Source organism: Phyllobates terribilis, unplaced genomic scaffold, assembly GCF_046119375.1.
Source record: "Phyllobates terribilis strain yellow unplaced genomic scaffold, ASM4611937v1 Scaffold_3__8_contigs__length_932513732, whole genome shotgun sequence".
Taxonomy (NCBI): domain Eukaryota; kingdom Metazoa; phylum Chordata; class Amphibia; order Anura; family Dendrobatidae; genus Phyllobates; species Phyllobates terribilis.
Genome location: NW_027362763.1, coordinates 573,920,632 through 574,044,076, shown reverse-complemented (window position 1 = coordinate 574,044,076; position 123,445 = coordinate 573,920,632). Strand labels below are relative to the sequence as shown.

At 45.5% G+C, this 123,445-nt stretch overlaps 1 protein-coding gene across 1 annotated transcript; it reads left to right on the top strand.

Annotated features, from left to right (window-relative positions):
- Positions 1-2,383: 2,383 nt before the first annotated feature.
- AGT (angiotensinogen) lies at positions 2,384-122,444 on the top strand. The gene is made up of 5 exons (XM_073671439.1): positions 2,384-2,538; positions 102,988-103,770; positions 107,061-107,337; positions 107,431-107,575; positions 122,119-122,444. The coding sequence occupies exons 1-5, from the start codon at positions 2,526-2,528 to the stop codon at positions 122,308-122,310; spliced, it is 1,410 nt and encodes a 469-aa protein (XP_073527540.1). The 5' UTR covers positions 2,384-2,525; the 3' UTR covers positions 122,311-122,444.
- The last annotated feature ends 1,001 nt before the right edge of the window (positions 122,445-123,445 follow it).

Below are 123,445 nucleotides of genomic sequence, written 5' to 3'. Positions count from 1 at the left end.
GCTTGCTTTTTGCCAGAATTTGTTGGTTTTTGTTTGTCCACCCGTCTCTTGATGATTGACCACAAGTTCTCAATGGGATTAAGATCTGGGGAGTTTCCAGGCCATGGACCCAAAATCTCTATGTTTTGTTCCATGAGCCATTTAGTTATCACCTTTGCTTTATGGCAAGGTGCTCCATCATGCTGGAAAAGGCATTGTTGGGCGCCAAACTGCTCTTGGACGGTTGGGAGAAGTTGCTCTTGGAGGACATTCTGGTACCATTCTTTATTCATGGCTGTGTTTTTAGGCAAGACTGTGAGTGAGCCGATTCCCTTGGCTGAGAAGCAACCCCACACATGAATGGTTTCAGGATGCTTTACAGTTGGCATGAGACAAGACTGGTGGTAGCGTTCACCTCTTCTTCTCCGAATAAGCTATTTTCCAGATGTCCCAAACAATCGAAAAGGGGATTCATCAGAGAAAATGACTTTGCCCCAGTCCTCAGCAGTTCACTCCCTGTACCTTTTGCAGAATATCAGTCGGTCCCTGATGTTTTTTCTGGAGAGAAGTGGCTTCTTTGCTGCCCTCCTTGAAACCAGCCCTTGCTCAAAGAGTCTCCGCCTCACAGTGCGTGCAGAAGCACTCACACCAGCCTGCTGCCATTCCTGAGCAAGCTCGGCACTGCTGGTAGTCCGATCCCGCAGCTGAAACAGTTTTAAGATACGGTCCTGGCGCTTGCTGGTCTTTCTTGGGCGCCCTGGAGCCTTTTTGACAACAATGGAAGCTTTTTGTGCTGTGCAATGATGGCTGCACGTGTTTCTTTAGAGATAACCATGGTTAACTGAAGAGAAACAATGATACCAAGAACCAGCCTCCTTTTAAAGTGTCCAGTGATGTCATTCTTACTTAATCATGACTGATTGATCGCCAGCCCTGTCCTCATCAACACCCACACCTGTGTTAATGGATCAATCACTAAAACGATGTTAGCTGCTCCTTTTAAGGCAGGACTGCAATGATGTTGAAATGTGTTTTGGGGGTTAAAGTTCATTTTCTGGGCAAATATTGACTTTGCAAGTACAGTAATTGCTGTTAAGCTGATCACTCTTTGACATTCAGGAGTATATGCAAATTGCCATTACAAAAAATGAAGCAGTAAACTTTGGAAAAATTACTATTTGTCTCATTCTCAATACTTTTGGCCATGACTGTAGACCCAACAATGCAGACGAGCTGAAGGCTGCTATCAAAGCAACCTGGGCTTCCATAACACCTCAGCAGTGTCACAGGATGATCGCCTCCATGCCACGCCGCATTGATGCAGTAATTGATGCAAAAGGAGCCCCGACCAAGTATTGAGTGCATTTACCGAACATACATTTCAGTGGGCCAACATTTCGGATTTTAAAATCATTTTTCAAGCTGTTATAAAGTATTCTAATTTACTGAGATAATGACTTTTTTGTTTTCATTGGCTGTAAGCCATAATCATCAACATTAACAGAAATAAACACTTGAAATAGATCACTCTGTTTGTAATGACTCTATATAATGGGTTTCACTTTTTGTATTGAAGAACTGAAATAAATTAACTTTTTGATGATTATCTAATTTTGTGAGATGCACCTGTATGTGCACCTGTACATTAATACTAATGTATGCTATGATATATAGGGAGCAGGTGACATCATTGCGGTAGATGTCTAAAGAATAAGCATGTTACTACTTTTACTTCTTCAGGGTTTCTGAACCCTGAAGCTGTTAAAAGATGTGAGATGATACGGAGCATGTACACAGCAATGTCGCTTTGGCATCGCTGTGCGTTATGTTCTCTGTATGGGGAGCTTTAATAGGCTTTAATAGGCGGATTCCACTTGGAGTCCACCTGAAATAGACATTGATGCACAAAAAAACTGGCAAACACACTTCAAGCACCTTTGCAATCTGTCTATTGATCTACGCTTGCTGGAAACCCATGTGGAGGACTTTGATTCGATGCTAGAACTGCCTTTAGACCTGAATTTTCAGGTTTTGGTTATCATTGCTTGAATAAATATTTGTAATTTTTTCCACTCCTGACAAAAAGTAACTTCATGTGACCTTTTTAAAGTTTTGTAATAAAAACAGAAAAACCGTTTCCATCTGTGTTTGCAAATAATGGTTTCTACATGATGATAACCACTTAATACAGACTGAACTTACATTACTACTCCATAGGAAACAGATGTTAAACCTCCTGCTTTTCCAATAACACGCAAAGTCTCACTTGTTTGCTTACTTTTTGTGTCTTACTGCTTTATTATGAAGCAAAGAGGTCAATATATGATGAAATCCTTGTTCCTGCCTGGAGTCCGAGTGCAGATGGGCCATGTTGGTGGCCACACAAAATGTAAATAAAGAACAGCGAGTGGTCACAGAACATTCTGAACAGAGTGGGGCCCGTACCGATGGGTTAATGAGCAACTGAGGTTATGCAACGGCTGATATAATATCTGAAGCGACATCTCTGCTTGATCCAGATTTCAAGAACAAGTCCAAACCGGAGCATGTTAGCAAAAGGTATGTACTGATCTAATATTAAAATGAGGTATACTCCAAAATTGTATTCAGAGTTTAGATAACCTTTAGATCAACTTTTATACATGTATCCGCACGGTGAGACAAGTAGCTCACAATTGATTAAAATCAACACTGAGGGGCTCATGGATATATGTAAATGGCATGCTCAGCAAGTTGTAGAAGTCCCATGCAAATGACAGTGGCATGTTCTGGGACCCCGATGCTGATATCTATATTCAGCATTACAATGATTGAGCTGCTGCTGAGGCAAATAATACTATATACATCAGAAAAGGTTTGGCTGTGCATGATTAGATGAGTCTTGCCGATATAATTGACTGCATTGAACATAGATCAATGGATAAACCAAGCTTTTGGCCACAACTGTATTATATGCCTTTGCTTGTAATTGGTTCCTCTGAAATTTTTAACTTGTACTCGGTTAAATAGTCAGCCCACCTGTGGAAAAGAAAGATGTTAATCCTTTGTCCAACCCTGCAGAGATGATGCTTCGTGGGAAAAAACAGCCACATTTATTATTTCTGCCAGGTAGTAACCATTACAACAGGATTTGTGTTAATGGCACATTGTGGGACTGTTGGCTTCCCAGGTCCAGTCCCAATGGACTGCTGTACTTTCCTAAGCAACTTCAGATACATTGGAGAAATGTTATTAGGCTACTTGCTTCCATATTCTGGCAGGGAACAAAAACACTAATTTCGGCACATGTCTGTTTTGCACAATACCTAGTGATTTTATTATTTTATATATCTTATGCAATGGTTCTAAAAACTGCATGGGAACTACCATAACCCTAAAGACTATAATTTACTACAGAAAATTGTAATAGAGGCTAATGTAGATTTCAGTATGTAATGCAAAGAAAGCCCAATCAGCACCAGGTTTATAAAAAGGCGGACACTTCTTAATAGATTTGGCACGTCCTGCTCCAAAGGGCTTCTGTCCATGACTAGCATATGAAACGCTAATAGTAAATTCCCCCTTTTGACCTTTATGATACAGTCACAGCTTCATCGGTGCTATTGTATACTGTGCTATAATCTCATGGAATTGATCAAAAGGTTTTCCTTAATTTCGTTCTTGCGATCTGTCGGGAGGGCACAATGCCATTTAGTTTTTTGCATGCTATTAAGAAGAAACAATCCTATATAGTAAAAAGTTGTTTTTATATCCTAACCTATTTTAGCTTAAAGGGGTTGTTCAGCTTTAGAGTAGAAATCACTCTGTGACTGCAGACTCGTGAATCCTCACAAATTGCGCGTTGCGAGGATTTTCTAGTGGTGGGTGCATGACAGCAAGTATGTAATTTGCATACATGTGGTCACGTACCGACTAGACGTGCACAGCCTGGCTCAATGCAAGAGTAATTAGCGAGGCCAGACACGTCTAGTCAGAATGTGGCCGGAGGTACGCAAATAACATACTTGAGGTCACGTGAACACCAGCTGCTGACGCCGGAGAATCATCATTGCAGTGCACAGTAGAGTGACTGCAGATGTCCACTGAAAGTTGGCTTTCAAAGAAATGACATCTACTATTAATACCCAAGTGTTAGAGTACAGCTCTTCCCCCAGATCCCAGAGAATGGCAGAAGAATACAGAGCCCCTTGCCTCTGCATGTGTGTAGTAACTCTCCTGCGTTATCGAGACTTACACAGGCACAGTAGCTTTAACTAAAATCCTGACTTTTGCTAAACTTATCCCAATCAACACAGCATAGCTGATGTGAGCTACAAAAACATTTGTCCCATCCTTTTGTTTTTCATAAGCCACTGTTGGAGAGTTCGGGCAGATGGCAGTCTGCCCATCAATCATTCGGCTGAAATGTAATATGTATGGGGGGGCTTTGTCAGACTATCGAGATTGCTGTAATGTCAGGCATGAAAACTACAATGCAGTATTCCATGTGTATTTTTTTATGTGGTAGACTAGTCACAAAATAAAGATTATGGGATTTATTTTCTTGTGGCGACTGCCAAGATGAGACTTACAGTAGTATTCAAAATAATAGCAGTCCAATATGACCAGATTAATCACTGTTTTTGGTATAAATGATATTACCACATGTCAAACAATTTACCAGTTGATGCAGTAGATTCTAAGAAAACCAAGAGACTGAGCATTCATGATCTGCATGTTTTTAAGTCTGTGAATGTGAATAATTAATTGAAAGGGGGGGTGTTCAAAATAATAGCAGCGTGGAGTTCAATTGGTGAGGTCAATCATTCTGTGAAGAACCGGGTATGAATCAGGTGGCCCTTATTTATGGGTGAAGCCAGCACAAGTTGTACATGCATTTCTCCTTGAAAGCCTGAGAAGTATGGGTTTGATTAAAAAGTTGATTGGAGAGGGTAAAACTTGTAAACAAGTGCAGACAATGATAGTCTGTTCAGCTAAAATGATCTCCAATGCTTTAAAATGGAAAGCAAAACCAGAGAGACGTGGAACAAAACAGAAGACTACCATTCGAATGACAAAGGCTCAGCCAATGATCAGCTCCATGATGATCAAAGACAGTCTCAAGTTACCTGTGAGTACTGTGACAGTTAGAAGACACTTGTGTGAAGATAATCTCTGAGCAAGAAGTCCCCACAAAGTCCCACTGTTAAAAAAAAAAAAAAAAAAAAGATGTGTACTGAATTGGATACAATTTGCCAAAGAACATATCAACTGGCCTAAAGAGAAATGGAGAAACTTTTTGTGGACTGATGAAAGTAAAATTGGTCTTTTTGGGTCCAAGGGCCGCAGACAGTTCATCAGACGACCCCCAAACTCTGCCTTCAAGCCACAGTACACTCTGAAGACAGTAAAGCAAGCATCATGATATGGGCATGTTTCTCTTATTATGGTGCCGGACCTATTTACCACATACCAGGGATCATGGACCAGTTTGCATATATTAAAATACTTGAAGAGGTCCTGTTGCCTTACGCTGAAGAGGATATGCCCTTGAAATGGGTGTTTCAACAAGACAACGACCCTAAACAAACCAGCAAACGAACAAAATCTTGGTTCCAGTCCAACAAAATTGAGGTTATGAAGTGGCCAGCCCAATCCCCAGACTTTAAATTGATAGAATACTTGTGGGGTGACATCAAAAATGCTGTTTCTGAGGCAAAGCCAACAAATGCCAAAAACTTGTGGGATGTAGTCAAAGCATCTTCGGCTGGAATAACAGTTGACAGGTGCCAGAAGTTGGTAGACTCTATGCAACATAGATGTGAAGAAGTTCTAAAAAACTGTGGGTATATAACTAAATATTAGGTTAGTGAATCAAAGGAATACTAAATCCTCAAAAAAATAGCAGTGTCTGCATTTGTCTTTACATACTCACATGTACTTTTTTTTTTTAACAGCCTAATGTTCTTTTTTTGGTTTCTTTAAAGTAGTTTACATTTCTCTTCATGTTTTGAATTAGAAAACAGAGTGCAATGTTCCCAATGCATGGAAATAAAAACTAGTATAAAGATTTTGTGCTTAACTCCTGTTTTTGAACACACTGCTATTATTTTGAACACTACTGTATAGACCAAGCAATGCTCCCTTGGAGAAAGGTATGCATGTTAGCAAGAAGAGGGCTGGCTACCTAGTGCCACATATTGCAGGTCTGTACACTCCAATAGAAAGGAAAAACATTCAGAGTAATAATGTAATGGGTAGATGGAAAAGGCATAAAACATTAGCGTGCTCACCTTATTGACAGGGCATTCAAATGCAAGCTGCTGCTGCCAAACCTGCAGAAGACGACGGATCCATCTTGTCTTTATACAACTGAATAGAAATTAAATATGCCTGATGAAGGGATCAGTCAGACCCAGAAACGCATTTTGCTACATCCAGTTCTGGGATTCCTTCACATCAGCAGCGCAGCCAGGATAGCCTACATCACTAGTATTTCTATACATATTGCAGGTAGGCATTCTATCATCTAATGTTGACCCCTTTAAAGAAGCACTCCCACTAATTTGTTTTATTCATTAAATGTGTGTATGTGCATGTAATGTAGTGTGAGCATATTAATATACTGACATACCGCTGCGCTCTCCGGTGTCTGACCCTGTTCTTCTCTGTGACGTCACCGCTCTGTAGATTATACAGGTCATGCTGCGCTCTGCCTGACGCATCAGTGACTTTTACAGTGTAAACCTAAGGAGCATCAGAACAAGGCTCCATAGACTTACATTGTAAAATAGACTTCGGGCTCATGCATAGTGCATAGAACACATTTTTATTTTTTTAAGAACGTCGATGGATTTTTGGTGAGTCACGGTGACAGGTCTACTTTAAAGGGAATCTGTCACGTGAAAAAAACGCTATTAACCTGCAGATTAACCCATTCTGAAGCTGCCCAGTGTCCACACTAATAGCCCCATTAAAAGGACGAAATAAATTTTATTCCTCCCGGCACGCTCGCCCTTTTTGCCACAGCTGTAACCGTGCTGCAAGCACTGACTGACAGCCGACCCCAATGATAAGCCAGCTGTCAGTCAGTGCTGGGGACGTTGTTACAGCTGCCACTCTCTATACACAGAGCGGTGACTGAACACCGAACACTGCTAGCAGGAATAAAGTTAATTTCTTCCCGGTAGTAAGCCTCTAAGTCAGGAATCTCAAACTCAAACACACAAGAGGGCCAAAATGAAAAAATTTAACAAAGTTGTGGGCCAACCAGTATACAGTATAATGGGCCCCACATAGTCCTCCATACAAAATAATGGGCCCCACTTAGTCCTTAGTACAGTATAATAGGCCTCACATAGCTCTCCAGACAGTATAATGGGCCTCACATAGTCCTCCATACAGTATAATGGCCCCACATAGTCCTCCATACAGTATAATGGGCTTCACATAGTTCTCCATACAGTATAATGGGCCTCACATAGTCCTCCATACAGTATAATGGCCCCACATAGGGGTGGCGGTTCTGGTGTCGCGGGCTAAATATAATCACCCAGTGGGCCATAGTTTGACATGTATGCTCTAAGTGGTAGCACCAAGCAGGTTTAGAACACTATTGACCTGCAGATTAACCCCATATCTGCAGGTTAATAGTGTTTTTTTTTTCAGATGACAAGTTCCCTTTAACATAGAAAGTGATTCTGACTTCTGTATATAAGACTTACTTTAATTTTATTAGTTATGTGCTTTTATATTTTTGTTACTGGATTAACATTTTGAGGGTATCATTACCAATAAAAAGACGAGTTATCAGTTAAAATATCTTCAAGGTACAATGGCCATCTTGAACAAATTAATAGAGGGAGCTCTGTTTCTGGCACCTACAAAAAAACTATTTTAGATAAACTATTGTTTACTGTTGAAATCAAAACTATGCAACCCCCAATGTAAATTAAGTTTATTAGCAAACACAAACTTGTTGCAATAAACCAATAAGGCAAATAGCAGACCGTGACTAATAAAACAAGAGATTGATCACTGTGGTAGACCCTATCACAGTGATCAAAAGCCAATAATTAGAAAATAACCCAACCTGTGTCACCCCATTAGTCAGAATAATTAGTATTATTTTAGCATTTTTATTTCTTTCATTTTTTGCCGTTAGGGTTGGGTTTAGGGTTAGAGCTTTGGTTTAAGGTTGGGGTAGGGGTTAGGGTTGGGCTTATGGTAGTGGTTAAGGATGAGCTTAGGGTTGGGCTCAGAGTTGAGCTTAGGATTCGGTTTAGGATTGAGGTTTGGGTTGGGCGACAGGGTTAAGGTTGGGCTTAAGGTTAGGGATGGTATTAAGGGTTAGGGTTGGGGTTAGAGTTAGTGTGAGGGTTGAGGTTACTGTTGCGGTTAGGGTTAGAATTCGGGTTGGGGTTATGGGTTAAAGTTGGGGTTACAGCTGGACTGAGGGTTGGGATTAGTGGTAGGGGTTAGGGTTTGGTTTATGGTTGTGGTTACAATTGGGCTTAGGGTTGGGCTTAGGATTGGAGTTAGGGTTGGACTCTAAGGTTGAGCTTAGGGTTGCGGTTAGTGTTGAGGTTAGAGTTCAGCTTAGGGTCATGGGTTAGGATTGGGCTCTAGGGTTGTGCTTAGTGTTAGGGGTTGTGGTTAGTGTTGAGGTTGGGGTTGGGCTCTAGGGTTAAGGTTGTGGTTAGGGTTGGGTTTAAAGTTAGGGCTTAGGGTTAGGGTTTTTTAAAAAGTAAAAAAAAAGACGATATGACGACTAGTGTGGAGCGCAAGTGTCCGCTACTTGAGTTTGCATTTGGTGCTCGAGTATACACCAAGTATAGCGGTTGCTTGAGTGACATGCTTGAGTACCAGGCCCACATGTTTCACGGCTGTTAGACAGCCAAAGAAAACATGCGGGGATTGCCTGCCATATACAGGCAATCCCTGGGTGTTTTTTGGGTGTCTAACAGCCTCAAAACATGCGGGTTGGGTACTTGAGCATGTCACTCGAGCACCCGCGATACTCTGTGCATACCCAATCACCCGATACAAACTCGAGTAGTGTGCACTTGAGCTCAACACTGATTCTGTGTAGTACTTTTAGGTTTAAAATCCTCACTATACCCATGGATAAAATCCTTGAAGGGTTTAGTTTCTAAAATGGGGTCATTTGTGGGGGTTCTTGCTGTTAAAGTACATTGGAGGCCCTGCAAATGTGATATGTCGCCTGAAATCTATTTCAGCCAATTTGTGTTCCAAAATTCAAATTGTGCTTCTTCCACTCCGAGCCCTGCCGTTTGTCCAAGCAGAACTTTTTGACTACATGTGGGGTATCGCTGCGCTCAAAAAGTGGGTAGCAAACTGTGTGGTTCACTTTTTGATGCTACCTCTTGCAAAAGTGAAAAAATTGGGGCTAAAGCAATATTTTAGAGGTAAAATTAAAATTTTTTTTTTTCATTCCACTTTGCATTAATTCTTGTGTAGCACCTGCAGGGTTAAAAAAAAGAATTCCTGACAACAGTTTTGAAGCATTTGAGGGGTGTGGTTTTTAAAATAGTATCACTTTTGGGGAGTTTCCAATATATAGGCCACTCAAAGTCCATTGCAATCTGAGTAGTTCCCTATAGAAACAGGTCTTGTAAATTTATTGAAAATTGAGAAATTGCTGCTAAACTTTTAATCCCTCTAACATTCTAACAAACTAAAATGATGTAGATGTAAAGTAGACATATGGTAAATGTTGTTTATTATTTTGTACTGCATGATTAACTGTTTTAATGACATAAAGATTAAAAATTGCGATTTTTTTTTTTCTACATTTTTTGCCAAAATTGTGATACGATGAGGGAGGTCATCTGCTTCCAGAAAAAGGAGAGCTAATTGGGCAGAGATATTTATGGAAGACTCATTGATTTTATTCAATAGTAAAGAGACCTCTCTCCTAAGTATCGAAAGTTTTGGACATTCCCAGAATATGTGAAGAAGCTTGCTTCTTTGACCACAATTCCTCCAGCATAAATCGGATTGATCAGGAAATGCGATGTTAAGTCTAGTGGGGGAGTAGAACCACCTAGATAAAATTTTAAAATAATTTTCATGTAGGTTTGCACTAATAGAAGATTTGTATGCTAGTTCCACCGCTTTTTTTCATTTATCTAGGAGGAAATGATTATTTAGATCTTTTTCCCATCTCCACATATAATTCAGTTTTTCTAATGAGATATCAGAATTTAAAATTGAGTAGATATTCTTCATATTCCAAATTGAGTTATTTATAGGATTCTCTAAAAGAGTAACAAGTTCTCTTGAAAGGGTCAAAGGTAAAGAGAATTTATTTCTAATTGTCATAAAATATTAAGAAAATATTAAGGATTTTTCTCTCTCCCTGAAACCCCTCATTCCTCCTTCCCTATCTACCATTTGTCAGAGTAGAAAAGCTGACAATCTAAAGAGCTGTCTCTCTGCAAATTAGCACACGTGAGAAGTGGCTAATGGGCAGATGCTAGCACAAAGGGAGCTACTAACCCAATCAACATGCCAGTGTATTTTCCAGTGGCACAGGCCGGCGATAAATTTACACCTAGGTGAGAAAGATGTAGTCCCTGGCTTCAAAAGAGTTCAACAGAAATCTACAGTCTGTCCGGCACCGACACAAAACATGGAATATCTAAAGTTCAATACCTCCGATAATAATGGGGTTCATATTTTTAGTGGCAGGGTCAGCCAAGGAACAATATGCATAATTTTCCATATCTGTATGCCCCTCTGGTGAGCAGTAATGCAAAACTGCAAAATAACAGATCGCAGCTATGTCATGTGTGGTCTCTAAAGAAAGGTAAATTCATAATGGATAACATGGCGTCACTTGCAAGCTTATGCGATCAACCAGCGATAAGTTATCCCAGAAGTTAAAGATTCTAATAAAAATATGAAGGCTTGAGCCCAGCCCACGTGAGGTCATCACAGGGGGTGTGTGGGCAGGTCTCCCCCTTCGGCATAAAAGACCCAACAGAAGATGGGTCAGTACTAGTGTTGAGCGAGCACTAAAATGCTCGGGTGCTCGAAGCTCAGGCCGAGCTCACTGTGATACTTGGGTGCTCGACCCAAGCAATGAGCCCAATGTTAGTCTATGGGAGACCCAAGCATTTTTGCGGCGGCACCTCCGGCAGTCTGTAGAAAGCCTAAAGAGTGCCCAAAACGATAGTGACAGTGCTCAAATGACATGGGGACAGCATGGGGATCGCCCCAGGAAGCATTTCTGACCCCCAGGTCACTGCTGTCAACAACGTGGTCAGAGGTATTAAGCCCATTTTACGGGCTCACAATAAAACGTTCAAAAACGAGACTGAAACGGTTTTCCTGTGAAATATGTTAAGGAACATCCTTTCCAGGGTAAAGACTTGTGTATAAGGTAAAATAAATAACCAAAAACAAAAATACTCATCCACATCTTGGGCTATGTTTACAAATAGCATTTTTTATGCGTTTTTGCACTTTTGTATTGCTTTCAACCGTCACAAATGCATTCACCGGGAAATGTCATTTTAACATTTTACAACCTTATCTGGCCATGTGCTGTGTGACACGTGCATACAGTGCTGAAAAGACATGGTAACAGCATGGGGAAGACCCCTGGAAGCATCTCTGACACCCAGGTCACTGCCTAAAAGTGTGCACATCAGAAGTGATCCTTGCCGCATCAGAAGATGCAGACTTGCAACTATCCCCGTGCAAGTCCTTGTTCCAGGGCAGTGTTCAATTGTACCTCCCCAATTCCTTGCAATGCAAGCGCAAGTATGCAGCCAACCACCCACCCACCCCCAGGCTGCAATACCATACTGCTTGCTTGCTTGCTTGCACTTGAAATTGGGCCTTTTAGGCACGTGGAGGGGGAATCTGGCCACCACGTCATGGCTGCGTCGGCGGCCTGGTATCCATACTCAGTCCCCAGCCGCCCGGCGGCCGGGTGTCCTTACTCGATCCCCAGCCGCCCCTATTTGAAGGACAGCCTAACCACAAACACGTGGACAAGTAAATGTGGCCAGGGATGGTCTATCTCACTGACGCCTTCACACTGGGTTAATATTGTGGAAGCCAGGACACAGTTGGACACTGGGATGCAACACGTCCTCCAGACATAGAGGATTGCGGGTCCTGGGTCAATCAGGCTTCAACACAAAGTTCAGAAGGTAGACAGCAGCAGTGGTCAGCCTACTACACAATGAGTAAATTATTCATGATCATGAGGCCATCCATCTCCTTAGCTTTCTGTTCCTTGGAAAGTAAGCGCATGTATGTAGTAGCGGCTAGGCCTGAGGTGGTCAGCGTTTTGGAGCATATCCTACCTCCTCCGAGGATTGCTGGAATTTTTACTGCCAGTTCTATGACTCCCGTTAAAACAAAGCTTCAGGTGATGAATGATAGATGAGGTGGTGGCAAAGGAGAAAGAGCAGGAGGAACAGGGACGATTCACATCAATATCAGGCCAGTCAACCACACATGTCTTGTAGGATATGTTTCTGTACCAAAAGGAGCGGTTCGGCTACACAGTTATAGGGCATACAGTGAGTGCAATGCCTACCAAAATTTCGAGGCACTCCAATGCCCCTTGGAAATGACATGGAGGTCAGAGGGCCTTAACTAAACTGTTTTTTCCATTTATAGCAACTGGGTCTCCTGTACACTGTTGGCCTAAGCAGTGAATGGAAGTCTTTCCAAAAATTATGAGGAACTGCAATGCCCCTTGAAACAGACATGGATTACAGCGTACTAAAAACCTTCTACCCATTATTGGGGAGTGGGTCTCCCTTAGTGTTCGCCTATGCATTGAAAAGCAAAAGCTGACTAAAATTAGGAGGAAATGCAATGCACGTTGGAAGAGTCGTGGAGGTTAGAGGTAATTAAAAACAACATTTCAATGCCCCTTGGAAGAGTGGTGGAGGTTAAAGTGGAATAAAAAGACAATATCAATGCCCCGTGGAAGAGTGGTGGAGGTCACAGTAGCTTAACAAGACGGTTTTAATGCCCCTTGGAAGAGTGGTGGAGGTTACAGTGGAATAAAAAGACAATATCAATGCCCCTTGGAAGAGTGGTGGAGGTCGCAGTAGCTTAACAATACGGTTTTAATGCCCCTTGGAAGAGTGGTGGAGGTCGCAGTGGAATAAAAAGACAATATCAATGCCCCTTGGAAGAGTGGTGGAGGTCGCAGTGGAATAAAAAGACAATATCAATGCCCCGTGGAAGAGACGTGGAGGTCACAGTAGCTTAACAAGACGGTTTTAATGCCTCTTGGAAGAGTGGTGGAGGTCGCAGTGAAATAAAAAGACAATATCAATGCCCCGTGGAAGAGATGTGGAGGTCACAGTAGCTTAACAAGACGGTATTAATGCCCCTTGGAAGAGACGTGGAGGTCACAGTAGCTTAACAAGACGGTTTTAATACCCCTTACAGGAGCCATGCAGTACAGCATATTAAAAACATTATTTCCATTATTGGGGAGTCGGTCTCCCATAGTCTTTGCCTATGCCTTCCAAGCTGCCAAAAATTAGGATGGAGGAACTTGCAATGCTGGCAACACGGACCACGGTCACCCTGGTGGTATAGTGGTGGTGGAGGCTGAGGATAAGGAGAAGAGCAAAATACAGCCGAAATGAGGAAGCATATACCCATGTGTGGGTGTGAAGCGGTGCATGGTAATACACCTCCCGAATCAACACAGTGGATTTGACTTTGTTACTCTGCTGTCATTTGGTGGTGATGAGAAGTCTGGCCCAATCCAGCCCTTGTTCATTTTGATAAGGGTCAGCTTGTCAGCATTGTCAGTTGATAGGCGAGTGCGCTTATCAGTTATAATTGCCCCAGCGGCACTAAAAACACGCTCCGATAACACGCTAGCGGCAGGGCTGGCCAGGACCTCCAAGGCGTACTGAGCAAGTTCATTCCAAGTGTCCAGCTTGGATACCCAATAATTAAAAAGCACAGAGGAATCACGGAAGACGCTGGTACGGACGGCAAGGTACTCCTTCACCATCTTTTGAAACTTTCCACTCCTTCTGAGAGTACCCCGCGCCTCAGGGCCTGTAAGCTGGGCGGGTCTCAGAAAACTGTCCCAGAACGTTGACAGTGTTCCCCTGCCTCTGCTGGATTGGAGTTGCGTCTCTCTCACCTGTACGCCTTGGTTGGTCAACAAACTGTGACCCCTGCCGCTAGCGTGTTCAGATGGGAATTTTTTTAACAGTTCTGCAGCAAGGGCCTTCTGGTACTGCCCCATTTTTGTAGACCTCTCCACCTCAGGAATAAGAGAGTGAAAGTTCTCCTTGTAGCGGGGGTCTAAAAGTGTCACCAACCAGTAATGACTGTCACCCAAAATTTTGACAAGGGTCATGGTTAAGACAGCGTAACATAAAGTCAGCCATGCGTGCCAGACTGGTAACGGGCAAGACTTCCGTGTCCTCACCAAGATGACGACTGTCCATGCTCTCCTCCTCCCCCCTGTCCTCAGGCCACCCACGCTGAACCGACGGTATGACAGTTGTACAGGTACTACCGTCTACAGCGTATGATACCAGCTCCTGTTCTTCCTCCTCCTCCTCTCCCTCATTGTCCCCCAATGCACGTTGGGATGAGATGAGGCTGGGCTGTGTGTAATCGCCCTTTACGGCTTCTTGATCCATCTCATCATACTCTGGCTGCAATGCCTCCTCTTTAATTCTCTGCAGAGAGCGTTTCAAAAGACAGACAAGTGGGATGCTGACGCTAATGACGGCATCATCGCCACTCACCATCTTGGTGGACTCCTCAAATTTTGTCAGGATGGTACATATGTCAGACATCCAGGTCCACTCCTGAGGTCTTATATGTGGAGTCTGACCTGAATATCGATGGCCTTGTTGCAGCTGGTACTCCACAATTGCTCTCTTCTGCTCACAAATCCTTTGCAACATGTGGAGGGTAGAGTTCCAAAGTGTGGGGACATCACACACCAGTCGGTGTGCCGGAATCTGCAAACGCTGCTGCAACACAGCAAGGGCGGCGGAAGCTGTAGCTGACTTCCGAAAATGAGCTGACAGGCGGCGTACTTTCACGAGCAAATCTGGCAACTCGGGGTGCGATTTAAGAAACCGCTGAACCACGAGGTTAAGCACATGAGCCAGGCATGGTAGGTGTATGATCTCGCCTCACCTCAGAGCCGCCACCAGGTTACGGCCATTGTCACACACGACTATGCCTGGATGTAGGTTCAGCGGTCTCAGCCACAGATCTGCCTGCTGTTTCACAGCTGTCCACAGCTCACAAGCAGTGTGAGGTTTGTCACCTAAGCTTATGAGTTTCAGCACAGCCTGTTGCCACTTGGCTGAGGCAGTACTGGAGTGCTTCCAGCTTGTAACTGATGTGGTGATATCTGAGATGGAGGCTGAACATGAGGAGGAGGAGGAGGATGATGCGCAGGAGCTGTACACTGTGGGGGCAACTCTAACTGACATAGGGCCCGCAATCCTCGGTGTGGGGAGGATGTGTTCCGTCCCAAGGTCCGACTGGGTCCCGGCTTCCACTATGTTTACCCAGTGTGCCGTCAGGGAGATGTACCGTCCCTGGCCACAAGCACTTGTCCACGTGTCCGTTGTCAGGTGGACTCTCCCAATAACTGCGTTGTTGAGGGCACGGCAGATGTTTTGGGACACGTGCTTGTGTAGTGCGGGGATGGCACACCGGGCAAAATAGTGTCGGCTGGGGACCGAGTACCGAGGGACGGCCACCGCCATAAGGTTGCGGAAGGATTCCGTCTCCACCAGCCTAAAAGGCAGCATTTCCGACACAAGCAGTCGTGAAATGTGCGAATTTAGGACTGTGGCCTGTGGGGCGTTGGCTGCGAATTTGTGCTTTCGCTCAAAGCTCTGGGATATGGACAACTGAACGCTGCGGTGGGATGTTTACGTGTACATTGATGCTGTTTCTTGAGAAACTGCCATAACAAGTGAAGACTGAGAGGAGGGGGCATCTTTGCATGCAGTATGGAGAGGGGGTTCTCTTACACACACAACAGCGGAAGAGGCAGTAGTGACACCCGCTGACACTGGTTGTGGACCCCGGGTGTTCGCCCCACAAAGTCGGGTGCTTTGCTGACATGTGCCTGATCATACTGGTGGTGGTCAGGCTGGTAGTTTTGTCACCCCTGCTGATGCTGGCCTGGCAGATAGTACAAATGGCCTTTTTGGGGTTATCAGCAGAGTCTTTAAAAAAATTCCAGACTCTGGAAGACCTACCGGTTGTACTGGCAACGTCCCTCGTGTTGGTGTTACGGGGAACGGTTGCCCGCCTTCTGTCTGTGGCCACCACACTTCTTCTTCCTGCCTGTTGGGGTACTCTGCCTCCCTCCCCCTGTGTGCTGCTGGCCTCGCTCTGCGTGTCCTCCTGCCACGTTGGGTCAGTTAGTAGATCATCCACCACCTCCTCCTCTTCCACTTCCGCACCTCGGTCCTCCTCCTCACTTCGACGCAATTGTGTCTCGTCATCGTCCACCTCTTGTGACAAATTGCCAGCGTTGCCTTCCTGTGGCCGTGGCTGTTCAAATATTTGGCCATCGCTACATGGGATCTCCTCTTCCACCACTTCAAGCGGAGCAGGCGAGGGGTACAAATATGGAAATAGACCAGTGAACAGCTCTTCAGAGTGTCCAACTATGGGATCAGTTGCTGTCTACCGACACTCGGCATAGTGGGAGGAAGGAGCATGAGGGTGAGGAGGAGTATGCAGTCGAGGCTCACTGCTACTAAGGCTTGACTGTGTGGAAGACAGACCGGAGGTGGTGGTGCCCAGGTGACTGGAAGTATTATCTGCTATCCAATTAATAACCTGTTCACACTGATTAGTTCGCAATAATGGTGCTGTTGTGTGCTTCCCTAGTAATTCGGTCAAGAAGTGGGAGCGAGAAGATGTGGCTATTGGTTGTGGCATATTTTCACCTTGGCCACGGCCCCATCCTTTGCACGCACCATCACCAGAACGTCCAGTTCCACGTCCCTTGCCACGCGCCTTGCCCATTGTAAATGAAGTAAAATAGCTTACAATCGCACTATCAATGGCAAAAGGGTAATAGACAGGAGATTTGAACCGTGGAAGAGGAAAACCACAGTTCTAGTTCTCTGGTCTACACCAGACTCTTTTAAACAGATATATTGGTGTCTGAACAGTCAGCGAGACACTGAAAATGTTTTTTTTTATGGAAAAAAGACAAAAAAGTGGATAATACAGAGATTTGAACCGTGGAACTGCAAAACCACAGTTATAATTTCCTGGTGTATACCAGACTTGTTAAAATAGATATATTTGTGTCTGAACAGTCAGCGACACACTCAAACTGTTTTTTTATTATGGAAAAAAGGCAAGCAGGGGTGGTTTACCAAAAGGTTAATAAGACGGGTATTTGTACAGTCTGACTGAGGCAAAAAAACAAACAAACAGGATTTAGATGAAAAAAAAGGATTTTTCCTGGCCCCTGAGACCTGGGGATAAGTCTAGCAATTTGACCAGCAGGAGCACACAGGACTGTAATGCTGTGTTTGTTGGTATAACCACTGCGTCTCCTATACAGCCTGCCTGCCTGCCTGATATCTGGGATGGATATTAGTCCTGAGAAGGACTGTTTGTTTGATTTGGCAGGCTTTAGAGACCCTACACTAAAGGCCCTGTCACACTTAGCGAGCCTGCAGCGATCCCGACAACGATGCGACCTGTCAGGGATCGTTGCTGCGTCGCTATGTGGTCGCTGGTGAGCTGTCAAACAGGCAGGCTCACCAACGATCAGGGGAGCAACGACATCGTGGAAAGAGTCTTTCCACGATGTCCTGCTCCTGGTTAACACCCTGCTGAAGCAGGAGCAGGCTGGTAACCATGATAAACAGCGGGTTACTAGGGGCACACGCGCACCTAGTAACCCGCTGTTTATCATGGTTACCACTCTGCTATGTTGAGCGGGAGGTTACCGCTCACTTTAGCAGGCTCGTAACCATGATAAACAGCGGGTTACTAGGGGCACACGTGCACCTAGTAACCCGCTGTTTATCATGGTTACCACTCTGCTACGGTGAGCGGGTGATCTGCACTGCCCCATAGTATAATATTTGGTGAGTGCTATCCGTTAAAACATCGCAGAGCACTTGGCCGTGTTATACACCTGTGTGAGCGAGCCCTTTTACAAAACGCGGTGCAAAAATATTTTTGTTCTACTTGGTCACTTATCAAGAAACAAATTGTTTTTAAAATTGAGAATGAATAGAGTGGAGGTGCGCAAGCTCGACCTCAGCTCCATTTGGATGGGACTCTTCACAGCACCAACCTTGGGATTGGTAGGGTCCCAACAATTGAGAAGCTATCCCCTATGTGATGTATAGGAAATAACCTACAAAATTAGCACAATACCTTTTACAGGGACGACCATTGCTTCAGAGTAGGAGATTGACGTTGGGTCTCTCAAATGAACCCCTTCACAACATATGATGTATATTTACATCATATGTCACGTCCCTGATTTAATCAGCTGTCATATGCCTTTAACAGCCACAGGTGGGTCGGAGCTCCACCCATGGTTGTTAACCAGTTAAATACCACAGTCAATCTCTGACGGCGGAATTTAACACATGCCACCTGGAAGCGCATCACAAATCCCACCCATTGGTGCCCTTGTCACGTGATCGGTGACACCGATGGGTTGTCATGACAGCTGGTGGTCTGCTCATAATCCCCTGAGCCTGTCATTATGATACTCCTGTTTACGCCGGCTCAAAGCCAGTGTTCATAGGAGATTGTCATTTCTGCTAAGGAGACCATTACATACAGTAAAAAATTAGGAAAAAGTTTTTAAAATTATGAAAAAATACAAAAAAAAACCCCACAAAAGTTCAAATCACCCCCTTTTTGCCTATTGTAATGCAGCGACTTGCTGGCATTACGGTAATGGTCCAGGATGTGTTTTACCTGACCATGTACCTTCCCCCTCAGGTGACTGGTCACATGACTATGACATAGCACAGGTCCTGCGCGCACAGAATGTCTGTCTGATCACATGACTGTGACATCAGCAAGGTCCTGTCAGTATGTGTGTGTGTGCACGGGATGCATATATAAACCCTGCTTGATGGGAGACAGGTGTGTTCTGTGAGAGAGGCATAAGGCCTGTTCCCGTTAGTGTGGGACACCGACCGTGTGAGGCCTAGTGAGGCCGAGTGAAGCCTGGTGCCTGAAAGGTCGAGACTGGATCCTGTGTGGATGCTAGTGGTCTTGGAAGGCAGAGGCTTGAGGAAGAGTCCTGAAAGGCAGAGCCTGGATCCTGTGTGGATGTCAGTGGCCTTTGAGGGAACGACGGCTAGAGACCCCCACCTGGGAAGCCGCAAAGCCACAGTGGCGGCGGATTATTGGTGAAGAGTCCTGAAAGGCAGAGCCTGGATTCTGTGTGGATGTCAGTGGCCTTTGAGGGAACGACAGCTGGAGACCCCCACCTGGGAAGCCGTAAAGCCACAGGGGTGGCGGAGTAATGGACTGAGACAGCTAAAATCGGCAAAGGTAATACCCTGGGTTATATGGACATTAATAGGGACATTGCTATGTTATTACCTTGCTGAAGGCTGTACCTGGAGCAAGTGGGCCGGTGTGTCTCTTGGCTCGTGAATATTATATATATGTGTGTCGGCGTGCCACTGAGTTGGACCCATTCATATGCGGTTTATGAAGTGCAATAAACTGCAGCATTGTTTAAAAACGGAAAGACATTGCACGTGTGCATTGATTGTCGCAGTGAAGCGATTATCCCCATTATGATGACTAGTGCTGCCTTGCATATGGTTCGAGAGTGCGGGCAGCTGCAGTCTGGTTGCTAGGGGCAACTGCAGCCCGGTTGCTAGCGGCAAAGTCAAACCGGTTGCTAGGGGCAACGGCACAGGACGAGTGTGGATTAAAGCATCTGGCTGCAACTCGGTGGGGTTGCGAAGATTGGCGTCACACTCAAACCTTGTTTGCTGTGGCTCGGCGGGGCTCACGAAGTTTAAAGCATCTGGCTGCAACTCGGCGGGGTTGCGAAGGTTGTCATCGCACTCAAATCTGGTTTTGCTGTGGTTCGGCGGGGCCACGAAAATTTTTCCGGGGAGAGCGGTGTGTGAATAGTGTCCTGAGGAAATGTAGGAACAGATAAAAATGGCTCTGAAAGGAGCAGCAACTGAGTCTGAAGCTATTGAGCGATTAGAGCGATTAAAGTGCCTGTTAAAACCGGAGCAGGTATTTGAGAAACGTCTACTGGACATGAAACTGGACATGATGCAGGAACCACAGGAGCGGTGGGCATCATATGGAATGGCGACAGTGGACCATTCTATGAACCCTCCGGGGGCGCCAGTGTTGTCCCAGAGTGCCCGGGGAGGTGGTAAGAGCTGTTGTGAACTAAGTCCTAAGACTATTGCTGATTTTTTTTCTAAAAATTACCCTGCCGGTGTGGTTGTTAAAAAAGGGGCGGATTTTCAAAACAGCGTAGAGTGCAGAAAACTGGAAATTGTTACTGGTTGTGGGTTGGTACCTCCTAAAAATGACAATGTCACCGTTGATAACGGGGGAACTCCAGTAGAAGGGGGTGACGTCAAAGTGGGAGGTGACCTGTTAGTCCACAACACCATGGGGAGTGACACAGACCCCGTAGCTGACTGTGACACTATGAAAGTAAAAAGTGAGTTCAGTCAGGAGGGGTTAGACGAGGTGAGAGAGTCCCCATCTCGTCGACGGCGCAAGGGCCACAAAAAGGTTGCTGCTGTAGGCTTGGCTGAAAATGAAAATAAAGAGAATGTAGTACTGTGTGCCTTTGCTTCAAGTGTGGATCCTCCATTAGAGGTAGAAGAGGAAGCTGCCAGTCGTGACCAAGAGCTGGAGCCTATCGGCCAGCAGGGTCAGAGAGACGTGCTGCAATTATGTGAAAACCTGGGGAACGTGTCCTCAGACCAGTTGATCCTGGAGTCTGAACAGCAGAAAATACACCAGCTTGTGAAGAACTTACAGCGAGATCTAAAGGGAAGCAACGAGGAAATTAACCAGTGGAAGGAAATGTTCTACGCAATTAAGGAGGACCGCTGCAAAATCAAGGAAGAGGTTTTGCAGTTGAAGCTTGAGAAGGAGGTGCGTCAGGATGGTGTTTCCGGACGCGAACAAATCCTAGAACGACTGCGCAAACAGCTCAACCAGGAACTGTGTGACTCCAAGAAGGAGTGTGGTGAACGCAGTAGGGAACTGCAACAGAGTAAGAGAGATTATGAGGATCTCCTCAAGGTGAAGAAAAAACTAGAGGAGGATAAGGCGGGTGCAGAGCAAGTGCGCCAAGTGGTTGAGACCACTCTGCAAGACACCCGTGGGGAGAATGATGATCTCCGGGGAAAGACCCTAGATCTGGAAGCTCAGGTGAAGGAGCTACAGATGTCCTGTGATACTCTCCAGAAGGCGGAGACGTACCTTAAGGAAACAGTCAGCAAGATGGAAGCTGAGCGAGAGAGGATGGAGGAGTCCATCGGAAAAGCCACAGACCAGGGCCAGGAGTTGACCGCTGGTGATGGGAGGTATGAAGCAGATACCTCCTCGAGTGATGTGGGCTCAGAGGGTTCGGTGGATGTCGAAGCCGAGATCAAGCAGCTCAAGGAGTTGCTACAAACCCAGTGGACACAAGAGAAGCGTGAGAGACTGGCTATTGAGAGCCGAGTGGGCGCATTGGAGACGGAGAGGTCTGAGAGAGCTCTGCTGCTGGAAGAGCAGTTGAAGCAGGAAGAGCTTCAGAGACAGGCCGCTGAGAGGCGAGTGGCGGAGCTAGAGGAAGAAGTTTCCGGGCTCAAAAGTCGCCTGACAAAGTATCATTCAGTGAACGAGGCCTTCTTGGAGAAGGAAAAGGGCGAACACGTTGCACTCACTCCCTTATACCATGAGAAGGTGGACCTGAGGAGAGCTAAGAGAGTGTTAACCACAGATAAATATGAGTTGGAAGTGGTCAAGACGAAAATTGGTGAATTTGTAGCTGTGAGTCAGCTCAGGGGAAGCGTAAAGGGGGAAGAAGCTGAAAGTCAGTTGTCCCTGAACCCTGAGCTGGTTGATCGTATGGAAACCACTGGTGAGACCGAAACGTCTTGGTACAAGTGCCTCGTAGATGTGCCCGAGGATTTGAGGGAAGAATGCACCAGTGAGTCCGTGCATGAGGAGTTTAAGAAGGCCGTGGGAGCCTGTAAGGTGTACTTGACCTCAGAAGCTAAACAGCTGGTGGTCCTGTCCACGACCGAAGTCACAGTGAAGAGGGTGGCTATCCTAAGTGACATGCACTGGTGATGTATTCACACGAAGCGGTTTCTCTGGTTGAAGACGGAACAAGCCGTTAGACAACTGGAGTTGATGAGGAAAGCTCACAGTATGCGTGAAGAGGTCATCCGGGTGCCTCATGTTCTGGTGAGGAAGCTCGTTGGGAGAAATGGTCGAGCCATGCAGGTGATGGTCAAGAAGTCTGGTGTGGTGAAAGTAAGCAGTCCAAGTGATCGTCAGGACTGGATACCAGACGAAGACGGCATGGTATCATTCTCCGCTGTAGGAACAGAAGAAAGCCTGGGATATATGCGCATGCTGTTGGAGTACCGAGTGACCTACCTGCGAGAGGTAGAACAGTTGAATCTCGCTAGACTGCGAGTGGATAGACAGCATCATCTGAGTAACAGAAGATGGCAGCTGTCTAGAAATTATGAGACCAGACAGAGAAAGGGCCCCCTAAATAACAGAACAGCTATAGCAGGAGTTAGGGGCCTTTCAAGATGGCCTGAGAGTAGTGGGCGTGGGTTTAGAGGTAGTGAGACCTCCAGTAACTCAGGTTTGAGCAGCCCATACAAAGGACCCAATAGAGGATGGGACATTACGGAGTCGAAGCGGACCTTAGATACCAGGGCATGTGAGTCACACCGCTGTATGACTGACCGCTGGGAGCGGGGGAGACCTGACAAGGTTACGACTGACCGCTGGGAGCGGTGGAGACCTGACAAGGCTACGACTGACCGCTGGGAGCGGGGGAGACCTGACAAGGTTACAACTGACCGCTGGGAGCGGGGGAGCTCTGACAAGGTTACGACCCGGAAAGGTGACCTGACGAAGTCAGTGACAGTGACAAATGGTAGGTCCCTAAGGAATGGGCTAATGTTGTTGACTAAGGTTCCAGGGGCTGAGTAGCACAATTGTAAAGTACATGGTCTCTATGTGAGCTGGGGGTTATAGTGATTGTGTATATTATGTGTTCAACCCCACAAGTTTGAACAGAGGGGGGGATATGTAATGCAGCGACTTGCTGGCATTACGGTAATGGTCCAGGATGTGTTTTACCTGACCATGTACCTTCCACCTCAGGTGACTGGTCACATGACTGTGACATAGCACAGGTCCTGCGCGCACAGAATGTCTGTCTGATCACATGACTGTGACATCAGCAAGGTCCTGTCAGTATGTGTGTGTGTGTGCACGGGATGCATATATAAACCCTGCTTGATGGGAGACAGGTGTGTTCTGTGAGAGAGGCGTAAGGCCTGTTCCCGTGTGTGTGGGACACCGACCGTGTGAGGCCTAGTGAGGCCGAGTGAAGCCTGGTGCCTGAAAGGTCGAGACTGGATCCTGTGTGGATGCTAGTGGCCTTGGAAGGCAGAGGCTTGAGGAAGAGTCCTGAAAGGCAGAGCCTGGATCCTGTGTGGATGTCAGTGGCCTTTGAGGGAACGACGGCTAGAGACCCCCATCTGGGAAGCCGCAAAGCCACAGTGGTGGCGGATTATTGGTGAAGAGTCCTGAAAAGCAGAGCCTGGATCCTGTGTGGATGTCAGTGGCCTTTGAGGGAACGACGGCTGGAGACCCCCACCTGGGAAGCCGCAAAGCCACAGGGGTGGCGGAGTAATGGACTGAGACAGCTAAACCCGGCAAAGGTAATACCCTGTGTTATATGGACATTAATAGGGACATTGCTATGTTATTACCTTGCTGAAGGCTGTACCTGGAGCAAGTGGGCCGGTGTGTCACTTGGCTCGTGAATATTATATATATATGTGTGTCGGCGTGCCACTGAGTTGGACCCGTTCATATGCGGTTTATGAAGTGCAATAAACTGCAGCATTGTTTAAAAATGGAAAGACATTGCACGTGTGCATTGATTGTCGCAGCGAAGCGATTATCCCCATTATGATGACTAGTGCTGCCTTACACTATTGAAAATAAAACAATTTAAAAAATACACAATGTCCAATCTATCAAAATATAAAGTAAATTAACCCAATTGGTAATCGGCGTAACGAGAAAAAATTGAAACACCAGAATTACGTTTTTTTGGCTGACACAACAATGCAATCAAATGCAATAAGAAGCGATCAAAACATCATATGTACCCCAAAATAGTATCCATAAAAATGTCAGTTGAGGGCACAAAAAATAAGCCATTACTCAGCACCAAATCCCCAAAAATACAAATTCTATGGGTCTCGGAAAATGGTGAAAATGGTGACAAGTGGCCAAAAAAATTTTCATACAAGTTTTGGAATTTCTTTTTACCACTTAAAAAGTAAACTGTAATTGGTGGCATCTGCATAATTGTACTGACCTGGAGAATCATATTGCTAGGTCAGTTTTACCATATAGTAAACATGGTAAATAAAAAACCCAAAAAACAATTGTGGAACTGCATTTTTTTTTGCAATTTCACCGCACTTGGAATTTTTTTCCCGTTTTCCAGTACACTACATGATAAAATAAATGGTGCTCTTCAAAAAAACAACTCGTCCCGCAAAAAACAAGCCTTCATACTGGCTATGAGGACGGAAAAATAAAAAAGTTATGGCTCTTGAAAAAAGGGGTGGAAAAAATGGAAACAGAAAATGGCTATGTTGTCAAGGGGTAAAAGGGGTGGTCCGAAATCAAATTTAAATTTCATCCTAAATGTCTCTCTTTAATGTAATGATTGAATCAGTTTTATAAAATACTTAGAATAAATATTTCCTACTGCTCCCTCTCTACTGTAACTCCCTTCCTTTTTTTTCTACTTCCATTCTGAAGACATTTAGTTTGCGAATCCCCAGTGCATGCTGGGATACTCAAACAGGATGCTATCAGGGGGCTTGGCTGCGTTCACTAGGGAATTGTAAATTAAAGTATATTAGAAAAATGATTCTAATTATTAAATTAAAGGGATTGTCTTAGACTACAAGTCTACACTCACTCTATGTGACTACAGACTTGTGAATCCTCCCATTGTGCGCACTGCATGCTGCAAGGATTCTCTGATGCCGAGAGAGGCGGACACGTGACTGCTAGTATGTGATTTACCTACTTCCATCCACTTTCTGACTAGACTGTTTCCAGCCTCGCTCAATACACTGGCATCAAGTGAGGCTGCTCCCATCTAGTCGGCATGTGACCGCATGTATGCAAATCCCACATACTTGCAGTCATGTAACCACCGCTCCCAACACCGGAGAATTCTCACGGTTTGCAGTGCACATGATGGGATGATTCACAAGTCTGCAGTCACATAAAGGGCATCAGGACCGGCGTCACCACCCGGCGCACCCGGGCAAGTGCCGGGGCCCTGGACTAACAGGGGGGCCCACTGGCCGTCTGGGACAACGCTGCTCGCTCTGGTTAGCGTCTAAAATGGAGTTGCTCCCGGGAGGTGTTGATGTTATTGGAAGGGGCAGGGCCTCCTCACGTTCAGTGCCCACCGATACCAGGAAGCAGCGTGGTGCTGCTGAGGCTGCTAGAGATGAGGTGATGCTTCACTACAGATCCTGGGAGGGCTGAGGAGCTGCACTTTAGTTTTTATGTATAGGACTAAGTGTAAATAGTTTGATACTGTGTTTTGGGGGCATAAAAAAAAGTGGATCAGGTTACTACAATGGAGGGTTGCATGTAGTTGGTCTTGCAAATGGAATGTGCACAGTTCTTCTGCAGGTTGTGGGGGCTTACATAAGTAAGGGGGTGATGTTGGGGGTCTTGCACACGGAAGGTAGTGATGCATACATGTGCTGCATGTTGTGGGGCCTTTCACAGGGAATGGGTTGTCCACTACTAGGACAACCCCTGTTCATACCCCACGTTTGACCCCAATAAATTAAAAAAGCTTACACTCACCTCTTCTGTCGTCGCCGTTTCAGTGGTCTCTGAGCTCCCGTGTTAGTGCTGACACCACTGAAACGGCATCAGAGTTCAGTATAGGCTTTTTTATTTTATCGGGGCCAAGCGTGGGGTATGAAAAGGAGTGTCCTAGTAGCGGACAACCCCTTTAATGTAGCATGTTGTGAGTCTTGCACAGGGGAGGGGGAGGTGATGTTGTATGTCATTGGTCTTGCACATGAAATGTGCTGATGCTTCATGCACAGAGCTGCCTGCATGTTGTGGGGCTTGCACAGTGAAGGGGGTGATGCATGCATGGCACTGCATGTTGTAGGGGATTGCATAGGGAAGGGATGTTGCACGTGGGGGGCTTGCATATATAAGCGGGTGATGTTGAGGGTCTATCAAAGGGAAGGGGAAGATGCATGCATGTGCTGCATGTTGTGGGGGCTTGTACAGGGAATGAGTTATCCGTACTGTCAGTGCTTTGAATACAACATATTTTATGCTGCGTCCATAGCGCTGCATGCAGGTGAATCTGCCTATACATTGCACTGAACTAATTTCTCTTGCGGAGACTAGTGACTCCGCAAGAAAAATTGACATGCAGCGGTCTGGAAAGACGCGCCGCATGTCAGTGTCCGCAGGTGCACGGAGACACATAATGGACATGGGATTTCTTGAAATCTCATCCACATTGCTTGTAATGTCAAACACTGCGGTTTGCACACAGCGCAAGTGCGCTGCATTCAATCCGCAGCGTTTACTGACTGTGTGCACATACCCTTAGTGTTGCATGTTGGGGCCTTGCATATGTAAGGGGGGTGATGTTGCATTTCATTCCTCTTGCACGTGGAATTTGACTGATGTTGCATGCACAGGGCTGCATGTTGAGGGGCTTACACAGTTAAGGGGTGCATCTTGAATCATAATATCTGTTAAAGGGGCCCACTGAGAGTCTTTCACCAGGGGCCCACAAAAACCTGGAGCCGGCCCTGCTCTGCAGGCTGTCATTAAGATCCACAAGCTTCTCATTAGTTCAGGGAAAATACACAAAGCTCCTCACACACAGTATACAGCAGGGGTCTCAAACTCGGCTGGGTATATGGGCCGCACACCGCAAAAAAATTGAATTTGGGGGGCTGCATTCTTTGCATGACAAAGTGACATTTTTAGTGATACCATTTTTTTTTCTATACACCTTTTGAACTGGTCCTTATCTTGTAGTAATTCCCCATCTTGTAGTAATGCACCATCCTGGTCCTCATCTTGTAATGTGCCCCATCCATGTCCCCATATTGTAGGTATGTCCCCATCCAGTTCCTCACCTTGTAGTAATGCCCCATCCTGGTCCTCATCTTGTAGTAATGCCCCATCATGGTCCTCATTTTGCAGTAATGTCCCCATCCTGTTCCCATTCTTGTAGTAATGTCCCCCATCCTGGTCCCCATCTTGTAGTAATGCCCCATCCTGGTCCTCATCTTGTAGTAATGTCCCCATCCTGGTCCCATTCTTGTAGTAATGTCCCCCATCTTGGTCCCCATCTTGTAGTAATGCCCCATTCTGGTCCCATTCTTGTAGTACTGTCCCCATCCTGGTCCCATTCTTGTAGTAATGTCCCCATCCTGGTCCCATTCTTGTAGTAATGTCCTCCATCCTGGTCCTCATCTTGTAGTAATGTCCCCATCCTGGCCCTCATCTTGTAGTAATGCACCATCGTGGTCCTCATCTTGAAGTAATGTCCTCATCCTGGTCCCATTCTTGTAGTAATGCCCCATCTCGTTCCTCATCTTGATGTAATGTCCCCATCCTGGTCCCATTCTTGTAGTAATGTCCCCATTCTGGTTCCATTCTTGTCGTAACGTCCCCATCCTGGTCCCATTCTTGTCGTAACGTCCCCCATCCAGGTCCCCATATTGCAGATGTCCCCATATTGCGTATATGTTCCCATCCAGGTCTCCATATTGCAGATATGTCCCCATCCAGGTCTCCATATTGCAGATATCTCCCCATCCAGGTCTCCATATTGCAGATATGTCCCTATCCAGGTTCCCATATTGCAGATATGTCCCATCCAGGTCCCCATATTGCAGATATGTCCCCATCCAGGTCCCCATGTTGCAGATATGTCCCCATCCAGGTCTCCATATTGCAGATATGTCCCCATCCAGGTTCCCATATTGCAGATATGTCCCCATCCAGGTCCCCATATTGCAGATATGTCCCCATCCAGGTTCCCATATTGCAGATATGTCCCCATCCAGGTCCCCATATTGCAGATATGTTCCCATCCATATCCCCATATTGCAGATATGTCCCCATCCAGGTCCCCATATTGCAGATATGTCCCCATCCAGGTCCCCATATTGCAGATATGTCCCCATCCATATCCCCATATTGCAGATACAGTACAGACCAAATGTTTGGATACACCTTCTCATTTAAAGATCTTTCTGTATTTTCATGACTATGAAAATTGTACATTCACACTGAAGACATCAAAACTATGAATTAACACATGTGGAATTATATACTTAACAAAAAAGTGTGAAACAACTGAAAATATGTCTTATATTCTAGGTTCTTCAAAGTAGCCACCTTTTGCTTTGATGACTGCATTGCACACTCTTGGCATTCTCTTGATGAGCTTCAAGAGGTAGTCACCGGAAATGGTTTTCACTTCACAGGTGTGCCCTGTCAGGTTTAATAAGTGGGATTTCTTGCCTTATAAATGGGGTTGGGACCATCAGTTGTGTTGTGCAGAAGTCTAGTGGATACACAGCTGATGGTCCCTACTGAATAGACTGTTAGAATCTGTATTATGGCAAGAATAAAACAGCTAAGTAAAGAAAAACGAGTGGCCATCATTACTTTAAGAAATGAAGGTCAGCCAGTCCAAACAAGTCAGTCCTGGTCGGCTCCAGGTTTTTGTGGGTCCCGGGCGAAAGAGTCTCAGTGGGCCCCTTTAACACATACCGCGATTCATGATACACAGATACCACAGAGAAATATATATATATAGTACAAGGTCAAAGATTTCACTTCTTACATTACATGAGTGATATCTATTGTAAATTCTACAATAGCTCAGAAACCAGCGAATTTCTCCATACAGGATACTGGCCCCCATAAAATGCTCCATACAGAATACTGGCCCCCATATAACGCTCCATACAGGATACTGGCCCCCATATAATGCTCCATACAGGATATTGGCCCCCATATAACGCTCCATACAGGATACTAGTCCCCATATAACGTTCCATGCAGGCTGTGCCCCCACATAATGCTCCATGCAGGCTGTTCCCCCCACATAATGCCTCATGCAGGCTGTTCCCACTACATAATGCCCCACGCAGGCTGTTCCCCCCACATAATGCCCCACACAGGCTGTTCCCCCCACATAATGCCCCATGCTAGCTGTTCCCCCTTATAATGCCCCATGCTAGTGTGAAGGTTTCACCAATTTACGATACACTAGGTAACTGCTCTCCTCTAAATTAAAGATGTCCGAGTGCATGCAGAGAAGCTAATTAACCAAATCTGCTAATCTGGTTGAAAAACTTCACTCAGAGACTGAACCACGCAAATGGCATACTTTATTACGTAGACATGGGGTTATATAGTATTCTCCTTCTAGGTGGGATTAGTAAAATTTATTGCTCTTTTCTGATAACTCGGCATGCTGTAATTTGTTCATCTATGTATCTCTTGGTCTGAGTGACGCCTTAGGAATTCCAATGGAAGGGGGTGAGTTCGTCTCTCAGCGTCATCTTTGCCAACTCGACATAAATCTCTCTGTTATCAGCCATGCACATGCATACGTCATTCCCAGGAAATCATTTAGTTGTTCATGTCTACAAATTAGAACAGAAGCTGTTAGTTAAATATTCATTAACTATTAACATAATCCATGTGCATATACACATTTGCATACATACATACACATAGATTATTCCATTATCTCTATATTGATTCACACTGATTAGGTAATCTATTAAAAGAAACAAATTGATTTTCTATAATATATATATTTTACCTTGACAGACCCCCTTAAAATCAATTATTTGCTTTTAATATCCATATGCTAAAAATCAGAGGGGGAGAAGAGTTGACCCTGTGTTAAGGCTATTCTGGAACCCTACAATGTGACGGGCGCCCCGTCCCTTTTAGACGGACCCATCGACGTTCATAAATCTAACTCATACGAAGACCTACAGGAATGGGATGGAGACCCTAAAAGATCTAGTGACTGGGTAATCGAGGGCCACCCCTAACACAGAAATATGGATATTAACTTTACAAACTCATTTACTTCCGGTAATCTGTCTGGTACAACACTTTTGTTCTAAAGGGAACTGTTTGTTCATAGATTTTGAGAGCCTTAGTAACTTTCCCTGTGGGGTCGGTATTGTCTGGGATATAAGTACAACAATGCTCACCTATCATTTTGCATACCCCTCCTTTTTCTGCAAATAACATATCCAGAGCTATTCTGTTTTGGAAGGCCATGGTAGATGTGAGTGCTAGTTGGTCAGCTATCCCTTGTAAGGCATCTTTGGTGTAATTGACAAATCTTTGTTGGTTATAATATATGTAATTTATCCATTCTACGTTCTTGTTAACGATTATTATGGGTATTATGGACTCAAATCCCGCCTTCACTTGGTCTCAGGCCTTGAATTCATCTGGCACCCCCCTAAGCACTCCGAGAACATCAATATATATGTGGGTCAAAACCGCCTTTGGGGTTAACTTCTCTCTTGGCCCTGTATCTACATGCAAACGCAGCCTTTATTTCCTTTTTGGATTCCTGGGACTCAGATATAAGGTAAACAGACATTATTGCTTTAGTTAAGGCACATTCCCCAGTCTATTTGCCCTCCAATATAATCCTAATATTCATGTCACCACATTCAAGGAAGTGTTGTACCAGAAAACTGGAATATCATTCTCTTTAGTAATAATTGTTTGGAATGCATGTGTTACCACAACAAAGGCTTCCCCCCCAGCTACTGTCATCAGACAAAGGAACATCAGGGTTGTGGGTCTGAGACCGCCTTCTTGCAATGGGATGTGTGGACCCATGATGTTCGGCCTTCGACCTTCACAGCCGTAGGTGATGTAAGCAACACTTGGTAGGGCCCTTCAAATCTGGCATCCAGTGTGCCTCGCATGTGATTCTTTATCCAGACAAAATCTCCAGGCTGGATGCTGTGAGTACCTGGTTCAAGAGCTGAGTCTGGAATAGTAGAGTACACTGGAGCATGTGTTAGTTTTAACTCTTTAGCAAGTCTGACAACAAAATTCACAAGCTTATCATTCCCTGAACTAAGCTGCTGTGGGTAATATCGACCCATTCTAGGTGGCCCCCCAAACAAGATCTCATATGGTGTGAGCCCTGTGGGTTGTCTCGGGGTATTTTGGACTATGGATAGGGAAATAGGCAGCACCTCCGGCCATGGAAGTGACAATTCTTTACTGGCTTTAAGAATTTTGTTTTTCAAAGTGCCATTCATCCTTTCAACTTTGCCACTACTCCCAGATTGATTTGGTAACTTCTGTAGTGAAGGCGAGTCGTTGATCACTTTCAATGATTTCTGGAATCCTGAATCTGCAGATAAGTTCTTCTAGAAGCCTTTTCCTGCAGTTCTAGCAGTCATGTTGGTTACTGGGTATCCTTCTGTCTAGCCGGAAAACATATCCACCACTACCAGAACATATTCATATCTTCCACCCTTGGGTAATTACATATGATCAATTTGTATTCTCTGGAAAGGATCTGTGACTTTGCCAGTTCCTTCTTTGGCACATGTTCTGTTCTTCCGGGATTACAAGAGTTACAAATCTCACAGCTCCTAGTATAGTTTGTAGCAAGAACTGAGATCTTGGGTGCAATATAGAGTTTATTGATAGCTGAAATCATCTGATTCTTCCCTCTATGTACCTTTCCATGAGCTCACTGAACCACTGCAGGATACAGTGCTCTTGGCAGACTTATTCTTCTTCCCACGCTCCAGATTCTGTCATTACAAAACGTTCCTCCCCGTCCGATCCATCCTTTTTTTCCTTCTTCCGTTACCGCATTCTGCCAGTCCACTTAAGTCCTGTGTGTCGGATTCTCTTCCAGTCTTTGCTCCTCTTCATCTTCCTCCTCTAATTCTTCCAACCCAAAATTTCTTATTCCCGTTTCTTCCTCATCCCCTCATTGTCTCTGACTTCTGGTAAGCACAAACACCTCCGTACCCCACGACACCTCTGCTTCCTCTGGAAATATTGGTTCCATAGCTGCTGCTTTTGCTGTAATGTCAGCCAGATGATTCCCCTTGGCTTCCTCTGAATTCACTTTCCCATGAGCCTTAATTTTGATCACAGCCACTTGCCTAGGTAACTTCAGAGCTTCTAGCAGACTTCTCACTGCCGCTGCATTCCGGATTGGAGCTCCACTTGGCTGTCTTGTAGCCCTTCAGGGCCCATATCAGGCCAAAGTCGTGGGAAATCCCGAATCCGTACCTCGAGTCCATGTAGATATTGGCCACTCGACTCTCTGCGCACTTGCAGGCTTCGGTCAGAGCATACAGTTCGGCCACTTGAGCAGACATATAAGATGGCAGTGGTCCAGCAGAAACAACCGTTGGTGGGGACACCACCGCATATCCGGTATGGTAAGTTCCATATTCATCTGCGTATCTGGACCTGTCAGTGTACAGTATCAGATCCGCTTCAGGCAGTGGCTGCTCAGGGACAGTAGGTAGGTGAGAGGGTTCTGCCTTCATGACCTCAAGGCAATCATGGTCACTTGAACCAGGGTATTCATGGTCTTCTGAGGACCCCCCTAAGTCTTCAGAGCAGTCCCCCCTTGACAGAGGAAGCAGAGTGGAGGGGTTCAAGACAGTACATCGCCGAAGAGCTATATTTTCTGGTAAAAGGAGCTCACATTGGATCTGACACGACGTTGCATACAGTGCCTTGTGAAAGTATTTGGCCCCCTTGAACTTTTCTAACTTTTGCCATATTTCTGGCTTCAAACATAAAGATATAAAATTCTATTCAACAACAAGTGGAACACAATTGTGAAGTGGATCAAAATTTATTGGATATTTTAAACTTTTTTAAAAAATTAAAAACTGAAAAGTGGGGCGTGCAATATTATTCAGCCCCTTTATTTCAGTGCAGCAAACTCACTCCAGAAGTTCAGTGAGGATCTCTGAATGATCCAATGTTGTCCTAAATGACAACATAACAACACAAAATAATCAAGTCTCCGTATAAATGCACCTGCTCTGTGATAGTCTCAGGGTTCTGTTTCATGTGCAGAGAGCATCATGAAGACCAAGGAACACACCAGGCAGGTCCGAGATACTGTTGTGGCGAAGTTTAAAGCCGGATTTGGATACAAAAAGATTTCCCAAGTTTTAAACATCTCAAGGAGAACTGTGCAAGCGATCATATTGAAATGGAAGGAGTATCAGACCACTGCAAGTCTATCAAGACCTGGTCGTCCCTCTAAACTTTCATCTCGAACAAGGAGAAGACTGATCAGAGATGCAGCCAAAAGGCCCATGATCACTCTGGATGAACTGCAGAGATCTACAGCCGAGGTGGGAGAGTCTGTCCATAGGACATCAATCAGTCATACACTGCACAAATATGGCCTTTAAGGAAGAGTGGCAAGAAGAAAGCCATTTCTCAAAGATATCCATAAAAAGTCTCGTTTGAAGTTTGCCACAAGCCACCTGGGAGACACACCAAACATGTGGAATAAGGTGCTCTGGTCAGATGAAACCAAAATCAAACTTTTTGGCCACTATGCAAAGCGATATGTTTGGCGTAAAAGCAACACAGCTCATCACCCTCAAAACACCATCCCCACTGTCAAACATGGTGGTGGCAGCATCATGGTTTGGGCCTGCTTTTCTTCAACAGGGACAGGGACGATGGGAAGATGGACGGAGCCAAATACAGGACCATTCTGGAAGAAAACCTGTTGGAGTCTGCAAAAGACCTGAGACTGGAACAGAGATTTATCTTCCAACAAGACAATGATCCCAAACATTAAGCAAAATCTACATTGGAATGATTCAAAAATAAATGTATCCAGGTGTTAGAATGGCCAAGTCAAAGTCCAGACCTGAATCCAATCGAGAATCTGTGGAAAGAGCTGAAAACTGCTGTTCACAAACGCTCTCCATCCAACCTCACTGAGCTCGAGCTGTTCTGCAAGGAAGAATGGGCAAGAATTTCAGCCACTCGATGTGCAAAACTGATAGAGACATACCCCAAGCGACTTGCAGCTGTAATCGCAGCAAAAGGTGGCGCTACAAAGTATTAACTCAAGGGGTCCGAATAATATTGCACGCCCCACTTTTCAGTTTTTAATTTATTAAAAAAGTCTAAAATATCCAATAAATTTCGTTCCACTTCACGATTGTGTCCCACTTGTTGTTGATTCTTCCCAAAAAAATTTGAATTTTATATCTTTATGTTTGAAGCCAGAAATGTGGCAAAAGGTAGAAAAGTTCAAGGGGGCCAAATACTTTCACAAGGCACTGTAGATAGATGGTTGTGCTGGGTTTGTGCAAGGATAGCATTCAAATCATGAAGGGCCAGTATAGTTGTAGGATGGACAAGTACAACATCTGCTGTTCTGTGGAGGAGTTCTGAAGCTGCCAACACTGCTTGAGACATGTTGGAGCCGTTTGCGTCACTGGATCCAGTTTACTGGAATAATATCCGATGGGTCTCATGTGGCCTCCATGTTTTTGTGCCAGAACTCCTGAGGCATGCCCACACGCTTCAGAGACAAATAGAAAGAATGGAAATTCATAGTTGGGAATCCCCAGTGCAGGGGCTGAAATGATGAGTTCTTTCAACTTGTCCGTTGCTCTTCAGTTTCTTAGTCAAAATGCAGGTCAAGTTCAGAAGAGTGGACCCGATCATATAGAGGTTGCATGAGAGCTGACGCGTTAGGGATCCCCTGCCTGCAGTATGTGACTATTCCCAGGAAAGCTTGGAGTTGTTTGACAGTTCTCGGGTACGGGATGTCACGGATGGCAGTTTTCCGCTCTTCAGTGAGATGCTTGGTACCCTGGGATATACAATGACCCAAAAACACAACTTTGGTATAACACCATTGTAGCTTTCGCAGAGTGACTTTGCATCCCATGGTGGCCAGAAACTGGAGCAAAGAATAGCTGAACCTGTGGCAAGTTTGGTCGTCGGGACAAGAGAGGAGTAGATCATCGACATATTGTATCAATGTGACTTCAGGGTTCTCACTCTTCCAGGGTTGGAGACAGGTAGTTTAGGCCAGTGTGAAGGGATGAGGAGAGTTCTGAGCTCCTTGAGGCATAACAGTCCAGGTGTACTGTACTCCACTGTGTGTAAAAGCAAAAAGATACTGACAGTCTGGATGCAGAGGCACACTGAAGAAGGCGTTTGCCAAGTCGATTACTGTAAAATGCGTTGCCTCAGGAGGAATGTTACTGAGTAATGTATGGGGACTTGGCACCACTGGGGTCTCCAGGATTGTAACTGCATTCACAGCTCTCAGATCTTGCACCATCCTGAATTTATCAGGTTCTCCTCTTGCAGTTTTCTTCTTCACTGAAAACAATGGAGTATTAGCAGGAGAAATACAGGGAATTAATGCTCCTTTCTTGAGTAATTCTTGGCTCTGGGCATCTAATGACGCTTCTTGGGCTGCTTTTAGTGGGTACTGTGGGAGTCTGGGAATCCGTGCACCTTCTTTCAGGAAAACTTGGACTGGCGGGACATGTAGCCGGCCTATATCATCAGGACCTTGAGACCAGAGTTCAGGTGGTATGCAGTCAAGATAATGCTGTGGTATGGCGGTTGATGTTGCAAATTGGATGACACACAATGGGAGGGCATGTACCTTTGTTTGTTCCTCTAATGATAACGGAGTAGAGACATCTAGATGCATTGCATTCTCATCATATGATATCTGAGCATTGAACTTCTGGAGTAGATCTGCTCCCAACAAATTAAGCGGGCCGGTGTCTGAAACGAGCAATCTGGCCAGCAGCTTCTGTTCTTTCCCAATAGGCAATGGAAATGTTAGTCGGGATGAGTGTGGTTTTCCATCCACTCCCACACATGAAAGGAAATCATCAGATATAAGCGATTCATAGGTAAAATCTCTTGACTGTATTACTGATCTGGCTGTACCCGTGTCTACTAGGAAAGGTAAAGTTCTGTCCTTTACATCAATTTTGACAGTAGAAATCAGTCCAGATTTAGTGGGGGTGTTTTCAACTGAGGTCAAGGTGAGCACGGGTTTGCCACTGTCCTATGCGGGGTAATTCTGGTCTTCCCCCGCAAACCGGCGTGGTGAGTCCCTGTTATTTTGGTACATCTGTTGCGGTGGCTGGTCTCTGTAATTCTGCACAGGTTCTCTTGGCGTTGTCTCATAGTCTCTCTGTGGTGGCTGACGTGATGGCTGTCTATACTCTTGGCGGGAGTACCGTGGATTCCTTTGGTAGCGTGGAAAATCTCTTCTTTCAAATTGCAGGTTGTGGGAGAGTGGCATTGAGCCATAGAAAGGATTCCCTCTTTTCTCTGGACATCCTCTTCTGAAATGACCCGGTTGATTACAACGGTGACAGATTGGTTCCCTTAGTCTTAAACTCGGTCCTCTGAACATTTGTTTCTCTATAGCTTCAGCAATGAGGAGTACCTTTAGCGGGGACATGTCCACATATTCTGGTCTGGACTCTGTAAGCTTCGCTGAGATTTCCTCTCTGAGTCCCCTAACAAATGAAGTGACTAGCAGATTCTGTTGGATCCTCTGACCTTCATCGCACCCTCGATTCTTGAACAGAGTATAGATTCTAGGGTAAAATTTTCTGACATTCTCCCCTGATTCTTGAGTACAGTCCGATACACTGGTAGATGAGTCTGTGAGTTGCTCCTCTGCCCATTGCTGAAGTTGTCGACAAAAAACTCCTCCTGATTGGTAAGTCTCCTTGTCTGTCACTTGGCTATTATGGTAATCTGGCACTGCAGATTCTGACTGAGAAGATGTTGAGGGAGATACTGGCAACACAGCAACAGGAGTAGGACTTGTTCGTCCAGGAAATAGTTCATTTGGGTTATCTTCTGAGGTCATCTGGCGGCTGAGTGAGTCTGATCTAGCTGTGGCACTTTCCACAGCTGGGGTGAGAATTTGAGATTTATGATAGTCATTGCTGATTAGTCTTATCTCCTCCAACGTAGTTAGTCCTCTATACTCCCGTATAGCTTGGACTATTGCTTGGGCACAGGCTTGCATAGGAAATCCATATATTCCAGAACTTATAGCAGGAAGAGCAATAGAAGTAAGGTTCCTTGTTCCAACATAGTTCAGAATATTGTTGACTGTAGCTCTAAGTTGTGACACACACTGATCATGATGATCTTCATCATATGCATTCTGGGTGTAGTGTGTATTGCAGCCTGTATTCTGGGTGTGCCAAGATGGCTGCCACCAGAAGGAAGCACACTACAGGAAGGGTGCGCCAAGATGGCCGCCACCGAAAGGGATATCTGGTCAGAGGCCGGAGGTGATGCAATGGGTGTAGCAACATGGCCGCTGCAGGAAGGGTTGAAACTTTGGGCGGACATAGGTATAACAGATAAGGATGGGGCACTAGGAGTGGCTTGGGTAGTAGCAAGGGGTGGGCCTCTTGGACGGGGCACGTGACATGCAACACAATAATCTGCTGACAATGGATTCTGCTGGCCACAGTTACAACACCACCAACAATTCATTGCGCTGCCATTATAGGGCGGTGGCGGAGGCATGGTGGGGAGGGGAGGAACAGTGTGAGGTCTGGGACGTGGTGCCCCACATTCAAGAGAAGTATCTCTATTATCAGGATTCTGCTGACTGCAATTTGTACAGGTCCACCCCCCCCCCCCGTCCGCCATTATCGGGCGGTGGCTGGAGAGCAGTATCTTTGTAATACACATAACATGGTGTCTTTCCCTTATTGTCTGTATTTTCTTCCTCCACCCTCCCTTCTTTTGACAAATTCTCTGCTGTTCTATACCAAGCCAAAGCTGTTTGTAACAATCCTTTATCTTTTAGCTTACCTTTTTTCTTCTTCATAATTTCTTGCTATTCTAGCGGCTGTAACCGGCCCTTATCTGGTAGCTCACATATTTTAGTTAACTGTTTAACTTTCTGCACATACTTTTTCCCTTCTTTCGATAAACTCAGCTCAGCCTTTTTCCACATGTATTCACTTTCCAACAACCCATTATCTTCCTTGCTGCATTCAACATCTCATACTATAATCTACCCCCCGGGGACAACCCACACAATGACATTACTTTTTTGTTTTTCCTCTATATATCTCCTTCCTTCTCTTCTAGCAACTATATTTTTGGGGTCCTGTAGCTCCTGATCGAGCGACCCCTGTGACATCAACAATGTCTTTAGTTTTTTCATGATTTTGGCTCCAAGCGTCCCGTCCCCTTAGACTTATGATCAGACCTGGCAGCTGATACACAAGTAGAATTGTAACAAGTCCCTATACTCTCTACCAAGCAATGAATTGATTCTTTTACGACTTAATGAAGCACTGAACACCCCGCGCACCCGTGTTCTAGTGACGTCTTAATATACGACTTAACGATGCAGTTTGCTCCCCGCGTATTCCACGTCTTAATAGAGGATTGGTTAACCTCGCATGCCCGCGTCCTAATGACGCCTTATTACACGACTTATCAGTAACTTCACTCCTCGCGTGTCCCACGACTTAATACACGACTTAATAGAGGATTGGTCTGCCCCGCGCGCCCGTGTCCTAATGACGACTTAATACACGCCTTATCAGCAACAACGTCACTCCCCACGTGCTCGCATTATAAACAAAGAAATTTTCCTAAATTCTCAAGTGTATACGTGTTAGCCCCTGCGTACGAAGATCATTCTAATAGGACGGGACCCCTGATATACCACAGAGCAGCAGTTAGCCAGGTGCGACTACACACCAGAGTTCTTGGAATCACACAGCGGGGACCCGCCCAGTCGCAGGGGCTGTCCCTAAGGGTCAATCTAGACACCACAAACTCACTAGAGACCGCTCAAAATACAAGTAAGTACTACGGATTCATTAAATCTGCATACTTACCGTATTCAGTGATGAGAGTTGATCAGGCTCTCGCTTTGAGCAGTCCCGGCTCATCCGTAGGTGGTCCGGTATGGGCACCCCAAGACCTAGAGTTCCACTTGAGGGTGATCCGAGTCACGGCACCATTTGTGAAGGTTTCACCAATTTAAGATACACTAGGTATCTGCTCTCCTCCAAATTAAAGATGTCCAAGTGCATGCAGAGAAGCTAATTAACTAAATCTGCTAATCTGGTTGAAAAACTTCACTCAGAGACTGAACCACGCAAATGGCATACTTTATTACGTAGACATGGGGTTATGTAGTATTCTCCTTCTAGGTGGGATTAGTAAAATTTATTGCTCTTTTCTGATAACTCGGCACGCTGTAATTTGTTCATCTATGTATCTCTTGGTCTGAGTAATGCCTTAGGAATTCCAATGGAAGGGGGTGAGTTCGTCTCTCAGCGCCATCTTTGCCAACGCGGCATGAATCTCTCTGTTATCAGCCATGCACATGCATACGTCATTCCCAGGAAATCATTTAGTTGTTCATGTCTACAAATTAGAACAGAAGCTGTTAGTTATATATTCATTAACTATTAACATAATCCATGTGCATATACACATTTGCATACATACATACACATAGATTATTCCATCATCTCTATATTGACTCACACTGATTAGGTAATCTATTAAAAGAAACTAATTGATTTTCTATAATATATATATTTTACCTTGACACTAGCTGTTCCCCCTTATAATGCCCCATGCAGGATGTCACCCCCCCTCCCTTATAATGCCCCATGCAGGATGTCACACACACCCTCCCTTATAATGCCCCATGCAGGATGTCACACCCCCCCTTCCTTATAATGCCCCTATGCCCCATGCAGGATGTCACACCCCCCTTATAATGCCCCATGCAGGATGTCACACCCCCCTTATAAAGCCCCATGCAGGATGTCACACCTCCCCTCCCTTATAATGCCCCATGCAGGATGTCACACACACCCTCCCTTATAATGCCCCATGCAGGATGTTACCCCCCTCCCTTGTAATGCCCCATGCAGGATGTCACACAACCCCCTCTCTTACAATGCCCCATACAGGATGTCATCCCCCTCCCTTATAATTCCCCATGCAGGATGTCACCCCCCCTTATAATGCCCCATGCAGGATGTCACCCCCCCTCGCTTATAATGCCCCATGCGGGATGTCACCCCCCTTATAATGCCCCATGCAGGATGTCACACCCCCTCTCGCTTATAATGCCCCATGCAGGATATCACCCCCCCTCCCTTATAATGCCCCATGCTGGATGTCACACCCCCATCCCTTATAATGCCCCATGCAGGATGTCACCCCCCCTCCCTTATAATGCCCCATGCACGATGTCACCCCCCTCCCTTATAATGGCCCATGCAGGATGTCACACCCCCCATCACTTATAATGCGCCATGCGGGATGTCACCCCCCCCTTATAATGCCCCATGCAGGATGTCACCCCTCCCCTCTTGCTTATAATGCCCCATGCTGGATGTCACACACACCCCCCCTCCCTTATAATGCCCCATGCAGGATGTCACACACCCCTCTTGCTTATAATGCCCCATGCTGGATGTCACACACACCCCCCCTCCCTTATAATGCCCCATGCAGGATGTCACACACCCCCTCGCTTATAATGCCCCATGCAGGATATCACCCCCCCTCCCTTATAATGCCCCATGCAGGATGTCACACCCCCCCTCCCTTATAATGCCCCATGCAGGCTGTCACCCCCCCTCCCTTATAATGCCCTATGCAGGATGTCACCCCCCCATCCCTTATAATGCCCCATGCAGGATGTCACCCCCCTCCCTTATAATGCCCCATGCAGGATGTCACACCCCCCTCACTTATAGTGCCCCATGCAGGATGTCACCCCCCTCGCTTATAATGCCCCATGCAGGATGTCACCCCCCCACCCCCCATATAATACCCCATGCCCCCCCCTTATAATGCATCTTGCAGGATGTCACCCCCCTCACTTATAATGCCCCATGCAGGATGTCACCACCCCCTCCCTTATAATGCCCCATGCAGGATGTCACCCACCATCCCTTATAATGCACCATGCAGGATGTCACACACCCCCCTCGCTTATAATGCCACATGCTGGATGTCACACACACCCCCCTCCCTTATAATACCCAATGCAGGATGTCACACCCCCCCTCGCTTATCATGCCCCATGCAGGATGTCACACACACCCCCCTTATAATGCCCCATGCAGGATTTCACACACACACACCCTCCCTTATAATGCCCCATGCACGATGTCACACACACCCCCCTCCATTATAATGCCCCATGCGGGATGTCACCCCCCCTTATAATGCCCCATGCAGGATGTCACACCCCCCCTCGCTTATAATGCCCCATGCAGGATATCACCCCCCCTCCCTTATAATGCCCCATGCAGGATGTCACACCCCCATCCCTTATAATGCCCCATGCAGGATGTCACCCCCCTCCCTTATAATGCCCCATGCAGAATGTCACCCCCCCTCCCTTATAATGGCCCATGCAGGATGTCACACCCCCCATCGCTTATAATGCGCCATGCGGGATGTCACCCCCCTTATAATGCCCCATGCAGGATGTCACCCCTCCCCTCTTGCTTATAATGCCCCATGCTGGATGTCACACACACCCCCCTCCCTTATAATGCCCCATGCAGGATGTCACACCCCCCCTCGCTTATAATGCCCCATGCAGGATATCACCCCCCCTCCCTTATAATGCCCCATGCAGGATGACACCCCCCTCCCTTATAATGCCCCATGCAGGCTGTCACCCCCCTCCCTTATAATGCCCCATGCAGGATGTCACCCCCCTCCCTTATAATGCCCCATGCAGGATGTCACACCCCCCTCACTTATAGTGCCCCATGCAGGATGTCACCCCCCCTCGCTTATAATGCCCCATGCAGGATGTCACCACCCCACCCCCCATATAATACCCCATGCCCCCCCCTTATAATGCATCTTGCAGGATGTCACCCCCCCTCACTTATAATGCCCCATGCAGGATGTCACCCCCCCTCCCTTATAATGCCCCATGCAGGATGTCACCCACCATCCCTTATAATGCACTATGCAGGATGTCACACACCCCCCTCGCTTATAATGCCACATGCTGGATGTCACACACACCCCCCTCCCTTATAATACCCAATGCAGGATGTCACACCCCCCCTCGCTTATAATGCCCTATGCAGGATGTCACACACACTCGCCTTATAATGCCCCATGCAGGATTTCACACACACACCCCCTCCCTTATAATGCCCCATGCACGATGTCACACACACCCCCCTCCATTATAATGCCCTATGCAGGATGTCACCCCCCCCTCGCTTATAATGCCCCATGCAGGATGTCACCCCCCCACCCCCCCATATAATGCCCCATGCCCCCATACAATAAAAAAAAAAAATCAAATACTCACCTCACTTCCCACCTGCTGCCGCTGCTCCAGACTCCAGTGTCACCGTCGTCTTCCCGCTCTGCGCTGTGATGGCTCAGGAGAGAGCGCGGTGGAAAGACGTCACCATGCCTTCTGACCTGAGATGTCACAATCAGAGGACGTGGAAGAGACCGGAGCGGGATGTCACACCCCCCATCGCTTATAATGCGCCATGCGGGATGTCACCCCCCTTATAATGCCCCATGCAGGATGTCACCCCTCCCCTCCTTTATAATGCCCCATGCAGGATGTCACACACCCCTCTTGCTTATAATGCCCCATGCTGGATGTCACACACACCCCCCCTCCCTTATAATGCCCCATGCAGGATGTCACACCCCCCACCCTTATAATGCCCCATGCAGGATATCACCCCCCTCCCTTATAATGCCCCATGCAGGATGTCACACCCCCCTCCCTTATAATGCCCCATGCAGGCTGTCACCCCCCCTCCCTTATAATGCCCCATGCAGGATGTCACCCCCCCATCCCTTATAATGCCCCATGCAGGATGTCACCCCCCCTCCCTTATAATGCCCCATGCAGGATGTCACACACCCCCTCACTTATAATGCCCCATACAGGATGTCACACCCCCCCCTCCCTTATAATGCACCATGCAGGATGTCACACCGCCCCTCGCTTATAATGCCCCATGCAGGATGTCACCCCCCCCCCTTATAATGCCCCATGCAGGATTTCACACACACACACCCCCTCCCTTATAATGCTCCATGCAGGATGTCACACACACCCCCCTCCATTATAATGCCCCATGCAGGATGTCACCCCCCCTCGCTTATAATGCCCCATGCAGGATGTCACCCACCCCTACCCCCCCATATAATGCCCCATGCCCCCATACAATTAAAAAAAAATCAAATACCTCACTTCACACCTGCTGCCGCTGCTCGGAACTCCAGTGTCACCGGCGTCTTCCCGCTCTGCGCTGTGATGGCTCAGGAGAGAGCGCGGTGGAAAGACGTCACCACGCCTTCTGACCTGAGATGTCACAATCAGAGGACGTGGAAGAGACCGGAGCTGCTGCGGAGGCACGGGGAGAGGTAAGTATTGTGCCGGGGCCCTGAGCAAGTGGGAGGGAGCGGGCGCTGGCACCGCTCTCCACTGCTCATGGGTCCCATACTTCGGCGGGGTGCCCGACAGCGAGTGGACCCCCCTGCCTGCTCAGGGCCCCGGCACTTGCCCGGGTGTGCCGGGTGCTGACGCCGGTCCTGCCTGCCGAGTACCGTAGGATATGGAGAATTAGTAAGAGAAATGATTATTAACAGAGACTGTTGCTGAAGGGAAGGTGTATAAAGCAAGAGATGGCTCTTAGAATTTGCCCTTTAAACCCAAATATTTCAAGGGTGGCAAACGTGTAGTTCCAGTTTATGCGGTCAAGCGCCTTTTCGGCATCCATTGATAATAGAATTGAGGGGGAGCTCCTCTCCTCTATGGATGATAACAAATTCAAAATTCTTTTCGTTCCATCTGAAGCATGCCTTCCCTTAAGAAAGCCAACTGTTACGCTCACGCCCGGACTGACTGGCGTGAGCGTGGTTAGTGGTCCCACTGGGCCACGAACCGAGGAGTGCCTGGAGGGGTGTGACTAGGGGCCTCGCCAGATCCGACCATGAACACACGACGGCTTAATTGATTCCGTGGTCCGAGGAGGGACGTGGGAGGTGGCCCAGGTGCTACTCCATGTCAGACCCTGGTCATAGCTGTTGACCCACACCGGGGAATGCGGGAACGGGCAGGTTAGGCTGGTATGCAGACAGGTGGGTACTGGCAGGCACGGCTGGTATGCAGACAGGTGGGTACTGGCAGGCACAGCTGGTATGCAGACTGGTGGGTACTGGCAGGCAGAGCCGCAGGCACGGAGCAGAGCAGAACCACAGGCGCGGAGAACAAGCAGAATAGAGCAGAGCAGAACCGCAGATATGGAGGACAAGCGGAGCAGAGCAGAGCGGAACCGCAGGTGCGGAGGACAAGCGAAGCAGAGCAGAGCGGAACCGCAGGCACGGAGGACAAGCGGAGCAGAGCAGAGCAGAACCGCAGGAGCAGGCAGACAGGATAGGGCTCTGTTCACATGGAACAGACTGGGAAACACAGGAAGATAGCTAGAACACAGAAGGCAGACTTACAAACAGAAGTACAGAGACAACGAGTTGGAGTTAGGTGCAGGTTCAGACACTGCAGGAAAAGGGAAGAATCGGACATAGAGACAAACAGGTAACGGGCAAGGACACAGTTCAGACAGGAACTGAACCTGGAACAAGATACAGGAACGAGCCTGGTTACTGAGCCCCCAGGGTGGCGGCAACATACCAAAAGTCACAGATACAGGTAACGGGCCTGGGTACTCAGCCCCCAGGGTGGCGGAAACAGACTAGAAGTCACAGATACAGGTAGCGGACCTGGGTACTCAGCCCCCAGGGTGGCGGAAACAGACAAGATACAAGACAGGACCTGGCAACTCAGTTACACAGAACACACTGAAAGAAAGCGTTGCTCAGGCACCTCCTACTGGGTGCAGGGGGTTTAAGTATCCAGTAACTCACAGCAATAAGCTGGGGACGCATTATGACTGCGCACACTGTAACTTTAAGAATCAGGAAGTAACAGCGCCACCATCCTAAGCAATCAGACAAGAGACATGCACACAGCAAGTAATGGAGCAAAGTGTGCAGCCAGGACTTGGCGGACATGGCGGTCTTGCATGGTGGGAGATGGTAAGCCATGCCAGCATGCTGCCAGGGATGTTACACCAACCTGTCCGAATGTAAAGTCCCGGAAGAACTTTTAGCAGTCTCTAAGCAATCACTTTAGCATACATCTTTAAATCTGAATTTGTTGTTTTTTCTCTTTTTCTGTTATTTTTTTGTGAGATATTTTGAATATTTTCCCTAGTTTGTTTTTTTAATTAAGCATTTAACTGAAAAAGAACACCTCTAATAACCACCTTGTGGGCGTTCCAAATAGAGATTGGGGAAATATTTTGAGTAGAATTCTCCTGGAAATAAAAAAACATTGCCTTTTCTATTTTCTCCTGGGCATCGCAGAAGAAAACAGTTACATCTCCACCTCCTAGAGTTGTTCCCATTGACAACTGATTTAATAAAAAAATGTATTGGTACGTGATCAGACCATGAAATGTTCCCTATGTTGATGTCCTTAAATTTCTGAAGAGAAGTGATATTGGTTAAAAGCAAATCGATTCTCGAAAAAGTCTGATGACTGTCAGAATAGTATGTAAAGTCCCTAGATGAAGAATTCAGACATCTAAAGACATCAAATAGTTGCCGTTTGATGATCCAGTTTTTTAAAGTGAACATTTTAGCTCTGGGTGTGGCTGTTGTATCCATTGCTTGGTCAGGAATAATATTAAAATACCCCAGAATAATTAAATCCCCTTTCTGATGTTTTTGGACTTTTTTCATAAGTTTGTTTAGAAATGTGATTTGCCCACGATTAGAAGCATACAAATTAACTAGAGTGTAAGTGATCGTATTGATTACACAGATAAGAATGTAAAATTGGCTGTTAATATCAGTAATTTCCTCTAATAATTGAAAGGAGACAGTATCCCTGATAGCTGTAATCACTCCTGTCTTGTTTTTTTTTGTCTGAGGATCTAAAAATATAGGGGAAATTCTTATGGGAAAATGTTGATGGATTAATAGATTTTTTTTCTTGGAAAGCAATTACGTCACAATTTGGGTTTTTAGTTTCTTTCCAAGCAGAGTGCCTCTTAATGGGATTATTAAGTCCCTTTACATTTAGAGATAAGATTTTTACTGCCATTTATAATGCAGAATGAGACTGCATGGGAAAGCCAGAAATTCTTATTCATGTATAGAAAAATATTTAGATTTGAGAGTCCTCAGTGGCTGATACCTTTTAATGGCTAACTGAAAAGATGGTAACAAATTGCAAGCTTTCGAGACTACTCAGGTCTCTTCATCAGGCATAGTATCCTCTCAAATCTAAATATTTTTCTATCTACTGGCTAACACGGTACAAGAATATATATTTTCCCTATTCATGTATATTAACTCTCTTCGAGTGAGAAAATCAAAGGTGCAAGTAACCTCATATAACAAATGCAAGGATAAGATCACTGGAAAGCAACATCTCAAAAACCACAAGCAAAAGTAAACCAGACACAGATTCTTCTCAGATGATCCAGTAACAAGGTCTGGGAACAAACAAGAGGAGGGGGGAAAAGTTCAGCCAACTCTACATGTGAGTCCTGTAAAATAACCTATAAGATAAAAGTATGGTAAGTCAGAAGACATCAATAATAAAGAAAATATACCATAAGGCTATGTGCCCACGATGCAGAAATGCTCCGGATTTTTCCTGAGCGTTTCTGCATCTCACTGGTAGAAAAAACGCATGCGGTTTGTCACGCGTTTTGCACATGCGATTTCGCATGCGGGTTGTCAAGCGATTTTAGCATCACTTGGAAAAGTGCTTGACAACTTGGTCACACTATATAAATCCATGCAACTGGCATGGATTTTTATATAGTGTGACCAAGTTAGTTAAAAAAAAGAATAAAAATGGTAAAAAATAAAAAAAAACACATTATACTCACCTTCTGATGGCCCCGGTCTCCTTCTCCAATGCGTCCGGTCTCCCCTGTGTCTCGCGGTGGTATAAAAGGACCTTTCATTACGTCATTTAGTCATGTGACAGGTCACGCGACCGCCGACATCAGAGGTCGCGTGACCTGTCACATGACTGAATGACGTCATGGAAGGTCCTTTTACTCCATCGCGAGCCACCGGGGAGCCAGGACGCACCATAGAGGAGACCAGGGGACATCAGAAGGTGAGTATAATGTATTTTTTTTATTTCAATTTTTTTTTTTTTTTTTTTTTTTTTACAGGTACTATGGTACCCGGGTCTGGATGAGAGTCTCCTCTTCTCCAAACCCGGGTACCATCCGCACATTGAATTGCTTAATATTCGCATGTGCACATGTAGTCATGCAGATATTAAGCGATTCAATGCAAGTCAATGGCGGCAAAAACGCCGCGATTCCGCAAAATAATTGGTAGTGCTGTGGATTTTTCCGCAATGATAATTAATCCGCAGCGGAAATTTCCGCAGCATGTGCAAAGCACATGCATATTATCATTGGGGAACATAGCAGACCTACTAACAAGCGTTTAAGCGTTTCTGCGGTGGAATTGCCACTGCGGAAACGCTTAAAAAACGCATAGTGGGCACACAGCCTAACAATCTTCTGAAAAGCCCATTAAATTCTGTGATCCAGGGTTACATCTCGTCTTCATGCTCGTTCCGATGTAGGTTTCTTTTCTTTCCCTGAAATTTTATGTTCCTTTAGAAATTTTTGGCCTTCTGCTGGATCTTGAATCACACTTGATTTTCCGTTGATGAAAACGATCAATTTTGTAGGGAAACCCCATTTATATGGGATGTTCTTATGTCTTAGGATTGTAGTGAGTTCCACAAAGGATTTCCTAGCCCTTAATATCTTCCTTGAAAAGTCTGCAAACACTTTAATGGCTTCATATGGCGAAGGCAGATTTTTGTATTTCCTGAGATAATCAAGCAAAAAATCTTTAGTATGGAAAAAGTGGAGACTTATGATTACTTCTCTAGGGATTTCTTTTGGTACGAACTTGGGTTTATGGAGCCAGTGGGCTCTGTCGATTGTCTAGTCCAAATTGTTCGACGTCGGGAGGGTTTTGTGGAATAAATCCTTAATATACGGGATAACATACGAAGGGGAGACTCTCTGGTATTCCTCTAAATTTTAAGTTATTGCGCCTATTGTGATCTTCTTGATCATTAAGTTTAGCTCTTAGAAATTTTATTTAGTCTTTAAGAGTTGTATAGTCTTTTTCCAGAGAGTTTTTGTTTTAAGGAAACAGCTTCCACTTTCTTATCAGTAGCAATTATTTTTTGGTTTATTTCTTCAAATGAAATTTGCAGGTTAAACCTTTTATTAATATTAATGTGCAATTGTTGAATTGAAGAGGTGAATAATTGAGATAAATATTTCTCAGATGCTGTCAGATTTCCTTTTTGCCAGGCTGAATTACACGAGATATGTCTTTATCCATTAGATTTGGTGTCTGTAAGGGGGGACTACTAACGTCCAATCTTGGGCGTTGTTTGTGAGGGATTAAGTTGGTGAATTGTCCTGTGAGTCTTCATCTGACTCAGGCTGAAAAGATGCTGCTGCTAACGTCGCTGTTGTCACTAGCCAGACTCTTCCTTTTGTTTCTTACAGTCATATGAAAAAGTTTGGGCACCCCTATTAATCTTAAGCTTAATGTTTTATAAAAATTGGTGTTTTTGCAGCAGCTATTTCAGTTTGATATATGTAATAACTGTTGGACACAGTAATGTTTCTGCCTTGAAATGAGGTTTATTGTACTAACAGAAAATGTGCAATCTGCATTCAAACAAAATTTGACAGGTGCATAAGTATGGGCACCTCACCAGAAAAGTGGCATTAATATTTAGTAGATCCTCCTTTTGCAAAAATAACAGCCTCTAGTCGCTTCCTGTAGCTTTTAATGAGTTCCTGGATCCTGGATGAAGGTATTTTTGACCATTCCTCTTTACAAAACAATTCCAGTTCAGTTAAGTTTGATGGTCGCCGAGCATGGACAGCCTCTTCAAATGATCCCACAGATGTTCAATGATATTCAGGTCTGGGGACTGGGATGGCCATTCCAGAACATTGTAATTGTTCCTCTGCATGAATGCCTGAGTAGATTTGGAGCGGTGTTTTGGATCATTGTCTTGCTGAAAGATCCATCCACTGCGTAACTTCAACTTTATCACTGATTCTTGAACACTATTGCCAAGAATCTGCTGATACTGAGTGGAATCCATGCGTCCCTCAACTTTAACAAGATTCCCAGTGCCGGCATTGACCACACAGCCCCAAAGCATGATGGAACCTCCACCAAATTTTACTGTGGGTAGCAAGTGTTTTTCTTGGAATGCTGTGTTTTTTTGCCACCATGCATAACGCCTTTTTGTATGACCAAATAACTCAATCTTGGTTTCATCAGTCCACAGGACCTTCTTCCAAAAAGAAATAGGCTTCTTCAAATGTGCTTTTGCATACCTCAGCCGACTCTGTTTGTGGTGTGCTTGCAGAAACGGCTTCTTTCGCATCACTCTCCCATACAGCTTCTCCTTGTGCAAAGTGCGTTGTATAGTTGACCGATGCACAGTGACACCATCTGCAGCAAGTTGATGCTGCAGCTCTCTGGAGGTGGTCTGAGGATTGTCCTTGACTGATCTCACCATTCTTCTTCTCTACCTTTCTGATGTTTTTCTTGGCCTGCCACTTCTGGCCTTAACAAGAACTGTCCCTATGTTCTTCCATTTCCTTACTATGTTCCTCACAGTGGAAACTGACAGGTTAAATCTCTGAGACAGCTTTTTGTATCCTTCCCCTGAACAACTATGTTGAATAATCTTTGTTTTCAGATCATTTGACAGTTGTTTTGAGGAGCCCATGATGCCACTCTTCAGAGGAGATTCAAACAGGAGAACAACTTGCAAGTGGCCACTTTAAGTAGCTTTTCTCATGATTGCATACACCTGGCTATAAAGTTCAAAGCTCAATGAGGTTACAAAACCAAAAAAAGTGCTTTAGTAAGTCAGTAAAAAGTAGGCAGGAGTATTTAAAACAAGAAAATGATAAGGGTGCCCATACTTATGCACCTGTCAAATTTTGTTTGAATGCAGATTGCACATTTTCTGTTAGTACAATGAACCTCATTTCAAGGCAGAAACATTACTGTGTCCAACAGTTATTACATATATCAAACTGAAATAGCTGTTGCAAAAACACCAATTTTTATAAAACATTAAGCTTAAGATTAATAGGGGTGCCCAAACTTTTTCATATGACTGTATAATGGTTCTTCATGTAAAATGAAGGATTTATTGGCATCCATATCTTTAGGTGCCTGTTTAGCAGTCTTCTTTTTATATGAAGGCTCCCCTATTCTAGTAACAACCTCCGTGTCACTATGTGCTCTGGGATCTGCACAGTCTGCGTCATTGTGAGGGATAGAGTTTGCGACTCTCTGAATCCTTTCTGCTTGAGGGAATTTCCCAGAAAAGGAGACTCTTCCAAACACAGAGGGGATGACTCTTTGTGAGAGGTAGCAGAGCCCCCCGTGCGAAGCCTAGCACGTCGCTGTGTCACACCCAGTGCGAGTGACGCTGCGCTGAGGTAAAGGAATTTTACTTACATTTGCGGCGTCTTCGGATCCTCCTTCAGTGACAGCATTTTTCTTCTGTGGTAATGGCTCCTTCTTCCAGGCAGCAGGCGGCGGACCTATTGGGTCTTGGGTATGTGGCTCCGCATCTTCCTGGCTGTCAGTACAGCTCTTTGAAGACGTCTCAGACTTGAGAGGAGAGAGGGCTCTTGTGTAACTGCGTCCCTTCAGCGGCGATGTCTTCTGGGAACCAGGCTCCTCTTCTGTTTTCCTATTATTAGGTGTTACTGTAATCCAAATGGCTCAAAAATTATCTAAAGTAATTCAGGGAAGTTCTTGAAGGTTTTCAAGAAGAAAGTTTGCTTCCAGGTCTATTTTTTTCTGCTTTAACCCTTTAGTGACCAATAGTCTTTTTACTGACCTGCGATATAAGAGACTAGCATCCCCTGACAGGTGGCAATCCGGCAGCTGTCAGCTGTACATTATAGCTGACAACTTGCTGCATCAGCCACGATCAGTGTTGGCACCGACCATGGCCGTTTAACCCCTTAAGGCCCCGTCACACTAAACGAGATCGCTATCGAGATCGCTGCTGAGTCACAAGTTTTGTGACGCAACAGCGACCTCAGTAGCGATCTCGCTACGTTTGACACTTAGCAGCGATCAGGCCCCTGCTGTGAGATCGCTGGTCGTGTCGGAAAGGTCTGGACATTTCTTTGATCGTTGCGGTCCCGCTGGGTAGCCTGCATCGGTGTGTTTGACACCTTACCAGCGACCTTGTTGACGACTCAGACACAGAAACACATAGGCGTGCATTGTTATACTGTCACGGGTGTGTCGCCACGAAGATCGTCACGATTACACAGCCTGACTTCTCGCAGCTGACTTTTTGGTGCTTGGTGTTTTCGGCAGTGAGGGAGTTAATTCTCTCTCTCTCTGTGCTAGACGAGGTCCAGCCTCGCCCAGCTGCAATCAATGTTGCTGTAATGAGACTCCTTCATATGCCTGCTGGTCTGTTTGGGAAGTGTCGGTGAAAGCATTTCACACAGACTTACAGAGCAGATCGTTGTATTTGGAGTTTCTGAGATAAGTGTATTTGGAGTGTTTTTTCCCTTCCTCGCTTTATCATTTATCTCCTTTCCCGTTGGAGTTCCCTCTGTTGTAGTTGTGTAGTTTTTGTATGCAAGGTGGTTTTGGTTTTTCCCTTGTACTGTCTCGTTCGTCTAAGTACTGTGTGTGGGCATATTATTACTTGTCCTCTTTTGTTGTGATCGGGGTCCTTCTCAGGACTAGATTACTTAGGTGCAGGGATCCTCAGGAGGTAGGGGTTACGCTGGCGGCCTGGACCTCTGTACCTTTAACAGTACCTCCAGGTTGAGGGATTAGTCAGGGCCCCAGCTTAGGGTCAGCTTAGGCTCCCTACCTCCAGTATACAGAGACAGCGTGACATTTTCACCGACCCACTTAGTTTTTCTCCAGCTACCATGGATCCAGTAGCCGGTCTAGCTCGGCAGTTGCAGAGTTTGTCCATGGAGCTGGCGGACGTTAGGTCCAAGGTTTTGCATCCTCAGGAGCAAGCCGGACCAGAACCTAAAGTAGCTCTCCCTGACAGGTTCACTGGGGGGCGGGACAAGTTTTTTGTTTTCCGGGAGGCATGCAAATTGTACTTTCGGCTGCGGCCTCGGTCATCGGGGAGTGAAGAACAAAGGGTGGGAATTGTCATCTCGCTCCTACAAGGGGACCCACAATCTTGGGCGTTCTCTCTTCCCCCGGGCTCCCCGGCTCTCCAGTCAGTGGATAGGTTTTTCGCTGCTCTGGGACTCGTATATGATGACCCAGATCGGATCTCCCTTGCTGAGTCTAAGTTACGTAGGATCCAGCAGGGAGATCGTCCGGTGGAGGAATTCTGTTCGGAGTTCCGTAGGTGGGCCACGGACACCCAGTGGAATGACCCGGCTCTTAGGAGCCAGTTTTGTCAAGGTTTATCCGACAAATTACAGGATGTGTTGGCACAGTATGACTCTCCCGCGTCACTGGAAGCCGCTATGGCCCTGGCTATTCGCGTTGACAGACGGCTTCGGGAGAGGTGAGGGATAACTCGACCCCCTGTGATGACTCCACCTCCTACAAGGTCCCCTCATATGGTGGCTCCCCTGGTCAGTCCAGAGGAGCCTATGCAATTAGGAGGGACATCTTTTCAGGGGAGGGGACCGGTGGTGCGCCATAAGACAGGAAGGTGTTTCTTCTGCGGGAGAAAGGGACATTTTATTGGGGGGTGTCCATCCCGTCCCTTGCAGAGTGAAGATTCGTCGGAAAACTGTTGATCCCAGGTTGTGTGGTGGACGGCAATCTGGGAGTAGGTATTTCGTCCCTAGGTTCGTCTCAGTTTCTCGTACCGGCGGAGGTGGTGGTGGGTACGAGAACTGAGAGGATATCTGTTCTTCTGGATAGTGGGGCCGGGGCTAATCTGGTTGATGCTCGGTTTGCCCGGGTTCAAGGTATGCGATTGAGTGAGTTGGCTAAACCCATCCCCATATTCTCGATCGATGCCAGGCCTCTCGGTCAGGGAAGTTTTTTGCAAGCTGTGCATGACGTAAAACTTCAAGTGGGGGCGATACATAAAGAACTGTTGTCTTGCTACGTGTTGGAGGGTCTTCCCGCTCCTATAGTGTTGGGCCTTCCTTGGTTAACTAAGCATAACCCGGTTATTAATTGGCAAACCAGAGAGATAAGCCAATGGAGTAAATTCTGTAATATAAACTGCATGAACACGGTCATCGGTGCGGTTACTCCTTGGGTCTTACCTCCATTTCTGGCGGACTTTGAGGATGTATTCTCGGAGAAAGGGTGTCAGGAACTACCTCCTCATCGCGAGTATGACTGTTCTGTAAAACTGCTCCCTGAGGCCAAGTTACCTAAAGCTAGGTTGTATAACCTTTCTGGTCCTGAGAGGCAGGCCATGAAGGATTATATTTCAGAAAGTCTGGCTAAGGGGCATATTAGACCTTCATCTTCACCGGTGGCTGCGGGGTTCTTCTTTGTTAAGAAGAAAGATGGAGGCCTACGCCCTTGCCTGGATTTCCGTGAACTTAATCGGATTACGGTCCGAGATCCGTATCCACTCCCACTTATTCCCGATCTCTTTAATCAGATCGTGGGCGCCAAATGGTTCTCTAAGTTGGATCTCAGGGGGGCGTACAATCTGATTAGGATGAAGGAGGGGGATGAGTGGAAGACGGCGTTTAACACTCCGGAGGGGCATTATGAGAACCTTGTCATGCCATTCGGTCTGACTAATGCCCCGGCGGTGTTCCAACACTCTGTTAATGACATTTTTCGCCGCCTGGTGGGACAGTTTGTTGTCATATATCTGGATGATATCTTAATTTACTCGCCGGATCTGGTGTCTCATCAGGAGCACGTTAGGCAGGTGTTACAGATCTTGCGGGATAATAAACTGTATGCCAAATGGGAAAAGTGTGTGTTCGCCGTACAGGAACTCCAGTTTTTAGGCTTCCTGGTTTCAGCGTCCGGTTTTCGTATGGACCCTGGGAAAGTGCGGGCAGTTCTTGAGTGGGATCGGCCAGAGAATCTTAAGGCACTACAACGTTTCCTGGGGTTTGCTAATTATTACCGGAAGTTCATTCGTAATTTCTCGTCCATGGTTAAGCCTCTCACAGACATGACTAAAAAGGGGACGGATTTTTCTAGGTGGTCTGACAAGGCTTGTCAAGCATTCTCCTCCTTGAAAAAATGTTTTGCCTCGGCACCCATACTCATTCAACCTGATGCGTCACAGCCATTCATTGTAGAGGTAGACGCTTCCGAGGTAGGGGTGGGAGCAGTATTGTCACAAGGTTCGTCCCCTGGTAAGTGGCATCCGTGCGTCTTTTTCTCTAAAAAATTGTCGTCCGCTGAGAGGAATTACGATGTCGGCAATAGGGAACTCTTGGCCATTAAGTTAGCTTTTGAGGAGTGGCGCCATTTTTTGGAGGGGGCAGTCCATCCGGTCACCGTCATCACCGATCACAAGAACCTGCTATATCTGGAGTCCGCGAAACGTCTGAATCCCAGACAAGCTAGGTGGTCATTGTTTTTTACCAGGTTTAATTTTGTCGTTACATATCGTCCTGGGTCAAAAAATGTAAAGGCGGATGCCTTATCTCGTAGTTTCCCTGGGGCCGGGAATACGGACGACCCGATTCCTATCCTTCAGGAGGGGGTGGTGGTTTCGGCAGTATGCTCTGAGCTTGAGGAGGAGGTATTGGAGGCTCAGGGGGACGCCCCTGTTGGACCTCCGGGGAGACTGTTTGTTCCAGATCAGTTGCGACAAAAGGTGATCGAGGCACACCATAACTCAGTTTTGGCAGGACACCCGGGGAGTAAAGCAACTGTGGATCTCCTCTCGCGTCGGTTTTGGTGGCCTAACTTACATAAGGAGGTGGTAACTTTTGTCGCGTCCTGTGGGGTTTGTGCGCGCTCTAAGACCTCACATACCCGTCCGTCTGGGGCCCTCTTACCTTTGAAGATCCCGGAGCGTCCTTGGACTCATCTGTCTATGGACTTTATTACGGACCTCCCTCCGTCTTCGGGTAAAACGGTCATACTCGTTGTAGTGGACAGGTTCAGCAAGATGGCACATTTTATCGCTCTTCCGGCTCTCCCTAATGCTAAAACTCTTGCGCAGGTATTCATTGGGGAGATTGTGAGGCTTCACGGGGTACCCTCCGATGTGGTGTCTGATCGGGGGTCTCAGTTTGTGTCCAAGTTCTGGAAGGCGTTTTGTGCACGGCGGGGGATGCATTTGTCATTTTCATCGGCTTTTCACCCTCAGACCAATGGTCAGACGGAACGTATGAACCAGAGCTTGGAGACATATCTCCGGTGTTTTGTGTCAGAGAACCAGGAGGACTGGGCTTCTTTCTTACCTCTGGCAGAGTTTGCTCTTAATAATAGGCGGAGCGAGTCCACTGGTAAGTCCCCGTTTTTTGGGGCATATGGTTTTCACCCCCAGTTTTATACTTTCAGTAGGGGGGGCTCTTCGGGGGTTCCTGAGGAGGAACGATTTTCCTCATCACTCGCTTCAGTATGGAGAGGGGTGCTGAAGAATCTGAATACTATGGGGAACCGATACAAACGTATGGCTGACAGGAGGAGAGTGTCTGGTCCGGACCTAAGTGTGAACGATCGGGTATGGTTGTCTACCAGGAATATTAAACTTAAGGTTCCCTCCTGGAAACTGGGTCCCAGGTTCATCGGGCCGTACAGAATCAGTTCTATTATTAATCCGGTGGCATTCCGTCTTGACCTCCCCCCTACGTTTAAAATTCACAACGTGTTCCACAGATCGTTGCTTAAGAGGTATGTGGCGCCGGTGGTACCGTCACCTTTACCTCCCCCTCCAGTGGTGGTCAATGGTAACTTGGAGTTCCAGGTATCAAGGGTCATCGATTCACGTTTTAATCGCCGGTCCCTTCAGTACCTGGTTCATTGGAAAGGGTATGGTCCTGAGGAGAGGATGTGGGTTCCTGCGTCGGATATTAACGCAGACCGATTAGTTCGGGCCTTCCACACGACTCACCCGGATAAACCTGGCCCTGAGGGTCCGGAGGCCCCTCGTAGAAGGGGGGGTACTGTCACGGGTGTGTCGCCACGAAGATCGTCACGATTACACAGCCTGACTTCTCGCAGCTGACTTTTTGGTGCTTGGTGTTTTCGGCAGTGAGGGAGTTAATTCTCTCTCTCTCTGTGCTAGACGAGGTCCAGCCTCGCCCAGCTGCAATCAATGTTGCTGTAATGAGACTCCTTCATATGCCTGCTGGTCTGTTTGGGAAGTGTCGGTGAAAGCATTTCACACAGACTTACAGAGCGGATCGTTGTATTTGGAGTTTCTGAGATAAGTGTATTTGGAGTGTTTTTTCCCTTCCTCGCTTTATCATTTATCTCCTTTCCCGTTGGAGTTCCCTCTGTTGTAGTTGTGTAGTTTTTGTATGCAAGGTGGTTTTGGTTTTTCCCTTGTACTGTCTCGTTCGTCTAAGTACTGTGTGTGGGCATATTATTACTTGTCCTCTTTTGTTGTGATCGGGGTCCTTCTCAGGACTAGATTACTTAGGTGCAGGGATCCTCAGGAGGTAGGGGTTACGCTGGCGGCCTGGACCTCTGTACCTTTAACAGTACCTCCAGGTTGAGGGATTAGTCAGGGCCCCAGCTTAGGGTCAGCTTAGGCTCCCTACCTCCAGTATACAGAGACAGCGTGACATATACAGATCGTTATGGGTCGCTTCATCGCTGCTGCGTCGTTGGGAAGATCTGGCTGTTTGACATCTCACCAGCGACCACATAGCGACGCAGCAACGATCCCTGACAGGTCGTATCGTTGTCGGGATCGCTGTAGCGTCGCTTAGTGTGACGGGGCCTTTAGATTCTGCTGTCAATAGTGACTACAGAATCTAAATAGTGTGGGGGTTTCCTCTTTAACCTCATCAGCACTTTGAGATCTTGTTTGCTGGTCCTCATGTTTGCCTTGGCAGTTCATGGCCAAATAATGGCCTTAGAGTCTGCTAGCTAAAGTGACCTGTTCTGAAGTTATCAAAACATAGGTGGTAAAAATAAATGTTTTCATTCTTGTCATGCCACTTTCTATTACTTCATGAAAAGAACCAGAAAAGGTTAATGAACTACCTGAAAGCAATTTTAAATATGTTGAGGAGTGCAGTTTTTAAAATGGTATGACTTTTGTGAGGTGATATAGGACCCCCAAAGCCACTTCAAAACTGAATAGGTCTCTATAAAATTAAGTTTTGTAAATTTCCTTGAAAAAAAGTGAAAAATTACTGCTACATTTTTAAACCTTCTAAAATGCTTACAAAATAAAACAACACTTTACAAATGGTGCTGATGTAAAGCAGACATGAGGGAAATGTTATTTATTAATATTTTGTGTGGTGTGACTATTGAGATTAAAGGGATAGTCATTCAAAGTTTGAAAATTACAATTTTTAAAACATTTTTGTCAAATTTCTCATATTTTTATAAATAAACGCAAAACATATCAACCTAAATTTACCATTATTATAAAGTATCATGTGTCACAAAAAAACAGTCTCAAAATCAATGGGATATGTTGAAGCATTCCAGAGTTATTACTGGTCAGTGACACTGGTCAGATTTAAAAAAAATTGGTCCGGTCACTAAGGGGTTAAATCTACATTACAGACTCAAGCAGGCAGAGCTTCAGAAGGATGCGACCATCACACTGCTCCTTCAGGCCACGCCCCTCTCAAGGATTTTTAATCCATACTCCATCCCAAAGTGCAAAGGAAGCCAAAGAAGAGTAACATAGTAACATAGTTTTTAAGGTTGAAGGAAGTCTAAGTCCATCTAGTTCAACCCATAGCCTAACATGTTGATCCAGAGGAAGGCAAAAAAAAAACATGTGGCAAACACTAAGCTCCACGTTGGGGGAAAAAAATTCCTTCCCGACTCCATACGACAATCAGACTAGTTCCCTGGATCAACGCCCTATTAAGGAATCTAGTATACAATATATAACCTGTAATATAATACTTTTCAAGAAAGGCATCCATGCCCTTCTTAAATTTTAGGAGTGAATCACTCATTACAACATCATGTGGCAGAGAGTTCCATAGTCTCACTGCTCTTACAGTAAAGAATCTGCGTCTGTGATTATGATTAAACCTTCTTTCCTCCAGGCGTAGAAGATGCCCCCTTGACCCCATCTCAGGCCTCAGAGTAAAAAGATCAGTAAAAAGGTCTTTGTACTGTCCCCTCATATACTTGTACATAGTAATAAGATCACTCCTAAGCCTTCCTTTTTCCAGACTAAATAACCCCAAGTGTAATAACCTGTCTTGGTATTGCAGACCCCCCAGTCCTCTAATAACCTTGGTCGCTCTTCTCTGCACCCTCTCTAGTTCAGCTATGTCTTTCTTATACACCGGAGACCAGAACTGTACACAGTATTCTAGGTGTGGTCACACTAGTGACTTGTATAGAGGTAAAATTATGTCCTCCTCATGAGCATCTATGCCTCTTTTAATGCATCGCATTATTTTATTTGCCTTTGCAGCAGCTGCCTGACACTGGCCACCAAACGTGAGCTTGTCGTCCACCAATACACCCAGGTATTTTTCAGTGACAGTTTTGCCCAATGTTTTACAATTAAGCATATAATTATACATTTTATTTCCTCTGCCCAAGTGCATTACCTTACATTTATCCCCATTAAAGCTCATTTGCCATTTATCAGCCCAAGCTTCTAGTTTACATAGATCCTCCTGTTATATAAAATTGTCCTCCCCTGTATTGATTACCCTGCAGAGTTTAGTGTCATCTGCAAATATTGAAACACTACTCTGTATGCCCCCTGCAAGGTCATTAATAAATATGTTAAAAAGAAGAGGGCCCAATACTGACCCCTGTGGTACCCCACTGTTAACTATGACCCAGTCTGAGTGTTTTCCATTAATAACCACCCTTTGTTTCCTATCACTGAGCCAATTCTTAACCCACATACATATATTTTCCCCTATCCCCATTGTTCTCATTTTATGTATCAACCTTTTGTGCGGAACCGTATCAAAAGCTTTTGAAAAGTCCATATACACAACATCCACTGCATTTCCTTGGTCCAGTCCGGAACTTACCTCTTCATAAAAGCTGATCAGATTAGTCTGACAGGAACGGTCCCTCGTAAACCCATGTTGATATTGGATCATGAGGTTATTCTTCTTCAGATACTCTAGTATAGCATCTCTTAGGAAACCCTCCAGGATTTTACCCACAGTAGAGGTTAAGCTTACTGGCCTATAATTTCCAAGTTCGTTTTTTGTCCCCTTTTTGAATATTGGCACCACATTTGCCATACGCCTGTCCTGTGGTACAGACCCTGTTATTATGGAATCTTTATAATGGTCTATCTATGACGTTACTTAATTCCTGCAGTACTCGTGGGTGTATCCCATCCGGGCCCGGGGATTTGTCAACTTTAGTGATTTTCAGATGCCGCCGTACTTCCTGCTGGGTTAAGCAAGTGACATTTAATTGAGAATTTTTGTTTTCACTGATCATGTTTTCTTTCGTGCGATTTTCTTGTGTAAATACGGTTGAAAAAAAATCATTTAGCATATTGGCTTTTTCCTCATCCTCATCCACCATTTCACCCAGACTATTTTTAAGGGGGCCAACACTATCATTTTTTAGTTTCTTACTATTTATGTAGTTAAAGAATATTTTGGGATTATTTTTACTTTCTCTGGCAATGAGTCTCTCTGTCTCAATCTTTTCTGCCTTGATTTGGTTTTTACAGAATTTATTTAATTTCCATCTTCATCTATCTGGGTAACGTTGGTGTAATAGACAAAGATCTAAAAATTAGCAATGTGGCTTCTCAAAATCTGTTGGGGGGTATAGTGGGAGGATTTGTTCAATCAGTCCTGAATAAATTTCATTGTGCACTATGGATATAGGTACAGCGGCGTTACGACCATGGTTACAGCGGGTTGGGGCCCGCAGACGCCAGCAAAAACATCAACCGAATGTGTGTCCTTGGACGCACATACAGTTGATGTGTATTGTGACACATGGGTTCCGCGCACCACAATACAAGCTGCTGGCCAATCAGAGGCCAGCAGCTGACATCATGTGCTTGTGATGGGGAGCATGGCAGTGACGTCACAAGCTCCTGTCGCACACCAGAGTCAGCTGTGCCGGAGCAAAGGAATGGTATTTATTTGTTTATTTTAAATATGTGGTGCATTATACTACTATGGATGACAATGGGATGCATTATACTTTAATGGATGACTATGGGGGTGCATTGTACTATTATGGATGGCAATGGGGGTACATTGTACTTTATAGGATGACTATGGGGTGCATTATATGTTATAGGATGACTATGGCGTGCATTATACTACTATAGATTGCTATGGGGGTGCATACTTAATAGGATGATTATGGGGTGCACTAAACTACTATGGATGACTATGGGGGTGCATTATACTTTATAGGAAGACTGGGGTGCATTATACTACTATATATGACTATGGGGGTGCATTATACTATATGGATAACTATGAGGTGCATTAAAATTTATGGATGACTATCGGCTGTACATTATACTTTATGGAGGATTATGGGCTATGCATTATACTACTATGGATGAATATGTGCTATGCAGTTTTTTCCCCTCACCCATGACAGCACACCTGGAGAGAGGGATCCGCCCCACCAAGGACAGGAAACCGTCTGAAATAAAAGGGCGGTACCTCTCCCTCGCTTCAGTTGGTTTCCTGTCCTTGATGGGGAACCTGTCTGGAAGAAAGAAGACTTACCTGGGGCTGTCCCGTTGTGGAAGAGCGGGCACTGGCCTGTGCACCGGGTTCAGTATCCCAGAAGCGCAGTCCGCAGCTTCCCCTGGGGTTTCTGCGCCGAGCGGGCGCACGCGGTGAGGCAGGCTCCGTCCTCCCGTAGACCGCTGCGCCGCCCTCCCCCTGCCGCTTCTGCCGGCCGCACAGTGACTTCCGGGTAGGACGCGTCTGACGTCACGGCGCGGGGCACTTTGGGAGAGGCGTGCCAGATGACGTCAGGAGGCGGCGCCCGATCCAAGATGGCGGTGCCCTGTGAAGCGTTGCAGGCCGGTTTTTTTTCAATGGAGCTCCCGCCTGGGAGGGGGGAGGGCCCCATATTTTAGGAGGAGGGGGTTATCCTGAAAGCGTGGTACGCTTCTGAAGCATGGCTGACAAGGATAGCCAAGAGCAGCAGCTAACCCCCCCCCCCCCCCTCAGCAACGGAAGAAGCAGAGGGATGCTTCTCACACCAACAGCCGCTTGAACAATCGCAGTGGCAGCCGCAGGAGCAAGGTGTCAAGTGCCTCTGGTCCATCCAGAAAGGAATCATCGGTTCCGCTACAGCCTCCGAATCCGGTACCCGTTTGTGACTTCCAGGGGTGAGTGATCTTCGTGAATGTCACCTTTTTGTAATGGGAAGTCTCTTATGTGCTTCCTTTTATAGGAGCCTAAGAAGAGTAGCACCAAGCAAAGGCACAGAATGTGTGCCCTATGCCAAACTTCCCTCCCCATAGATTAGCAAAAGCCGCTTTGCCCGAACTGCGTTGCTACAACTATAGCGGAAAATTCCCTGGATTTCGCATCTCATTTAAAGTCTATAGTCCACGCAGAGGTTCAGGGGTCCCTGAAGGGGTTGCTTAAAGGGAAGAAAAGATCCCATAGAGATGTCTCCTCCAACTCTGATTCCTCCCAGTCCGAGGATCTGTGGCTGAGTGATTCTTCATCCTCTTCCTCATCGGATAACGGTAGACCCTGTTTTCCCATTGAGAGTACGGACAGACTGGTTAGAGCAGTCAGATCAACCATGGGTCTGGGGGAGGAGAAAGCATCCAAATCCGGGGAAGACATTATGTTTGCGGGCCTTGGAGAAAGAAAGAGGCGCTCCTTTCCGGTAAACACTAAAATTCAGGGCCTCATTGACCGAGAATGGAAGAGACCAGAAAGATCAGGGACCTTACCCTCCTTCTCTAAAAGAAGGTACCCCTTCGAAGAGAAGGACTCTGAGCCTTGGGATAAGATCCCCAAAGTTGACGGGACTGTAGCCAGGTCATCCAAAAAATCTTCCCTGCCCTTGGAGGACTCAGGCGTCCTAAAACATGCCCTTGATACAAAAGCTGACTCCTTTCTCCATCATACTTGGGAAGCTGCAGCAGGAGGCCTGAAGCCAGCTGTAGCGGGCACCTGTGTGGCAAGATCCCTAATGGTGTGGCTCCAACAGTTGGAGGACCAGCTTAAGGATAAAAAGGTCTCTAGGGATAGAATCCTTTCAAATCTACCCCTAATGCAGGCAGCATCGGCCTTCCTGGCGGACTCTTCAGCAGACTCTGTCAGGCTTTCGGCTAGAGCAGCAGGTCTATCTAATGCTGCCAGACGGGCTTTGTGGCTCAAAGGTTGCCCAGGCGACCTACAGTCGAAGCATAAATTGTGTTCCCTCCCGTGTGATGGTAGACTCCTGTTTGGCCAAAAGTTGGAAGACCTTTTAGCAAAGGCGGGCGATAAAAACAAAGGGTTCCCAGGATTTTCAGGGGACTCAAAAAGGTTTGGTTTTCGGAGGAGGAAATTTAATCGGGGAAACCCCTGGATTTTGAACATTGTAAGTGGTGGCCTGAAGATACGGTTCAGCCAGATCCCTTGTCGGACCTTTGTGGTTACCCCCAAAAGGAAGAACAGATAACACTGGAAGCAGAGATATTAGTGCTAGTAGGGAAACGAGTCCTTCTCGAAGGGCTGATACCACAAAGAGGGAAGGGATTCTATTCCCCTCTGTTCATGATAAAAAAAAAACAAAAAAAAACAACGGGTCCCTAAGGACCATCATCAACCTCAGGAGTCTGAACCAGTTAATAGAAAATCAGACCTTCAAATCAGTGGGCTTGGCAGTGAAGCTCTTACACCACAATTTGCTTTATGGCAGTAATAGACTTGAAGGATGCATATTATCACGTCCCAATTCATCCAGAATACCAGAAGTATCTGAGAGTAGCCCTGTTCATTCAGGAAGAGCTGAGGCATTTTCAGTTTGCTGCCCTACCCCTTCGGCCTCTCCATAGCCCCAAGAATATTTACAAAATTAATAGCGGAAGTAACAGCCTTTCTACGAATCAAGAACGTAGTAATCGTGCCCTATTTAGATGATTTCTTAATAGTAGGGAAATCAGAAGCCCACTGCTCCAGTCAACTTCTAGAAGTCGCGACAGTGTTGCATCAGCTAGGGTGGTTGGTAAATTCCCAAAAGTCTAAACTAACCCCCTCAAGGACTCAGACCTTCCTAGGTCTAATCCTAGACTCTCATCTCCAAGCCTGCTTCCTCCCAGAAGACAAGGTCCGCAATTTGCTCGTTTTAGTCTTGAAAGCCATGCGATCTCCAGTGATGTCTCTAAGAGAGGCAATGCCCCTCCTGGGCTCTATGATGGCCTGTCTCCCAGCAGTCAAATGGGCTCAGGGGCATATGAGACTTCTTCAGTGGGAGGTCCTGTCAGCGCAGAGGTCCTTCAACGGGCATTTAGAAAGCAAGTTCTCTCTCTCCCCAGAAGCTGTAGATTCCCTTTCGTGGTGGACAGACAGGGGAAATCTGACCTCAGGCGTACAGTGGTCCAGGCCAGTCGATTGGGTGATTACACCGATGCGAGCAGTTCCGGATGGGGGGGTCATCTGGCAGAGCTCTCAATACAGGGTCACTGGACATACCACGAGATGGGGGCATCCTCAAACATAAAGGAGCTTTGGGCAGTAGAGAGATCCCTCATAGGCTTCCTTCCTCACATTCAGGGTCACCACGTCCAGGTCAGGTCCGACAACCGAACATCAGTAGCCTATATGAATCATCAGGCAAGATCACGCTCTCTGATGGCTGTGGCAGTCAGAATCCTTCATCTGGCAGAGCGACACCTCCCATCCCTCAGTGCCCTTCACATAAAGGGGGTAGAAAATGTAAAAGCAGACTTTCAGGGGGAATGGAGCTTGAACCCGGAGGTCTTCCAACAGATTGTCCAGTTATGGGGGCAGCCAGACATAGACCTGTTCGCCACAGGAGCAAACAGGAAGGTAGACAGATTCTGTTCCTTAAATCCAGCAGAAAGTCCCCATGCCGTGGATGCCCTACAGATCCCTTGGAAGTTCAGGAAGGCCTATGCCTTTCCCCCGTTAGTAATGGTTCCAGTAGTGGTGAGGAAGATTCGGGAGGAAGGCTCAAGGGTAATTCTTATAGCCCCTTTTTGGCCCAAGAGGCCTTGGTTCTCCCTGCTCTGACTAATGTCGGTTTCAGATCCCTGGGTTCTACCAGAGAGGCCGGACCTTCTCATTCAGGGACCAGTATTCCATGCCCAAGCCTGAGGTTTCCATCTTGCGGCGTGGAATTTGAGAGGTCACTACTAAGTAGCAAGGGGTTTTCACCAGGGTTAGTCTCTACCTTGCTGGGTAGTAGGAAACCAATAACGACAAAAATTTATAACCGAGTCTGGAGCAAATTCCTAGAATTTATAGATACCCCATTATCAGACAAGCATCCTATCAGGGGAATCCTGGAGTTTCTGCAAAAGGGGCGCGACCTAGGTCTAGCCACAGGGACTCTTAAAGTTCAGGTGTCGGCATTGGGGGCGCTCTATAATTGTAACTTGGCGGGGAACAGATGGGTCTCGAGGTTTATCAACTCCTGTGCCAGAGCCAGACCGGTTCGGTCCCTAAGAGTTCCTTCCTGGGACCTGAATTTGGTCTTGAATGCACTTACCAGTGATCCATTCGAACCCCCACAGGATGTCTCTCCTAAGATCCTCACCCTTAAAACCATCCTCTTAGTGGCCTTAACGTCTGCTCATAGGGTGGGTGACCTGCAGGCCCTTTCGGTTAATCCTCCCTACACACAAATTTATGATGATAGAGTCACCTTGCGTCCAGATCCAGCATACCTTCCCAAAGTGGTATCTAGATTTCACTGTAACCAGGAGATTGTGCTTCCCTCGTTTTGCAGCAATCCTAAAAACCCAGGGGAAGTTAGATTCCATAACCTAGATGTTAGAAGATCACTACTACAGTACATTAACAGGACTAGTGTATGGGGGAAGGACCATTCCTTGTCCCTGGCCTTTTAGGGGAATAGGAAGGGTCACGGGGTGTCCAAGGGTACCATTTCTAGGTGGCTTAGGGAGGCCATTTGTCTAGCATATACGTCCACAGGAGTTCCGGCCCCAGACAATGTCAGGGCTCATTCCACCAGAGCCGTCGCAACCTCCTGGGCGGAAAGGGCAGACGTCTCAATCGATCAGATATGTAGAGCTGCTGCTTGGTCTACACCATCCACCTTCTTTAAACACTATCGGTTGGATCTGTCCTCCTGTGACCTTACCTTTGGGAGAAGGGTACTTCAGGCGGTGGTCCCTCCCTAGGGTGCTCATAATTCTCCAAAATTCTCTCCAGGTGTGCTGTCATGGGTGAGGGGAAAACACCACGGTTACTTACCGGTAGCCGGTTTTTCCTGAGCCCATGACAGCACCCGTAGTTTTCCCTCCCTATTTTTTCTGTTTCTCACACCCTGGTGTGCACTGTTTTGGGTGTTATATATATGTATATATATTGTAGGTGTTGGTTATATGCCTAACCTCTTTGGGAGGTCCTCTCAATGCTCTGTAAACAACTGAAGCGAGGGAGAGGTACCGCCCTTTTATTTCAGACGGTTTCCTGTCCTTGGTGGGGCGGATCCCTCTCTCCAGGTGTGCTGTCATGGGCTCAGGAAAAACCGGCTACTGGTAAGTAACCGTGGTGTATCATATGGAGGACTATGGAATGCATTATACTATATGGAGGACTATGGGGGGCGCATTATACTTCTTCCATAGAGCCCCATGACTTCTATGTACACCCCTGGTGAGTATAATAGTTTATTTTCTTCTCTGCATTAAAGAACAGCGGCAGAACGGGGGACATACATAAAATTAGAATATCATCAAAAAGTTTATTTCAGTTCTTCCATACAAAAAGTGAAACTCATATATTATATAGAGTCATTACAAACAGAGTGATCTATTTCAAGTGTTTTTTTCTGTTAATGTTGATGATTATGGCTTATGGTCAATGAAAACACAAAAGTCATTATATCAGTAAATTAAAATAATTAACAAAAAACACCTGCAAAGGCTTCCTAAGCGTTTAAAAAGGTCCCTTAGTCTGTTTCAGTAGGCTCCACAATCATGGAGAAGACTGCTGACTTGACAGATGACCAGAAGGCTGTCATTGACACACTCCACAAGGTCCCAGAGTTCCAATTTTCATTTGGAAATCAAGGTCCCAGAGTCTGGAGGAAGATTGGAGAGGCCACAATCCAAGCTGCTTGAGGTCTAGTGTGAAGTTTCTACAATCGGCGATGGTTTGGGGAGCCATGTCATCTGCTGGTGTAGGTCCACTGTGTTTTATCAAGACCAAAGTCAGCACAGCCGTCTACCAGGAAATTTTACAGCACTTTATGCGTCCCTCTGCCGACAAGCTTTTTGGAGATGGAAATTTCCTTCTCCAGCAGGACTTGGCACCTGTCCACACTGACAAAAGTACCAATACCTGGTTAAGAAACAACAGTGTCACTGTGCTTGATTGGCCAGCAAACTCGCCTGACCTTAACCCCATAGAGAATCTATGGGGTATTGTCAAGAAGAAGATGAGAGACACCAAACCCAACAATGTACGCGAGCTAAAGGCTGCTATCAAAGCAACCTGGGCTTCCATTACACATCAGCAGTGCCACAGGCTGATCGCCTCCATGCCACGCCACATTGATGCAGTAATTGATGCAAAAGGAGCCCCGACCAAGTATTGAGTGCATTTACTGAACATACATTTCAGTAGGACAACATTTCAGATTTTAAAAACATTTTTCAAGCTGTTGTTATAAAGTATTCTAATTTACTGAGATAATGACTTTGTGTTTTCATTGGCTGTAAGCCATAATCATCAACATTAAAATAAACACTTGAAATAGATCACTCTGTGTGTAATGACTCTTTATAATATATGAGTTTCACTTTTTGTATTGAAGAACTGAAATAAATTAACTTATTGGTGATATTCTAATTTTGTGAGATGCACCTGTATATACCAGAATGGGGCCAGGACCAGGATGTAGGACATATATATCAGGATGGAGGACATTATATATAATCAATATCATTTATTCAGGATGAGGGGACCCCGGTCCAAATCTTGCACCTCGACCCAGAAGACTCTGTATAGGTAAATACTGAAATAGATACAAAAGCTTTGGAAAAACAGCCAATTGGATGGCATCTGCACCCTCTAGAATACAGAGGGCGAAACCACCTGAAAATATGTGTGCTTGAAATGATGTAAGAAACAGATTTCTGTTATCATGCAATTAGCCAAGTCAGTAACTTGAGAACGCTTTCTCCTTACTATTGGTTGATGTAAACATGCCGGCGATCACCGGACTAACAAGCATTGGCTCTTTTATGCTGGCAGGGGGATGTGCTGCCAATAACATGATGCTGTATGGGGACAGAACAATTGTTTTACAGAGCAGTAAATGAGAACCGGCTGGCAAGCGTTAATGACCCTAAATGCACAATAGGTACAGTACATGTTTGCACCACAAGATATGTTAAGGCTATGTTCACATGCAGTATTTTTGCAGTGTTTTGTTTTTTATTCTATGATTTTTATGCAAATAAGAAGCTGCGTTTTACAGTATCAACAAAAGCTATGAGTAGAGATGAGAGAACCAGATTCGAACACCTAGTGTCTGGTGCTGAACCCCAAACATGGACAAGAGAGAAAAAAGAGAGAGAGATTTTCCAGCTCTAAAGTTCGGGTCCTCATTTATTTCAATGGGGTTCGGGTTCAGGTTGAAGTTCGGGTACACTTCTGGTACCCAAACCAAACTTTGGACTCAAGTTCAGTCAGGTACCAGAACTGAACTTCCACAGGTCCGCTCATCCCTAGCTATGAAAGTAAAGAAATCGCAGGCAGAGGATTGTTTTTTTTTCTGACTAAATTTAAGAACTGCAGCGCTCTTAAAATCTGCTGCATGTCAATTCTTTCAGTGTTTTTTTGCAGCAGTTTTTCACCCACAGAATGCAATGTAAGGCTATGTGCCCACATTGCAGAAATGAAGCAGAAAATTTCTGCTTCATTTCCGCAAGTCCTCTCCCGGAAAAACGCTTGCGGAATTTGGCAAGCGTTTTTCGGGCGTTTTTGAAGCGTTTGTGACATGCGGAATTGCCTTGCGTTTTTTATTACAATGACAAGGCAATTCCGCAAGCGTAAACGCAAAATTAATGGACATGCTACGGATTTTTGAGCGCATCAAAAACGCTGCGGAAAAATCCGCAGCATGGGCATTGAAATTGCGGATTCTCATTGGTGACCATGGGGGACGGATTACTAAGCGTTTCACAAGCGTTTACGCTATGGAAATTCCGCAGCATATACGCTTGTAAAACGCTACGTGGGCACATACCCTAAGTTGCAAAAAGCTGCAAAAAAATGCACCTAACTTTATTAAGCGTGTACTGTAGGCAAAGCATACATGTAATCCACAGCAAAAATAATGGCAAAAATGGGACAAAAAAAATCAGCAAAACCTATGCTTTGCACACAGCTTTTTTACGAGAGCAAGTTTTGGCTGCAAAAAAACTGTGTGTAAACATCGCCTAGGCTTGTGGGTTTCCTATATAAATATTATTTATTATTATAGCACCATTTATTCCATGGTGCTTTACATGTGAAAAAGGGGTATACATAGCAAAAACAATTACAATAATCTTGAACAAAAACGAGTCACCGACTGGTACAGGAGGATAGAGGCCCCTACCTGCAAGTGCTCACAATCTACAATGGATGGGTGAGAATACAGTAGGTGAGGGTAGAGCTGGTCGTGCTATGGTATGGTGGGATGAGGATTACTGCAAGTTGAAGGCTTGTCCGAAGAGTTAGGTCTTCAGGTTCCTTTTGAAGGTTTCCACGGTAGGCACGAGTCTAATATGTTGGGGTAGAGAGTTCCAGTGTAGGGGGGAAGCATGGGAGAAATCTTGTATGCGATTGTGGGAAGAAGAGATAAGAGGGGAATAGAGAAGGAGATCTTGTGAGGATCGGAGGTTGTGTGCAGGTAAGTTCCGGGAGACTAGGTCACAGATGTATGGAGAAGACAAGTTGTGGATGGCTTTGTATGCCATGGTTAGGGTTTTGAACTGGAGTCTCTGGGCAATGGGGAGCCAGTGCAGGGATTGACAGAGAGGAGAGGCCAGGAAATAGCGTGAGCATAGGTGGATTAGTCGGGCAGCAGAGTTTAGGATAGATTGGAGGGGTGCGAGAGTGTTAGAGGGGAGGGCACAAAGCAGGAGGTTGCAGTAGTCGAGGCGTGAAAGGATGAGGGCGTCCATCAGTGTATTGTCAGATTCTTGGTTGAGGAATGTGCGGATCTGGGAGATATTTTTGAGTTGAGTCGGCAGGAAGAGGAAAGGGCTTGGATATGTGGTTTGAAGGAGAGATCAGAGTCCAGGGTTAGCCTGAGGCAGCGAGTTTGCGGAACTGGGGAGAGTGGACAGCCATTGACTTTGATGGATAGGTCTGTTGGGGTGGTTGAGTGAGATGGTGGAAAGATGATGAATTCAGTTTTATCCATATTAAGTTTTAGAAATCTAGCAGAGAAGAAGGATGAAATAGCAGACAGACATTGTGGGATTTTGGTTAGTAGAGATGAGATATTGAGTCCAGAGAGGTAGATCTGTGTGTCATCAGCATAGAGGTGATACTGAAAGCCGTGCGACTCTATGAGCTGTCCCAGGCCAAAAGTGTAGATGGAGAAGAGCAGGGGTCCTAGAACTGAGCCTTGGGGGACACCGAAACATCGGGGGTGAGATGAGGAGGTGGTGTGTGAGTGGGAGACGCTTAATGTCCGGCCTGTTAGGTATTAGGAGATCCAAGATAGGGTCAGGTCTGTGATGCCGAGAGATGAGAGAATCTGTAGTAAGAGGGAATGGTCTGCTGTGTTAAAGGCAGATGACAGGTACAGGAGGAGGAGAGCAGAGTAGTGTCGCTTGGATTTGGCAGCTAGTAGGTCAGTGGTGACTTTAGTCAAGGCAGTTTCAGTGGAATGGTACGGTTGGAAGCCAGATTGTAAGCGGTCAAAGAGAGAACAGGAGGAAAGGTGGGAAGACAGTTCAAAATGGACGTGTTGTTCCAGTAGTTTTGAGGCATAGTGGAGAAGTGATATGGGGCAATAGCTAGACAGAAAATATGGGTCAAGGCAGGGCTTTTTAAGGATGGGTGTGATCGTGTGTGTGTATATATACATATATTGTGGTAGATCGCTCACTCAGCTGCACACGGAGGTAGACACAGGTACGCTGTCTCTTTAAAACTTTTGGTTGGTTTATTAAAAAATGCAGCATAAATAAACACTGAGTCCATAAAAGAAAATACAGCCAACTGGGCAAACAGGAAAAACAAAACAAAATGGCAACACAAAAGCACAGTCTTTGTGGAGGCAGGGATCCGCCTGCTCAGAGTGCAGATACTCTGTGTGGTTCAGGTTAGCTCCACATAAACAGATCTGGAGTTCCTCACTCCATATCTTCTGAAGGCTAAATGCCTCAGCTGGCCAAGTATTTAAACCTCCCCCCCAGACCACACCCTGGGGAGGAGATATGGAGAACAACCTCCCACCCTCTCTATGGTTGTTCTCATAAAAACACTCCCTTTGGAAATGGAGACTTAACCCCTCCTTGCACATAACATGCTGGAGGAAACTTAACGGTTTCGATTCACTGACGCCCATAGCCTCAGGGAAACATATCTCCCCTCCACCACTTTACCAGTGACTTTGTCACTATATAAATATATATATATATATATATATATATTTATATATATATATACATATATATATATATATATATATATATATATATATATATATATATATATACAGACACACACACACAGTAGTGCTCAAAATAATAGCAGTCCAATATGACTAACCAGATTAATCACTTTTTTTTGGATAAATTATATTACCACATGTCGAACTATTTTCCAGTTGGTGCAGTAGATTCTAAGTAAACCAAAAGACTCAGCATTCATGATCTGCATGTTTTTAAATCTGTGTATTTGAATTATTAATTGACAGGCCTTGAAAGCGTGGGAAATATGGGTCGCTCGAGACATTGTTCAGAGGAACAGCGTACTTTGATTAAAACGTTGATTGGAGAGGGTGAAACTTGTAAAGAAGTGCAGACAATGATGGGCTGTTCAGCTAAAATGATCTCCAATGCTTTGAAATAGAAAGCAAAACCAGAGAGACGTGGAAGAAAATAGAACACGGCCATTAAAATGAATCGAAGAATAGCCAGAATGGCAAAAGCTCAGCCAATGATCAGCTCCAGGATGATCAAAGACAGTCTCAAGTCACCTGTGAGTACTGTGACAGCTAGACAGTTAGAAGACACCTGTGTGAAGTCCCCACAAAATCCCACTGTTAAAAAAAAAGACATGTACTGAAGTGGATACAATTTGCAAAAGGACACATCATCTGGCATGAAGAGAAATGGAGAAACATTTTGTGGACAGATGAAAGTAAAATTGTTCTTTTTGGGTCCAAGGGCCACAGACAATTCATCAGATAACCCCCAAACTCTGCATTCAAGCCACAATACACTCTGAAGACAGTGCATCATGATATGGGCATTTTTCTCTTACTATGGTGCCGGACCTATTTACCGCATACCAGGGATTATGGACCAGTTTCCATATATTAACCCCTTTACCCCGAGAGTGTTTTGCACGTTAATGACCAGCCCAATTTTTACAAATCTGAACACTGTCACTTTATGAGGTAATACCTCAGGAATGCTTCAACGGATCCCGCTGATTCTGAGACTGTTTTTTCGTGACATATTGCACTTCATGATTGTGGTAACATTTCTTTGATATCACTTACGTTTATTTGTGAAAAAATCGGAAATTTGGCAAAAATTTTGAAGATTTCGCAGTTTTTATGCCCTTAAATCAGAGAGATATGTCACACAAAATAGTTAATAAATAACATTTCCCACATGTCTACTTTACATCAGCACAATTTTGGAACCAATTTTTTTTATTTATTAGGGAGCTATAAAGGTTAAAAGTTCACCAGCGATTTCTCATTTTTCCAACAAAATTTACAAAACCATTTTTTTAGGGACCACATCACATTTGAAGTGACTTTGAGGGGCCTTTATGACAGAAAATACCCAAAAGTGACACCATTCTAAAAACTGCACCCCTCAAGGTGCTCAAAACCACATTCAAGAAGTTTATTAACCCTTCAGGTGCTTCACAGGAATTTTTGGAATGGGGGAGAAAAAAATGAACATTTAACTTTTTTCACAAAAATGTTACTTTAGACCCTTTTTTTTTATTTTTGCAGGAGTAACAGGAAAAAATGGACCCCAAAATTAGTTGTGCAATTGCCCCTCAGCATGCCGATACCCCATACGTGGGGAAAAAACACTGAGCGCACGGCAGGGCTCAGAAGGGAAGGAGCGCCATTTGACTTTTTGAATGTAAAATTTGCTTGAATAATTAGCGGACGCCATGTTGCGTTTGGAGAGCCCCTGATGTGCCTAAACAGTGGAAACCCCCTAAAAGTGATACCATTTTGGAAACTAGACCCCTCAGGAAACTTATCTAGATGTGTGGTGAGCACCTTGAACCCCTAGGTGCTTCACAGAAGTTTATAACATGGAGCCGTGAAAATAAAAAAATCTAACTTTTTCCACAAAAATGATCTTTCAGCCCAAATTTTTTTATTTTCACAAGGGTAAGAGGAGAAAATGGAACCTAAAAACTGTTGTGCAATTTCTCCTGAGTACGCCAATACCCCATATGTGGGGAAAATACACTGTTTGGGCTCACGTCAGGGTTCAGAAGGGAAGGAACACTGTGTGACTTTTTGAACGCAAAATTAGCTGGAATCAAGAGCGGACGCCATGTCGCATTTCGGGAGCCCCTCATGTGCCTAAATAGTGGAAACCCCCCCACAATTGACTCCATTTTGGAAACTACACCCGTCAAGGATTTTATCAAGGGGTATAGTGTACATTTTGAACTCAGAGGTACGACAGAATTTGATAACATTAGGTCATCATACTGAATATGTTGTCATTAGTCTTGAGCACAAGTGCTCGCTACTTGAGTTTGCATCGGGTACTCGGGTAGGCATCATGTATCGCGGGTGCTCTAGTGACATGCTCGAGTCCCTGCCCCGCATGTTTCATGGTTGTTAGACACCCAAAAAAAAACATGCGGGGATCACTCGTGCATGGCAGGCGATCCCAGCAACGTTTTTTTTTGGGCCGCGAAGCATATGGGGCGGAGACTTGAGCATGTCACTCAAACACCCACGATACTCAGTGCATACCCTGTAGAGGACATATTGATACTCATGCTAGAGCAACGCCATTTTGTCTGCTCGCTTTAAAATCATGTTATTATCACTCCTTGCATAACATATATTCTTTCTTTCTCTTCCCATAGAACTTATCTCACACTAACCTTTTCTCAAGAGAACATTTTGTCAGACACTCTGTTATCTAACTTGTTTAGGCCAGGTTTGACCTTGTAAAATTTCCATAGTGCTTCAAACTAACAATGATAATATGACCATATATGTGTTTTCCGTAATTATTGTACTAACATCAGTTAGCCTATAGTATTGTAGTATGGCTGTAGAGTTGATTGGCTATTTGATATACTCAAAACAATATAAAATGCTAAGCAAAATAAACGGGATCAGAGATTCTTTGAGTCCTCCCAATACAGAACATTGTTTCCGTTTTGTTTTCTGTGGACTGCAATCAACATAATAATTTGACACTCACTTGGTCAACCGTGAAGGGTTATTGCCCTCCCTTAACAACCCGAGCACCCAATGCAAACTCAAGTAGCGAGCACTTGCGCTCAACACTGGTCGCTATATCGTCATCATATATTTTTCTTTACTTTTGAAAAAATCCCAACCCTAGTTAACACTAGCCCAACCCTAACCCCTAGCCCAACCCTAACCCCTAGCCAAAACCTAACCCTAGCCCAGCCCTAATCCTAGCTCAACCCTAACCCTGGCCCCAACCCCAACTCTAACCGTAGCCCAACCCTAACCCTATCCCAACCCTAACCCCAACCCTAATACAACCCTAACTCTAGAATTTATTTATTTACACCGTTCCTCGTGTGGTATAAGTGATTAGACGACTTTATTCTTTGGGTCAGTGCGATTACAGCGATACCAGATTCATATCGTGTTTTTATGATTGACAGCTGTCACCCACTGAAAGACTCCTTTTTTTTTCAAAGACTAGTATTTGCATCGCCATATTTTGAGAGCTATAATTTTTACATATTTTGGCCGACAGAGTCATATGACAGCTTGTTTTTTGCGGGACAAGCTGACGTTTTTATTAGTACTATTTTCGGGCATGTGACATTTTTTGATTGTTTTCTATTCCGATTTTTGGGAGGCAAAATAAACAGAAACCAGCAATTCCGGAATTGTTTTTATGGGGGCTTTTTATGCCGCTCCGCGTGTGGTAAAGTTGATAAAGCAGTTTTATTCTTCGGGTCAGTATGTTTACAGCGGTACTGCATTTATATCGTTTTTTTATGTTTTGCCACTTTTACACAATAAAATCTATTTTCTAAAAAAAAATAATTTTTTGTATCGCTTTATTCTGAGAGCTATAACTTTTTTATTTTTTGGATGATGAAGCTGTATGGCAGCTTGTTTTTTGTGGCATAAGATGATGTTTTAAGAGGTACCATTTTTATTTACATTTGTCTTTTTGATCGCTTGTTATTCCATTTTTTGTTTGGCGGTATGATCATAAAGCATTGTTTTTTGCTTTGTTTTTTATTTTTATTTTTTACCGTGTTCACTAAAGGGGTTAACTAGCATGACAGTTTTATAGGTCAGGTCATTCCAGATGCGGCGATACCAAATATGTGTACTTTTATTGGTTTATTTTATTTTTTTCATAACAAATAAATATTATGGGTTCAATATATTTTTATTTTTTGGGGATTATTTTTTTCATTTTTTTTTTTTTAGATTTTTACAATTTTTTTTTTCACTTTACTACACATTTTTTAAATTTTACACATTGTCCCATTATGGGATTTTCACTTTCTGCAGCCTAATCGGCTGCATAGCATAGAGAGCAGCAGCTCCCTATGCCATGCAGCCTGTCAGCGCTGCACACAGGGGAGACATTACTTTGGTCATGCACTGTGCATGACTAAAGTAACGTCCTGCCTCCTGGTGACCCGGATGTTGTCATGACGACATCAGGTCATCATGACAACATCCGAAAGCCGCCGCCGCAGACATCGCTGGATGCCGGCAGGAGAGGTGGGTATAGCGATCACCTCCTCCCTTTACTCTATGCAACATAGATGTGAAGCAATTCTAAAAAACTGTGGATACACAACTAAATATTAGGTTAGTGATTCACAGGAGTGCTAAATCCTCAAAAAGAGAGTACATATTGTGAGTTTGTAAAGACAAATGCAGACACTGCTATTTTTTAGAACAACCCAATGTAAATTAGTTCAAATTATATACATTTCTCTTCATGTTTTGAATTAGAGAACAGAGTGCAATGTTCCCAATGCATGGAAATAAAGACTAGTATAAAGATTTTGTGCTTAAAGGGAAGGTGCCATCAAAATTCTTTTTGTTCAACAATTGAAAGAATTTAAAGTATTAATGTTTTAATTTCTTTTTAAATATTATCATTTGTTTTTAATGAAGTAAAATATGAAAAATAAATTAAAAAGGTTTGGTAATTTCACTATTAAACACTAGGGGGAGCAGCTGCTGAAATTTGCTATGAAAACCTAGTGTACAACTAGCTCACATTATGACTGCAGTAAATTGGGGCGGGATCTGCTCTCATGTCTGTGATGTCGCTCCTCCTCTCCTCTTCTGGGTGTTTGTAACAGGATAAGAAAGCATGACGTTTAGGGTCACAGGGTGGAGCCATTTTGTTGGTGACTGCCAGTGATACTGACAAGTACAGAGTCACTGAGGATGGCCGGCAGTGCTGATTCTGTTAGATGGTGCTGCTCGCTGTACCATAACCTGGGGTTAGATTCGCGGAGTGTATCACTTGTGTGATTAGATATGCTTAGAGTAACACGCTGGGATGCGATACAGGGCTCAATGTAGTGTATTACATTATTGCATTAGATATTGAGCTCAGCACAGTGTATTACATAGGATGGGATTAGATACGCAGTATCTAACATATGTAAGATGTGATCCCATTCCGTCCACTTCTATGGGAGCAGTGGTGTAATGTGTGACACCCAGTAGGTGGGGCAGAGTGGGAGGTTGCCTCGAGGCCCACGCTCTGAGGAACCCACCCGGAGCTACGCTACTGTAAACTGTATCGACTTGCGCTGATGCAGTTAAACTCTGGCAGGGTAGGAGGACATGATCTCCTTGTACTACCATCCGGCCAATGTGGGGCCTGTGAGCCAGTGGGGGGAGGCGCTCCCATCAATCCCCCTCTGTATCTGACATCACTGATGCAGACACTGACAGCGGGTGCGATGACGTCACTACATGAAGCCCACTGTCCTGAGATGTGTGGGCGCTTGCTACAAAGACCGGAGCAATGCGAAAACAAGGAGTGCACTCTACAGCGTGGAGGACGATGGGGAGTGAGCTCTACGTCGTGGAGGCCGATGGGGAGTGTGCTGTACGGCATGGAGGCCGATGGGGAGTGCACTCTATGGTATGGAGTATTTTATATTTTTAGTAACAACGCGGTTATCTGCTGTGGTTCTCTTACATGTAATATTAGGGTGCATCACCATAGTTGTAATCAGGGTTACCTGGTTAGGGGCCCACTCAGAAGTTTCACCATCCCAAACCAAAATCCTAGCTACGCTTCCGGTGACACCACTACGTCCACTTCTATGGGAGCAGAGATGTAATGTGTGACCCACAGTCCATCCACCATATTACTACTCCCATAGAAGTGGACCGAGTAGGGTCACACATTATACCACTGCTCCCTTAAAAATGTGTAACCTTGCTCTGTCCACTTCTAAGGGAGCAGGGGTGTAATAGAATAAACGTCCAGTAGATACAGAGGTTCACAATAATACATACTACATATAATAGACTTATACCCTCTAGTGACTTTTATGTGGCACTAAAGAGTGTTTACCCGAATAAATGAAAAAAAAACAGATGTGGTGTCCCTCCTATTTTTCGTAACCAGGCAAGGTAAAGCAGACAGCTGCTGGCTGACATTATCAGCTGCAAAGGTCCCTGGTTATTGTGCCCTTCCCAGCCTAAAAATACGAGTCCTCAGCGGCCCTAGAATTGTCGCATCACATTAGATCGCACTTTGCCTGCCTCTTTCCGATGGCCTGGTGCGGTGGAAATCGGGGTAATGATAGCTGGGGTTGATGACAGCTGTGAATTGTCAAAAATCACATCTGGCATCAAGCCCTGTGGTTAGTAATGGGACGTCTATCAGACACAACCACTACTAACGCATTAATGAGAAAAAAAACCAGAAAAATAAATGTTATTTGGATGAAGACTCCCCGATACTTTCCCTGGTTCATCAATTTATTTTTGAAAAAAAAAAAACATGCAGGTCTGCTGTAGTCCATGGCGCTCCCACGACTATCCCCAAATCAGAAATCCAAATGCTATTCAGCGAACGATGCTCCATAGGCCGTAGCTGCTGCCACTCCGGGTCCTGCTGTGCTCTGCGAGACCCGGCGACTGTGATGAGCAGTGACCTCAGTAACTACACGGCTTATCAAACTCGCTGAGTCCTCTGTATCATGGCACCATATCGTGCCCCACAGTATAATGGCCCCATATAGTGCCCCGCAGTCTAATGGCCCCATATAGTGCCCCGCAGTCTAATGGCCCCATGTAGTGCCCCGCAGTCTAATGGCCCCATATAGTGCCCCGCAGTCTAATGGAACCATATAGTGCCCCTCAGTCTAATAGCCATCATATAGTGCCCCTCAGTCTAATGGCCCCATATGGAGCCCTGCAGTCTAATGGCCCCATATAGTGCCCCGCAGTCTAATGGCCCCATATAGTGCCCCTCAGCCTAATGGCCCCATATAGTGCCCCACACACACACACAACCTCTAATGGATCCATATAGTGCCCCCCCCCACACACACACACACAAACTCTAATGGCCCCATATAGTGCCCCCCCCCAAACACACACACACACACGCGCACACACACACACTCTCTCTAATGGCCCCATATAGTGCCCCGCACATACACTCTAATGGCCCCATATAGTGCCACACATACACTCTAATGGCCCCATATAGTGCCCCCCCACACACAGTAATAGCCCCATATAGTGCCACACACACTCACTCTAATGACCCCATATAGTGCCACACACACTCACTCTAATGGCCCCATATAGTGCCACACACACACTCTAATGGCCCCATATAGTGCCCCACACACACACTAATGGCCCCATATAGTGCCACACACACACTAATGAGCCCATATAGTGCCACACACACTTATGGCCCCATATAGTGCCGCACACACACTAATGGCCCCATATAGTGCCACACACACATATACACACACGCTAATGGCTTCATATTGTGCCACACACACAGACATTCTAATGGCCCCATATGGTAACCCCCACACACTCTAATGGCCCCATAAAGTGCCCCTCCACACACTAATGGCCCCATATAGTGCCACACACACACTCATACTCTAATGGCCCCATATAGTGCCACAAACACACTTATACACACACACTAATTGCCTCATATAGTGCCACACACACACACTCTATTGCCCTCATATAATCACACACACACATATGCACACACACACTAATGGCCCGATATAGTGACACACACACACTCTAATTGCTCCATATAGTGCACCCATACACATAAACACACACACTAATGGTCCCATATAGTGCCACACACACACTCTAATGGCCCCATATTGTGCCCCCCACACACACTCTAATGGCCCCATATTGTGCCCCCACACACACTCTTAATGGCCTCATATAGTGCCCCCCACATACACACTAATGGCCCCATAAAGTGCCACACACACCCACTCTAATGGCCCAAAAGAGTGCCCCTCACACACTAATGGCCCCATATAGTGCCACACACACAGTAATGGCCCCATATAGTGCCAGTATCCTGTGTGATACTGACTACTGAGTCGTGTATCTAATGATTATAATGTGCAACTTTTAAAATAGAATTTTGTACTTTAAAATATTCTTATGTAAAAGTAACACTACCAAGTTTGCATTTGTACTCTAATTCATTACTTTTTGGAAATAAATATTTATTTTTTCTGTTTACGGTTTATGAAACAATGTGATCGGCAGTAATGAATGGGTGTGGAGGGGGTGTGGACATGGGGTGTGGTTATGGGGTGTGGACATGGGGTGTAGTTAGGGGAGTGGACATTCAGGGGGCGTTGTCTAAAATTTTTTTGCGCCGCATACTTTGGCCCTCTTTCCTTCCCAAAAATGTTGGGAGGTATGGGTACCGGGGTGGTCTTTCCCAGAATACAGCAGGCCGAGGACAAAGAACATAACCAGGCAATTTGTTAAGAAACTAATTTTTACTAACAACAAAAACAGTGATACCCCGGAAACGTAAGAAAGAAACACAGATAACTATCACACACACCTAGCCCAGATCAGCTCGGGCCACTGCGTTAACCGCCCAATAGCACAGTATGTTCTATCAGATGCACTATAATTTGCCTGACCTGTGGTTATGCCTAATGCTTTAACCGGAAGTTACACAAAGCAAGGATGTAATTAGATGAGTGCAAGAGGCAACCCCTGCAGTGGTGCAGCGCAGAGATTCACAAACTTAATAATTCTCTAAAATAAAATTCAGTTATTCTATCTAAACAGAAGCTCACCCAATGAGGGGAGTATCTAGCTAATGTTCACACAGCCCTATTAGCAAACAATGTCTCTAACTGAGAATTTTATGTTTGACGCCAAACACTCTCTATTGACTGCGTGCATACGCCCACCTGGATCCCTGTGGTTGGAGGCTGTCTGATCGTCCGAATGGCCGTTTAGCTGGGAGACCGTGGAGTGGATCCTGGGCTTGTCACCTGAAGCGCAGTTTTACCCTGACAGGCTAGCAGAATGCCATTCTCTGACTGGAATTACAGGAACAGTCTGTCTCTGACAGGAACACTTTCACGTCTGTCTCTATTCACTGTCTTTTACAACTGCGCTCTAAGATGGCTGCCTTCAACCCTCAGAAATCCTTCAGTTTTCAAGTGTCGCCAGGGGCGGTTCAAACTCGTTATTTTCCTGTGTGCCAACTGACATACAGGTGACAGTAATATGGATGTGCAAAACGCTGCCATCTAGTGGCTAAAGCATCAATAACATCTTTTATGTTTACACAGGTAATCATATCTACTAAAATAGCTTTAGATGGGAGTTGAGTGGGAATCTTCAACTACCCCCTCACAACTGCACGCACTGAGCAGTGTGGTGCAATGACAGGGGGAAACTGGAGCTCACAGCTACAACAAAATGGCCGTGATCTCCTCCCATAGCTGCGACCTGGACAGCCCAGGGGGCGTGCCCAGCTCTATAGCAGTCTCAATAGAAGAGATGGGGTCGGAGACCAACCACAGAGTTCTATGCCCAGGGGCTTGCCATATTTGAGGTGTGTAACTGTCGTTACACACCAGCAAATGCATATGGCAACCCCCAGTGGCTTTAGAAAATATTAATAAATAAAAAAATATTATAACAGTGAATTTAATTTTATATTAAAAATAATTGATTATATAATCATTAATTATTAATGCAAAATTAAAAATCGCGGCACCTTCCCTTTAACCCATATTTTTGAACACTGCTATTATTTTGAACACGATAGTATACAGTGCTGCGAAAAAGTGTATGCCCCTTCCTGATTTCTTATTATTTTGCATGTTATTATTTTGCATTATTTTACACACTTAAATGTTTCAAATCACAACATAAATTTAAATATTAGACAAAGATAACACAAGTAAACAAAAAACGCAGTTTTTAAATGAAGGTCTTTAATATTAAGGGAAAAAAATCCAAACCTACAGGTCCCTGTGTGAAAAGTGATTGCCCCCTAAACCTAACAACTGGTTGGGCCACCTTTAGCAGCACCAACTGCAATCAAGCGTTTACAATAACCGGTAATGAGTCTTCTACAACGCTTTGGAGGACTTATGACCCACATATTTTTGCAAAATTGTTGTAATTTAGCCACATTGGAGGGTTTCCGAGCATGAACCACCTTTTAAGGTCATGCCACAGCATCTCAAAAGGATTAAGGTCAGAACTTTGATTAGGCCACTCCAAAGTCTTAATTTTGTTTTTCTTAAGCCATTCAGAGGTGGACTTGCTGGTGTGTTTTGGATCATTGCCCTGCTGCATAGCCAAGTGCGCTTCAGCTTGAGGTCACGAACAGATGGCCAGACATTCTCCTTCAGGATTTTTTGGTAGACAGCAGAATTCATGGTTCCATTTACCAAAGCAAATCTTCAAGGTCCTGAAGCAGCAAAAGAGCCCCAGACCATCACACTACCACCACCATATTTTACTTTTGGTATGATGTTCCTTTTCAGAAATGCTGTGTTACTTCTATGCCAGATGTAATAGAACATACACCATTTAAAAATGTAGCAGTCATTTTTCATTTTTTCAAGGAAATTTACCAAATGGCAAAACCTATTTTTTAGGGACCTGTTCAATTTTGAAGTGACTTTGGGGGTCCTATATATTTTAAACCCCCAAAAGTGATACCATTTTAAAAACAGCTCCCCTCAACTTATTCAAAATGGCTTTCAGGTTGTTTATTAACCCTTCAGGTGCTTTTCAGGAATTAATGCTAAGTGGCTTGAATGGAATGAAAAAGTTTATTTTTACCACTTAAATTTTGATAACTTCTGAACAGACCGCTTTAGCCGGCAAACTCTAAGCCTCAAATTTGGCCATGAACTGCCACGGCAAACATCAGGACCACACAATTAAACTCTCAGGGTGCCAATGGGGTTAAAGAGGGCATTTCCGCATACTGTTAACCATTTAGATGCTGTAGTCACTATTGACAGCAGCATCTAAGGGGTTAAACAGTTATGGTCAGTGTCAACACTGATCCTGGCTGATGCAGAAAGTTGTCAGCTATACTGTACAGCTGACAGTTTAAGGATTGTCGGGGGATGCTAGTCTATTATATCTCAGGTCAGTAAAAAGACGTATTGGTGGTCATTAAGGGGGGCAATCACTTTTATGAGTGATTATAATATAGGCTATTATAATATATGGAGGTCTATGTTGGAGCCATTATAAGATTTTGGAGGACTATGTGGTGGGCATTATAATATTTGGAGAGCTATGTGTGAGCCTTTATATTTATGGAGGGTTATGTTGGGGTCATTATACTGTGTGGAGGGTGGTGTGGGGGTCAGTATACTGTTTGGAGGGCTAGTGGGAGCCATGACCGTGTACGACCAACCCGGGTTCCATAGTTCTGTAAGACCCCTCCCCATCTTACCGACCTCAAGTACCTTAACAAATAAAAACACTGCACCTCTAATTTCTTTGGATAAATTTGGCCACAGCGGCCACTTTATTAACAAACAACATTAACATATAAACATTATTATTCAAATAAATAAGAAGGGAGGGTTCTTGGAGTTAAAAATTAGATCTGGCATAACTAAACCGAAATCGAACCACCGTATTACCCTCAGCCGTCCATCACCAGCTCAAGGGCACCAAAAGCTCCCAGGGTAAAACCCCGTCCAGAGCCCCAAAAACCAAATGCCAGATCACCCCGCTTAATCAAGCCACTGCCTGTAAATTTCCAATAACTTTTCCACCGACACTTCTGTGCCAACTCCAAGAACCCCACCCCCCGCCAGGCCACTGAAACATACCTTCTTACACAACTTTACATAACACTTTTAATATAACCCAGTATAATGCACAACATCAAATACCCCTTTAATTCTTTCACGATAAACAACCACCCTTTTACCATTAATCACAAAATATACCAATGGAAAACAAAAAGAGGGTGGGTGGGTGGGAACTTCTCTCAATGAATTCTTCCCTGGACTGCCCGTTTTCCCGCACTTTTCCCTATTATACCTCTCCCCCCCTTTACCCCACCCCCATCCAAATGCCAGCCCCTCCAAGCCTATACCCAATCCCGACTATTGGGATTTAAAAATTGCACCCTCCTGGCCAATCCCGGTCATGTGGGGCTTCCTTCTAGGTTCCCATGCCTCCAGCCCCTTTCTTGACCGTGTACGACCAACCCGGGTTCCATAGTTCCGTAAGTCCCCATGTTACCGACCTCAAGTACCTTAACAAATAAAAACACTGCACCTCTAATTTCTTTGGATAAATTTGGCCACAGCGGCCACTTTATTAACAAACAACATTAACATATAAACATTATTATTCAAATAAATAAGAAGGGAGGGTTCTTGGAGTTAAAAATTAGATCTGGCATAACTAAACCGAAATCGAACCACCGTATTACCCTCAGCCGTCCATCACCAGCTCAAGGGCACCAAAAGCTCCCAGGGTAAAACCCCGTCCAGAGCCCCAAAAACCAAATGCCAGATCACCCCGCTTAATCAAGCCACTGCCTGTAAATTTCCAATAACTTTTCCACCGACACTTCTGTGCCAACTCCAAGAACCCCACCCCCCGCCACAAATGAACAGCCCTGACCACCTCAGGCTCGTGAGCGCCCCAACACTGCCAAAGCCCTCTCAATCCCCTCCTGTATAGATAATGCCAATAAATCAATCCCAATATCGTTCAGGTGCACACCATCCTTCGCCCAAAAATCACCAACCCCTGCCTCAAGATCAAGATGCCGAACACTTACACCCCCATTTCTACCAACAAAAGCTGCTATGGCTCTATTCAACTTTACTCGTGCCCTGTTAATGCCCTTCACTGATCTGACCTCCCTCCAATTTTTTCTCGGCACAATGTCAGACCAAACCGTCAACACCCCAGGAAAAGATGTCCATAACCTTAAAAAATCAATTCGAATATCCCTCATCAATTCCCTAACCGGCCGAACCCCCAAATCATTCCCCCCCATATGCACCACCAAAATGTCCGGCGTCCGGTCCAAACGAGCCGCCTTATGGAATTCAGGAAGCACCCTTCTCCATACCATCCCTCGAAAACCCAGCCACCGGACCACCACTTGCTCTCTGCTAAAACCCAATTGCCTACCGTTTGGCCTCACATCCGCCCGCAGCGCCCCCCAATGAACGAAAGAGTGTCCAAGAATCCAGACTAATAACGGGACGTCACCTGCAACAAGACAACCAAAAAGGGGGTATTCACTTCTGGACAAAATAAAAACCACAATTCCGCATACCTAATGCCGTACATAGGACAGATAACGATCAGAACTCCACCTCCCGATGCGTTTTATCACATCCTTTCCTAAACCCAAACCGTCCGCTTCTGACGCCGCACCGATTCTGAAAGAATGCGACCCGTACACCTCAGGACTAAGGCCCAACTCCCGGATCCCTTTTTTAAATACTGCAATAAATTGAAAACGTGACAAAAACTCTCCATTTTTATGACACAATAATGGGCCCTTACGTCCTGACCAAACCTGCCAGTAAGCCATTAAACATCTCCTAGGACAAATAAAAGATCCATTAACCTCCCCCAATACCACTCGCTTGCCTCTGCCCAATTGATCCGTCTTCCCCCTCCTAATCCAAAATTCGATGCCCCCTTTCCGACCGCTCACATCCTCAGCAAACAAACCCCCAGCCTTATTCCTACTTGGTGCCACCAACTCACCTAATCTTAGTGCGCCAAAGAATGCCAATGAAAAAGCCAATCTAAACAGTGTGGCTTCAAAACTGAACAACAAATCTTATCCAACACAAAACCCAACCGCTCTAAAATACTAAAAGTCACTGGTCTTCGTCTATCCAACACCTTACCGCCTCTCCTAAAGCCCCTAAGTGCTTGCTTCACTAAAAAGGACTTTGTAACATCTTTTATCCCCTGCAATTTAAAAGCGAATGCCAATCCTGCTACAAATTTACTAACTTTTGACACACACCATCCAATCTCTGCTGCCCTTCCCACAAGAAACAACACTGCCATCTCTCTATCTCCTTCACTTTCCACCACACCCCACTCCAGAATCCAACTTTGCCATACTCGCCACGATGCCTCGTATGATGCCCAGGTCTGCCTCGTAATGGACTCCCTTATTAACTGTCCGGCTCCTCCATAACCAGTTGCCACAAATGCGAAGGGCATTCTTGACCCACGTCCTCTGCCTCTGGTGCTAGCGCCCGAAAACGGTCCCACTGAAAACGAGATAAGGCATCTGCTATGGAATTTTGTACACCTGGAACATGGACTGCTGTAATCCAAGCGTTCAAATTGAGACAACAAAGAACTAGTTCCCTGAGCAGCCTAATAACCGGCGGGGACGAGGCCGACAAGCTGTTGGTGGCAGACACCACTCCCATGTTATCGCAATGAAACCGAATTCTCCTGTTGGCAAAACACTCCCCCAAAATAGAAACCGCAACAACAATAGGGAACAATTCCAAAAACGCCAGGTTCCTCGTAAGACCCCGTCCAACCGATCGGCCATGCCCCAACACTCCACCGCCCCTTCCAGTAGGCCCCATAACCAGCACTTCCTGCAGCATCTGTAAATATCTCACAATCAAAACTGCTTACAAACTCCTGCTGGATTAACGACCTGCCATTATAGCTTTCCAAAAACAACTTCCAAACCTTCAGGTCCTCCTTGTGTTCCTTATTTAGGCGGATAAAATGATGGGGCGCACGCACTCCTGCTGTGGCGCCTGACAACCTGCGACAAAAAATTCTGCCCATTGGCATAATCCTGCATGCAAAATTTTAGCGCCCCAACAGCGATTGTAGCTCCCTCAGGGTCACCTTGTGCAACCTCCCGACTCTATCGACCTCCTGCTTGAGCAAACGCAATTTATCTTCAGGTAATCGACACTCCATCCTTTCCGTATCAATTACAATGCCCAAGAAGCTTAGGATTATGCAAGGGCCTACTGTTTTTTCTTTTGGCAATGGTACGCCAAAATGCTCCGCTGCCGACACCATAGTACCTAATAAATTCCTACACAACAACGATTGCGGAGAGCCTATAAACAAAAAATCATCCAAATAATGAATGACTGAATTAACTGATGCCAAGTCCCTCACCACCCATTCCAAAAAGGTACTAAACGTTTCAAACAAAGAACACGAAATTGCACAACCCATTGGCAAACACCTATCCATGTAATATGCCCCATTCCAAAAACAACCTAACAACGGGATGCTATCCGGGTGAACTGGCAGCAACCGAAAAGCCGACTCGATATCCGTCTTGGCTAGCAACGATCCTGACCCATATCGCTGTACCCATCGAACCGCCGCATCAAATGATGTATATTCAACTGAACATAATTCCTGTGCAATGCCATCATTCACCGAGAGCCCCTTCAGGTACGACAAGTGCTGAATCAAATGAAACTTATTCAGCTCTTTCTTGGGCACAACCCCCAACGGCGAAATAACCACCCTGCTGCTAGGTAATACCCGAAACGGTCCAGCCATCCTGCCCAATTCCACCTCCTTAGCCAACTTCACGCTAACCACATCCGGATGAAGGGAAGCCGACGTCAAATTTTTTACTGAAAAGGGGACCTCGTGCTCAGGAGGAGGGATTCTAAAACCTACCAAAAACCCATCCGAAATGACCTTAGCCTTCAACTGATCCGGATACCTACTTAGAAAGGGGGCCATCGCGTGCACCCTCACCGGAGTCACCCCCTTGACCGGTACCCAATGTTGGCTTTCGCTTACCCTTCTTAAAGCATTTTGATGCTCCGTGTGAACTTCCATTACAATGAGAGCACACGTGTTTGAATTTACAGGAGGTCCCGTACTTGCATTGGCCGTCGTTAAATTGCCAGCAAGTTCCCACTTCCTTCTTAGTGCTTTGTGCCCCCTGATTACTTCCCCCGTGTCCTGCTGATTGGTTCCCACTACTGCTGCTCCCGTGAAAGGACTGCCCATACCTTACTGGTGCCATAACCTTCAGCCACAACCCAATGTCCTTTTGATCCCATCTGATCTCCGGGCGGACTGCCTTCCTCTGTCGAAATTGCTCGTCATATCGTAACCACGCCTGACCCCCGTAAGTACGATGAGCCTCCCCAATAGAATCAAGGTAGCAAAACAAACCCGAGCAATTATCAGGAGCTTTTTCCCCAATAACACTAGCCATTATTGCAAAAGCTTGTAACCAATTGACAAACGTCTGTGGAATCAACCTCCACCTACGCTTCTCTTCCTCCTCTTTTTTACTGTCGTCCTTTTTTCCCTTATCCAGGTTAAACTTTTCCAACGGAAGAAGGGAAAAAATTTCAACATACTCGTCCCGCCAAATCTTTTCTTTAACCTCTTTTTTTAAATGCGCCGCCAACGGCCCCTCAAAGCACACGTATACCTCCCCTTTCGCCCTATCATCCAGTTTTACAGTATCCATAGTTTCCTTTTCTGTCTGCACACAGACCGATACCCCAGAAGGTGTCCCAGCTGCATACCCCGCCGACCTGGCCGACTCGCTCCCCACCTGCAACAACGCCGGTTGACTAGGTAGCCAAGCCCCCGCAGGTGACAACCCCCCTTGAATGACTCCCCCCCCGTCTATTCTCGCCAAAATGCGCGACATGCTAACCAACAAATCCCTAAACCCGCTTACATCCGACCCACTACCTCCCCTAACATTTTCCCCGCTGGACCCAGGCACCTGCCTATCACCTACCCCATCCGTTAAAGACCCCGCGGGCGACAAACCATACATAGACGCATACTCACGAAGCTGCGCAGGTGCTGTGTCCCCGCCAGCCGTACTCCCCGAGTACTGATGAGTCCTTGGTTCGTCTTGTTCTTCTCCATAATCCAGTCCGACCGACCCCTGCCGCCCAAGGCCCGCGCCCCTGGCCTCCTCGTCACCAGGGGGGACCCGAGCCCGTGCCGACATCCCCGTCGTTCGTCCTCCGCTCGTCCCTGCTCCGGTCCACACCGCCAACCGTGCACCGCCGCGATTTTCAGACCCCGACTCACCAGCCCGATCCGTGTTGATCCGTGGATAACTGCCAGGCAACTCCGTGCTGCGGCCCGCCGCCCCGTCCCTCTGCCTGGAGTGACTTGGGCCAGGCAGAAGGTCCTGGAATTGCTGCTGCCTGCCCGTGTAGCTCCGCTGCTGTCTGCCCCCTCTGGTCTGTCTGGCAGGCACCCCGACAGGAACGTCGCCAGGTGTGCCTGCCGCGCTGGTGATCCCTCCGTTCCCCGCTGCAGGATTGCCGCCCTTTTTTCTTTTGAATAACCGGTGTCTTGAATCGCCGCCGGATCTAGGAGCGGGGGGCGTGTCCCTGCGCCCGCCGCTCATTGGCTGTGCGTCCCTTCCATCTGTATCCGGGGCCGGAAGTGACGTAGGCCCCATTTCCGGTGAGGCCCCGCCCCCCGGGTGACGCGTCGGCGGCCCGGGCCTTGCTTCCGGCGCGGCCTGAGATCTAGTACTGCGGCGCACCGAAGGGGCAGGCCGCACCACGACGGAGCGGGGAACTTCAGTCGCTGACCATGACCCGATGCAGGGGGAGCCCGCAGACCGGCTGGGCGGATTCCTGCCACGGCGGGCACGCCGGCAGGGGATTCCGCCGGCATGCTCACCGGACGCAGGGTCCCCTGAGGGGCTCCGCAGCCTGCGCCTGCTGCCCGTACCGACCATCTCTGGGGAAAGCCTCTCGGGGGGCCGCGTCCTCCTGGCAATTCTTCCCGATCCCGACGGGGATTCTACCTCTCCGGCATTCCCCAGCAGCCCGGCCAGCTGGGACTCAAGCCACCCTCCTCGCCTGGATCTGGCAGTCTCCCTCAGCCTGGCGATAAGGGACTCCACGGACTCCATAATAGCCAGAAGAGTGTCCCAGCAAATTGGTAAAAGGTAAAATTATTATATATATATTTTTTGGGGATTAGTGCTCCAGAACTTCTCTCAATGACTTCTTCCCTGGACTGCCCGTTTTCCCGCACTTTTCCCTATTATACCTCTCCCCCCCTTTACCCCACCCCCATCCAAATGCCAGCCCCTCCAAGCCTATACCCAATCCCGACCATTGGGATTTAAAAATTGCACCCTCCTGGCCAATCCCGGTCATGTGGGGCTTCCTTCTAGGTTCCCATGCCTCCAGCCCCCTTCTTTATACAGTGTGGTGAGGTTTGGGGGCCACAATACTGTATGTAGGCCCCTTATACTGCATGGGGAGCTGTGTGGGGGCCACAGTTGCAGGATCATCTGCGTTGGGTTCACCATACTTTGCCGGGTGAGATGAGGAGTGGGGTACAGTAGGGTCATCATACTGTGCATGTGTAGGGTACTGTGGAGGAATTCACTCTGTTGCTATCATACAGTGTTTGTGGGGCACTTTTGTTGGCATCATACTTTATGGGTGCAATGAAAAGGGAATCTAGGGTGTCAGTAGTAGGAAAAATATTTCGTAAAGACTGCAAAGTTGTGAGATCTGCTCTTCTGTGACCCTGTCGGATATTAGTGTTTTTGTGTGTGGGAAGGTGGGTGCGGAAGGGGCAGGAGGTGGCCCAATTAGAACTTCTGCTGTGGGGCCCCATGATTTTTATGTATGCCCCTGGTTGAGCATTTCTATCTTCCCAGAAACTCTTAAAGAATACCTGTTGTTTCAGCTTTTATTTCATAAATCAACAGTCAATATGAAAATAATCTTTATAATATATATTTTTTGCTTCTTTCTCCTACAGGGCTGATCTTTCACTCTGAATACTGGGATAAAATCTGTAAAATCTGATATCAGTGAAGGCAAGTTCTCCCATTACTGAGATAGGAGATGACAGTTGGTGCTTTTAACTTTCTATGGAGAGAGGAAGAAGCTAAAGGCAGATGCAGACATTCTGCTGCAAGTTCTCATAAAGTGACAGTTCTCTATAAAAGTTTGTGAGCACCAGCTGCCATCTCTTATATCAGTAATGACAAAATCTGTCTTCACTGAACACAGATTTTGCCCATAAATTGAGAATTTTGAGAATGAATGATACATTCAGGAGGAGAGTGAAGCCGATTTGTCTGATATATTACAAAGTTTCTCATTGTCATGTGTGCTATTGATTTTTGAAAAAAAAAAAAAAAGATTACTTTTGAATCCCTTTAGCCCCGAAGGTGGTTTGCACGTTAATGACTGGGCCAAGTTTTACAATTCTGACCACTGTCACTTTATGAGGTAATTACTCTGGAACTCTTCAACAGATCCCACTGATTCTGAGACTGTTTTTTTCATGATATCTTGTACTTCATAATAGTGGTAAAATTTGTCTAAAATGTTTGCAATTTTCAAAATTTTAATTTTCATGCCCTTAAATCAGAGAGCTATGTCACACAAAAGAGTTAATAAATAACATTTCCCACATGTCTACTTTACATCAGCACAATTTTGGAACTAAATTTTTTTTTTGTTAGGTAGCTATAAGGGTTAAAAGTTGACCAGCGATTTCTCATTTTTACAACAAAATTTACAAAACCATTTTTTTAGGGACCACATCACACTTGAAGTCACTTTGAGGCGCCTTTATGACAGAAAATACCCAAAAGTGACACCATTCTAAAAACTGCACCCCTCAAGGTGCTCAAAACCACATCCAAGGAGTTTATTAACCCTTCAGGTGCTTCACAGGAATTTTTGGAATGGGAGAGAAAAAAATGAACATTTAACTTTTTTTTCACAAAAATGTTACTTTAGACCCAATTTTTATTTTTTTTTCGCAGGGGTAACAGGAAAAAAATATACACTAAAATTTGTTGTGCACTTTCACCTGAGCACGCCGATACCTCTTTTGTGGGAGAAAACAACTGTTTGGGCGCACAGCAGGGTTCGGAAGGGAAGGAGCGCCATTTGACTTTTTGAATGTAAAATTTGCTTGAATAATTAGCGGATGCCATGTTGCGTTTGGAGAGCCTCTGATGTGCCTAAACAGTGGATACCCCCCACAACTGACCCCATGTGGGAAACTAGACCCCTCAAGGAACTTATCTAGATGTGTGGTGGGCACCATGAACCCCCAGATGCTTCACAGAAGTTTATAACGTAGAGCTGTGAAAATAAAAGAATCAAACTTTTTCCACAAAAATGATCTTTTAGCCGCAAATTTTTTATTTCCACAAGGGTAAGAGGAGAAAATGGACCCCAAAAACTGTTGTGCAGTTCCTACTGAGTACGAAGATACCCCATATGTGGGGAAAATACACTGTTTGGGCGCACAGCAGGGTTCAGAATGGAAGGAGCACTTTGTGACTTTTTGAAACATATGGGGCGTGGACTTGAGAATGTCACTTGACCACCCGCGAAACTTGGGGCATATCCGAGCACCCGATGCAAACTCAAGTAGCGAGCATTTGCTCTCAACACTAGTCGCCATATCATCATAATTTTTTTTCTTTACTTTTGAAAAAATCCCGTGATACAGTCTGCTAAAAGCCACCTATTATCTTAGTGGCAGTGAACCGCAGCTGTTTTCAAACTAAAAGAAAAAAAAAATTCTGTTACTAGGCTGAGTCCCAAAATTTTTTTTTCTGTCACAAACGCGTTACACTCTGCTATAAGCCTCCTAGTCCTTTTAGTGGCGGTGAAGTTCAGCTGTATTCAGAGCTTGTGCAGAGTCAAAAAAACTTATTTTTTGATGTGGATAACGTTATAAAGCAGGCTAGATCTGAGTTTGAAATAGTTTGGAGAAAATCTCCTATGTTATACAGGCGTCATCCACAGTAAAAAAAATACTTTGTTTGGTTGCTAACACTATATAGCAGAGACATCTCACTTTGAAATAGTTTGGAGAATATCTCCTATGTTATACAGGCCTCATCCACAGTAAAAAAATACTTTGTTTGGTTCCTAATGTTATACAGCAGGGGACATCTCAGTTTGAAATAGTTTGGAGAATATCTCCTATGTTATACAGGCGTCATCCACAGTAAAAAAATACTTTGTTTGGTTCCTAACACTATACAGCAGAGACATCTCAGTTTGAAATAGTTTGGAAAATATTTCCTAGGTTATACAGGCCTCATCCACAGTAAAAAAAATACTTTATGTGGTTCCTAATGTTATACAGCAGGGACATCTCAGTTTGAAATAGTTTGGAGAATATCTCGTATGTTATACAGGCCTCATCCACAGTAAAAAAAATACTTTGGTTCCTAACACTATACAGCAGGGACATCTCAGTTTGAAATAGTTTGTAGAATATCTCCTAAGTTATACAGACGTCACCCCCAGTAAAATAAAATACTTTGTTTGGTTCCTAACGTTATACAGCAGGGACATCTCAGTTTGAAATAGTTTGGAGAATATCTCCTATGTTATACAGGCCTCATCCACAGTAAAAAAATACTTTGTTTGGTTCCTAATGTTATACAGCAGGGGACATCTCAGTTTGAAATAGTTTGGAGAATATCTCGTATGTTATACAGGCCTCATCCACAGTAAAAAAAATACTTTGGTTCCTAACACTATACTGCAGGGACATCTCAGTTTTAAATAGTTTGTAGAATATATCCTATGTTATACAGGCCTCATCCACAGTAAAAAAAAATACTTTGGTTCCTAACACTATACTGCAGGGACATCTCAGTTTTAAATAGTTTGTAGAATATATCCTATGTTATACAGGCATCATCCACAGTAAAAAAAAATACTTTGGTTCCTAACACTATACTGCAGGGACATCTCAGTTTTAAATAGTTTGTAGAATATATCCTATGTTATACAGGCCTCATCCACAGTAAAAAAAAATACTTTGGTTCCTAACACTATACTGCAGGGACATCTCAGTTTGAAATAGTTTGGAGAATATCTCGTATGTTATACAGGCATCATCCATAGTAAAAAAAAATACTTTGGTTCCTAACACTATACAGCAGGGACATCTCAGTTTGAAATAGTTTGTAGAATATCTCCTATGTTATACAGGCCTCATCCACAGTAAAATAAAATACTTTGATTGGTTCCTAACATTATACAGCAGGGACATCTCAGTTTGAAATAGTTTGGAGAATATCTCCTATGTTATACAGGCCTCATTCACAGTAAAAAAAATACTTTGCTTCGTTCCTAACACTATACAGCAGGAACATCTCAGTTTGAAATAGTTTGGAGAATATCTCCTATGTTATACAGGCGTCATCCACAGAAAAAAAAATATTTTGTTCAGTTCCTAATGTTATACAGCAGGGACATCTCAGTTTGAAATAGTTTGGAGAATATCTCCTATGTTATTCAGGCCTCATCCACAGTAAAAAAAATACTTTGTTTGGTTCTTAACGTTATACAGCAGGGACATCTCAGTTTGAAATAGTTTGGAGAATATCTCATGCTGCCTTTCCGCCTGGTAGATACAGATGGCTTCTGAAAGCTGATGGCCGTCGCAGTCCCCCAGTACCAGTTGCCCAGTCACCATTACTTCTCTAAGAAAACGGTGCCTTCGCTACACCAGCATGTCGCAGACAACATCACCCGTTCCTTGACTATATATATATCTGCCAGGGTGCATTTCACCACAGACACCTGGACGAGTAAGCATGGCCATGGGCGTTACATCTTGCTGACTGGGAACTGGGTGCCTCTGGTGGCTGTGGGGACAGGTGGGAAAGGGGCTGCTCCACAAATTTTGGAATCCCCAAGGCGTGCAGAACAATCCTCTGTATCTCACACTTCCTCCACTGTTTCTGCGTCCTCCACCTCCTCTAGGACCTCCACCTGCGCAATCAACCTCTTCCTTAACACCACACGCGTTCCAACAGTGCAGAGCAAATCCACACCACCTCCGTACTGCACAGCCAGGGCTCACCGCAATCAGGCAGTCTTCAAATTAATATGCCTTGGAGATCACAGTCATACAGCTGAAGAGTTGTGGACAGCTCTCCAGGCTCAGTTTCAGCAATGGCTGTCTCCGCTGAACCTGGAGCCAGAGAAGGCCATGTGCGATAACGGTGCGAGCCTGTTGGCAGCCCTACTCTGAGGCGAACTCACACATGTGCCTTGCATGGCTCACGCTCTCAACCTGGTGGTACAGCGATTTCTCCGCCACTATCCCGGCCTAGATGAGCTGCTTCAGAAAGTACGGAAGCTGTGTGCTCACTTCCGCCGTTCCCATCCCTCATGTCATCGACTTACATCAATACAGAGGTCTTTGTCCATGCCAGTTAACAGGTTGATATGCGATGTGCCGACACGGTGGAATTCCACTCTGTACATGTTGCAGCGACTGTTGCAGAAGCAACGTGCCCTGACGCAGTATGTCATATCGTATAGCCTGGGCCAACGCAGTACGGACGTGGGGCATATCACGTTTATGGAGTGGGAACAGATTAAGGACCTTTGCACCATTCTGCACAGTTTTGAAATGGCTACTAAACTAGTTAGCGCTGATAATGCCGTCATCAGCATCACTATTCCGGTCAATTACATGCTGGAGCAGACTTTGAATAGCGTGCGGCAGGAGTTGGTGGTCCCAGAAGAAGAGGAGGATGCGGAAGGGATAAAAATGTCTCAAAGCTCCAGACTGTCGTCACATAGGCGGATGCCAAGTGACGGTGGCTTCCTGCGATCGAGGGGGTTTGGTGATACCAGACAAACTGTTAGTGAAGGTGCAAGAGCCGAGGAACAAATGGAGGAGGAAGAGGTGGTGGGTGAGCAACAGTCAGAAGATGAAGAGGATAATCATCCCCTCTCTGTTGAACGTGGTTGACAGGAGGGGATGGAGGAAACATGCATCAGTGTTACACAGCCAACAATAGAGTCTGGCTTTGGACCACCTGGAAGAGCCCGACATATGAGTGACTTCTTTTTGCACTTTCTGCAACATGATCCCCATATAGTTAGGATTCGAAATAATGCTGACTACTGGGTTGCCACTCTGTTAGATCCACGTTATAAGAGTAAATTTTGCCAGATGCTTCCCGCCCTGAAAAGGGACCCGCTAATGTTGGAGTATCGAAACAATCTTTTAATCAACCTTAATAGAGCTTTTCCCCAAGATAGTAGTGAGGCACACAGTGTGCATCGCAGCTGTAGTCTTTCAACGTCCAGCACGTCAGTTCGTCAATGCCAAAACATTAGCAGCAGCAGAGTAAGTGGCAGAAGCAATTTCTTTGAGTCCTTTCACACATTTTTTAGACCAGTTCATGCACCAGCACAACAGAGTACAAGTCTGACACGTAGAGAATGACTGAAGAGGATGGTGGAGGACTATCTAGAGCTCAATATGAATACCATCAGTGAGGATTTTGACCCTTTTACATTTTGGTCTTCAAAAATGAATGAATAGCCTGAGCTCGCCTGTCACGCCTTGGAGGTTTTATCATTCCCGGCAGCCAGCGTCCTCTCAGAACATGTGTTCAGCGCTGCTGGTGGTGTCCTGACAGATAAGCGCACCCGGCTGTCCCATGAAAGTGTTGACCGCCTAACTTTCATCAAGATGAACAAGTCATGGATCTCAAAGGACTTTTGCACCCCAATCGCAGACTGTACAGAGCAGGCGATGTTGTAGTTTTTATTGTGCTGCATTGATCTTGCAGAATTGCAGTCTGTGATATGGCTTGTGTGCCTGCTCTTGCTGCCACTGCAGGTTTTAGGCCCTAATTTTTTGAAATGTGAGAATACAGATTTGGTCTCTCAATCCATTGGGTTGGCTGTAGTGAAAGAGGTGTCGTTCCTAATTGTACAATTTCTACTGTGCTGAAATTGATGCCACTTTGTTGGTGTCTGCCAGTAATTTTTGGAATTGTGGGGAATCCTGATTGGGTCTCCATCTATTGGGTTGGCTGTATTGGAAGAAGTGTCGGACCCCATTATACTACTTAAACTCTAGTGAAATTGATGCCACTTTGGTGTTTTTATGCCCAAATGTTTTCAAATGGGAACAGTCCTGATTGGGTCTCCATCTACTGGGTTGGCTGTAGGGGAAGAGGTGTCTTTGCTAATTGTACAATTTCTACTGTACTGAAATTGATGCCACTTTGTTGGTGTCTGCCAGTAATTTTTGGAAATGTGGGGAATCATGACTGGGTCTCCATCTATTGGGTTGGCTGTAGTCGAAGATGTTTCTGTCTCCATTAAACTACTTCTATTCTGGTGAAATTGATGCCACTTTGTTGGTGTCTGCCACTAATTTTTGGAAATGTGGGGAATCCTAATTGGATCTCCATCTATTGGGTTGGCTGTAGTGGAAGAAGTGTCAGTCCCCATTATACTACTTATACTCTGGTGAAATTGATGCCACTCAAAATGGGTATATAAAGCAGACTGCATCTCAGCTTAAAATTGTTTGGGGCAGATATTGTTCTCCACACAGGGGTACACAGACCTGATAAATTCAAAATGGGTATATAAAGCAGACTGCATCTCGGCTTAAAGTTGTTTGGGGCAGACATTCTTCTTCACACAGGAGGAAAAAAAAGGTTGGGTCCGAGCAGCTTTCTGACCCTCGACTGTACTGTGCTGTCACAGCAAGAAGAGGAGGAGGGTGACACTGAGGGCGAGGAATAGGATAACACATTGGATGATGATGAGGTTGCACATCCAACTTGGTGTGAACCCAGAGGCACGCAGCTGAGTAGCTCATCTGAGGAGGTGGAGGAGGAAGACGAGGAGGTTACATTGCGTTCTATAGTGCAGACACGGAGTGATGCAAGCACGAGGAGCACTGCATCCTTAGCCACAACCGTGGCAGTGACCAGCAGTGGTCGCGGGTCTGCAGCTCGCAGGGGCGGCAAGGGTTGCCTAGCCTGGGTATTTTTTGAGACTGCAAAGGATGAGGCAGCTCACGTTATCTGCAAACTTTGCGATAAAAAACTCAGTAGAGAGAAAAAGTGCAATAATTTGACTATTACATGCATGAACCTTCAGATGCGCAATCAACATGCGTTACTCTGGCAATCTCAGTGCGATAAAATGCAAACCTCAACAACCATCAGCTGCCCATCAACCGCATCCGCTGCCTCTTCCTCCTCCTCTGTTACCATGCCAAGTATTGACACTCAGGTTTCCCACTGCAGAACCTCTGCTTCTCTACCTGCTCCAGTCAGGCTGAGTGAGAGCCGGCCAGCTGTAACGGAAGTGGACATGCATGCTGTGTTTGTTTCACCGAGCACACCACATGTTTCTCAGTCCACCGTAACATGTCCCCCTGCACCTCACTCACGGTCCAGCAATTTGTCCGTTTCACCGTACCCCGCAGCCACTGCAGCCAGCTCTCGGTCCCACAGTTGTGGTCACGTAATAGATTGTTTCCTCTCACACATGACAAAGGTAAGAGGTGGAAATCCACCATCTCCAATCTGTTGCCCACGGAAATGGTGGTGTCAGGCCCTAATTTTTTGAACTGTGAACACTCCTGTATGGCTGCTTTTTTTAATGAGGAGGTAACCGGAGAACCTGAAGGAAACCCCCGCAAACACGGGGAGAACATACAAACTACTTGCAGATGTTGTCCTCTATCATCATAAAGGAGTTAACTCGTCTAGGAGATCGACCACCACTGCTGTCTATCTTGTGAACATTATGTTGAAGCTTGCGAGGTGTCACGGGTTTACCTTGACAGTGAGGAGCCAGAAGACCACAGCATCTGATTCCTCCCACTCCTGCAGTCATTAGAAAGAAGCATTTTACCTTCATATTAATCGGTGCAGGGGTTAATCTGCTCAGTTGTGAGTTCCTGGAAGCTTAACGTGATTTAGGCTCTCCACGGATTTGTCCCGTGCATCTCTCCTACTGTGATAACGCTGTACCCCAACACATCAGACTGTTGCCTGTCATGGAAACCTTAAAAAGGAAGCTGAAGACCCACTTCTTGTGACAAGCGTACAATCTGCGGTAAGCCTCGCTCCAGCATACCGCTGCACGACTAGCTGTACCCTCACCCATCCCTTGTAGATTGTTTGTGCGCCCTCGCTGGCAGGCTCCTCTCTCCTCTTGTACTAGTCGGTGACCCCTTTTGACATGTAAAGCACCACGGAATAAATGTTGCTGTAATAGTAATAATAATTATAGTTCTTGTACTCTTGGTCAATTGATGGCACTTTCCAGGTGTCTACCCCTAATTTGATGTGTTTTGGCAGCTTTTGGGCTCATTTGAAGGTGTTGCATATATATTTTTTTTGGCCCCCATCCATTGAATCCTATGGGGTTCGGTAACATTCGACGAATAAATCAGCGAATATTGTAAATTCGGCGATCGTAATCCGAATCGAATATTGAAACATTTGCTCATCTTTAAACCCTAGCATAACCCTAAGATTAGCACAACTCTAACTCTAGAGTTTATTTTTTACGCCGTTCCTCATGCGGTATAAGTGATTAGACGACTTTATTCTTCGGGTTAGTGCGATTATAGACATACCAGATTCATATCGGGTTTTTTATGTTTGGCAGCTGTCACGCACTAAAAGACGCTTTTTTTTTGCAAAGACTAGTTTTTGCAATAATTTTTCCATATTTCGGCCGACAGGTTCATGTAAGGACTTGTTTTTTGTAGAACAATTTAATGTTTTTATTGGCACCATTTTTGGGCAAATGACATTTTTTTATCGCTTTCTATTCTGATTTTTGGGAGCCAGAATAAACAAAAACCACAATTCAGGAATTGTTTTTTTGTTTTTTTTATGTCGTTCCGCGTGTGGTAAAATTGATAAAGCAGCTTTATTCTTTGGGGCACTACGTTTACAGTGATACTACATTTATATCGTTTTTTATGTTTTGGCGCTTTTACACAATTAAAACTATTTTATAAAAAAAATAAGTTTTTGTATCGCTTTATTCTGGGAGCTATAACTTTTTAGTTTTTCGGCTGATGGAGCTGTATGGTGGCTTGTTTTTTGTGGGACAAGCTGATGTTTTCAGCAGTACCATTTTTATTTACATTAGTCTTTTTGATTGTGTTTTATTCAATTTTTTTTTATGGTATGATGATAAAGCATTGTTTTTTATTTATTTTACCGTGTTCACTAAAGGAGTTAACTATTGGGACAGTTTTATAGGTCAGGTCATTCCGGACACGGTGATACCAAATATGTGTACTTTTATTGTTTTTTTTTTTTCATAACAATATTTATTTATAGGTAAAGTATATTTTAATTGTTTTGGATTACTTTTTCATTTTTTTTTATATTTTTACAAACAAAATTTTATTTTGTTTTCACTTTCTGACACTTTTTTGGACTTTTACACTTTGTCCCACTAGCATCCTTATGCTATGCAGGCTGTCAGCCCCTGCCGACACAAGTTAGATAGATCATGCACTATGCACGCTCTATCTAACTTCCTGATGCTTGGTGACCCGGATGTCGTCATGACAACGATCGGGATCCCGTGCTCACGGAGTCTCTGATCCAAAGTAAGAGGGGCACTTTTACCTCTGCCTGCCCCCGAAATGCTGCGATCGACGTCAGGGGTTAATGTGCCGGGAGCGGTTCGGGACCACTCCTAGCACATAGTACTGGGTGTCAGCTGTCAAGATCAGCTGACACCCGGCGGCAATCGTGCCCGCACAGAGGCGATCGCCAGGGCGTAATAATGCGTACCTGGGCATTACATCGCAGGGCGCAGGTATGTATTATTACGCCCTGTGTCAGAATGGGGTTAAATAATGAGATCTGAGCTTATCAATTGCTACATCTCACTAAATTAAAATATCATCAAAAAGTTTATTTATTTCAGTTCTTCAATATAAAAAGTGAAACTCCTATATTATATAGCGTCATTACAGAGTGATCTATTATATAGAGTCATTACACACAGAGCGATCTATTATATAGAGTCATTACACACAGAGGGATCTATTATATAGAGTCATTACACACGGAGCGATCTATTATATAGAGTCATTACACACAGAGGGATCTATTATATAGAGTCATTACACACAGAGGGATCTATTATATAGAGTCATTACACACAGAGGGATCTATTATATAGAGTCATTACACACAGAGGGATCTATTATATAGAGTCATTACACACAGAGGGATCTATTATATAGAGTCATTACACACAGAGGGATCTATTTCATGTGTCTATTTCTGTTAATGATGATGATTATGGCTTAAAGCCAATGAAAACACAACAGTCATGGTAACACAGGACCCACTTATACTAAATAAATACACACTAAATTTCATGGAATAAAATGGCGGTGGCGTTTATTTTTGGGTTACCTTGAAAATAATTTTATTCACTTATAAATAATATGTAATATAAAGTCCATAAACTAAAATTCATCATAACCAACATATCCAATCCACCCGGCAGAACTGGGCGATTTTCCCTCAAAATAAACTACAGGATGGGAAAAGGAAACAATAAATAGGGAGGGTAGGAGGGATCTTCTTTCTTCTTATCCACAGATGATCCTGACCGTTAGGAACAGCTGATATTTATACACAATTTCTTCCCGCACTTTTCTTCAACTGCCAATCAGAGGTCAGGAAAAAAAGGCGGCAAGATAGCCAGAGAAAACCGGTTTGAACCTGCTCATGCAGTAGCACAGCTTACTGACAATTGTTAACCCTTTCAGCATAACTGTTAAGAACACAAAATCCATAATAAATAACTCTTTTCCGTTATGTGGTCTGTGTTCTCATGAGACCCACCTCGTATGCTCTCAAGGGGAGGGCTTCCATTATCTCAGTAAATTAAAATAATTAACAAAAAACACCTGCAAAGGCTTCCTAAGCATTTAAAAAGGTCCCTTAGTCTGTTTCAGTAGGCTCCACAATCATGGGGAAGACTGATGACTTGACAGATGTCCAGAAGGCAGTCATTGACACACTCCACAAGGTCCCAGAGTTCCAATTTTCATTTAGAAATCAAGGTCCCAGAGTCTGGAGGAAGAGTGGAGAGGCCACAATCCAAGCTGCTTGAGGACTGGTGTGAAGTTTCCACAATCAGTGATGGTTTGGGGAGCCATGTCATGTTAGTGTAGGTCCACTGTGTTTTATCAAGACCAAAGTCAGTGCAGCCGTCTACCAGGAAATTTTAGAGCACTTCATGATTCCTTCTGCCGGCAAGCTTTTTGGAGATGGAAATTTCATTCTCCAGCAGGACTTGGCACCTGGCCACACTGCCAAAAGTACCAATACCTGGTTTAAAAACCACAGTATCACTGTGCTTGATTGGCCCGCAAGCTCGCCTGACCTTAACCCCATAGAGAATCAAGAGGAAGATGAGAGACACCAGACCCAACAATGCAGACAAGCTGAAGGCTGCTATCAAAGCAACCTGGGCTTCAATAACACCTCAGCAGTGCCACAGGCTGATCACCTCCATGCCACGTCACATTGATGCAGTAATTGATGCAAAAGGAGCCCCGACCAAGTATTGAGGGCATTTACTGAACATACATTTCAGTAGAGCAACATTTCGAATTTTAAAAACATTTTTCAAGCGCGTGTTTTTTCACTTTTTCTTTTTGTATTGAAGAACTGAAATAAATTAACTTTTTGATGATATTCTAATTTAGTGAGATGCACCTGTATGTGCAATATTGATAAATGCAGTTTTGTGTTGCCCATATAGTCCAGCTTCGCATATTTTTACCCATTACCAACATTTGATGTATATTCATGTCACATGTCATGTGGGAGTATATAAAGCAGGTCCAGGAGCTAAACCCACTCTATACACATGGGTGTGTTAAGCGAAAAGTCCCACAAAATGGTAGTCAGATTGGGGTCATATGGCGCAGCTGTCCATTATGAAGGAGTTAGAAATAGAAAGCTGCAGCAGTGCTGGGATGAAATAAATTGCACAGCCAGGATACTTATTGCATGCAGCTCTTTTACGGCCTTGCAATCTGAGGGAATACAAGGTGCCGGACTCATTAAGAAAGCACATTCCACTTAATTAATTTGATACCACTTCTAAATGCGCCTCCGTATGCTGCGTCAGAGATGCTACTCTAATCGGGTACTGGAGCAGCATTTCTGGTGTACAAACGGCAGCATTTTTAATGAATTTGAAGGGCGGGGGTGGCCATGCCCCCGTGCAACCCTGACTCGGCCATAGCTCTGTCTAATTCGGCAGAGCTGAGTCAAACTGAAGAAAAATGGTAAAAGTCGCCATATTTTTACGAAATTCTCTGTTGCACAAAAAAAATGCATCTTTTCAAAAGCTTTTATGGCAGTTTTCTGCATAAAAACTTTGCTGAATCAGACCTTAAATCTTGTTAAGTATAAACATATTAAATTTTGATAACACTTGTGGCTTTGTTTTACAGCTTTGCTTTTAACAATGTACCTCCAACATATTATGCTGTGCTTGACTGCATTCATTGGCTTATCTACATGCAACCGCGTATATGTCCATCCATTCAATCTCCTGGCTTACAACAAGAGTGAATGTGATAAGATGGAGTCGCAGGATCACAGTGATGAGAAGATGTTTTCCCCTACAGCTATTGAATCAAAAGACAATGCTGAGGAAAAAAAAATCCAAGTGGAAGCAGAGGATTTTGGATCTGCAGAACGCTATCTGGTACCGCTGATTGGTGATCTTAGCTTTCGGGCTGTAGACGGATTGTGGAAACTACATAAAACAGAAACTATCCTAATATCCTACACTGATTTTTTTAGAACAATCATGTCATTTTACCATGGAGCATCTGGGAACACTTCTACAAGTTTACAAACATTTTTGGGATTACGTCACCCATTAGGGTTTACAAACTGCACTTCTAAAGTGAATGGTATAAACATATTCTCAAAGCTCAAAAGTATTGATCAGGCTTTCTGTTCTAAAGATTCGATAAGCACTACACATAGAAGAACTGCGTTCATATTTGTTTCTCCAAATGTCCCTCTGTCAGAGAACTTTGTTCATGGATTAACACTAAATGTTGACAGCTTGTACGTAAGGGCTGTGGACTTCAAAGATTCTGCTAAGGCTGTGAAATCAATCAATGAATTTCTGGAATTGATACTGCCGGCAAATACTAAAACTGGATTAACTTCCATTGATGGAACCACCAACTTTATGTACAGTAGTCATGTTCATTTTAAAGGTAGGTTAATGCTATGAAATTTGTTATTTGCAGTTTGGACAGTATATTTCAGCACTCCAATGCACTTTTGCATTGAAATCTACAAGTTGTTAATCAGGTTTTTATGTAGCAAATGATATAAGCAGCCATTATAGTCATACCCCAACATGAATTTGCAGATTGAAGTGTCTCTAAATGTCTGAAGGTTACCAGATAGTCATTACAGGAGGGATATCTTCTCCCCTTTGCAGATAGTGCTACCTCTAGTTTTTTCACCCGATACTCTCTATCCTTTAATAAAGCGTGTATAATCTTACTTGGCCTGTCCAGACTGCATTGTGTGTGATCTTCTCTGTCTCTATACACACTACAATCCCAGTTACAGAAAAGACAAAAAAGGAGCACCAGCCGACACTACTGAGTATGTATATCACAAAAGGTACGATGTCATTTTATTTACTTTGCAGTAGGGGAGAGGATCCATCTTTGCCCCCCCTAATCCTGGTAACACAGGTAAGCTACGACTCAGACCTTCCGCCGCAGCAGTCCGGTGGAGGCGCACTCTCCTGCTTGGTGAGAACAGACCTTCTTGTTCCACCTTTCCTCTTCCTTAGTCTGGATGGCAACGCCACCCTGTCATTATCTCCTTTGCAATCTTCACTGCTTCAAAACGACCACACTTCAGGAAAAAATTTTTGTACATAAAAAAAAATACAAACAAGTTTTTTCTTTTTTTTTATGATCAAATAAAAATTTGTACGCATGCACAGTTGGATAGTCTGGTTCTCAACGCAGTCATCAGGACATTACTGTACATGTGCCAACCGTACAGTCAGCTGGAGGAGCAGGTCACAGAGAAGAGTCAGTCACTGACAGGAGGCCGGCGCTGGGAGGAGAAAGAGGCTAAAGAGCGGTATGTGCAGGCCAAACACCTGCACTTGCCAACTCAACTCACCAATGGATTACGAGTCAAGGGAGACACTAACTTAAATTATAGAGCTATGGAAGTAATCGTCATTACCAGTACTTTACTGTGATGACGTTACTTTCGGGTCCAAAAACCTGCTGATAGGTTCCTTTTAAAAATGTTAGAAGGGATTAACCCTATAAAAATGTTGAAGATTAAAAACTGCATGCACAACCTCCTAGATTAAAACCATAGTACAATTCAATAACAATATTAAGAGGTTAGGACTGTGACATGTGTTGGTAGCTTTTGAATGTAAATTAATTTGTTATGCTAGTGGATCTTATAAATGTAGCATCCAGATTTAATATGACTACATGAGTAAACAAAATACTTACAATTAGTGTTGAGCGATACCTTCCGATATCGGGAAATATCGGATCGGATTGGATCGGACCGATACCCAAAAAGTATCGGATATCGCCAATTCCGATACCGGAAACCAATGCAAGTCAATGGGACACAAATATCGGAATGAAAATAAACCCTTTCTTTCCTTGTAGGTTAATTCTACATGAAGGAAAACAACTAAGAATAATGTAGAATGTATTACATGAAAAGCCGGCAATTCAGCAGCGGCATACACCGGTACCCGACAATTTACAACAGAAAGAATAGAGCATCACACATAGATTAGATAGATAGAAACATGTCAGTCACACATATAAGAAGTACAGTGATAGTGTTGATTACTGTACTTGTCATTTAGTGTTAAAGGATTTATTAAAAAAAGTAATAGTATTTTCATGCACCGTCTCTTTAAAAAAGCCGGCCGGCAATTCAGCATCGGTACCCGACAATTTAGAATAGAAAGAATAGAGCATCACACATAGATTACATACATAGAAACATGTCAGTCACATATATAAGAAGTACAGTGATAGTGTTGATTACTGTACTTGTCATTTAGTGTTAAAATAAAGGATTTATTAAAAAAAAAAAAATTGGCGTGGGGTTCCCCGCAATTTTAGTCTCTAGCGGAGGTTAAGCAGATGGCTGGGGCAGATGTTTGAAGCCTGGGAAGAGGGTAATACCCACGGAGCTTCCCAGGCTACTAATATCAGTCCCCAGCTGAATACCTAGCCTTTACTAGCTATTAAAATGGGGGACCCCCAAAAAAATGACGTGGGGTCCCCCCCTATTTTAATAGCTAGCAAAGGCTAGGCAGACAGCTGGGGGCTGATATTAATCGCCCAGGAAGGGTGCCATGAATATTGGCCCCTTTCCCAGGCTAGAAACACCAGCCGTCAGCCGCCCCAGAAATGGCGCATTCATAGGATGCGCCAATTCTGGCACTTAGCCTCGCTCTTCCCACTGCCCTGTAGCGGTGGCAGTGGGGTAATAGGGCTGGGGTTGATGTCAGCTTATAATGCCAGCTGACATCAAGCCCAGGTTAGTAATGGAGAGCCGTCTATAAGACACCCCCATTACTAACCCCATAGTCAAAGTTAAAAAAACAAAACACAAACACCCAGAATAAAGTCCTTTAATTGAAATAAACTCACAATTCTTTATTGTTCTAAATTAAACCATACTTACCATCATGCCCATTCCAGCTGAAGCCAACGATCTCCTGCAATAAAAGTAAAATAATAAAGCAACCTCATCCTTACCTTTCCATGGTTCCCACGACGGCTCCAGCTCTGCTACACTGACATCACCCTACCTCAGGCCTTCTGTTTGCCTTCTCTACTCAGATGGACATATTGTTCCTCCTGACTCCAAATTGGCCCCTACAGGGGTGTGGGGAATGCATTGCTAAATGTAAACCACTCCTCTCCTGCCCTTTCTTGCTGTGGGATAGGATTTATATCACTGCACTCCTTATGCCACTGCACTATCCATCTTAGAAGCAGGAGGAACAAGATGACATTGGGCGCCAGGTAGACTGATGATGAGAAAAGTATAGCTATTTTCAGTCCCATGGTAGAGGTTCGCTTTCAAGTGGTCGTGTCACCAGTTCAAAAGTGACCAGTTTTGCTCTTATTTTGCTAACATTGCTCCCATGAGTATAATTTTTTTTCAAATCCACCATTCTGCAGAGCAACCTAATGACATGCCCCCGGAGAACCCTGTGAGCCACTTGGTAGACGCTACAAATATTATCACTAAATAAATAGGCCCAAATCTCTGGAACCATATAGTGGATTTAAAAAACAAATCAAAAAGGCATATACAGGAATAACACGAGACCAAAAACTGGCCACTTTTTTGTCATAGTGGCAGGTCCTCTTTAAGTTTTAATAGTGGTACATAGGGTGTAATTCTGGAAGGTTGATGAATTAGTGCCTGTAATGAAATGAAACCATAAAGTATGTGGCTAACAAGTACTTTTTTATTGCAGGTAAAGTAGCTAATTCTTACTTAATTCCAAACCGTCAACCCTTCTGGATTGGGCCAAACAATGTCGTTTTGGTTCCTATGATTTCAGTATCAGGAATGTTTGCCATTATTGAAGATATTACCACAAATCAGTTATTGATAAAGATTCCCCTATGTGATAATGATTTCCTGCTACTGGCCCAGCCTATAAATGGAAACACCCTTGAGAACATCGAATCTTCCATGGGATGGGGAACATATTTGAATTGGATAGACACTTTATATAAATCACAAAAAAGGTAAGACATACAACTCCCAAAGACTATATGTAAAATGATGGAGAATGTGGAGTCATTAATTTACTGAAAATATATATATATTTTTTTTTACAGATACATCAATTTAATTATACCAAAGCTAAAAATAGAACTTTCATACAATATTCAAGATGTTCTTTCCAGTATCAATGTGTTTGAACTGCTGGGGAAAAATGCTGACTTCAGTAAAATGAGCAAAGCAGACATAAATGTGGGAAAGGTAATAATCTTAGTTAATAAGAATCTATTTCTCCCTATCTCATCTGTTATGAGAGTACAGGTGCTGCACATTACTTCTACATACCAACTGAACTGATCCAATAGCTGGAGCCCCCATGTGCTGGAAGACATGGATGTCTCTAGTCTCATCCTGGTATATATGTCCCCCATTATGGTATATCTGACCCCCATCCTAAGCCAATCCTGGTATATATGTCCCTCATCCTGAGCCAATCCTGGTATATATGTTCCCCATCCTGGGCCGATCCTGTGATATATGCCCCATCCTGGACCAAAAATTGTATATACAGTGGGGAAAATAAGTATTTGATACACTGCTGATTTTGCAAATTTTCTCACCTACAAAGAATGGGGAGGTCTGTAATTTTTATCATAGGTACACTTCAACTGGGAGAGACAGAATCTAAAAAGAAAAAACAGAAAATTACATTGCACGATTTTGAAATACTATAATTAAATTGCATTTTATTTCATGAAATAAGTATTTGATCACCTACCAACCAGCAAAAATTCTGTCTGTCACAGACCTGTTAGTTTTCTTTAAGAAGCCACCCTACTCTACAATCATTACCTATATTAATTACACCTGTTTGAACTTGTTAACTGTATAAAAGACACCTATTCACACACTCAATCAATCACATTCCAGCCTCTCCACCATGGCCAAGACCATATTGCTGTGTAAGCACATCAGGGACAAAATTGTAGACTTGCACAAGGCTGGGATGGGTAACCAGACAATAGGCAAGCAGCTTGGTGAGAAAGCAACCACTATTGGCACAATCATTGGAAAATGGAAGAAACACAAGATGATTGTCAATCTTCCTCGGTCTGGGGCTCCATGCAAGTACTCGCCTTGTGGCGTAAGGATGATTCTGAGAAGGTCAGGAATCAGCCCAGAACTATACTGGAGGACCCAGTCAATGACCTGAAGAGAGCTGGGACCAGTCTCAAACATTACCTTTAGTAACACACTACGCCGTCATGGATTAAAATTCTGCCCGGCAAGCAAGGTCTCCCTGCTCATGTCAGCACATGTTGAGGCCAGTTTGAAGTTCACAAATGACCATCTGGATGATCCAGAAGAAGCATGGGAGAAGGTCATGTGGTCAGATGAGACCAAAATAGAACTTTTTGGTATCAACTCCACTCACCGTGTTTGGAGGAAAAAGAAGGATGAGTTCAACCCCAAGAACACCATCCCATGAAGTATGGTGAGGGAAATATCATCCTTTTGGGGTGCTTTTCTGCAAAGGGGACAGGACGACTGCATCATATTGAAATTGAAGGGAGGATGGATGCACTTTAGCTTGCAAGTAAGGGGTAGTGCATGAGACATCACTGGCATTCCCCCTTCAGAAACTTGCATACCAACACCAGCTACCTGTTATGCACACGCCCAGACTGACTGGCATGTGCGGGTGTTGTGGTTCCACTGGACCATGGACCGGAGAGTGCCTGGAGGGGCGTGACTAAGTATCTGGCCGATCCGACCAAGGTGGCACGACGGCATACGACGCCAGTGCACCAGGGAGAAACCGGGCAGAGGGACCAGGTGCTACTCCAGGTCAAACTCCGGACACGGGGGTTGACCCACACTGGGATTACTGGAACAGGCAGGTTAGGCTGGCACAGACTGGTGGATGTAAGCAAACATGGCAGGTATGCAGATGGGTGGATACAGGCGAGTATGCAGGCAGGAAGGTACTGGCCAAAAGGACGGGCTGGAGCACAGAGAGGTTAAGACCCAGTACAGACTGGGTCACAGAACCGCAGATGCGGTAGACAACCACAGCAGAGAGGGAACGCCCGAAGCGGTGGGCAAGAACAGAGCAGGACGGGGCTGCAGGACAGGACTGCCGGAGCAGCGGGCAGAAGCAGGGCTGGGCGGAAACCGCAGAAGCAGTAAGCAAGATAAGAGCAGAGCAGAAACCGCAGGAGTGGCAAGCAAGGCAAGAGCAGAGTGAAAACCGCAAGAGCGGCAAGCTAAGCAGGAGAAGAGCGGACACCGCAGAGCGGTAAACAAGGCAGGAGCAGAGCAGAAACCGCAAGAGCGGCAAGCTAAGCAGGAGCAGAGCGGACACCGCAGAGCGGTAAACAAGGCAGGAGCAGAGTAGAAACCGCAAGAGCGGCAAGCTAAGCAGGAGCAGAGCGGACACCGCAGAGCAGTAAACAAGGCAGGAGCAGAGCAGAAACCGCAAGAGCGGCAAGCTAAGCAGGAGCAGAGCGGACGCCGCAGAGCGGTAAACAAGGCAGGAGCAGAGCAGAAACCGCAAGAGCGGCAAGCTAAGCAGGAGCAGAGCGGACACCGCAGAGCGGTAAACAAGGCAGGAGCAGAGCAGAAACCGCAAGAGCGGCAAGCTAAGCAGGAGCAGAGCGGACACCGCAGAGCGGTAAACAAGGCAGGAGCAGAGCAGAAACCGCAAGAGCGGCAAGCTAAGCAGGAGCAGAGCGGACACCGCAGAGCGGTAAACAAGGCAGGAGCAGAGCAGAAACCGCAAGAGCGGCAAGCTAAGCAGGAGCAGAGCGGACACCGCAGAGCGGTAAACAAGGCAGGAGCAGAGCAGAAACCGCAAGAGCGGCAAGCTAAGCAGGAGCAGAGCGGACACCGCAGAGCGGTAAACAAGGCAAGGGGATAGGACTCTGTTCACAAAGAACAGACGGAGAAGGAAAGGCAGAACCAGAAGCACGCACAGTACTTACATAGAAGTAGCGAGCGTACACTAAATTCACAACAGAGGTACAGAGACGACGAGAAGGAATTTAGGAGCGGGTTCAGACTCTGCAGAAAGACGCAGAAAACAGACATAGAGGGAAAAGGGAGACAAGGTTAAAGTAGAAACGAGGCACAGACAACAGGGAACAGAGGAATGGGAACAGAGACAGCAAGGCAGGAACACAAACAGGACTCTGTTCAGACGGGAACAGATACCGCAAGGCAGGAACACAAACAGGACTCTGTTCAGACGGGAACAGATACCGCAAGGCAGGGACACAAACAGGACTCTGTTCAGACGGGAACAGATACCACAAGGCAGAGACACAAACAGGACTCTGTTCAGACGGGAACAGATACCGCAAGGCACAGACAGGCAGATCTAGGAATACGGCCCCTAGAAGGCGAAAGAACAGGCAAGAAGCGTGTTCACAAGAACAGACCACAGTTCAGACACAGAACTGGAAAACAGGCAGGAAAACAGGATAGGACCTGGCATGTCAGAGACAAAAAGCCAACTGACAAGAAACAATGCTCAGGCGCCATCTCGAGGAAGAAGGTGGTATAAATACCCAAAGATGGACAGCAATAGGCTGAAGGTGCAACAGGGGCGTGTCCGCAGCAGGTACAAGAAACAGGAAGTTCAGCGGGCATCGCCCTATGCAGCCAAAGTGGAGCAGAGCAGAGCACAAGGAAAGAAGCCAGACCAGGAAGCTGGGCGGGAGATGAAGTTTGCGATCTTGCATGATGAGAGATGGAACACCATGCAAGAACGCCGCCAGGTATGCTACAGTACCCCCCCCCCTTACGCCCCCTCTTCTTCAGGCCTGCAAGGATCTTCCGCAGGGAATTTGGGGGCCAATCCCTCTCTTCAAGGAGATTACTTCTATTGTCCACAGGAGGAGACAAAACTGGTCTCATAATCTGGATGGCTAGGATACGACTTCCCATCCAGCCATCTTCAGCAACAGATAAAACGGGTGAAGTACCAGAAACAGCACACAAAAAAGTCTCTCTACATTTATTTTTAGGCAGCACCCCAAAAAGTTCAGGAGACAACTGGAGGTCCTCTGCCGGGTTGGAGGGGTGCAGAGACTCGGGGGTAGCCTCTGCTTCGGGGTACATCTTGTCAAGCTCACAGGATGAAATGGGCAAAGTATCAGGTACAAGGTGTAGAGAAGACACTGCCTCTTTGTTATGTGGTGGTACCCCGGAGGATTCAGGAGACGACTGGAGGTCCTCCGCCTGGTCGGAGGGGTGTAGAAACTCGGGGGTAACCTCTGCTTCGGAGTACACTAGGTCGGACTCACTGGAAGAAGCGGGCGAGGTATCAGGTACCGAGTAAAGGAGAGTCTCAGTCCATTCGCTATCAGGTAGCACCCCGAAGGGTTCAGGAGACGACTGGAGGTCCTCCGCCTGGTCGGAGGGGTGTAGAGACTCGGGGGTAACCTTTGCTTCGGAGTACACTAGGTCGGACTCACTGGAAGAAGCGGGCGAGGTATCAGGTACAGAGAATAGGAGAGTCTCTGTCCTTTCGCTACCAGGTAGCACCCCGAAGGGTTCTGGAGACAACTGGAGGTCCTCCGCCTGGTCAGAGGGGTGTAGAGACTCGGGAGTAACTACCACTTTGAGGCACCCATTGTCAGGCCCACAGGACTGAGCGGACGAAGTATCGGGTACCGGGTATAGGGAAGTCTCTCTCCAATTGTCATCGAGTGGTATCCCGGAGGATTCAGGAGGCAACAAGGGGTCCTCCGCCAGGTAGTAGAGGTGTACAGACTCGGAGGTAAACACAGCTTCGGAGCATCCTTGGACATGCACACTGGTTAAAGTGGGTGTAGAATCTGATGCCAGGTGCAGGAAGCTCTCCTGTGTGGACTCTGGATGGGTAGCAGTCTCTTCTGGCTGGAGAACTGGTGCACCACCCACGCACATCACCCGCTGGGGCTTCTCCAGGATACAGGAAGATGAAGCTTCAGTAGGGACTTCAAGGTTGGGGTCAGGAGGTCTCAGGGAGGACAGACCCTGGCGTGACGGCTTGCCTCTGCGTCTAGCACGTCTGGACTGCCTCTTGAGGTTGGGAGCAGTATTCCGGAGAGTGTAGTCATCCTGAGTGGATTCAGGGCAAGCAACAGTCTTTTCGGGCAGGAGAACTTGTGCGCTACCTATGCACATTACCCGTCGGGGCTGCTCCGGGATACAGGGAAGTGAAGCTTCAGCAGGGGCTTCAGGGTTAGGATCATCGAAAGCCAAAAGGAAGGCCACCAGGAAGGCCTGTAGGTCAAGAACGATAGGATCCTGTGCTTCCCATAGGGGGTTGATCCATTCCAAGGCATCACCCGCTAGGTTGGACATTATAAATCCCACCTTAACCCGATCAGAAGAATAAGCATTAGCATAGAACCGGAACTGCAGCAAGCATTGCCACACAAACGCACGGCATTGTTTTGGATCCCCGTAGTACCGTGGTGGATCCGCGGGAGCAGGTGCAGCTTCAGCAGGGACTCCAGGGTTGGGGTCATCGAAGACCATTAGGAAGGCCACCAGGAAGGCCTGCAGGTCAAGGACGATAGGATCCCAAGCTTCCCATAGGGGGGTGACCCACTTCAAGGCATCCCCCGCTAGGTAGTCAATTATAAATGCCACTTTAGACCAATCAGAAGGAAAAGAAAGAGGGTAGAACTTGAAGTGCAGCATGCATTGCTCCACAAATGCACGACTTTGTTTTGGATCCCCATAGTACTGGGGCGGATCCGCAGGAACGGGTGCAGAAAGCTCCATCTGGACGGGTGCGAAATTAGCCTGGAACTCAGCTAGAGAAAAAAAAAAAAATTATTTATTTATTTTTAATGCACGTATTAGCTGGAAAACGTCTCAGAGAGCGAAGGCCGTGGGGCTCAACGGGAACCATGGCCTGAGCATGCTGTTATGCACATGCCCGGACTGACTGGCATGTGCGGGTGTTGTGGTTCCACTGGACCATGGACCGGAGAGTGCCTGGAGGGGCGTGACTAAGTATCTGGCCGATCCGACCAAGGTGGCACGACGGCATACGACGCCAGTGCACCAGGGAGAAACCGGGCAGAGGGACCAGGTGCTACTCCAGGTCAAACTCCGGACACGGGGGTTGACCCACACTGGGATTACTGGAACAGGCAGGTTAGGCTGGCACAGACTGGTGGATGTAAGCAAACACAGCAGGTATGCAGATGGGTGGATACAGGCGAGTATGCAGGCAGGGAGGTACTGGCCGAAAGGACGGGCTGGAGCACAGAGAGGTTAAGACCCAGTACAGACTGGGTCACAGAACCGCAGATGCGGTAGACAACCACAGCAGAGAGGGAACGCCCGAAGCGGTGGGCAAGAACAGAGCAGGACGGGGCTGCAGGAGCAGCGAGCACAAGCAGGGCAGGACAGGACTGCCGGAGCAGCGGGCAGAAGCAGGGCTGGGCGGAAACCGCAGAAGCAGTAAGCAAGATAAGAGCAGAGCAGAAACCGCAGGAGCGGCAAGCAAGGCAAGAGCAGAGTGAAAACCGCAAGAGCGGCAAGCTAAGCAGGAGCAGAGCGGACACCGCAGAGCGGTAAACAAGGCAGGAGCAGAGCAGAAACCGCAAGAGCGGCAAGCGGTGGTGGTGGAGCAGGATCATAGGAAGCAGGGCCCTCCATTCCCTCCCTCAGGAACCTGGCAGCGAAATCAGCAGCAGAAGAGATTAGATGCTGCAGGGCCGGTGTCTGGCTGCAGGGGATGAAGCAGAGCGGCATGCGCTGCTTTTCCGGTGGCCGCGGTCATCTTCTTGAAGCTGTGATCTACAGGAAAATAGCCACCCAAGCTAGCGCATGCACAGACTGGGATGTCGGCGGCCATTTTCCTGTAAATCACAGCTGCAGGAAGATGGCCACAGCCACTGGAAAAGCAGCGCACGCCGCTCTGCCTCACTGCCTGCAGCCAGACACCGGCCCTGCAGCATCTCACTTCTTCTGCCACCGCCGGGTACCTGAGGGAGGGAACAGAGGGGCCCTGCTTCCTATGACCCACTCCACCACCACCACAACACCCGGTACGTTCGGACCATACAACGTACCCCCCATTTTCCTCCCAAATTTTGGGGAAAAAAGTGCGTATTATGGTCCGAAAAATACGATAATCTCATTTTTCACATTTGTGGCTTTTTTTCTTTTTAGTTTTTGCATAAATCACTGAAACACACAAAATAGAATGACATTTCCTAATTTCTTCCTCTCACTGGTTTGCTTTGAAAATATATAAGGTGCACGCTCATAATACTGGGGCCTAGATAAGGCAACTGACATGTGAAGTAGGCTTTAGACTAAGGTTACATATACATGTTTTGTAGAGCTACTCATGGATTTTTACTTGATTAAATAACTTATTTAATTTATTTCATTGAAAGAAAGCTGAACAAGATTTCATAAACTTTTAAAATGCATTTCTTTTGACGGCAGTTGTAACTAGAGCGTTAAAAACAATCAGCAGTAGCAACATCGTCACTAATTTTAAGTAAAATGTTAAAAGGAAGCTATCTTCAGAAAATGACCCATTGATTAAACTAGGGTTTTGCATTAAATGTTGTTTTTTTAAAAATTTTTAGCAATGTTTTTATTTTTTTTTAACAGCACAATCTGTATTAAAAATATAATTCTTGTAATTGTCTCACTGGGCACCGGGCAGGGTCAGGTGTGACATTGCCTAATGTGATTGGTGGATCCTGTGTTATCATCATAGGCGGATTATAATGAGGACAATCTGGGCTACCGCCCGGGGCCTCGGGCCTCCAGGGGGCCTCGGGCTCCGGGGTGTCTATGGCCAGATTGCCCTCATTATATGTGCGGCGCCGCGGCACAAACTGGCAGACAGTGGCGGGGGGCCCCCGGACCGCTCCCCCAGCAGCGGCGCACGGATGCTGCTTCTTCTCCGGCCGGGCCAGCACTGCAGCTGTTAACTTCCCTGTACTGGCCCGGCCGCGTCACTGCTAGGAGACACAGCCCTGTGCGCGGCCGTGTCTCCTAACTGTGACGTCACGCAGTGCGCGCCCGGTCTGCAGTCCTGTACCGGAAAGGAGCAGGAGGACTGGAGCCGAGCCGGGGGATGGAGAGTCTGTGTGTGTCTGTGTCTGTGTCTGTGTGAGAGAGTGTGTGTGAGAGAGTGTGTATGTGAGAGAGTGTGTATGTGTGAGAGTGCGAGAGTGAGTGTGTGTATGTGTGCAGGCAGATATCATTGTGTGATGTCTGTTTATATGTATTTTTGTGTTTCAAATGTGTTTATGCGTGTATGTACAGTACAGACCAAAAGTTTGGACACACCTTCTCATTTAAAGATTTTCCTGTATTTTCCTGACTATGAAAATTGTACATTCACACTGAAGGCATCAAAACTATGAATTAACACATGTGGAATTATATACTTAACAAAAAAGTGTGAAACAACTGAAAATATGTCTTATATTCTAGGTTCTTCAAAGTAGCCACCTTTTGCTTTGATGACTGCTTTGCACACTCTTGGCATTCGCTTGATGAGCTTCAAGAGGTAGTCACCGGAAATGGTCTTCCAACAATCTTGAAGGAGTTCCCAGAGATGCTTAGCACTTGTTGGCCCTTTTGCCTTCACTCTGCAGTCCAGCTCACCCCAAACCATCTCGATTGGGTTCAGGTCTGGTGACTGTGGAGGCCAGGTCATCTGTCGTAGCACCCCATCACTCTCCTTCTTGGTCAAATAGCCCTTACACAGCCTGGAGGTGTGTTTGGGGTCATTGTCCTGTTGAAAAATAAATGATGGTCCAACTAAACGCAAACCGGATGGAATAGCATGTCGCTGCAAGATGCTGTGGTAGCCATGCTGGTTCAGTATGCCTTCAATTTTGAATAAATCCCCAACAGTGTCACAAGCAAAGCACTCCCACACCATCATACCTCCTCCTCCATGCTTCATGGTGGGAACCAGGCATGTAGAGTCCATCCGTTCACCTTTTCTGCGTCGCACAAAGACACGGTGGTTGGAACCAAAGATCTCAAATTTGGACTCATCAGACGAAAGCACAGATTTCCACTGGTCTAATGTCCATTCCTTGTGTTCTTTAGCCCAAACAAGTCTCTTCTGCTTGTTGCCTGTCCTTAGCAGTGGTTTCCTAGCAGCTATTTTACCATGAAGGCCTGCTGCACAAAGTCTCCTCTTAACAGTTGTTGTAGAGATGTTTATGCTGCTAAAACTCTGTGTGGCATTGACCTGGTCTCTAATCTGAGCTGCTGTTAACCTGCGATTTCTGAGGCTGGTGACTCGGATAAACTTATCCTCAGAAGCAGAGGTGACTCTTGGTCTTTCTTTCCTGGGGCGGTCCTCATGTGAGCCAGTTTCTTTGTAGCGCTTGATGGTTTTTGCAACTGCACTTGGGGACACTTTCAAAGTTTTCCCAATTTTTCGGACTGACTGACTTTCATTTCTTAAAGTAATGATGGCCACTCGTTTTTCTTTACTTGGCTGCTTTTTTCTTGCCATAATACAAATTCTAACAGTCTATTCAGTAGGACTATCAGCTGTGTATCCACCAGACTTCTGCACAACACAACTGATGGTCCCAACCCCATTTATAAGGCAAGAAATCCCACTTATTAAACCTGACAGGGCACACCTGTGAAGTGAAAACCATTTCCGGTGACTACCTCTTGAAGCTTATCAAGAGAATGCCAAGAGTGTGCAAAGCAGCCATCAAAGCAAAAGGTGGCTACTTTGAAGAACCTAGAATATAAGACATATTTTCAGTTGTTTCACACTTTTTTGTTAAGTATATAATTCCAAATGTGTTAATTCATAGTTTTGATACCTTCAGTGTGAATGTACAATTTTTATAGTCAGGAAAATACAGAAAAATCTTTAAATGAGAAGGTGTGTCCAAACTTTTGGTCTGTACTGTATATGTCTGTATATGTTTGTGTGTGCGTGATTGCATGCGGCCTCCCGCTGTGTATAGATGGCGCCGTGCGGCCTCCCGCTGTGTATAGATGGCGCCGTGCGGCCTCCCGCTGTGTATAGATGGCGCCGTGTGGCCTTCCGCTGTGTATAGATGGCGCCGTGCGGCCTCCCGCTGTGTATAGATGGCGCCGTGCGGCCTCCCGCTGTGTATAGATGGCGCCGTGCGGCCTCCCGCTGTGTATAGATGGCTACATGTGGCCTCCTGCTTTGTGTAGATGGCGCCGTGCGACCTCCCGCTGTGTATAGATGGCTACGTGCGGCCTCCTTCTGTATATAGATGGCTACATGCGGCTTCCCACTTCCCACTGTGTATAGATGGCACCGTGCGACCTCCTGCTGTGTATAGATGGCTACTTGCGGCCTCCTGCTGTGTATAGATGGCACCGTGCGGCCTGCTGCTGTATATAGCTGGCTATGTGCGGCCTCCTGCTGTGTATAGATGGCTATGTGCGGCCTCCCGCTGTGTATAGATGGCTACGTGCTGCCTCCCGCTGTGTATAGATGGTTGTGTGTGACCTCCCGCTGTGTATAGATGGCACCGTGCGGCCTCCTGCTGTGTATAGCTGGCTACGTGCGGCCCCTTGCTGTGTATAGATGGCTACGTGCGGCCTCCTGCTGTATATAGCTGGCTATGTGCGGCCTCCTGCTGTGTATAGATGGGTATGTGCGGCCTCCCGCTGTGTATAGATGGCTACGTGCTGCCTCCCGCTGTGTATAGATGGTTGTGTGCGACCTCCCGCTGTGTATAGATGGCACCGTGCGGCCTCCTGCTGTGTATAGCTGGCTACGTGCGGCCCCCTGCTGTGTATAGATGGCTACGTGCGGCCTCCTGCTGTGTATATATGGCTACGTGCGGCCTCCCGCTGTGTATAGATGGCTATGTGCAGTCTCCTGCTGTGTATAGATGGCTATGTGCGGACTCCCGCTGTGTATAGATGGCTACGTGCGGCCTCTTGCTGTGTATAGATGGCACCGTGCGGCCTCCCACTATGTATAGATGGCTACGTGCGGCCTCCCGCTGTGTATAGAAGGCTACATGCGGCCTCCCGCTGTGTATATATGGCTACGTGCGGCCCCCTGCTGTGTATAGATGGCTATGTGCGGCCTCTTGCTGTGTATAGATGGCTACGTGCGGCCTCTTGCTGTGTATAGATGGCACCGTGCAGCCTCCCGCTATGTATAGATGGCTACGTGTTGCCTCCCGCTATGTAAAGATAGCTACGTGCGGCCTCCTGCTGTGTATAGATGGCTATGTGCGGCCTCCCGCTGTGTATAGATGGCTACGTGCGGCCTACCGCTGTGTATAGATGGCTACGTGCGGCCTCCCGCTGTGTATAGATGACTACGTACGGCCTCCTGCTGTGTATAGATGGCTACGTGCGGCCTCCCACTGTGTATAGATGGCACCGTGCGGCCTCCTGCTGTGTATAGATGGCTACGTGTGCTCCATATTGAGTCATACAATTAATGTAAGGCTATGTGGCCATGATGCAGAAATGCTCCGGATTTTTTTTGAGCGTTTCTGCATCTCCCTGGCAGAAAAAACGCATGCGGATTGTACTGTACATGCGGATTGTACATGCGTTTTTCCTGCCAGGGACATGCGGATGTGAAGCATCCTTCACATGCATTTGTGCATGCGGGTTGACATGCGCTTTCCAAACGATTTTAGCATCACTTGGAAAGTGCTTGACAACTTGGTCACACTATATAAATCCATGCAACCAGCATGGATTTATATAGTGTGACCGTAATAGAATGGTAAAAAATAAAAAATATATACTTACCTTCTGATGGCCTGCCGAAGTCAGCTGTCGCGTGACCCGTCACATGACTAAATGACGTCACCACAGGTCCTTTTCAGACCATCGTGAGCTGCCGGCAAGCCAGGACGCATTGGATAAAGACACCGGGGGCCATCAGAAAGTAAGTATAATATTTAGTTTTTATTTTATTCTTTTTTCACAGGTTCTATGGTACCCGGGTCCGGAGGAGAGTCTCCTGTCCTCCACACCCGGGTACCATCCGCACATTAAAACGCATGGAATGCACATGTACAGATGCAGTGATGCGGATTCCATGTGTTCCAATGCAAGTCAATGGCGGCAAAAATGCAGCGCTTCCACAAAATAATTGGTAATGCTGTGGATTTTTCCACAATGATAATCCGCAGCGGAAATTTCCGCAGCATGTGCACAGCACACGTGGATTATCATTGGGGAACATAGCAGACCTTCTACCAAGCGTTTCTTAAGTGTTTCTGCAGCGGAATTGCCGCTACGGAAACGCTTAAAAAATGCATAGTGGGCACACAGCCTAAAAAAAAATATTATAATTAATATTGTGCCAAATTAATTTCACGTGAACTATCACATGATCTATCACAGGAGATCATGTGACATGTGATACATCAGGTGTGTGTGTGTGTGGGGTGGGGGGCCCGCGCCTTCTAAACTGCCCGGGGCCCTTGCTACGCTTAATCCACCCCTGGTTATCATTGTCTCTCCTGATAAGAAAACTTCTGTAAGTTCTTCCTGAAAGAACTGGAAGTAGGAGTCTTTAAATGCCAGTGAGAAATTTGCAAGATTCCCTTTTTTTAATAAAGATCATAATATGAAAAAAACAAGCAAACATATAACACAAAAACCTGAGAAACACTATGTCATTTTCTGATGTTAGCTTCCTACAATGCTTCCTACAACATCTTACAGTTCCAGCAAAATGGATGGGATTTATAGACCTCACTGTGCTTTTTTTTACGCAGCATAATCTGACCTGCTGTGCGTGCTTCAAATCCACAAACTGTCAATTTCTCTTGAGTTTTATGTGATATCATATAGAAAAAAAAGTGTGTAAAAACCACATCATCCAGAGAATTGTAATAAAAATAATGTTTATTGAAAATCTTTTAAAAGTACAGAAATAGTCAGCCAATGATTGGCATCAACATCCAGCTCAAGTAAATTATCATCAATCAAAATGTAGATCCTGGTTTAAGTAGAGTCAGTCAATCCAGGAAAAGGTCATCAGATAGTATAATCAATAGATGCATGATTAAGAGACATTCCATTGATTACAGAATAACAAAATCCAAAATACACAATTGTAGAGATAGGCTATGTGCCCACGATGCAGAAATGAAGCAGAAATTTCTGCAGCATTTCTGCATCTCCCTGGCAGAAAAAAACGCATGCAGATTGTGCATGCGTTTTTCCTGCAGAATACATGCGGATCCACATGCGGGTTCACATGCGTTTCCGCATGCAGATTGACAAGCGCTTTCCAGGCGATAGCATCACTTGGAAAGTGCTTGACAACTAGGTCACACTATATAAATCCATGCAAACAGCATGGATTTATACAGTGTGAACCGTAAAAATTAAAACAAATAAAGCTATACTCACCCCCGATGCCCGGCGTGGCTGCAGCGCTGCTTCCTGGCTGGTTCCCGGCTGCCGGCATATCGCGAGACAGAGCGGTGAAGGGCCTGCGGTCACATGACTGTGACGTCACCGCAGGTCCTCAAGCGATGCCGGCATTCAGAGAGAAGATGCCGGACAGGTGAATATAACTTTATTTGTTATTTTATTCTTTTTTTACAGGTACAATGGTACCCAGGTCTGGATGAGAGTCTCCTCTCCTCCAGAACTGGGTACCATCCGCACATAGAGACGCATAGAAGCCGCTTGTACAAATGTACAGTCGCGGTTTCTATGCGTCTCAATGCAAGTCAATGGCGGGAGTTCCGCTGCGCTTCCGCAAAATTAAATGACATGCTGCGGATTTTTGTACGTAGCATAAACGCTGCGGAAAAATCCGCAGCATGTGCATAGAACATGTGGAATCCCCTTGGGGACCATGGGGTGCGGATTACCTAGCGTTTCACAAGAGTTTCCGATGCGGAAATTCCGCAGCATAAACGCTTGAAAAACGCTACTTGGGCACCCAGCCATAGTGGAATGGAGTGACACAAATAACCCCTTCAATCAACTCTATATGAGGACAAACTCCCAATCAGGGCATAGTATAAAACACACAGAGTCACAGGATAAACATACTAAGCATATTACCAGAGCTGGGATGTGATGCCAGAGAATTCTGAGTATTATATTAATATTACTATAATTGCATAGAAGACATATTTTTGATACTCTTACAAGTGGCTAATTTAAGCGCTGAGTTTTATGTGCAGATTTTCCCCATAGAATTACATTAGATGCTGTAGATTATTGCGGTAGATGCATTATTTATGCATAGATGCTGTTTTAGTGCATTTAAATGCATGTAATCTGCACATGATTGAATCAATAATGATTTGTCATAGCAAAATATCAGAAAGTATCAAAAACAAAGCAGCTTTGTTTAAAACATGAGATACTAAAAAGAGACTAAAACCGTGGAGTCAAAACACAATAAAAACACATGTAAAATCAGACTAAAAAAACGCAATAAAAAAAAGCAAGTAACCTAATTTACATAATAGATGCAAAAAATCTGCAACATAAAAAACTCATATAGTCATCGTGTGAACATAGCCTTAGGCCACAGCCCCACTATCAGTATTTTTCTCAGGAGTGGGAGACAAAACCAGGTGAGGAACAATCAGAGAAAAGGTATAATAGAAACAAGTCACCAATTCTGCATTTATCACCCACTCCTGGTTTTGGCTCCCACTCCTGAGAAAAAATACTGACTGAATACTGACCAAATACTGATAGTGGGGCCATGGCCTAAGGCCGATCTTCATTTTTGTGCATATAATACCCACCATTCATCTTAACTTATCCTGATGCTCAGTTACAATGCTGTGTTGTTTTCATAGGTTATTAACACTGTTGATTTTGAGCTGGAAGAAAGTGATGCAGAATCAAATGGGGAAAACAATGCCACAGAATCCAAAGAAAAGCCAATGGAAGTAAAGCTTAACAAACCTTTCATTCTGGCCCTGTGTGAAGGCACTAGCAAGTCACAACTTCTGCTTGGAAGAGTGGTACACCCAACAAACAGCATTTAATATTCAAATTTGGAAACAATGTATTAACATATGTCTAGTTTTATAGGTGCTTGTATTATTGGTACAAATATTATATAATTCTAACTATTGAGTAGTAAATGTCAGAAAATAAAACAAAGAATGCTTGAAAAAGATGTTCACTTTGAATTCTAATATTATTAATAACAATATACACAATTTATTACCCTTATAAAGTGGTGTGTTCTTAGTTAAAAAAAAACCTTCTTTACAAGTACATGTTGGAAGTGTTATTTTCTGCTTTGTTCTGGCAGCCATTTTTCTAAAGTGATAGTATGATTCGAGTTACCGGATTTGTCGCCACATTGGTTTCTCAATATTCTGAATGGGCTTCTCAGTAATTGGCAAGAATTGTCTCTTTGCATGTGACGTGCCCCCTGGGCCTTGGGGTACTCGGCAGCCGGGCCTCAGGTCGCTGGGGGATATCACGGGAGCTGGCCCGGTCCGTGACCCAGGGCGGTCAGTAAAAGGGGAATAGTTATAGGGGATTTGGGAAAGTGTTCGTGATGCCACCTGTGGATTGCGGCTAGAGGGAGCCGCTGCTGCGGAGCAGTCCTCTGGAGCTGGTGTTACGGCAGCAGGGATGGCGTGGCTCTCCACAGGTAGAGCTAGCTCCAGGGCAGCGTGGGGTGTAATGGATGGTGGATGCTGGGGAGAGACGGCAGGACGGTCCCGGAGGAAAGACGGACACTCACACGGGGGTAAGCTTCAGTACCTTTACTGGTGATGTTGCAGGCACGGTCCAGGGTACTCCAGGTGAAGGGTGCACTTTTGGACTCTCCCCAGTGAGGGCCTCCTGATCCGTTGCTTTATCCTCTAAGCTTCTGACCTGCCTGGAGCTAGGCCTAGCTTGGTTACTGTCTCTCTTTGCACCTGCTGACCTGGTGGTAGGGCCTTCTCTTTGGAGATCACTCTCCCTGGACGCTGGGGCCTCCGTGACTCCTAGCCCTGGTACTGTAATCAGCGTTTGATGAACCTGGGACCTGTAGTACTCCAGGGGTTCCGGTGGTTCCTACTGGGTATAAGGAGTCCCTGTAGGCGCGGACCCGGTGTCTGGTATATATATTGGGGTGAGCCTGGTATGCTCCTCTGCCCCCTCACTACTTCTTCCTTCTCC

Coding starts and splice junctions, on each gene's coding strand:
- AGT (XM_073671439.1), top strand. Junction 107,338..107,430: donor TTATATAAATCACAAAAAAG/GTAAGACATACA, acceptor TTTTTTTTACAG/ATACATCAATTTAATTATAC. Junction 107,576..122,118: donor CAGACATAAATGTGGGAAAG/GTAATAATCTTA, acceptor TTGTTTTCATAG/GTTATTAACACTGTTGATTT.